This window comes from Drosophila albomicans, chromosome 2R, assembly GCF_009650485.2.
Source record: "Drosophila albomicans strain 15112-1751.03 chromosome 2R, ASM965048v2, whole genome shotgun sequence".
NCBI classification, from domain to species: domain Eukaryota; kingdom Metazoa; phylum Arthropoda; class Insecta; order Diptera; family Drosophilidae; genus Drosophila; species Drosophila albomicans.
The window spans coordinates 25,488,855-25,633,033 of record NC_047631.2 but is presented as its reverse complement, the minus strand read 5'-3'; the positions used below and the strand labels follow the sequence as shown (position 1 = coordinate 25,633,033).

General features: G+C 41.3%; 1 protein-coding gene across 3 annotated transcripts; it reads left to right on the top strand.

Annotated features, from left to right (window-relative positions):
* Nucleotides 1–42,434: 42,434 nt before the first annotated feature.
* LOC117574018 (nucleolysin TIAR) lies at nucleotides 42,435–130,188 on the top strand. 3 transcript variants are annotated; one of them, XM_034257606.2, is made up of 8 exons: nucleotides 42,435–42,813; nucleotides 92,012–92,099; nucleotides 119,113–119,188; nucleotides 126,999–127,101; nucleotides 127,183–127,375; nucleotides 129,372–129,719; nucleotides 129,803–129,971; nucleotides 130,046–130,188. In XM_034257606.2, the coding sequence occupies exons 1-8, from the start codon at nucleotides 42,498–42,500 to the stop codon at nucleotides 130,085–130,087; spliced, it is 1,335 nt and encodes a 444-aa protein (XP_034113497.2). In that variant the 5' UTR covers nucleotides 42,435–42,497; the 3' UTR covers nucleotides 130,088–130,188. The 3 variants fall into 3 exon arrangements, with proteins under 3 accessions (XP_034113497.2, XP_051862727.1, XP_051862726.1); XM_052006767.1 differs by having other exon boundaries at nucleotides 126,999–127,375; nucleotides 129,803–129,959; XM_052006766.1 differs by having other exon boundaries at nucleotides 126,999–127,375.
* Nucleotides 130,189–144,179: the final 13,991 nt, after the last annotated feature.

The following is a 144,179-nucleotide window of genomic DNA, read 5'->3' as shown; positions in this document are numbered from 1 at the left end:
AACAAATGGCAGCTCATGAGCGTGGCGGGCGACGGTTAAACGGTTAAGGACATGCAAAAAAGGGCGCGCTCTGATGAGTTGATGAAGTGTTCAACGCCTGGTTGGCCCCGACAACCCGCCGCCACCAACCCCCCTTGCTCCACCCCCTCTTTACCAACTCACAACCCGTCCACAGGAGAGGGGGAGCGAGAGGCAAGGGAGGAGGAGTTGCCTGAACTTTGGGGGCTACCCGCAGCGCAAATAAAAAGTCAGGTTTTTAACTAAATGACTTTTTGTTGTTGTGCACACGCATTGCTACACACAAACGCACTCAGAGTGGCAACAGCATTACAAATACATGTACATGCATGTCGACTTGTATCGTAATTATTTTGATGGCAGCAGCCTTTTTCCAACACTCACACACACACACACACACACTTTCATGTGTTTGCTGCCCAAAATGCGTTAAGTAAAAGAGCTCGAACCTCACCTTTTTTTCTTTTTATACCCGCTACCCATAGGGTAGAAGGGTATTATAACTTTGTGCCGGCAGGAAATGTATGTAACAGGTAGAATGAGGCATCTCCGACCCTATAAAGTATATATATTCTTGATCAGCGTCAACAGCCGAGACGATCCAGCCATGTCCGTCTGTCCGTCTGTGTGTCTGTCCGTCTGTCCGTCTGTCCGTCCGTCCGTATGAACACCTAGATCTCAGAGACTATAAGAGATAGAGCTATAATTTTTTTTCGACAGCATTTGTTATGTTTGCACGCAGATCAAGTTTGTTTCAAATTTTTGCCACGCCCACTTCCGCCCCCGCAAATCAAAAAAATCGAATAACAAGCCTAATTTTAAAGCTAGAGTTTTGGTATGTACAATAATTACTATATTAGTTATGATTCCTGAAAATTTTGTTACGATCAGATAAAAATTGTGGAAGTTATTAAAGAAATTCTTTTGTATGGACAAAAGCGCCTACTTACTAGGGTCTGAGTTGCTTTGGCCGACAATCTGGTACATTGTGCCGTCTATGGTATATTTTGAATGGTGTACTATATACCATTTGGTATATTTTTAGTATTTTTGCAGTATATTCGGTATATTTTGAACATGATACCGCAATATTTTGCTTTTATTAAAAATGGGTAGCGGGTATCTCACAGTCGAGCACACTCGACTGTAGCTTTCTTACTTGTTTTTTGTTGCTTTTCTGCTATAAGTATAACACAGTGTGAGCTTATAAGTCTAAAAGTGTGTGCACATATATGTAAGTATTAGCATGTGTGCGTGTGTGTGTGTGTGTGCGTGTGTCTTTCGGTGTCTCTGTTTACCTTTTTGTGCTCTCTAGCGGTGGCCTGTGGCTGCCAGGTGCCGTTGGTACTGAGTTGGGTTTGTTGTCTCGTTGATTATGCGCTGATAACAAATTATTCACTTGGGAGCAGACTTCAGCCAATACCCGAAAAACACCCACACACACATGGGGCACGTGTGTGTGTTACATGAAAACATTAGACGCATTTTCCATGTGGGCGTGTGAGTTGTAGACTCAGCCGCCTAGGGGCCTCTAGGGAGGCGACGCTGCGTGTCCAAAATTAATGAAAAGTCGCCGACGCCAATGTAACACGGACACAGCACAGACTTTTGCCTATTTGCCGTGTCACCTGCACTGAGAGTGGCAGTGAGAAGAGGTGAGGGGAAGTGCGGGGCGTGCCTTTATTATATTGCGATTACAATCAGCGCCAGTTTAGGCGAGCATTACAACGAATATTACGCATACGCATAGTCGTCGGCGGCGTTTGCTGCTTGTTTTGTACAAAGGTTAAGTGGACAGTGAACCCAAAAATATATAATAAGTATAGTAAGCTACTAAATCGATGCATCGATCCCATAAATGTATGCATAGAAAGCAAACACAATTACGAAATTAAAGAGCTAAATTAGGCAGTTGAAAAGTGGTATACCATATTCGATTCGTATCGAGAGTCTCGCTTGTGTGGAATTAAGCACAACTCATTTATGTTTTATCTATTTGGTCAAATCCTTTGTGTGTCAGAGCCTCATAAAAATAACAATAACCAAAAAAACGAAAAAAAAATCAAATGCTAGCGGAAATAAATAGCACAACTTCCGGCCTGGGCCAATAAAAATACAAAATAATAATAAAAAAAGGACACAACTGGCCAAACGTCCCCCAGGGATGTGAAGCCTCAGACTGCTGCTGCTTTATTATGCGAAACAAGCGAACAGGCAGCCCAGGCCAGGCCAGAAATTTGTGCTCAAAAATACCAACAACTAGAATTGGAGACACAAGAAAGAGCGAGAGAATTGAGAGAACGAGTCGCCATTTATCTTAATCTACCTTTTAACTTATCTCGTTGTTTGGATCTGAACTTGTTTCGTTGCCTTCGTCTCCACTTGATTCTCGAAGCACTCGTTGCTTCCCTCTACACTCCACCTTACTTTGCTGTTGCTGTCGCTCGTCTTGCTATTGTTGCAACAAAAATCAATTAATTATTTATCACTTAAACTCTCCGCCACTTGTCATTATGTCATTGTTTACTCATTGCCCTTGGGGGAACGGTGGGGGAAAACGAAAAGGAACGAAGCAAAAAAAAAAAAAAAAATGTTTCTTCGCTGCTTTCTGCAACTTTATCAATACTCAATTGAGAAGCAGCTTTCCCTCTCTTCATCGCTCCATCTTGGCGCAGCATTAGCTGACCCCATTGATGTTTGTGCGCTTAACTTTGCGACGGCAGTTTGTCTCGACGGGTTTCGCCCACGGGCCGACCAAACGATAAGGAGCAAATGCTTGCTCGACTCTTGCCGTTATTCTTCTTATTTTATTTAACTTAATACTTATGTTGGCATCGCTTTTTTTTTTTCTTTCTACTCTCTTGTTCTTGTTTCCGGCCACCTTGAAGGCCATCGCCGTTGTCGTCGTTGTCGACGCTGTGGTCTCTGGCTACAATCGAAATCCCCAATTGACAAAAAGAAAACCAATTTAGCAGACAACGACAACGACAACAGGCAACTGTGTTGCGAGTCGATGTGGAAAGGACTCTTCGCCTTGTGCAGCGCACACACACATTGCGATAAATTCATCAGGTGAATGCCAAAGCATTGCGCAAATATGCGACACGCCCCCGGTCCTGGCAAAAAGCCTCCTTGATGTGATGTGAGGCTTGACTGCGGCTTCGTTCGAGTTGGCCGCATCAAACGACAATTGAATTTGCCATGTTGAAAACTTGGACTTGAACAAAAGCCTTGTTGCTTGCTTTGCTTGCCAAAGCAGATACTCGGTCAGCATCTGTTGGCCATGACCAGAGAAGCTGGGAAGCACATTCCCCTGGTCAGTTGTCATTAGGCGTATTTATTTAGTTGTATTTGCCATTGGCATGCCTTCAATTAATGTCAATTCGTTTTTAAGTAAGCTATCGATGGCACTGAGAGAACTGATGAGGAAGATTGCCCTCTATCTCCTCTACGTTTTGGGGTTGCAGATGATAAAACGCATCAAATGAAATGAAAACATATGAGCAGACGATTCGTTTATATTTGGAACGCAGCTTAATATACCACCGAAAGTGGAGTGTGGGGGGGAAAGTGGGTCAGGTGATCAACCTGACGACAGCTGATGTGCTGGATATAAACTTAATGTTAATGCCGTGCCACACTCTCGTGCTTCTTCGTTACCATCTACAGTTGCCTTCTGCTGTCTCTCGTCACACACGGCACACGTCTAATAGAAGGCTAGCAGAAATGTTTTCCATTATGTTAGAATGCAATAAATTACCTGTAAAAGGCAACGACAAAAACCACACACACTCACACACAGGGGTTGCCATCGAATGGGAGGTTGGGGAAAGGGGAAGGGGAAGCAATGGCTTCTGGACACATGTATATGCACGCACATTAATTTACTTTTTTTGTCACTTTTGCCAGTGGGCCACATTTGAAGTGCGCTGCCGGGCAGGGAAATAAAACAAATACAAATGACAAAGCACTAGGCAATGACAGTGGAGAGACAGAGATAAAAATTAAAGACCAGAAGAAAAGACAGAGACAACGTCTGAGCAGAGATAGAGTTAGAAGATAGACAGGAGAAGAGACTTTTGCCTGGCCGGGTTTTTGATATGTAAATTCGTTTCGCACACACATTTTTGGGCCGAGTGTAAATGGAATTGTATGACATTACTTTTAATTAAAAGTGCTCGACATTTGGCCAGCTAGCAGAGTGCCATTTTCCTCACTCTCTTTCTCCAATTTTTTTTTGGCAGGTGAGTGTGAATTGTTTGCTGCCTCTCAAAAGGCTTAAACTCGCACTTAGCTTGGCTGCCAAGTCATAAAGCGACACACTCACACAGTTCGTAGAACATTACAAACACATACACACACAGGCACAGATAATCGCACTCGTTTATCAGTTGTATTAAATCTAATGGCAGCAGCGGAAATCGCATACAATTCAATTGCATACTTGACAGCGAACAATCAACGAAAGTATGTGAAAGAATTGAAGTGAAGGGGCATCTTGAATGATCCTCACGTGCAGCTAGAAAAGAGAAAGAAATGATAGACTTAGGAATACCATATAAAGTAGAGCTTGTTATGATAGAAATTGAAACTACTTCTTGAAAACTTATTTTATATATGAAAATAATTTGATTGTCAATATGCGTTTCCAAATAAAATACACAACGTCGATTTAGTTTTATATATTTAAAATGACATAATGAAATTTTTCATACCGAATGTACAGACAAAAATACAGTTAGGATAAAGTGTGACCATACAACAAAGTGAAGAATATATAAAACTAAATACGGTCAGGTTTGTTAGACAAATTTCTTTATATATAATAAGGGAACACTTATAGCAAAAATTTAATAAATTTAAAAAGTACAGAAAACTTTGTAGAAATGTAAAGCTACTTTTCATGCACTTCTTTAAAATTTATTTTAATTTGGCTGTTAAATATTATTGAAACAATTTGTTACCCTTTTTAATTTCTATAACAAATCTAGCTTACTCCACTAAAGCCTAACTATAGGATATACAATTGTAAGGAAGTCTGCTTTATCTCATCAATGAATGGCCAACTCAACTTTATTGGATTACAATGAATGACGTTCGTAGCTTTTATGTGTTGCAAACTTTTACCTTAAACTCAATTTATTGAATTGTTTGAGTGTGAAAAACTACGAGTAATCTGCGAGTATATTAATTTTTTTTCTCTTAACAGTAAAAAGAGTTTTCTGTATTGTTCTCTATGAAATTGCGATGACATCTATGATATTGTCCTCGCAATAAACTTGACTCATCTCGTTGAAGATTCATTATTATTTTCAGAGGAAATACATATGCGATTTCGTTTTTGATATGCGGCGTATTATAATAAGCAATTTCATAGTCAAACTTGATGCCGGATTTCGAGCTTAGTTTTCCAAGAGGGGGGGTGAAGTTCATCGCCCACACCGCTGAACAGAATTTTATGAGCAAACGCGTAAAAAGGCAAACAAGTAAAAAGCCAAAATTGCAAATAATGCGAATCACGTGGCGTATTTGAAGCTGAATCCCAGAGCTGAAACTGAAACTGGAACTGGAGCTAGAGATGTTGCTGTGACCCCTTTGCAGAGAGCAGAGCGAAAAAACCGCCAACAGCCAAAACGTAAATGAGGGAATATTTGTGGTGTGGTGTGGAAATGTGGAAATGTGTAAACGGAGAGATGGGGTTGATGAAAGGTGCACAGTATGATGCCAGTTCTCTCTGCGTCTCGTTCTCGTTGTTCTCCTCCTTGATTTCTGGCAATCGGGCAATCAACCATTACCGAGCTCGATTCGCGTTGAGTGTTTCGATTTGCAGGCAAATCATAAAAACAAATGTATAAAATCAAATGGAAAATCAATGGAGCCAACCATCAACTGTGTTGATGGCATTGCCCGCGGTTTTGTATAAATTGCTTTATTGCCTAAATAATACAAAAGAGTTGATGCTATCGCACTGAGAGCAGAGCAGAGCGTGGAGCGTGGAGCGTGAAGCGTTGTTGCTGCATAAAACCCTACAAAATTCAATTCAATTCAGTTCTCTCGATTTTTTGTTGTTTTTTAAATATTCATATTTCTCGGCAACTTAATGCAAAAATAACAACTAGAAAACCTGCAACATTTTGCTACCCCGCTTTTGCCCTGCAACAACAATTAGCCTCCCATATTGTATGTAGGGGGATAGGAGGGTGGTTATTGTTGCCACCGTTGGTGGCAGGGTGGTTGATGATGATGGCGGTGGTGGTGGTGTCTGTTATGGAATGTATACAATGGCATCTTTGCATTCGACCGCCGAACCCAAAATAATTAAAAGTATTTGGCGTCTGTAAAGTAATTTTTAATTAAGTTGAAGTGCGCTGAAGTGGCCTCGGCTGCCTCGACTGCTGCTGCTGATGGGTTTTGAAAAATAAAGGAGGCGTGGCATCATTTGGGGCGGCTGCTGTTGCTGCTGCTGCTGCTGTTGTTGCCGCTGCTGGTTGCTTATTACCGTGCATAAACATAAACAATTTTAGAAATTAAATGATAATTTCTGAATATTTACATAATTTTATGCATTATACCCGAGGGCTGCTACCCAAAAAAAAAAAAATGAAAATAAAGCGAAGAAGCGAGAGAATTGCGAATGGATATTGTAGGTTTTGTGCTCCATTCTGAAGCAGCCAAATGATGATACACAAAATAATTTCGGGAGACAGGGAGTCATTGTCTTTCTCTCTTTTTTTTGGCAAATATTTACCTTATGAAATTTCATTCACTTTGACCGGCAAAAAACAATGTGCACCAGTTAATCTCAATCTGTTTGATTGCTATCAGCTCAGCCTCAAATTGATTTTAGTTTCATTTACGCTTCCTGCTGCTGTTCATTTCTGTTTTGGTGCTCTTTCTTTTTGCCTTGCATTTTGGCTCAACTCGCGCATAAATATTTATGATGAGGCCGCCCTCCAAAATGGAGCTATAGGCGTGGCCAAGCCTTGTGTCCAACTCCGACTCGCTTTTTTTTTTTGGATCACTGCCAAATGCAATGAAATTCTATTTGAGCATTTGCAATGCGGCCATTTCAGTTTTTGAGTGAATCTTCATTTGGCGCGTCGTCGCCTTTTCTCTCCGTTCTTTTTTTTTGCTGCTCCCTTTCAGCTTGAAGTTTTAATTAAGTGCAAATTAAAAAAGTGTAAATTTTCAAACAAAGCGAGAGAAGAGATAGAGCGAGAGCTAGCATATTAAATGCCAGGCGAAGCGCGATTTGTTGATGCCTTTGCAGTTGAATGAGCCTCGATGGATATGGCCATAGCTCTCACTTTAATTATTTCCCACTTCTCACATTTATTGAAATAAAGATGCGAAGCTGCTAATGAGCAAAGACAGTCAGCCCCCCGAAAATAAAATGAAAGAGTTGTTCGTTGAGCAACGGAAAACTTTGCATATGAAAATGTGGGGTGGATGTCGGCATAAAGAAAACATTAATATGCTGCATAATTATGCGATAACCATGGCGCAACCCGCTCTCGTTCTCTCTCTCTATAAGAGTAAGAGAACATAACTGAACATCATAATATAATGCTACATAACGTTAACGCTAATGATGCCTGGCAAAAGCGTAGCCATAACCCGACAACAACAGCGTGACAAAGGTGTGTGTGTGTGTGTGTTGCCAGGTGTGCGTGTCTCTCTCTTTGTATGTGTGTGTAAGTATTGGGTGTTACATGCTGCAAAGTACTCCCCAAAGTGCCCCTAAATGCAAGAAATGACAGTCATTTCATATTTGTTGTACTCAACGGGCTGCGCTCAGCTATTATTGTTGTTGCTGTTGTAGTTGCTCAGAAAGTGCGAGAGAGAGAGGGGGATATCGTGTCATAAAATTAAATACTTCACTGGAGAATTAAATGCAGTAAAAAGTGGGCGTGGCACGCACACACACAGCCAGCAAACAACAAAACACACCTTCATCAGGTGTACTACAAACTGCTGTCCAAGAGCCTGAAGAGCGGGGTCATGGGTCACACAACGAGAGAGAGAGAGAGAAGGGAAGAGAGGGGGAGAGATTTCCCTTGAACACTTGGGCGTTGCTTTCTCCTCCAGCAGCAGCAGCAGCTCTCGCAGCAAAATGAAGCTAATAACAAGTTTAAAGCTAAACGTGTTTTCATTATTATGAACATTACGGATTCCACATTGTCCCCTGACGTGGCTGCTCCGAGTAACTATCGTTGTTGCTGCTGCTGCTGCTGCTGCTGTTGTTGCTGTCGAGGATTTAGTGAGGAAAAAAGCTTTAAAATAAGTGTAATAAACATATACTACACAAGTATAAATACGAGCGAACGAACATTCGCAAATAAAACACAAGTTTAACAAGCTGCAAGCACTGAACTGACTCACGCATTAGCAACGAGAACAGTTCCGAGACACAGATCCTTGACCCACACGCATTAAAGGATATCTCAGTCATTCGACCATAAAATATTGTAAAGGTTTTTCTCTCTGCAGCATCAAGGTGTTGGTTGGTTGGTGTTGTTTGTCGTCGTTGACTTACGTCGTCGTTAACTCGACTCCGACTCTAACTGACTGCTGACCACAATTCTGCCATTACTTGGCATATTGACGGGAGCTCCAACGAGTCTATCACAATGACAGCCGGGTCTTTAGGTTATAAGCGGCTTGTGTTGGAGATGCCAAGACAGGATTTGCAGCATTTGGATGATGAAATGGACTTTTACTCAGTCTCTTAGTCGGATGGAACGATTGCAGCAATTTATGTTGAAAAGTTTTTTAATTAAGAATGAGGCAAATTTTAGTTCTCTATAAATATTAATTAAAATAACACGTTAACATAAATTATTTCAAAAGTTTAACATCTTCATAAATCATTTGTTATTGCTTTTGAAGATTATCTATGCATCTTTTTCATTCTCTCTAAATATATTTATTAAACTTTATATAAAGTGCAGCTCAACTGCAGTTCTAGCTTATTAAAGTGCACCCAAAAGACCAAAGAAGCTTCGGTTTAATTTATTTAAGTGTTCCCAAGCGAAGCAAGTTGTGTTCAATTTAATGCTTAATAAAATAAATTATAATTTTCAATACAAGTTGAAGAAAATTGCGTTTGTTTTAAAAGCATATCTAGACCACTTTAATTTATTACTAAATATAACAAAAAATAATATAAATTGCAAGCATTTTATTTTCTTTAAAAGTAAGAGAAGTCCTAAAGCTACATTCTTCAATTTATTATTAAATATAATTTATAATATTTTAGCTTCTTGGCTATTTCATAATAGTTGTGTTCAATTTCTGGCGCTGTTTGTGGCACATTGAGGAAGCGAATTGAGTTAGTCGGAAATTGCATCGTGCCCGATTGCTATAATTAAAACAAACCAGCGCTGATTTTGGTAAGATCTTTTTTTTTGTTTTTGGCGGATAGGGAAGACGGAACCTTTTGCTATGGTCGTGGCTGAGGTCGAGCGTTTGCAGAGAATAGTTGACTGTCTTGAGCAGGCGGCGATGCGGTTTTGTTAAAATTACATTTGGCAAAGTTTTATCGCAGCTGCGGCGTCAGCGCTGGAAGCCGCGACCGAGACTGAGACCGAGACTGAGACTGCGGCAGTGGATGTAACAGTGGCATGATATCAGGGCTGTAATTAATTGCGGCCGCTGCATTTCGGGGTGGCCATGGTAATTGTGGCGTGCAAATTAAAAGCCAGCGCGAAGCAAAGTAAAAAGAAAGCGTGTGGAAAAGTTGAACAAAACAAACGCAGCGTCGTACACTTTTGAAACTGAGCTCAAAAAATAAACCGAAACCAAAACAAAACACAGCACAGCACAGAACAAAAAAGAAAACAACAGGCGAAAAGAAAAAAGCAAGCTGTAGAATAGTGTAAACAGTGACAGCAACGGCAGTTGGCAGCTGTCTGCAGAGGCTGGAGGCTTGAAGGAGGCTGAGCCCCGACCACAGTCGATAGATGCTGCAGAAATACGTTTAAATGTGCTGTGTTGATATTATGTGGAGCAAAAAACAAAAGCAAACCGCGAATTATACCGCCGGCAATTTACGGTTAGAGGAAAAGTGAAAAGCAACACTCAGCAACAGCAGCAGCGGAAAGTCGATGAAACTCTGGCTGCAAAAAAACGCGTCTTCGATTTCAAAGTGTTGTGACAACTTTGTTGTTGTTGCAGCCACTAATGGCAGCAGTTTGAGTGTTGCCTCTGACGACAGCAACAACAAAGAGAAAGGTAATGGAGAATAGGGAGAGGGAGAGACTGACAAAGCCGCCTAAAAGTGTCGCTACAAATTGAGTGGGAAGGCAGGAAATCACATCAAAAACATATTTGAATATTTGCAGTCACTTTGCTTTCAGCGCTCAACTCAGCGGGAGAGAAGGGATGGAAGTGGATACGTTACGTTGCTGCCTGGTGTCAATGTCGCAGCCAGTGTTTGGCTAAGCGAAATGGAGCAAAATGCTCAACTCTCCAGCACTGCAAGAAAAAAATCAAGTATACGCACAGTTAAAAACGCATAGTTGTCAGGGGGTCTTGCACTTGCAATTGCATAACTCGTTTATTATTAATCACCGTATAATTGCAATTTATACAGTTACACGTGGGCTCAACCCTTTCGAGAATTTCTCGCAGTGTACGGAGGGCAAGGGAGCAACAAACAAAAAAGAAACTGCTGAAATCTCAACAATTTACATTGTGCACGGTGCCGTCTCTGGGTTTTAATTCGGCGCGGTAAGTAAAGCTTAACCGTTGCCTGACACCTTGTGTACATTACAGCATGGAGCATGGAGCGCGTTCTTTCCACTTTCAGCAGCCTTTTCACCTTCCCTTCCATTCGCCACCCTTTTGCTAGCTGCTATGATATCCGTCTCGGACTCGGCGCTGTATGTGTTGGCAAGTGTATTGTCAGTGAAATGCCTGAGGCGAAAGTGTGCATTACGAGGTTTTAAATTACGCGAAAATACACACACACATACACACACATACGTATGTACATACATTTGACAGAAGCCAAGCTGCAGAACGTTCAACCTCAACGTCGTCTCTCGTCGCCTCGTGTGTTGATTCTGCTCACAGCGAAGCAAACTCTTAATGGAATGAGTGGAGTGAAGCACCAAGTGTTGTTTGAGAAAGGAGGGGAAGGGAGAAGGCAAACCTCGATGGCAGCATTTGTGGGCACAATATGTAGTCCTTAACTGTATCAATGGCAACAACAGCGAGGCAAAAGACTTTGCCATGCCTCAAAATTTGCACAAAGGATACACAAAGTAACTCATGCTAATTTCGTCGCGCCGAACGAAAGTGTTATTAAGTCGAAACTTAAATATCGATTGTGAATTCTTAAAGTACTTGAAATAAGTCAAATTATAATTGCCAGTTATTTAGAAATAAATTCATTTATTTATGCGCACTAAGACTCGACTTTATCTCTCTCTATCTCTTTCATTCTTGATCTTTGCGACCTTCAACCTTGGCTGGATGTTGTCTTAAAAGGTCAGCAGTCAGCTGCAGTTTCTCAGCTGCACTTTTGAGCCAAGTAAGTGCATAGAGAGTTGGCATTTTGAGTGGACTTTCTCTGCCTAACAGGCTTTGCATATTTACATGTAAATACAGGGTACAACACACACACACACACACACTGACTAAATTGCAATTTGCGTTTTATTTTATCACATTTTCAAGGTAGCTTCGACAGCTGTTGGCAATGCAAATAGAAAGGCAGCTGCTAATTGACTGGCCTATTGCCGAGACCTTTAACTTTTGGGCTAAAAGGTTTCCCTTTATTGGGCAAACACAAATTTCGGGGCTGCAATTTGCCATTCTCAAACTTAATTTGATGCACTTTAAGTTTTGCGCCAAGTGTGTAACTGTTAAGTGCCAACATTTGCAATTATTCCAACTTAATGCCAATGTTCTGATTCTGCTGCTGATAACGTGGCTGCTGCTGCTCCTTATAATCATTGGCCATCAAACGCAAAAGAAGAGGGAGAGCGAGGGACAGCGAGGGAGAGCGGCTTTTGTCTGCAAAACGCAATCGCCATTGCCATTACCATTGCTGTTGGGCATTCCACATGCTGCAGCAAAAGGCATCAATTGCTGATTTTCATGCTCCTTGCGACCCTCTCGAAATCTTTTTTTCGGCGAAGGGGGAAGGGCGGTCGAAACAGCTGCTAACTGTGTTCGCTTCACAGCTGTATCTGCAGCTGTAGCTGACCCAACAAGCCATTCCATTTAGCAATTCATTTCCATTATCATCATCAAAAGTTTTCTACTTTTCTGCTTGTTTTTATTCCATGTTGACGCTTATGTGTGTGTGTGTGTCTGAAAGTGTGTGTGCGGCAGCATCGGCAGCGCACCATTTCTTAAAAAAGCAATTACATTAAAAAGGATATGGCAGCGGCAGCCCTTTTTTGCCAAGCAGTCTGCCTTGCTCTGCTTGCTGGCTCACATTACGTATACGTAATCGCAATGCTCACTTACGTGCCTTGCACCCAACGAGGACGACGTCGTCGTCGTCTTGGTCGCCGAGTGTGTCTCTTAAATGTTCATTAAATTGGATTTTTAGTGCGCATCGTAAAAAATTCAAAGCGCCCATTTAATTCACCCGCCAACAACGGCAACAACAACAATTGCTTAAGGCGGCCATGGCCAAGTCAAGCTAAGCTGAACTCGTGGCAGGCCAGAACTTCATTTGGGTTTCGTATTTCTTCTTGTTTGCTGGGAATACCGACGAAGGTGCTACATCGATGCTGCTTGGTCAGCAGAAGCTTCAGCTCAAGCACTTACAGCCTGTGTGTTCCTTGGAGTCATAAAAGTGCTTCACTTCGATTCGATTTGAAATATTTTGCACTTTTATTGATTTTCGGTTAACTGATGCGCTGCATATTAAATGGGTAAAATGCACCAAACTGCAGTCATTATGCACGCCTGCTAAGTTTTTCAATTTGCAGCGGTTCACATTAAGAACAGCAGCAGCAGAAGCAGCAGCGAGAGGAGAAGGCCAGTAAAAATCCTTTTCACGGCGAATTGTGCTGCATTTTAAGCGGAAATGATGCGCGTCCTGCGGCGGCACATCCTGTCCACAAAATGGTCATGCCCCCCAGACAGCGACTCCGTTGCATTCTTTTGCTGCCCCTCCACTTCCATTTATTTATTTTCGTCGTTGTTTTTTTTTTTTTGTTTTGCAGCAGCAGCAACCACAAAATATTTGCATATTCATCTAAACAAAACACCAACTTCCTCGGCAGCGACAAATGGCAAAAAGAGCGCTAGAGTCAAAAAGAATTGAAAAGAAAATTCGCGGCAAGCTGAACGATGGACAAGGCATAGTCTAATGGCCAAAGTGACCGTGACAAGGAGCTTGCAGCTTGCGTTGCAGGCGTGCCAGCAAGTCATCTTCAGTGCAAGTTGGCCATTAACTTTGCCTCGTCATGCCAGACTGCGGTATATTGGCGAACAGAAAAAAAAACTACGAAACGAACAGAAATCTAAATATTTGACAACGCCAGCCAAAAACAACGGCAACAACAAGAACATCGAGAATAAAGCGTCGTGATGGGCTTTCTAATTGCCTTATCGCTTTCAGCATTGACACGCGTCCAGGCGTGATCGAGGAGTCAAAGTCCTTTGCAGTCCTTTGACGATGAGTGCACACTTTTGACCACAACCAACAGCAACAAAAAAAGCAAGACTATAAACTCGCATGTCAATTGCAATTTGGGTTTTCAAAGGTTGTATTTGCACTTGCAAATGGCTTTTTGGCTGACTGCTGATGATAACGCGGCAAAAATATTTCATAAGTGGCTGAGGGAGCTGCGTCAAAAAGGAGCATTCATATACACCACCCCCGCCCAGTGTGTGCGATAGCCAATCAGGCCCATTGATGCGAACCGACGCGACGTCAATGCGTCACAACGATGTCATTGATTGCAGGTTAGATTGGCAATTAGGCAAAACCGGCGCACAGTTTGGCATCAAATTTCACAGCGACACAAGCGAAAGCGAAGGGACAGCTTGATGAATACCTGCGTGTGTGTCACAGCCTGGATATGAGAACACCTGCCTAACTATGATTTACTAGCCGATAGCCGCTATGAAATGCTGTGAAATCCCATCGACATCTGAAGCGTGGTCTTCAACATATGCTCAATAATTGAAAGCAAAGCTGACATGGAATCTTCCAGTTTAGTTTGAAAGTGAACTATCAGATGAAATATTGAATTATCTTTCTACAAATTGTTCACTTAAATAAAAGATATTGAAGTGCCTTCTTCGAATGCAAAATTGACAGAATAAACAATTTTTTTGTGTTATTATAGAGATTTTAAAATTTAACTGTAAAAAGAAAACCCAATTTACTTTATACAAATATATCAATAAGACTGTGGGTAAGCTTCTGTAGAATACAAAGGTGAAACAAATTATTTTTCTTAGAAGCAATTTCATTAGTTCTTTGTAGAAACAAGTAAGAAAGCAAAAGTCGAATGTGTGTATTGTAAACATAAGCTTAGAAATGGTTCGAAATATATCTAAATACATTGATGAATGAAAACAAAAACTAATTTATTATTGTGCATTCTGATTACTAATAACGCGCGTTATTTTGTACCTCATTTATGTAGAAAACAAATTATTTATGTTATATTATCTAAAATAAAAATTGTAATTTATTTAGTTAGGAATCCAGGTAATTTGAAAATGTATTTCTAAAAATACAATTTAGTTAATTATATTTCAAACATAAATTAACATAGATACTATATATTATAAATTGTTCATTAATTTTAAATATTGAAATGCGCTTGCTTTTAAAGTATTGATTACAATTCGCTTTTAACGAAGTGAAAATGCAAAATTGTGGAATTTAATGGAACAATGTGGCAGAGCAGCCAGCAAACTTGAGGCATGCAACACAGCATTGAGCAGCAGGAACTTCACTTTGTAAGTAACTTGTAGCAAAAGTCTACCAAGTGTGCAACTAAATAAAAATTTATGCCTCGAAGCAACAAAAACACACACACACACACCAGCGTAGACAAAGAGAGTGTGAGAAGAAGAAGAGGAGAGGCAACTATTGCAAAGCACTTGACCACTTACACTTATGCAATTATGAAATTGCCATAGAAAGTGACACTTTTATATGTTCTCCTTGCCGACATTGTCCCTTTGGTTAAGGCATTTTACTTGCTGAGAGCGAGACACCGACAGCGAGAGGGAAAAAGAGATAGAGTGAGATGGAAACAATGTCAAGTTTTTGGGCAAAAGCATGGCCCAAAATGAAGAAAATTGCGTTTGGAAAACTCTTAACAAAGTCATTTGGTCCAGATGCTGCCAGTTAAGTTAGTGCTCGGCTGGCGACTGGCGACTGTGGAGACTGCAGCATAAAGACCTGGTCAATGGACCTGGCTAAGCAGAGACACACTCTTGTACATACACACATACACACACTTAGAAAACACCCACATAGAAAAACACATGTGGTTAAGGCGTCTGCGAAGGGTTAAGGTGACCAAATGTAGGCAAAATGTCGCATAAAAGTGCTGAGAAGGAGGCGGACTGGCAATTGGGTAAATTTTCTTTGTGACGCAGTCGCATTTGGTCACTTACTGTAATTGTCGCCGCTGCTCGAGGGGATGAGTCTGAGAGACGAGGGCGAGTTGTCTTAAATTAAGTGCAGAAAGCGATTAGACTAGAAGTAGGCAGTGAGTGCTTTGTGTTGGCCACGTTCAGGGTCAAGGCGCATAGCATTTGATGAACTGACAGCACAGCAAAGCGAAAGGGCAGCTAAGTGAAAGTACGAGGACGAGGCGTCTGCTTGTACGGGTTATCAGCATTAGTTTGCCCAAAAATATGCGCCGTAAATTTACAGTTTTATTGAAAGCACTTTATCTGTATGCCAACTCGAGTGTATCTATTTGGACACGTGTCGCCTGCCACTCAAGGAAACAATTGCAGCTGGTTTGCCACTGTTACTTCTGCTTTTCTTTTGCTTCTGCTCTCGTTGCCAGCCGTCAAGTCGCGGCCATTTATTTTGGCAGACTGTGTCAATGGTCATACACAGAGAACACAGACGCAGCAGCAAACACAACGAAAGAAGCAAAAGGAATATTACTACTTGCATTCAGAGACTTCTTTTGGTTTCGCGGGGGGGATGAGGGCAACTAGTTTGAAGTTTATTTCACTGCCCGTTTCCGTCGAATGCTATAAATTTAGCACAGCTCGCGCCAAAATTTTTGGCCGTCAATTTGCTACACTCAAAGTTGTTGGCTTCTGGTGCAGTTTGCAATTCTCATTGCTATTTTGCTTGCTTTTGGCCACTTCTTAAATGTCTTTATAGAAACTGGAAATTGAGAGTCGATAAAAGCGAAACAAAGTTCCGTTTAAACTAGACGATTCTAGATTTTTATAGACAACGCAATAAGTGCAAGAAACATAAGAAACATTTCGCAATATTATTACTCCATTTCATTAGGTCAAGTAAACTTTTGGAAAATATATAAGAAGTATTTCAAATATAACAAAAAATTCTATTGTTTAAATATAATTTTAGAGTGCTTAACAGCAACTCAATAGCAAGTCATTAGAAATACTCTGACTTAATTTTTTATGGACGTATGAGTTCCACTTCAAGAGAGGGAAAAACTCTGGCGATTTTCAAAGTGTGCTGCATGTGGTTGGTAAATTGTTGTGGTGCCTTTTTCCGTCAGGCCAAAAGCAAGCCAAGGCTGGGAGTGCAGCCAGTCGCACCGACAGTCAAGCAAGCGGAAACTCACAAAATAAATGCAACATTTGGCAGCGCATTTCATGGCAAACGGAAAAGTGGCCGCTGTGCACATTCATTGCGAATGTATGTGTGTGTAGTACACATATGTATATGTGTATGTGTGATAATGTCTTGCTTAAGATTACGCACAGGAGCTGCTTTCGGTTGGTGATTTTGCCAGGGGCACCCTGCTGCTGTCACACTTGCCAGACTTGCTGCGCTCTCTGCCAGACTCTCTGGGTCTTCATTTTGCAATTTCCACTTGCTGCTTTGGCACTTCTTTGCGCCTTCTATCACTGTGTCTCCCTCTACTCTCTATCTCTCTCTCTCTCTCTCTCTCTCTCTCTCTCTCTATCTTTGTGGACTGTGCATTCATGTTCCATCTGCTGGCTGCGACTTTTATTGTTTCAAATTTTATTGCTGCATCACTTTGTGGCAAACAGAGAGCTGGCGATGGCAATGGCGATGGCTTCCTTTTGAATTTTTCTTGATGCCTGTCCAAGTGGAGCACTGCTTGAGCTACTTTTTGGGCCAGGACGCCAGTCGTTTGCAGTTGTTGTTTGTTTTATTGCTTGCATCTATCTCTCTATCTCTCTTTTACCCTCTCTGTCGCTCTCTCTGTCTCTCTCTCCATGTGCCTAATCTCTTGATTATGTATGACATACGCATATGTAAGCCATTTTAAGTAGCCAATGTCTGCGTCGGTGTCGCTTTGGCAGCATTATTTATGGTTTCAATGCTGAAGCGAAGGGTCAATAAAAATTCTAAAATATTGTTATTGTTGCCTCAACTCCAACAGCTGTGACTCGTTGTCTCTCTCTCTTCCTCTTTCTTCCTCTGTCATTCTATCTGAATGTATGTGTCTGTGGCCGGCATTGAAAATTTCACAGCGCAATTTACGTGCGCAACGTGCAAAGGTCAGTCAGCGATATTGCAATTGTTGTGCTTGCAACAACAGCAGCTGCAACAATTGCTTCCACACTCGATGCTGTTGTTCTTGTTGTTGTCCTTGCTGACTCTTTTTTTGACGTGTTGGTCAACGCTGCCGCTGACTGCTGACTGCTGACTCTGCTGACTCGGCTGAACGCAGAGCTCACAACTTTATTTGCACTTGTTTCGCATGTGCTTCACACACACACACACACATACGCACGCTCTTGTTGACTCTGCTTCATGTTTGCAGCGCTTACGCAGCAGCAGCAACAACGACGACGTCGAAGTTGACGGCAGCGGACAGCGCGCCATTGTGTTTGTCTTTCATTTGCGTTCGGCGCCTTCGCGTATGCAACACTTTTTTTCCTCGCTTACTCTCGCTGTGTTTGATGTACACAATGCGTTGGCAACGTTCGCTGGCATGTTCAGCGGCAACCGCGCGCACTGTATGTTTGGCTTATCAACGCTCGACTACACGCTATTTTCGACGTCGTGAATTTATGCGCATGGACAACATAACAATAAGGCTGCAGCAAAAGAAAAAAACGTATTAAATTCGAGTCAAACGCAATTTGCAATTAGTTGCAAGCACACACAAAGAAGCGTGCATTTAAAATGGGAGGATTTTTAATGTCTTAGGCTCATGCCTCATGTTTGCATTCCGATGTGGGCATTAATAATAGCGAAATCTCTTTGTCTGATTTGATTAACAAGTAAAAACACAAACACTAATTAAGCACGCTCCAAATGGCAGCTGAGTTCCCACTCTCACTCTGCATATAAATATCGTTTTGCTCTCTCTCTCTCTCTCTCTCTCTCTCTCTCTCGCTCTCTCTTGGTTCGCTTCGCTGTCTGACATAATTAACGGCAAAGCGAAATGGAATTGATTGTATACCTATGGATTTAACGGATTTTGCTGTCAGCGCACAAACACAAACAATGTCATGCTTTCTCTCTCTTTCTTTCACGCTCTCTCTTTCTATCTCTTTTACTCTCATACTCTTACTCTGTCTAGCAAGACCATTGATTGAAAATCAATCCAAGCACTTAAACTTTTAAGCAGGTTTGAGTTGTACAAAATGCAGTGTTGCATAAACATAAATACACACACATACCCATGCACAAACACACGCACACACGCATGCACACAATGCTCAACTCAAACAAGATGGCCGACAAAGCAACGGGGAATTTGCCTGCTGCAAAAGCGAAAAGCAACAACAACAACGACAGAGCAAAAAAAAATATGTTGGCCAAAGCGAAAGAAATACAAAAACAGAGGAACAAAAAATTGCATATTAATTATGTTTAACTGGCACAGTTCCATCTGCGAGCAGGCTGAGAGTAGGATAGAAAGAGAGCGAGAGAGAGAGAGAGTGGAAACGTATGTGTAAGGATTGTAATTTTCACTTTGAACATGGCTAGAAAAGGCGACTCTTCATCTCTCTGTCGCTCTCTCTTTCTCTCTCACTCGCAGGTAAGCAAGCCTGGCTGTTGTTCAAGTTTCCGTATTCAGGGCGCGCAAAGTGTTTTGTGTGTGCCTGTGCCTGACTTTAATAAACATACACACACACACATACACACGCCGACGCACACACCCACACATGCATACAGTCGCCATCTCTCACACACATTAGCATCTTTCAAAGGTGTTTGCGTTTAACTGCATGCTGTTTGTTTACAGTTTTTGCATACCTTTCACTACACACACACTCACACCCACGCCTCAATCTCTCTATCTCCCTCTCTCATAGCCATTATCTTACACGTGTGTGAGAGCTGTTTTCTCTACTCACGTTTTTTTCTACCTTTCTACCTTTTTGCTGCAAACTAAAAATGGGAAATTGAACAACAACTTCTGCTCGCTTTGCTGCCCGAGCGAGCGGAAGCTGCAGAGCACACCTCAAACCCAGCAGCAGAACAGAGCGCACACCCCTCGACAAAAGCCTAGCCAAGACCACGCAATGTTTTTCTTCCCACACACACACACACAGGCAGAGAGATGGGATGCAGTTGCAGTTGCAGATGCCGTGGTGCTATTAAACGGCAAGGTTAACCATAATGAAAGTAAAATGATGAACAAAATGCCAGCAGGTGGAGCAACTGCAGCAGCGCCAATGACAACGACAACGACAACGACATCGACAACGTCACAGCTGCCTCAATAAATGCAATTTTTGCAGGCAGCACAAGGTGTGTTCCTCTCTTCTTCTGTTTTTTTTTTGTTCAACTTGGGTACATTTTATTCAAGTTTCCACACAGCAGCAGCAACCGGATAATTGCGAAAACATTGGCACCCTCTCAGTGCATGTGGTTGCTTTTCCCTCCCCCCTCTTCTTTTCCTTGCTTGCCAGTAAATTAATTGCACAAAAATATGCCGCAACATTTTTCGGTTACATTTCTTTCACATTTTTCGTTTTGGGCCCTCTTATTTAATAATAACTTTTTCGGGTCCCCAGCTCAAAGGAGGCTCGTCCATGTGCCAGGCTGCAGTCTACGACAATTACGTGAGTGTGCGAGTGTGTGTGTGTATGGTGATCTGAGCTGTGTGGCCATTGCTTTATTTGCTCTTGTGCGTTGCTCGCTGGCCAAAGTGACAGCAGCAGCCACAGCAGCAGCAGCAACAACGGCAGCAACAACAATTGTTTGTCTTTAATTATGTTTGGGAGCATTGCCATTTTTGCGCTGCACAGAACCTACTTATGTGCACACATAGCAAGAGAGAGAGAATGAGTGGAGAATTGCCGTTAGCCTGAGCCTGCCAAGATGCGTGCCCCAAGCAGCAACCCCCCAATTGATGCTGTTATTACTCGACGGGCGCCAGTGGCAAAAATAAAATTAAATGAAAACATTTCCTTTTCATTTGCGCACGCATAAAATGCCCAGCGAGCAGTCGAAGCAAGCCAGACAGACGGGCTAACACAGTGTCCTTGTGTCGTGGCATTTTTGCATATTCGTTTGTTCGTTTTGCGTATTCATTTTCATAGTCGAAACATGAAAGTGCCATATAGTAAAAAGTCTTCGTGCTTCGTATTTTAAATTAATTAAATGGCCGCCACACTGCAATATTGATTGAAGATCTTTCAGTCGCAGTCTCAGGCTCAGACTCAGTCGCAGTCGCAGTCGCCGTCTCAGTATCGGTCTCAGCGTTGCACGTTCTTCAGCCGTGGCATGTGGCGTATGCGTAATTTTAATTGACAGCCAAAGCAGCTGGGCAAAAATGTGCTGCACTTCATTTCAGCTGCAGCAACCGCACAGCAAATGGACTCCAGCGTCGAGAGTATAATCAAAGAAGCGGCTAGCCAAAAGAGAAACTGCACGCGAGGGGAAGGGGAGGAAGGAGGATGGCTTGCACTGCCACCGCAACTGGACAGCTTCATTTCGCGACATTGCATGTCAAAGTGAAATATTGGCTGGAGACACGTAATAAATTTTAAAAAATTTTTTATGTCCTGCTCGACAAAAACAAGAAAAAATCGAAGCGAACTGCAAAAATGTGAAAAAGGGAATGAGATTGAGTGTGAGAATGAGAATGATATAGGCAGACTAAAAGGCAGGCTCAGTGATGAGCGGCATGAGGTGGTCGAAGAGAGGGTGAGGGGTAGGTGCGACGCATTGCCGCCAAAGTGGTTTGCACGGCTGCCTGCGTGTCTGTCATGCGTGCATTGCCACATACGAGTACTCGTCGCACTTGTCGCTGTCGTTGTTGCTTTTGCTTTTGCTGTTGTTGTTGCTGTTGGTGTGCGAATTCGGCGACTCCTCAGTGTGGCGTGAATCGTAAATCAACGATTTAGGCGCATACAGCAGCGAACGAGCCTGCTCCTTTTTTTTTTTTTTGTTTTTGGTTCATTCTCTTCTTCATTTTCCCTTCACTCTTTTTTTTTTGTGCTCTTCCTTTTTTTTTGGTTCAATTCTGCTGCCATTTGACATTTTCCTGTTTCTGCTGCAGCAACACCAAGCTTTGTGCTGCGATTAAATACCCTACGCAGCGATTCAGCTCTTGATCAGCTTCAGGAAGAGAAAACTAAAAACTTTTTTTCTTGATTTGTTTTTTAATATATTTTTGAATTTATAATATATTAAAAACTATTAAATATTTTCAAACCTTTCTTTGAGATTTAATGTACGGAAATATCAAATAATATAGAAAATTTATGTATAATATTTTCAAATAATTTTAAGAGCATTAAATGCTCTAAAATATCATGAATATTTATTCTAAAACTAAAAAATTATTTATATCTCCCATTTATATTAATTCAATACAATTGTGCTATTATGAAACAATATACAATAGAGCACTTAATGTAGTAAAATGACATCAAAATTTCTACTAAACCCAATAATTATCTTCATCTATATTTTTTATCTTTTAATATAATTATCTTAAAAGCACACATTATGTAATAAATCATTTAATGAAATAAAATGTAATGAAGAATTTTACTAAATGCAATAAATATCTTTAAGCCATTTATATTTTATTTTTATTATAATAATCTTATTATAAAATATAGTATAACAATACCTTCTTTTAATTTCGTCTATTTTAAGCCTATGTTATTTCTGATATTTCAATGATTAGTCACGACTTTAATTTTTTAGAATGTAGCACACTTTTTGACCTTTAGCCTCAGGCTGAGCAGCTCACTCGCCAGTCGTTACAGCATAATTTGATTTTGAAAATTTGGAAAATGGACGACTGCGTATACGCAATAACGCGTCATTTTCGCTCACTCTGTCGCTCCTCTCGCATACCGTCAACACATCAGCGTTGTTATTGCTGTTGCTGTTGCTGCCGCTGGTGGTGATGGTGATGGTGATTGTGGTGTTGTTGTTGTTACTGTTGCCACAGCATCAGCAGCGGGAGCAGCAGCATGAGCAGCCGTCTCATGACATATTGATTTGATGCCCTGCTATGTCGAGAATTTCCATTAAATTTGCGCGGCAAGTGGAGAGACCCCGAACCAGCTGGCAAACAGCAAAAAAAAAAAAATCAAAAAAAAAAGAATGTATCTACAGGCATTTGCCATTAGAAGGCAGACAATGAGCCCAACCGCTAGCCATGACCACCGCACTCTCTGATATTCTCCACTCTTCTCCCCTCTTCTCTTCTTCGTCGCTGATAGGCGGCATGTCATGTTTTTGCAATTGGCAATCGCACGAAAAACTGCGGCACACATCAATCAGAGGCCATGGCACGTCGAGTGGCATTGTAAAATATTAAATTGGCCTTTGTTGCGTAATTGAAAACATAATTAGCGCGAATTTATTAGCCGCTTCCAAGCCTTTCTCTTTTACTACAGGGATTAGCCATATTTTCATTTCGCGAGAAAATCACAACGCATGGGCACAAAAGTTTTACTGGCGAATATTTTCGGGGGGTAGAAAGATGGCCTCCTAATTTAATTAATCTATGCAGGCAGTTTTACTAAAGTAACACTACACTGCACTGCACTTGGTATTAAAGTACACAACGCTGCTTGAAACTTATGTTGAGATCAGGGAAATTTGGCGAAAATTTCGATTAAAAAGTTTCGCAGCAATTCTTTTGTCTGAAGTAGATAATGATCTCCATCAAGGCATCGATTATCCAGTGTGCAAAGTTGCAGCACTTTTGTTGCAGAGTGTTCTTTTAGCTGCTGCTGCTGCTGCTGTTGTTAATACCTTAACTAAATATATAATGTTACAGGCGAGTAAGAGCAGAAGCTGGGCAAAATTGTGTGAAGTTTGTCTGTTGAGTCTGGTGAGCTGACTCAGTCCCTGTGCGTCCTGTGCTGTCGCTTGCAGGCGCAGTTAGTTAATGTTGCACATTATTTCGACACAGCAACAGCAGCAAGTACAACGAGCGCCTTGGTTTTTTCGCTTGTTTGCTTGCCACTTTTCTTTCTAGCTGCCTTGGCTCCCAGGACTAACTACGTTTTTTGACAAGCTCATGCATGTGACTTTGTCGTTTATAACTGCCATCCGGTGTCTCACTGTATCTCAGATCCTACATGGCTCTGCTTTCTATGTGTGTCTGTGTGTGTGTGCAATGGCGCTTGTAAATGTCTGTTGGTGTAAAAGTCTTGTATCCTTTTTAGCTGCGCTCGCCTCGACAGCCGTGTATTCATTTTAATTTTGAAACTTGTACGCCAGTTTCCCCCGTACACACACACAGACACACACGTAAATATGGGCTCAATTTGTGTCTGCGTCATATTACTTCCGCTGCATGTTACGTATACGCCGCATGTGCTGCCGCCGCTGCCGCGCCACACACAACTAATTATTTTTCGCTTGACAATGAAAATGTTTAAGTTTAATTAAATGCAACTCGCGCTCGCTGCTTTCTTTCGCCTCCATTTTCGCCAACTCTTGCTGTCGTAAGTATGTGTGTGTGTGTTGCCGCTTTGCCGCACCTGATGCTTGCGCCTTGCGCTGTCGTTGCTAATGCCGAGACTGAAACTAAAGCTGCTGCATCTTAGAAGACGTCATGTGATTGCAACTTTTGCTGTAGTTTTGCCAACAACCAGCAGCAGCAGCAACAGCAGCAGCAGCAACTCCATTGGCTGCTGCCCCCAAAAAATTTATGTTGCTTGTTTTCATTCGGAAAGTGTTAAATGTGCTTTGGATTTTACAGATTCTCTACTCTGCTGCTGCTTGCAATTGCTTTTGTTGTGCAGCTTGTGTGCGAAATTATTTGCTCGAGCTAAGATAAAGTTGCTTCGTTTGCAGCGAATGAAACTCACAGCTAATTGCAGCAGTTTATTTTGCCTTACGCCTTGCAACAACAGCTGAAAGCAGCTTTTCTTTTTCTTGTTCTTGTTCTTTCTCTCGCTGGCATTCAATAAAAATGCAGTAATGGCATACAACTTATATAGAGTATATGCTAGAGAGCAAGTAACTTGTGCTACGTGCATGTCTTAAACCGAATGCAAAGTTAATGAATTTACTTTTAAGAAGTTTTGCCTCTCTTTCTCGTTTTCTGCAATTCATTAAAGTTTCAGCTGCTGAGGGAAATGTTGCGTTGCGCTGCGTTGCTTAGCAACTGGCATTGTGACTGTTGACATCTTTGAAACATAATCGCCCTGAGCGGTCCTCAAATCTTTCCCCCTTTCCCTATCCCACCCCACTTTCATTTCCTTAGCGACTTAACTGCTGCTGTGGCATTTTTGCAATCTTTCCAAGTCATTTGCCACAACAACTTGACACTGCGTTTACTGCTCTCCCTAGCTAGCTTGTCACCCACCTGCTAGGCTGAGGCCTACATGGCGGATACATAACTCTTTCGGGGGTGTGCCATGCTCAGACACATGTTAAGTAAAGAGAGTCCCGCAAAAATGCTTTGAGAAAACAGAACTATTTGTCTTTGCATGACTTTCGGCAACGAAGTTTGCCATTACGAATCGATAATCGTAAAAATGCTTGAAAAACGATGCGGGCGCCAAAATTATTTGAGGCCCAAAGGCGCCAACGAGCACGAGCACAGGAAGGAGAGAGATGACGCCCTGCGGTCACACTTGTCATGCCGTTGATAAATTTTTAAGCAAGCTCTAAACACTCTCTAAGCACAACTCATGCAGTTTATGCCTCAAAAGACTACACACACACACACACACACAAAAAGTAGCAACAAAAAAAAAAAATGAAGAAAATTATTCAAAAATGCTTGCAAACAATTTACCAAGTAAAAGCGAAAGAGAGAGAGGCTGGCTGTGGTAAAGGGGGCGTGGCAAAACGCTCTCTCTCTCTCTCTCTGTGCCATCGCATATGTATAAGTATGTTAGCAACTGCGGTGTATGTGTGTGTGTTTGTGAAGGGCTTGTGCTTGTGTTTGCCGACTTGCTGACTTGCTGGGTGACGCTTTTTGGGTTTTGTCATTGCATACATTTAGGCGCTCACGTTCGCCGCAGAAGAGCGGCCAGAGGAGGGGAGTGGGGAGTGGTGGCAATGTAAGCGAGGGCTCGCTTATGTTTGCCAACGCGTTTTTGGTCGCGTCCATGTTTGCGTGCTAATGTTTATAAATGCTTAGCAAGCTTAGACTCCCAGACTGCCAGCAGCAGAACAGAAGCAGCAGAGACAGCAGGAGCAGCAGCCTTTTGAATATTTTAATATGATTTAATATTAAACATCACTACGAGAGTGTGCGAGTGTGTGTGTGTGACCGAGTAGAGAGATCAAGATAACAAGGGATTACCAAACGCTTTCATTTGGCGCGTGTGGGCGCCATTTGCTTTGGCTCCAACTCCAACGACGACTTCGACTTTGTCTCCATCTCCATCTCCGGCTGCGAGTCATCGCTGAGTGTCTCTGTAGCAGGCGCCGAGCGCCCAACAGCAGCATGCGAATATTAAGCAAATGTTTTGAATAGTTTTCAAAGTTATTTGGGTTAAGATTTTTTCGCAAAGGGGCCTCCATTTCGGTTCAATTCAGCGACAAAGTCGTCGGCGTCGTCGTCGTAAGTTGTGTCGGAGGTGGGAGTCGGTGTGTGTGTGTGTTTGTCCCACACACGAAGCGTGTTAAGAGCCCAAATAAACGCATTTTAATTCAAAGTTTTTTGGCATCTCCCTCGCACCCTCTTACACACTCTCCCTCGCTCTCTTTCGCTGTGTGTGTGCGCGCCATTTTGTGTGCGGTTGAGCGTGTTTGTTAAAAGCTTTGAAAAGATTTGCCTTGTAATCGCATGCACAAGAAGGACACGGGTTTTGCCGAGCGAGCAGGACATGAAGAGCGCCAACATGTTAAATCTCTTTGATGACATTGTTAATTTGACATACTTGGGTTTCTTTTTGTTGCCATTGTTGTTGCTGTTGTTGCTGTTGTTGTTGTTGTGTACCGCTTGACTTGATAGCATAGGCCTTGATTGCCGCATAAAAGGAATGTATAAAATGTGAATAAAAACTTCGTTTTTGTAGTGCACAGCACAATCATAATGATAAGTTTGACAGGCCCATAAATGGCCATATCGAAAGCGCACAATCATTGCCATTTATGTTCCGCATTGAAATGATTTGTCAAAGCGGCAGCAAAGTGAAACTTAGCGCAAAATGCCCACAAAACTTGTCTAAGTACTAATAATAATAAATGCTTGTTGGAAATCATGAAATTTGCCAACTTTTCGAGTACATATTAAATAGGTTTCTCATGTTGGTCACATACGCGTATTTAAGCAGCAGCCTCTAATGCGTTAAGTGAGTGGAAAAAGTGTATGTAAAGTGAACAGAGAACGCACACACACACACGAGGACAGACTGAGAGACAGATAGAGCATGCTTACAAGCCAAGTTAGTGGAGACGGCAGACAGAAGACGAAATGTAGACAAGTTGTAGTCATGTTGCCGTTTGCAGTTTGCCGCTTTCCGTCGCCTGCTGCAGGTGACAACTCCGAGAGCAGCAACTCAACTGCAGCAGCAGCTACAACTACAACAGCAACAGCAACAGCGACGGCGATAACAACACATCATACACTTGGCTGCTGTTTGAGTAACAGACAGAAAGAGAGAGACAGCAACTGAGGCAGACACCCTTCGGCTTCGGGCTTGGGCTTGGGTTTGCATGCATAGCCTTGTCTTCTCGCTGGCTATGTATGCTCATTATGGCCAGCCTCTTAGAGCTGCATGTGCGAGGGTGTGCGTGTGTGTGTCTGTGTGTGTGTAATAGCTGCTGTTTATTCGGCAACAAGTTCCACTTTTGCTTGGCGCTGTTTCTTTTTTATCCCTTCGCACTCGCCTTATCCAGCACTTCATCTTCTTCCCTCTCTTCTTAGCTCTCCTCTTGTTGCCCACCTCGAGGCTCCTTGGCTTGAGTGCAGCACAGCACAGAGCAGCGCACAGTATTTGGGCGTTTGGGGTATTCGGCCAGTGGGCGTGTCTGCAATGGCGTTCGTGCGCTGAATTCTTCTTAATGAGCGACATCAAGTGTTGTATTAAATGTCAGTCTGTGTTTATATGCAGCTATCTGGCAATGAGTGCGAGTGTTTGTAACTGTATCTGGGCTGCTTCTCGCATGTGTTTGTGTGTGTCTCAGTGTGTGTGTGTGTGTTGGCAAGTATCTGTAATAAAATTTGTAATGAGTTGCAGGCACGGAAAAGGATTTTTGAGTGCAATTTATTTTATTTCAGCGCTTTTATTTTTATTTCCTCTTTCGCCTCGCTTTTTTCTCCTTTGGCATATTTTTATGGCACACACTCGCAAAGGCACAGATACACAACTATAAAGATTTGCAGTGGCAGTGGGAAGAGGGGGAGGGGGTGTATCTGCAATTCCATGCTCTCAGCTATGACATGTTTATTTCTGTTTGTGTTTCATTTCTTATGATTTTTAATTACGCTCGCGATTCGTATTTCACGCGCACCATAAAACGTAGTATACTTTACAGCGCATGCTGCTGCAGGCTGCCAAAGCAAGCGAGAGAGAAAGCAGAGTGTCGAAGAAGAAGGGCAAATGGTGGAAGGGGCGGACAGAAGCTGTCTTTTTGGAATTGGATTGCAAGCGCAAAGCTTAAGCCAAACGATGCACCAGCAGCAGCAGCATCAGCAGCATCATAGAGTCGAAAATTTATCGAATTGCCAAAAAGACAATTCATTACGTGCTTAGCCAATGCCATGCCACGCCCCGTTTTGCAACGCCCTCCCTTCGGCATAGCCAAGCATTTGCATTTGAGATAATTGCCGCAGCGTTTTGTATGCATAGCCGCTGGCAGCTCTGGCAATGGCTGGACAAGTGCGTCACGAGCTCTACGCTTCGAGGCGGCCCATAAATTTCAGCAGTTGATGGCGAGCCAGGGGAGAGCGAGATGGAGAGCGAGAGCGAGAGCATGGAGCAGCAGCAGACTCGTTTCGCATATGCGACCCTGACGCTCGGACCCGCAACTGTACCTACAACCAAGCAGATATCCGATATCCCCTCCCCCCCTTCTACCCAACCCACTTCGAAACCAAAGCCTTCACTGGTCTGGCCGCCTGTCTGTTTACAGTCATTGCTACAAATTGACAAATTCGCTGTCGCCTGTCAGAGAGCGAGAACGAGAACGAGAGCTGGGCATATCCTTTGCTTCGTTGAGCAGCAAACTGAACACTGTGTGTCCGTATGTGAACGGGGAGGGGGGCGTGGCATAAATGATAACAGTCGCAAAGCGCTGATTCATTTACTAAATATTTGCATAGGCCTTGTCAGTGCCTGGTGTCAAAGGACAAAGCGACGCCGTCGGCCATTTTTTTCCAGCCAACTCACTGGCGAAGCGCCCCCCTTCTACCCCTTCTACCACTCCCCCCTTTCACAACAAACAGCTCAGCTCGACAGCCCACTCAGCTCCTGGGGGTATGGCTAAGAGGGAGGGGGAGAACATTGCGCAAACACTGGTCAGATATGTTGGTCAAGATTTACGATTGGCGCATGTCAAAGGCTTAATGCGCGGCCTGGGCATGGCATATGTATGTGCGTGTATACACCCCCCTCCCCTCCCCCATCCAATACAGCCCTCTGGCATACACACTCTGTGTTCAGCTGTATCCTGGCATCCTATTTGCTCAGCCTTATTAAAAGTATGCCCCCGCTCTCCCCCTCTTCCATCAGCTACAAGCATGTCCAGCGGTTTCTTCATTAATTAAATGCATTGCCCATCGCAACGGCTGCTGCTTGCTGCTTGCTGCTCCTTCTTCGTCTGCTGCTTCGTATGCGAATCGCTGACAAAAAGCATAAATATCGTAAAGCATAAAAATAAATAATAAAGACTCCCCTTCACCCTCCCCTTCCTTCTCAACCGAACACACTCCAATACTCGTATGTGTTGTTGCTTTATATGTTCGTTTGTTTTATGCATACAAATTGTAAGCACATGTCGCTCATTGAAAAGTCCTGGCAACAGATACGATGTGTGTGGAGTGTGCTGGGAGTGGATGAGGGGGAAGTGCGGGGGTAATCCCAGCCTTGGGTGGCATCGCCTGCTGAGTGATGGGATATCGAGATTTTTTCTTCGGAGGTTCTGCGAAATTCCAGTTCTTAAATTTTATGCTATGCAAATTTTGTTGCTTGTTTTTTTTTTACATTCCTGCGCTTGAGTAACATGAGATACAATTAATACAATTATTCTTCCAATAGGAAACTTTTAATTATATTTGTTTAATTTATTCTTTAAATTTGCACAGAAAGAGCTAAAATTTTAAGCACATATAATTTGAGCTCCTTTAGTGAAAGGCTTTGTTTTCTTCAAAAATAATTATGAAGTAAATTTTTAATTAATTTTCAACTATCAATAACAAGAATTTATTCCGCTAAATATAACAAAGATTACGAATTAAATGTGCTCAATTTTTCTGTTTAGAAAATCAATATTTAAGCATAGCATAAGTATATGAATTGATTTCATTATTCAATTATTCCATTTCCTAGCTAGCTACTTACAAAGCAAATAAATGCAACTTACAAATAATTTCGATTCTAGCGAAATAATAGAAATTTTCATATTTACACTGATAGCAGAGATTCTTTTGGATTTTGTGTTGTTATTTTCAAAGAAAAACCCAATTATTTGTAAAGAAAAATCCAATTATTTTCACAACTTGAAGGTTTAATAACAGTAACACTTTTCCAATTGAACTCTTCCATTTTAAAGCCTTTTTCCATTTTATGGTATTATATCGAAGGCATTTGAAAGTAAAGCCATAACATAAACAAAATTTCTAGACGCACAACAAATGGAATTTCTATTTTCTGCTGCAGCAGAAAATTGTAATTAAAAACCTTCAGTTACAGCCCAACAAACAGGCAACATAATGCGAACTGCATTCCTCTACTGTAATCATTTTTTGTAGTCTAAATCTAATCAAGAGCCTTATGCTGTGTAAATTGTGTGCCACAATTTGAACGCTCAAACAGATTTCCAGTGCAATTGCAGCAGCTTGTTCAAGGACACACGCTTCAAATTGAAGCTCATTAATTGCCACAACCTTTGGCGCAAAGACACGGCCAAACATGTCAAAGGGCAATGGGAAAAAAAAGACGTGAAGAAAATGAAGTAGAATCAGCAGCAGCTGAAGCTCAAGCTGATGCTGATGCTGAAGCACAGGAGCATAAAAGTGGCAAACATTTTGAGGCAATTTTATATTACCAGCCACAAAACTCCCCGCAGACTCTGATCACAGCAAAGGAGAGAGAGAGAGAGAGAGAGACAGAGAGTGAGGGGGGAAAAAGCAAAAGTTAACCACGTTGTCATGTTGCCATGCTTAAATTATAATGAAAAGGACTCTAGCTGCTCCTGGATGCGCCCTGCTGCCTTTAAGTCACACACACACACACACACAGACACACACTGAGCAACTGACAGGCAACGTTTTTTTCTTGTGCTGTAGCCTTATTTTACCCAGGAGGTGCCCAGGAGGCCATGCCAAGAGAACGACAGAAAGAGAGAGAGAGAGAGAGAGAACGAGAGTGAATGCACAAGTCGATTCAGTCTCATTGAAGGCTGCCAGTTTGCCTACAACATTGCTGTCGTTGTTGCTGTTGTTGTTGTTGCTGTTTTTTGTGTTGCTGGACTGAAGCTACACTCAGTTGTTGCTGTTGTTGTTGCTGCTGCTGTTGTGACTGACTGACTTTTGGCATCACTTACCGCTCGGAAATGGGATCATCAGCCTGCCATTTCCTTGCGCGTTGCTTCACTACACTTTGCCTCAGTTATTCAGGGGGGCCAAATGATTGTTTATGTGTGCGAGCGAGTGTGCGAGTGTGTGTGTGGCCATACATTATTAATATTTCATATGTCTGCAATGATTTTCTAGGTCTCTTTTGGCTTTCGCTATCCCATGACTGACTCACTCACTCAGCTCTCGTCGCTGCGTATTACATTAAATCCAAAATGAAGCTGCTGATGACGACGAATTGTCCTCGTTCTCGTCCTGTGCCTGTTTTACCCTATAACTGTGTACCTCCCTCCGCCAACCCCTTGCTCAGCTGTTTATTTGTCACTGGCTGGTCTAATGCGCCGCCTTCTGCCTGCTGCCTGATGCGAGGCGTTTGCCTTCTGTGTCCTGTTCCCGCTCATGTGTATTTCATTTTGTCTTTGCCAGTTCCGCTCGACTTGCGCAGCATGTTGACTGCAATTTGTATGGAGCCCAGTCGACGTTTCGCTTGGTTACCCGCCCCATCTAGCTGCTCGAAGCGAGCGAAGGCCAAATGCGACTACCATTTGCCTTTCTTTTATTTTCGCTCTACTCAGCTTTGCTTTGCTTGGAACAAAAGCTTCTTCGTTTCGGCTTTAATGTCATTTTAATTAGGCACAGTCCCGAGGCAACCAAAAATTGTTCAAATCTCAAGCAAATTGACCGTTGACTCTGACTCTCACAAAACTTTTACTCCCAGACACTTACTCAGCTAGCGAGCAAAAATATGCACATACACAAGCCAGCATAACACACTGAGAGAGAGCCAAGAGGCAGGCTAAGAAAAATATGCTGGCTTGCTGCCTACCCGCCTGCCTGCCTCGCTGTCTGTCCTTGTGTCTGTGAAATCGGCCAAAACTTAAGGTAAAAGCCAACTAACTAAAGTCAAAATGCTACGCCCACTCATATAGTAGAGAGAGAGAGAGAGAGTGAGTTACAGCACTTCTTCACTTATGAGTGGGGGGCAAGTGCACTTTGCACGTTGTCGTAAGTATTTTAGAAAATTTCATTGGTTTCGGCTACGCTTTGCAGTCTCAAAATAAATTTTTGAACACTTGCAACGCCCCCTCGCTACACACACACTTGCCACCATATCACATGACCGAGGCATATAAAGTTTTCACAGCATAAATAGTTGACCAGAAATTTGTCATAAGTAGGCGACGATGCTTGGCATGCAACTGTAAAAGATTCGTTTTGGCCCAAAAACTTTTCCCCAAAACTGTGGCTAATGAAAACTTTTGCGACTCTCGCCTGGGCCAAAAAGGTAACAAAACCATTTGACCAAATTCTAAAGAATATTTCGTTCACAATAGTTAATGCTTTTTAATTAGTTTTTAATACGTAGCAGCAAGCAGATCATTGAGAGTGCTCTGTAATGAATATACTTAGCAATTATTATGCGAAAATCGTCTTACTTGCAAATGCTCAGCGTAATAACAAAAGTCAAAAAGGAAATTTTGTTTTGCTTTGAGACACGAAAAAAGAAGACTTTACGATTTAATACTTTTCATCATTTGCGTCAGGTGAAGGTTCGTTTAACTGCGAGTTGCAATGGCAAAAAGTTCAGAGAGTGAGAAGAAAGAGGAGAATTGTGACTAATGTTGATTACACTGGGCGAAATTCCATTGGCTTTGCCAACGATTTCATAATGGCAGAGTGAAGGATTAAATTGTGAGAAATGCACAAATTCAGCTGACATACTTATACTTCCTGTACACACACACACATCGAGTGACTTCCGTTGCCCAAATCCTCAAGGAGTGTACTGTGTGGGTATAGAAGGTTGGCAAGGGGCTGAGGGGGGGAAGGCCACTAAAAAATTCCATTTGTAAACGGCAACCGCATTAAACCAAACTCATCTCCGGTTGTTAATGACTCACTGAGTGCCTGGGAAAGACCCTTAAGCACCCAAAACGACGAAGCTGTCAGCTGCCTGCCAGCAGATCTCTCTGCGTCTTCCTCTTCTTGCCTTTCCCCTCGCTATCTCGCTGTCCGCTTAGACTTTAAGCAAACTGGTAACAATTGACGCATTGGCCGACACTAAGACAAATGAAATCTGACGTTGCCGCTAACCGTTGCCGTTCAGCTGGCCATGTGAGTGATGGGGCAATGCTCATGTGCCAGCTGATTGGCATTTCCAGGTTGCAACAAAAGCTCGTCGGTGGCACCAACACAGCGGCCACAAATTAGTGCTAAGTGCCCCCCAAAGTGCAAGGACGATCTGTGCTGTGAATTGTACCTCGCCTCTACGTGAGGCGCAATTGTTGTGGTAAGATTTGAAAGTTGATTAATGAATGCAAACAAAAATAAGAAGAAATCCAACAAGCGAGACAGCCGGCGGCAGCGACAAGGCAATACAAGTTGACCAGACAGCAGTTTAAATGCCGTCGAGACAGCTGAGTAAAAGAGAGGAAAACAAAGAGGAAGCTGGCGGAAATGAATAAAGTGCGAATTTTTGTGTTTTCATTGCCTCTCGCTTCCACGCTCGATTCTCACTTCTCTATCGCTGTGCCTCTGTTTGAAGAATGCAATTTTGTGATGAAGAAAAATTGATTGTCGTCGTCTTGCGGGGTAAGCAAAAGGAAGCAAACAAAATAGGGGAGAGAGAGTGAAACACTGTGCCACAGTTGTAAAATAAAAGAAAATCCGAGACATTGCCGAGCAGCATCATGAATAAGGCGATTCGTCGAAGGACGACAGACGGCAGCAGCTAGTACAGAAACCAAAGGAATACAAAAAAAACACACACACAGAAAAAACAGAAGAAAAAAAAATTAATATTTGTTCAAATTGCGGCAAAGAAAAATCGTTCAGTCTAAAGTTCAATAGTGCGTAAAATAAATTGTTTCCGTTTTTAATATGCGATAGAGTCGATAGAACATAGAGAGTCGAGAACATTGCTTAAAGCCAAGTTGAGTCTGTGTATCGACGAGTTGAAGCATAATTTCGATTGAATTTAAAGTGCTCATGCTTTATGCAGCGGCTGATAATCAATTTGTCACTTTGGCCCAGTGTTTTGCATACCAAAACTCAATTAAATGGCAAACACACACACACACACACACACAGAGACAGAGTTGCAGTTACATCGTTACAATTACATTTAGAGTTTGCCACAGTTGCAACTGCGTCTGTCGCGGCAACTGCAAATGCACAGATTTATGCGTAGCGTATCGCCAATGTCTGTGCATATATCTATATATACTATATATATATTCTACAATATTTTTGCATGAATTATGAATTGTGTAAATTGTGCACACACACACATAGACAGACAGAGAGAGAGAGAGAAAAAGAGATACATTGAACCGCGCTGTGCGTGTGGATTGTCGTTACTTGTCGCCAGAGTTGCCAAGTGGCGTGTAGGCCAAACCGCCGCGCCAGCTGCGCGTTTTGGTAGGGTAACCCCAAAAACGAGGGACACATAACTTTATAGACCGAGACCCAGAGTCAGAGTCAGAGTCAGATTCAGAGTCGAGAAGCAGAGCCTACAGAGTACAAAATTTAAATCACTGCGTGGCCTCGAGTGCTTTTTGTTACAATTTACGCTTTATGGGTGACATTTTACAATTTACTTTGTCGCAAAAGCACTTTGCTAGTGTGTGTGTGTGTCTGTTTGATACATATATGTATCAGTTACTGTGTGAGTGTGTGCGACTAAAAGCGAAATGGGCAATATAAATTATACAGTTATGTGCAGTTACTGCGACTCCGCAATGCGTTTTGCCCTTGCCTTTGCGTCTGATATTGCTGCAGCTGCAGCTTGTAATGTCCCTAGTTTCCCGACAAGCCAAAATATTACCAGGCCCGTAAATTTGCCAAAATTAAATCAGAGAGAGAAAGAGTTGAAGATGTAAAAAGATTCAGAGAGAGAGAGAGGCATAGAAAGTGGAACTACAATTAGAAGTCATCCATAATGTGCAAGTCTGTTGTCCTTGAATATAAGAAACAAATATATAAAACAATCGATATATTCTATATTCTTTATATTATATTTTATATTTATTTTATATATTCCACATTTTATATTATATATTTTATATTCTTTAATCTATTCTTATATTTAATCCCATATCATAAAACTCTTTTCAATTTATATTTTCACTTTATTTCCTTGGGATATGGATGGCCATTACTTCACTCTGACAGAATCTGACAGTCAGAACACGATATATGAGCCGCTTGCCAGAATGAGATTTCAGTCCATTATTATTATTTGAGTTATTCAAGTTATTTCGCGGTACATTAAATCGCAGTTTGCCAAGCAGTCATAACTCATTGAGGCATTTGCCTGCCCATCCATACCTTCTTGCATTGATCGTCCATCATAATCCACAATTATGCATGTCGTCAAGTGGACACAAAAAGAGTCCTTATTTTGCATTTTTAAAGTGTAATTAAATTTGCGTAGTTAAGTTATTTGCTTAAATGTGTTTTATGTTAAATTCTGTTTATTTAAATACCCTTTTCATATTTATCACTGCTTCACAGTTTTTGTTTTCTGTGTTTATTTGTGTTTTATGGACTATTTGCTTAACGGGTAAGTTAGTTAGTTAATTTTTGTGCGGTTGGAGCATATTTTAATTAAAAAATATTAATAATTAGCATAGCTAAAACGCTAAAGTGCAAAAATGAGCCGAAGCGTGGGAGTGGCAAGCAAAGTCGACATCGCATCGTATCTGTGTAAAATACATTAAAGGAGCATAAAAATTCATTACGAGGCCGTTGGCGATGGCGGCAAAATCTACAGCTACAGCTACAGCCACGTCTATGGCAGTTGCCAAACAAATTATCGTTAGCCAAGTTAAAAGCCAAAAATGGTGGCAGCCTACAAGCAACGTCAACAACAAAACATACCAAATGAAAATGTCGCACTGCAGCCCGAAGGAAAGGCAAACAACAGACCAAAAAAAAAAAAATATCCCAAAAATGTTACTCCACACAATTTAGAACAAACAAACACACGGGGGAAGTAAGTAAACGCAACGCAGAGCAAGAGAATAAAAGAGGGAGAGAGGGATGGAAATATGGCAGATGGAGCTGGAAATGTAGACATAATCAATGGACACGTCGAGCTGTAACTTTTTATATGAACTCGCTCCCACCTGCAGCTTCATTTCCTGCCACTTCTCTCACTCTCAGCATCAACTCGAACTTCAACTCCAACTCGACTTCGAGGTGAAGCTCATCAAGCAGCTGTAGTCCCTGGTCGGGTACTTATTTCCATTATCTGACACACCTATTTAAACATTTAAAGCGCCAAGTGTGACCCCCATTAGGCGGCACCTAACCAGGACAAACTCGCCCCAAAATGTGCATAAATATTTCACTTATTTCGTTTTTACTGCCCCGTTGTTGTTGCTCATTCTGATGAGTTTTCCTTTCGCTGTTGTTGTTGTCGTTGTTGTTGCTTTTGGTGCTTGGGTCGTCTTGAGCATGTGGACATCAATTTATTTAGTGCGAGCTCAAAAGCAACCGAAAATTTGCACATTCCGGATATAAACGAAGACCACCCAACAAGGACCCCCCGTCGCACTCCAGTTGACTGTGCTCTGTGGGTTATGCTATCCCATCGATGGTTGAAATTGTCTCGGGTGGCGTCTAAAACTGTCGCCCAAAAGGTGCTTAGGTGCTTTTTGTTTAATGCAGCACCATGGCCGTCACATTATGACTCGAGCTGCCAAACTGGCGACTGTCGATATTATTTTAGGCTTTTGTCTTCGACTCAAAAGGTATTTCAAAGCTGTCGCCTTGACTTAACATGACTCATTGTCCAGTTAGTTTTGATCAGATTTATATTCTCTTAATTGGCAATTGGTTGTGCTTTTGCTGTTCACACAGACTACGCTTTGCTGTATAGAGCATTTGAAGATGGTTCGTTGGAAAAGCAGCTTCCAGCAGCTTGTAAAATGCACACTTCAATCATTGGCAATGTAATTTTAAGACATGCTTGACCTCTTCTCGAATGCCATCAACATTGCGCTCAAATCAACTTGACCGACCAGTCTCGTGTATATTACTCATGCGCCCCGTATGACTTCGTCTGACGACGCTGTGGCACTTTACTAAACCCTCTAATTGGCTTAAACAATGCCCTAATTTTCTGCGCGTTGCCACAAGAACAACAACAACAACAACACAAACAGCAACAACAGCAACAATAATAATAACAACAATAAACAATGCGCTATTGTTGTGTGTGTGTGAGTGTGTGTGTGTGCGATGATGATATGAAGACACACCCGTCATGCACTTCATTACGAAGGGAATATTTTTAGCCTCATTTTAGTTAAAGACGCTTAAGCACGTTATAACTCTGCCCTCCCCCTGCATTGTTGCTGTTGTTGCTGTTGCTATTGTTGTTGAGGTTGCTGTTTCTGTCGCTGCACAGTCCAATTTGACGCTGATTTACCTAACAAGCGACGTCCAAAGAACAAAAGGCAAATGGCAAAATGCGAAATGCGAAAGGGAGCGACGAGAACACAAGGAATCCTGTTTTTGTTTTCATTTAAAGTGATTTTAAAAATTCAAAGGGCAATTGTCTTGACAAAGACACACACACACACACACACATCAAATAGACACACACACATGCACAATCACTCATACACGTGCATAGGACTTACTAGAAGAAGCTGTTCTCATGGGCTACGAAAGAAAAGCGGCCCTTGGCTCGGGTTCTTGCGTCGCGAAGAGCTCGCTTGGCTCCCATTGTTTACGTCACTTTTGTTATTATACACACTTGTTGTACTTGTTGTTGTTGTTTTTATTGTGGCTGTTGTTTTTGTTGTTGCTGTCACATTTAAACACATGCAACACGCAGCCATTGGATTGCCACTGCGAGACAGAGAATGCGCTTACAGTAAGCTGTCTCCTGGACAACAGCACCTCAGTCTGCAATTTCTTTCCCCCAACACACACACACACACTACTATAACTGCATTCATGTGTGTGTGTGTGTAATGGCGCTGATTCTTATGCTAAACAGAACAATGATAATGTCGCATGCTAAATTGCATGCAATTATGTATTTTTCTTATTTTTGTTGACACTTTTCGCCCCGTTTCTCCTTCGCTCCTCATTCGTTTCACCTCAACGCTCATTACCCCAACTACGCTCTGTTTTTTACCACCACCAACAACAACAACAACAGAATCCGAGAACTGTCATTGCGGTGTTCGTTTTTGTTTTCTGCTCCCCTCCCACTTGCTCTTGGTATGCCACGTTCCTGTTCCATGTTCTTCAGTAATTATGACTTCAAAATGCTGCAAATGAGTGGGGCTCAGCTTACAGTGGCTCCCGTATGTGAGTGTACCTCGAAGCGAGGTAGAGTGAGAGGCTGGACTAAGGGTGTGTATGTACTGCATAGTCTGCAAAATGCCACTGCGTTTCCACGGACTAACTTGGCTATTATTAGCGAACACACACACACATAGTCACATATACATATATGTATGTATTTATATATGCAATTAAGTGCACCCACACAGCCGCATTGATGCATTCAACTGACATTTTGTTGTCTTTTGACTGCAGCGTTTATTACCATTTTATTTGATTACGCCAAAAATAGAGCATGTATATAATTAAAGCTTAACTCGCACTGAACCGTTGAGCTTTGCTTTGACATTTTATATTAATATATGCACCTTTGCATCAACGAATAATCCAATCAATATGGTATAACAAGTATTCACTCTACTAACTGATGCTATTAGTCACGCGCTTAACACTCAAACCCAAAAATACTACAACAACAAAAAAAAAAAAAAAACGTAATCACTGTGTCGCCTAGCTATCAATTTATTTAAATTTCAATTGTACTTCATGGCGTATACGTTATATTTGAAATATTTTGTTCAAGCGTATACTTAATACGCAAAAGTGATCAAATATCGATTATTGTCTATCTCGTTATTCGCTGTTTTTATTCTTTTATTTTTTATTATAATTATACTTACATATATTAAGAGAACAATTGAAATTGTACTGCATAAGCGTATACTTAATATTGAAAGTGATCAAGTTTGATCGAACTACATATGTCGATCTTGTTATGCTCTGTTTTTTACTCTTCTTTTGTTTACTATCAATACTTATGTAAAGAGAATATTTTAAAATTGTAAAATAAATATAGAGAGAATGCACTAAAATTTGTTTTGCAAAAACAGAAGACACAAATACTAATTTGATATAAATATTTCTTTATTCTTGACTTTTTATCTTAAAAATTTGAATGGAAATGTATTTGATTTTACATAGTTTCAAATTTTTTTGAAATGCATTAAACAACTTTACTTTCAGCTTCAAAATCGTGTCTGTTGAGCTATGTTACAAAATAGATGCAGCTAGCTCTTTGCATTTGTTCTGTGCTCGTTCAGACAGCATTTTAATGTTCATCAGTACGTATAACAGTTTCGCAGCTTAGGGCACAAAAATACTGGGAAAATTGCCTTGCATGAGCTGCATAGAATATTTTTCGAAGTTGCCTTTAAAGCAAAAGCTAGAAACAAAGCAAATATATTTATAAATTGATAATAAATACAATTAAAGATGATAAAATATATATTTCGAAATAAATTAAAGCTTAAGAAATTATTATAAAATAATATTTTAGTAAATATTTCTAAGTTAAACTATGAAAAATTCAAATTTTGTTGGTCTTCAGTTCAGGTTTTGCGCCCAATTCGATGTTGATTCGGCGCACTAACTCAAATCGATGCTGTGTCGTCGTGAGAAAGGACGAAGAGCATAGCTATGGTAGAAAAGGCAGCAAACGAAACAAGTTTGGTGGACGACGAGGACGAGGACGACGAGAATGACAACTGACGAAGGAAGGAGAGAAGAGCAGCGCGTGCTCGAGGTGGCACTAGTGAGTGAATGAGAGCGAGCAATTCGTGAATATTTTATGAACGAGCGCGTGTTACTCGAGAGTCGAGAATCGAGAATCGAGAGTGGAGAATCGCGAAGGGGGCTCGCTCGCTCGCTCGCTTAGGCGACACAAATAACGGGACTCTGGTAATTGGCAGCGTCGGGCCACAAAATCTCCTCCTCGCCTTCGCCGCCGGCGTCCTCGTCCTGTTCATCGTCGGTGCTCATATATAACTCGCTGTCGTAACTCGCCTCGTCGGAGAGAAATGTAGGGAAACGCATCCCGACAACGGCAACGACGACGTCGTCGTCGATGTCGACGGCGCCGATGAGGAAGACGTCGTCGTCGTCGTCGTCGTCGTCGTTTGTATCCACTGCCTACGCGGATCGCTCGCTGGCAGCGGCAACCGTTTGTCCGCCTGCCATGTCCTGGCCAAAGGATAACGGAACGGCGCCGCCGTCATCGTCGTCGTCGTCGTCGGCAGCGGCAGCGCTTTTCACAGTTTTTGGCCAATGCGTGTGCTGCTGGCGTTCAGTAAGAAAAGCGTCGCCTAACGGTCTAGTACGAACTCGTACCGTACGCTTTGTGTTCTTTCTGTTCTTTGGGGCATCCAAGCGACGAATTAGTCGTAAAGTCGTATATAGAGCCGTACAATCGTATTGAGCCGTACAAAATCGTTTAGAACCGTATTTTTGTGTGTGCGTTTCTCGCTCGTCTCTTGTTTCGTGCGTTACTCTCGAAACAGATCAGAAGAAGAACAGCATTCAAAAGTAATTCAAATTGTTTTCGTTATCATTATCATTATTATTTTGCACTTTTATTTGCGTTTTTTCCGTATTTCACTTCATTATGGGAACATTAAAGCATCAGGAAGGAAACTGCATGAAGTTCCTTCAACCCTGGCACAGTTTTCATTTCGACGACTGCACTGTAAATAAATTTAATGCCTTTTGCGAGCCACAAACTTTTTGGGGCGAGATTCATTAAAGTTGCATCGCTGTTTGTTGCTGTCCTTGTTATTGTTATCGTTGTTGTTGTTGTTCTTGTTGTTGTTATCACTGACACTGGGTGACTTTTAAAAGTTCACTGCGAAAACTCATCAGAGTCAGCAGCCAGCAAAATAATTTGCAAAACTCTTCGCCTTCGCCTATGCCCAAAGAAAGTTTACAAGCGACATTGAGCCGGGGATTCTCCGACTGTGTGATGACGCCTTTTATTTATAATTTTTGCAGTTCTTTTTGAGTTGTTGTATTGTACATTGAAATTGAAGAAGTCTACGTCTAACTGATTGTCTGGCATGCATATAGCGACAGCGACAGCAATAGCAACAGCAACATATGACAGCAATATTTATAATTTCCGCTGCTGCAAGAACAAGAACAACAACAACAGCAACAATAAGCAGTAGGGGAAAATAATTTGCGATTACTGGCAGTCTGGCATGCTGGCAAGCTGGCAGTCGCATACATAAAATCCTATATCCCCAAAAAATCCCATATCCAACAGTCGAATGTAACGTTGCGAAGGACAAGAAGACGGCTGTAAGGACAACGAAAAAAATTACAAGCCAAGTGCGCTCGTGTTCGTGAATTTCCGGTTGAACAAACACATAAGCAAAACGTAAAAGAAAAGCCAGCAAAAATTATAAAAATAATAAAAACAACACAGAGAAAGAGCAAGCGAGAGAGAGAGAGAGAGAGAGAGCGAGTGAGAGAGGAGAGGAGAGAGTGAAAGAGGAAGGAGCAACAGCAACAGCAACAGCATCGAAGTAGTACATAGCACAAGGGGCCATTCAGCGTGAAAGACGACGAAGTCACTGTAAGAAAAGTGAAAATACACGGAGAAAAGTTGCACAGAGCGGCAAGCATATTTCATAAGTTTACACACACACACACACACACACACAGAAGCACAAAAAACACAGTCACACAGAGAGCCACAGACACAGTCATATAACATAGCCCGGAGCCAGTTAGAGCAAAGTCGAGGCAAAGTCATATATGTGAGAGAAGGAAAGAGCGAAGCAGCAGCTGGAGACGGAGACAGAGTACGAGACGTTGGCGGTGGCGACAAAGGCTAACGCTCGACCTTTGGCACAGGGTTCAGCAAGTGCAGCAGAGGACACGAACACGGACACAACGAGGCGAGGTCAACAAATCAATAGAAACAAAGCGCACAGCCCGAAAGCAATTGGACACTAGCAACAACAACAAGTAGAAGCACAGTCGCAACACAAAAAAAAAAAAACCACCAAAATTCACTCTCAAATTATGCTGGCCATGTCGACCTTAATGATGCCCGCGCCGACTATAGCCATGGGGGCCCCGCAGATCACGATGGGCCCCCACAAGCCACCGGAAACGAAATTGCTTGCCATACATCCAGCTGCAGCAGCAGCAGCCGCTGCCGCCCAGCAACAGCAACAGCAATCCGTGACAGCTGCTCATCTGCAGCACAATGGCCAACAGCAACATCCACAACAGCAGCAGCAGCAACAACAACAGCATCAACAGCAGCAGCAAATGCAACAGCAGCAATCGAATGCACAGCAGCAGCAGCAAATTGTTGGCAGCAACTCAAAACCAGGTGAGCGAAAATAAATTTAAGAATTTAGTAAAATGAGTAATAGGTATTTAATTTTAATTTTACAATTATTTAATTTTTTTGTCAAATATAACTTTAAAAAAATCCAAAATACTGCTGGCAGAAATTTGAAATATTTATTAAAACTGAAGTGTGGTGCTTTACAACGGAAATTGTCTAGACAATGTTATTAAATTTGAAATCTGCTCTCAATATAAAAATGCTTGAAAATATTTACATTCTGTGCTTGCAAATATGTTTTTCAATCTGAATGTGAAAGAACTCAGCCGACCAGTGCAATTGAAGTGATGGAACACGATTAGTCAATCAGTTTTCTGTCTGTGCTCCAAAGCATTGTTCCCAGAGAGAGAAAGACAAATTTGAGCAATTACTTCACTCAGTAACAGCCGTTGTACGACTGCGACGAGACAGTTGCAAATACAATTTTGTTGGAATACTAAAATAAATACATACATATAAAAATAGAAATACGAAAGTACACAAAAATTGTGTATGCAAAACGAGTAAGCTGAGGCAACCATGCATGACATTCAATTAGAATATTTTTTTGGGGCAGGTTGGGTAAAACGAAAATTCCAATAAGTCATAATTTTTAACAGACATTTTCAGTTTCAGTTCTCGAAAGTCATTTGAAATGTAAGTTACAATTCGCACACCGAAAATTTCGCATTGCCAGAGAAATAACACAAAAATTGCACACGCATTTCTCAAATGAATTATTGTGGACAGGCCACAGACCGGAATACAGACAGACAGACAGGCAGGCAGGAAAGCAGGGTGAAAGGGAGGGAGGCCTAAATGTCAAGCGTTGGCATTACAAGCATAAATATCAGTTACAATTTTCATATTCCCAACCACAAATATACAATTTGATACTTGCCAGTGTGCTAGATTTTGGTGGCATTGCAAAATGAAACGTGGGAGGGAAAGTTGCACAAACGAGGAGATTTACAACTTAAAAACAACTTAAGCCAAAACTTGGTAACAAAACGCAGGCCTAGAGCCAGAGAGATGCTACAATTGCTTGGCCAATTCCTGAGCCTGACAGGCAGAAAACCGGAAGTAACGGCTCAGGAAGCTGTATGAAAATGAAACGTTGGCAAAGCTAGCCTTGTGCTGTGTGTGGGTGTGTGTGTGAAGCGAGGACGCTCTGCCAGCTTAAGACTGTAATGAAAATGAAAAATGAAAATGAAAAATGGAAAATGTATAGTTAAAATATAGTGCAAACTAAGACCTCGTCTCGCTCACAGCAGCAAAGGCAACTTGAAAATGAATTTAATTATGGCAAAAAAGTGAAAATTTCCACACTTGAGTCTGCGAAGTTTTGCCTTTTGCGAAAGGAAACTCAACAACGGAACGAGACAGACAACAAGACGGAGAGACAGGCAGACAGACAGGCGGGCGGAGGCGTTGATGAGCGCGTGCGAAAAGTGTGAGGAAATTGTTAGACAACACAAGGCATAAATAAGAAAACCGACTACAAAAAGCTCAGCAAGAAAGTGAAGTGCCCATCTCCGACAACAGAATTGAAGAAGAAAATTTCTGAGAGTGTGTATGAGCAAAAAGTAAGCCAAATTGTGGGCATTGTGATTACTTTTTTGTTGTAGCGCATTTGTTGTTGTTTTGATTGCAAACCAACAATAACAATAACAACAATGACTACGACGAAGACGACAATTGACTTTGCAATGAGGCGCACTTAGACGCTAATTAGTAGAGCTAGAAAAACAGTTGAGTAGCAACGGGACGCACATTGATTAGCACTCCAGATAGAACACAGAGAGAGAGAGAAAGCGAGCTGCTGAAATGATTGCAAATTGAAAATTAAGCACGCTGCAAATTTCCAATTCAAATATGCAGCATGCCACAGGGCAAGGGACATGGAGACAGCGAGACACCGCAGCCAAGCAGCCAAAGCAGCTGCAACTGAAACTGTGGCCAACTTGTGCACACACACGCAGAAATACAAATACAAATACGACACACATGCATTTAAATTTATACATAGACATGTATACTAAAGATGTATACACATAGACAAATATGTATACACAGCAAGCAAAGCAAGCAGCGAGTGAGTGCAGTATACGGTGCATGAACTTTTGAGCAGCACTTGCAAACACACACACCCACCAACACACACACCCACACACATACACACATAGAGAAAGCAGTTACACCTATGCGAAGCAGCAAAAACAAACTGCGAGATTTGAAGTGCCGCTGCAGGAGCCGTCGAGGCAAAGCCAACAAGTGCCAGCGATGGTGACTAAAGCAAGAGACACTAACCGACAACAATTACAACAACAACTGCAACAACTTTAGCCCACAACTACAGTGGAGATTGCTTAAGAACAATAAGCGGTTTAACTACTTCAAAGTGCGGCTCAAAACTTGGGAACATTTATATAAAAAGATAACATTTCATTTTCAATATTTACTTTAAATTTCATTCACTATTTTAATAATTTAATTTCAAGTTATCCTAAGAAAAATAAGACAACATTTTAATGACAATATTTATGTCAAATTTCAGTCTCTAATACTTTGTTTTCAAATATAGAAAAATATGAAAATTCTATTTATATTATTTATATTACATTTCACTTTAATAGAGTGAATACTTTAAAGTGCTGTTCAGACTAATGCGCTTTCTTTTAAAATATTTCACCGAAAAACACAAAATTCCATTAGCAATATTTATTTTAAATTTCATTCAATATTCATGCTGTCTATGTGTCATTTCTCAATTGCAATATTTTGCAAAACTAAGCACTTGTAATGCTCATCTTGCATTCTATTCTAAGCTCTGTTAATCTTTAAGGTTTACAAGCTTGCCACCTTTTCGTATTCACAACTCAATCTGAAATTACTTAAGCTGCACTCTTTAAGCAGCCTTCACTGTATAGTGCGATGCTGCACTTGGTTCTGTGTTTCTTTGGCATCATGCGAAACGGCGTGAACAACTGTGGAGGAAGCTTCACTGGCGGTGCTTCACTTTCGCTTTGCACAGTGCAGAGAGATGGCGACAGCGACAGCAAAACTTTTAAATTGGTTGGCAACACTTGCCACACACTCACATATATAGTAACACCCACTAACACACACATACAGAGAGAGAGAGACTCGCACACACACACAATGACAGAGAGATGCATGTAAAATGTTTGTTTTGGAAATGAATTTGGAAAATTTTCGTTCTGTATGTTTGTGTGTGTGTGTGGACTGCGCGAAAAGCGGGCGAGAAAGCAGCAAGAAAGTCAAAGCCAATTCGTAGGTGAGGAGGGGAAAGAGAAGTGGGCGTTAGACAGCGTAACAGCGGCACCTCAACGTAATTTGCCAGCAAATCATTGGAAAAGCGTTGGCAGAGAGTGAGAAAGAGTCAGAGGCAAAAGCGAATTGCTAGCAACGCCGAAAAGTATGCAATGGCAAATGTGATACATAAATACACACACACACACATATGCGATCTGTGTGCATGAGTGTGGGTGTAAAAACCACTAAAGTGAAATGCATTTATCGACCGCAAAGCGTTCGAAATGAAATCTGTTTAAGGGATTTTAATACTCTTGCGAACGTGCTGCCTCCGTCAAAGTGTTTGTATGTGTGTCTCTGTGTGTGTGTGTGTTTCAGACTGCATGTGTATGTGTGAGAGTGGCAAGGACTGGCAGGCGAACACAAAAAGTCAATGAATTCGTTTGGCGAATTGAAAAATTAATTCAGTTGCCGTCGCTGGCGTCGATAAGTAGAAGAAAGAAAACTTTACACGCCGCACTCAGTTCATGTGTCTTTATCTTCACTTCACTCTCTCTCTACGAATGTGTGTGTGGGTGTTTGAGCTTTTTACTTACTAATGATTTCTCATTTCGCTTACGGTATTTTCTGTGTTATTTGCGCTTTTTGTCTTACTCTGCTGTTTCACAGCCAAACGAACCGACCCCAAACCCCGAACCCCGAATCCAACCCTCCACGCTTTGTAAGCCTTGAAACACTGAGGCCAAATTACTCACTGCCGTTGTTGTGGATTTTCCTCATTTCGCTCGCTTTACTCAGCCAAAACCAAGAACAAAACAACGACTGCCACTGCCACTGCCACTGCGACTGCGACTGTAACACAAGTAGCAAAACGAAAGAGAAGGAAATTAAGCAAAAAGCGCAAAGATTTATTTCGCTTTGATCAAAATTAAATGAATTGATTTTAATACGCCCCGTGGGCAAGATATTTCCTACGTTGGCCAAATGAAAACGCATAAAAAAACGTAGCGAGAGAGAAGCTGGCTATGGTTTGTACGCTGCCAGTGGGCGTGCCACACCGCCGCCCATTACAATTGAGTAGCTTTCGCTGTAGTTGTTGTGGCTCTGGCTCTCTTTTTCTTTCTCTCTATCAGCGACTTTACAGCTCTGGCCTTAAAGATACACAATAAATTCTGCTTGAGCTAAGCACTTGATGCAGCGTCCTCAGAGATGTTGAATAAAAAAGCTAGACTAGAAATTAATTCTGCATTACTTTAAGTAAAGAAACAATAAAGAAGTTTGAAGTTCAATCATACAAAAGAACTTTATTCTATCAATACCGTCTAGACCTTTTAAATAGTTAAATAAAAAATAAACGTTTAAAATCAATTCTGAATGGAAGTTAAATATAAAAGTATGGCTTCAAATTAATTCTGTTAACATTTTTTATTACTTTAAGCAAATAAAAACAAAAGTTTCGAAAAGGGCTTTAGCTAATGCTGAAAAGAACCGTCTATACTTGCATTGAATTTGTGGCAAGCTTCCATTATTGTAAACGATCTGAATTAAATAGTTATATACACATCAAAGCCAGGCTACAATTTAATGTTGTATGCAGTCTGCATTACTCTAAGCCAAGAATAAAGGAGCTTGGAGCTCAACAGTAAAAGAGACAAAAGTAATTTAGTCATTTATTGCTAACGATCCGACTAAAGAAGTTATATATAAAGTTAAGGCTATCAATGAATAGTGTAAACTATCTGCTTTACTTCAAGGAAACAAAAATAAAACGGGTTTAAAGTTCAATCTCAAAATATAACTTTAATCTATCAATACTTCAAAGCGCCGTCTAGACTTTCAAAGTATTTGTGGCAAGTTGCATTTATTGCTAACGATCCCATTGAAATTGCTTGAATTGTTATTCAATTTATTTCCATGGCAAGCACAAATGAAAAACAATTTGTCAGTTGGATTTTTTTTTGCAGTTTTGTAGCCGCATTCGATCTTGATTTTGTTACAATTTTTTGGTCCGCGGCAAACTGACAATTTGAAATAGAAAAAAAATGAGAAGGGAATACACACATTTCCTTCAGTTTTTTTTTTGTGCGCTTTCGTGTCAAATGAAAAGTTAACATTTCATTGCCCAATTCAGTTGACATTTGGCAGTCGCATTCGCATAGAAAATGAGGTTCACAATTCGCGTCCAGTCGCCTTCTTTCTTTTTTGCCCAGCATTTTGGCTGTTTTTGCCGGCAATGGCAGCAGCCAACAACATCAACTCGATTTCCAAAATTCAGACATTTGACAGCGGCGACGTCGTCGTTGTATTTGTCGCCCTTTTGTCTGTCACTTTTGGACTCCCTTTCCTTCCTCTCCACCCTTTGTCAGTTGTGCTCTTTCTCTATACATTCCCAATAAAAGTGTCGATTTACAGATCGCAGCACCGCTGGGAGCAAAAGCCACCTACTTCAGTCTCGCTCAACACTTTTGGCACAATTTAAATTTCATGCATTTTTCATTAATGCCAACGAGAGTAGAACATAAAAAGGTTGACCACCACAGAGCCTTTGGCCATTTGATGGCCTCACAACGACGTGCCCAGTGCCCAGTGCCTCGGACTTTGGTCCATCTTAAATGCCCATCTGTTTTACGGTTGTCCATATAACAAAAACACAATAACTTGAGCACAGTTCCACGAACCATTTACAATTCGCTTCTGCATTCCCTTTGCATCGCTTTCGCTGTATCGATTTTGAGTGTCGCCTGCCATTCAAATGGCTTTTATTTGGCTCCCAGACTTGACTTGAATCCCGATCTCCTCGCTTTCGTCGCTGACTTTGGCACGTTTTAATGCATTTGCGGCAGCAGGAGTTTTGACTACGTGTGCACTTTTGCTTAACCCGGCATTGTTTGTTGTTGTTGTTGTTGTTCTGTTGTTGTTTTGTAGTTTTCTTTATATATTATTCTGATGGAATTTTAGAGCAGCGCCTGAGCAATGGTCCCGAATTTTATGCGCTGTGCGTGTTCGCATTTGTTTTCTCTTAATTGTTGGGATTTTCCACTCTCTCTCACTCTCATTGACACATGCAAGGGGGATGCGCAGAGATATGTATGTAAATAATAATTTATGAAAATCCAAATAGTTTTTAAAAAGGTAGCAACTCCTCCTCCCTGGAGTAATGCAAACAGTAGCCGAAAATACAAATATAATGCTAAATAAAAACAGAATGTTGGTAAATAAAGCAGGCGCACACACTATGCGAGTCTTCTGGACTCGGGATTGGACTGCCATGGACACAGGCCATAAAAAGTGCTAAGTAAACACATGTGCGACTAACCACGCCCCCCTGCGCCTGCACATAGTGTAAACACATAAATTTATGCATTTTCAATGGAGAACTGTTAGCATAAATTTACGACCCCCAAAAAAAAAATGATGCAAAAAAAAGAAAATAGCAGGCAACTAAAAAACATTAACAGGACTCGGGCGGAGTCGGCATCCTGCCTGAGACGCAGACTGAGGTTGAGGTTGAAGCTGGCAAAGCCAACAGTAAAAGCAAAGCCAAATGTTTATAAAAAACCGAAAAAAAAACGAGAAGGACAAAATAGAGTAAAGCGTAACAAAACAAAACAAAGCAGAAATAGCGTTAAAGCAACGCAAAGCAAACAGTCAAAAGCTCGACAACAGCAGCAACAACAACAACAACAACAAAAAAGAAGAAAGAGAAAACGCAAACAAACAAACAAAAAACAAACACTGCAAAAAGGCAATTCACCAAAAAACACAAGCCATGGGTCAGTCAAGAGAGAGAGAGAGAGAAGAGCAGGAAGCTGGGGCACTGAGGGCTGAAGGCTGAGGGCTGAGGGCATAGGCTGCTCTATGAACTGGCGTGGGCGAGACTCCTGGGGGTCAGTTGGGTACGGGGGTGGGAGGGGGGTTTGGGGGAAAGGACATGGCACAAAAAACTTGAAGCATCTGACTGCAAATTTTTCGTGCTTTAAAAAGGTTCACACAAATCCAATCATTGAATCAATAAACGGCGACAAGTGCCACAGCATCGATGTTGCTGCTGCTGCTACTGCTGTGTGTGTGTGAGTGCTTAAGTGTGTGTGTGTTGGAGTGTGTGTGTGGGTAAGTGTGTATTCGTGTGGTCGCTAACTGCTGCCAATTGCAACACACAAAATGGTAGACAGCGAAATGCACAATGATTGCGTTTTCGTCACATGTGTGAAGAATGTAGGTCTGTATATGTGTGTGTATTTGTGTGAGAGAGTGTGTATGTTGGTTCTGGCGATCTTTCTGCCCGATTGCATACGAAAACCGCTTGTTAGCAGCTGACACAATGCAGCACCAGTTGCCGTTAAAAGCTTATTTTTTTTTTGGGAAAATTGAAGAGTTTGGGCAACTGAAAAAAGAATATCGAAAAACGTTAAATTGATTATACATTTTTATTAAGGAAACTGAATTGAGATCATTTATTAACTTTTAAGCAACTTAAAGATTATGTATTAACATACCAAAACTTTGAATATATTCCGAGCTTCCAAGGTATTAAAAGAATTCTTTTAATATTTATATAACAGCAATCTTTGAATCTCAAAGTTTCAATATTAATCGAACTCCAAAGAAAGAGCAAAACACTTTCAATATTGTATAGTGATTTATCGTTATTCATTACTATTTTTTTTACATCCATCGAGTGTTTATATTAAACAATCTTATCAATTTTGCATTTCCATATTCAAACCAGAGCTTCGACATTGAGATTTCCCCATGAATGCATAATTAAAAGTATTGCAGTCCAGTTGCCTTTCGCTTTGAGTCGTATTTGCTGAGCCTTGGCCACAGAATATAATTGCAAACCTGACTGTAATCCCGGCAAATACAGCAACTGTCCCCAATTGGAGCTCGACAACCAATCGAAGCAACCTTCGCACTTTTGCGGTTCAAAATGTTGTTGGCATTCATATTGAAGATGCGGTTCGAAGTAGTGTCAATAAGCAGGCAAAGCGCAGAGCTAAGGGAGGAGCAAAAGGTAGCAAACCATTCGACGGATGCACAAACATTTGGCTAGTGGCAAATGCAGAAAACGGCATGTGGCAAATGGGAATCGAAGAGAGAGAGAGAGAGTTGAAGTCAAAACGATGCCGGAAATGCCATTGAAAATAGTTTAAAATTGCACCGAAAAAGGATATTGGGCTAAGCCAGTTGCGCACAGCAGCTTACTCAGCCCTTTCTCTAGAACTCCCTCTCTCTCTCTCTATCTTTAGCTGTCTCTTTTCGTTGCTGTGTGTATTTGTGTACCACATGCACTTCCGGCTGGCTTCTTTATGCTTTATTTTCTCCCGATGTACGCCGTGCTGTGCCACTGCGTGTGCAAACTGTGTTCCCCATTGCTTGATTTTCTATTTGCCAACTCGACTCACAGCTCGCTGGCTGCCTGGCTCACTGGCTGACTGGATGCTTATGGAAATCCGCATGATGATTGCATATCCTTGGCTGCATGAAAACGAGGGACTCTGCCATATCCCTAATTCCATCGTCGTCGTCGTCGTCGTCGTTGCACCGAAACTTTGCGTTCATTTGGTTGGTTCTCCCGTTATTTTCTTTTTAGCTTTCAAGCTGGCAAAACTTTTACTTTACTCGGTTTTTCCTATTTTTCCTTGGCGCTGAGGCTGAGTCAGAGTCGGAGTCGGAGTCGGAGGCAGCGTCCTGCCAAAGTGTTTCTCTTCTTGCATTTGAAGAGCTTTTTCTTAATGTCACTTATGCATAAGTTCCTATGAGTTTGCCCACACACACACACATACAAACACACACGGAGGTCGCCTCATGTTTGCTTGCGGATAAGTGCAACGAGCACGACACACGCGTCCCAGCTGTGTGTGTGTGTTTGTATATGCGACTAACTTGACGGCACATCCTCTGTGGGGATTTACAAGTGCTTAGTTCTATGTCGCAAAAAAACGCTTTAATATTATTATATTTTCTTTTCAATGCACTTGGCATTTGCAGCACACTTGGCTTGGCTTTTCTTTTCTCAGCTATTTTGCAGCTCTATCTTTTCACTGACGCGAAATTAAATTAAACGAAATGCTGCTGCCAAAAATAAGATACAAATGCAAAGCGTCCAATACAAATTGACTACAATAGCGCGAGGGCTTAAAGGCGCACGAGAATCATAAATAAGCAGCACACAAACACACACGCCTTGATGTATTACATGTGTTGGCATTATTTACTTAACTCTCAGCTCTATTTTTGCCGCTCCAAAAAGTCAAAGTCTACTTTTGTGCGGCAGCCGCAGCTATTAGTGCAACAGTAGCAACAACAATGCCTCACACACTCACTCAGCTAGCTAGCTGAGCGAAGAAGCCATGAAGAAGACATTAAGACACAGCATGCGTTACTTACACACACACACACATACACACATACATAGAATGGAATGTATACATGGACTTGGACATGGCCTCGCCTGGGCGTAAGAAGAAAGAAATATAATGCCAACATAACATTTAATCCAAGAAATTCCATATCGTAGTCAGTGGGGAAGCGAGCACAGTCAAGAAAAAAGTATGCGCACAGTGGTGTCAGCTAACACAAAGCGCAAACGTAAATAGAATTTGACTTTAAGCGCATTAAATTCGAGTTTATTAATAGTTATTTAGTGAAGAACTTATGAATTTAATTTGTATCTATATTAGAGAGAAAAAGGTCTTATCTACAACTAATATTAATAGTTGTTTAATATCGATTTCATTCTTTTGAATTGTATTCGCAAAAGAGAATTCTTTCTTATAAGTAACTTTAATTATTTTTGACGTTAAAAGATTTCACTTTAAGCGCATTAAGTTGGAGTTTATTAATAGTTATTTAGTAAAGAACTTATAATTTCATTTGTATTTATGTTGAAGAGAAATAAGTCTTATCTACAACTAATATTAATAGTTGTTTAATATTGATTTCATTCTTTTGAATTGTATTTACAAAAGAGAATTATTTCTTATAAGTAACTTTAATTATTCTTGACGTTGACAGATTTCGCTTTTAACGCATTAAATTGGAGTTTATTAATAGTTGTGTAATATTGGCTTAATTTCTTTGTTTTTACATTTGTATATTAAGAAAATTTCTGAGCCATTTCTAACTATAAGTTCTAGCCAAAGTTTTAATAGTTGTTTTTTATTTATTAAATTCATTTGAATTGCATTTGAAAAAGAGAATTCTTTCCTATAAGAAACTTTAATTATTTTTGACGTAAATAGATTTGACTTGAAATTCATTAAATTGGACTTTATTGAAAGTTTTTTAATATTGGCATTTTTTGTTGAAGAAAATTCTATGTTATTTCTCAATTTAATTCATTATTATTTATATTAATTTAATTAAAGAGTATTCTTCCTTATGTCGCACTACAATTTAATTCTTTTCTATTGAATTTGCTTTTAAGGAAACTTATTAATAGTTGTTTAATATAGATTTAACAAATTTGAATTGCATTTGATAAAGCGAATTCTTGCTTATCTCAAACTTCTATAACTTTCATAGCTTAAGCAGTGTGCTTTGGCACTCGTGTCTAATGCTTGGATGATCATTGCAATGGTCCCCAGCTCAGGCAGCATAATGTTTATTTCCACTGTGCTTATCTGGCCTCAGCCAGCGTCAGCGTCAGAGTCAGAGTCTGAGAGCTGGGACAGCAGCTCGACTCAACGTCGCACTTAAATTGCGCCCGGGAAAAATAGAAAAGCGCACCAGAAACGAAACGTAACGTAACGAAACGAAACGTTACGAAAATGCTCACATACTTTTAGCAGCAAGCGCATAAAAGCTGCTGCTGCTGCTGCTGCTGCCTGGCGAACTACACTAGAATGAGCCAGCGGCGGAAGGAAGAAATAATCATAAAAATTATTTCATCACACACACACACATGCACAACATAATGCACATGTGAGTGTGTGGCAAGATGGTGATCATAATGTTGCAAGCCAACCAACGAATGCGAAGGCGTCCGCTGGGAATTTTCTTTTACTTTCGATGCCGTCAACAAAAATGTTCACTTTAATGACCTGACGCTGGCAGACTTTTTAATTTTCGTTCTTCATATTTTTCTATTTACCCAAAGCTTCCTCCCCCGGCCCCTAACTGTTTGCCCTCACTCTGCGTGCTGTGTGAGAAAAAGAGAAAAAAAGAAGAAAAATTGATATCCCGTCGTCATTTTTAATGCCCTCTGAATGCGGCTAATGAAAGCTTGTGTGTGTGTGTATGTGTGTTTCTCGCTGTGCTCAGTTATTTCTAAATAACATTTAATACACATTTTTCTGCTCATTTTATTTACAGGTAAATCACTTCTCCCCTCTCCTCCGTCGCATGAGTTTTCATATTTAGAAAATTATGATTTGCTGTTGGCAGAGCTTAGGCCAGAAGGTCGAGTTGGCATGAGTTGCCACATTTTATTGGCGGGTAAATTTGAATGCGATTTCCAAAATCCGAATCCGATTATTTTGGCACGTGGCTTTTTAGGTGACATTGAGGATCTCATTAACATTTAATTAGGCCATTTTCGTATTCGTTTTCACTTTCGCTTTCCGTTTGCCGTTTTGCGCCTTGACGATGTCGTTTTGTTAATGAAATGAATTTGTTTAGCCTAAGGAGAATACTTTTCCCCTTCCATTCCCATTTCTTATATTGTGTGTGTGGGTCAAGTAAATTGTCATTGATTTTGTTGCTTAATCTGACAACTTGGCCAGTTGTGCGCACCTTTTCTGGGGCTGCAGTTACCGAGTTCCCCGAGTTCCAGGAGCATTAAATCGAATTAATTTGAGGTGCCATCTCCCCTTAGTTGACCCAGAAACAACGACTTCCATCGAGACGGACCCTTGACGCGCCTTTTCTGTGTTTCAGTCTCGCTCTCTTTCTCTCTGGTTGGCCAAACGAATGGTCATTTGACATTTGTCGACAAAACGTTTACATTAAATGTTTTGCCATTTCTTTGTCTCTCTGTTTTTTTTTTTTTTGTCTTTGGGTATCTTGTTGTTGTGTTGTTCTCGCTTGTCCTGTTTCCAATGTCTTCGCCTGTCTACGGCGACATTCTTGAAATTGTGCGCATTGCCCGTCCAAATAGAAAGCACAGATATTGTGACAACGATGAGCTGAGGCCAAGGCAACAACAACAGCAACAAAAAAAGTGAATACAAGTTGAGACATTGGCATTGACAAGTGTTTTCAGTTTTCAGTTTCAACGCAAGACTGTCTATATTGTATTTATATTTAAAATATATTTTAAATTCCACATCGAAATGTGATTAAACGAGACGTGCTAAAAGTGTAAAATTCATCGACCACATTTACGGGCAAAAATTGTTGTACATTTGTCAAAAATTGAATCGAGAAATTCAATTAAACACATACGAGTTGGTTTCGTCTTCACACACGTATCAAAAATCACTCAATTTAGCATTTTCTATGCTTTAGCACAAAACCACACGCTCCATTAAACGGCAAACAAATGTCGAATCCCGCAATTCTGAATCTGCATTCCACCATCTAGCATCCAGAATCAGCCGCCGCCACAAACTGCTACCAGCAAGGCAATGTTTGTAAGCAAATTTTTTAATTTATTGCATAAAATGTTGGGGTTTCGATGCTGGCAAGCCACAAAAGCCAAAGAAATTGTTTCAATTTGTCATGACAATTTCTTTGAAAAGTAGCGAAGAAGTGACAAAAAGAAAAGGAGCGAACAGGAGAGAGGAGGAGGAGGAGAGAGCGCCGAATTCAATTTAGGTTTTAGCCGTCGACGCTTCCTTTGGCAATTTCCAGGAATAGAAGGAATAGAGGGAATAGGTCTATGTCGTTGCCTGTTTATTTGCTTTGATGTAATTTGCAATTTTCACCTTGCCACACAGAGAATGAATCGTTGTCGGAAGGAAATTGTCGAATGCGAGGCCATTATCAAAAGTGGAATGAGTGCGAACACTGAGAGTTGACAAATCAGCAGCGCCGTTTGCAAATGGCATTAAAGCCATCGCCTTAGGTTTTTTTTTTTTATTTTTTTTTATTTTGGGGGTCGTAATGCTTCGCTGATGCCAAAGTGGGGTGGGGGAAAGCAACTGCAATTTGGCAAGAGTTTCGCTTCAGTCGTAAATCTGATATTTCCTCAGCTAAGCATAAATAAATAAATATTTAATGGAAGCCGCAGCAGAAAGGATGTTTCCTCATTACGCCCCCGATCGCTATCTGAAATGAGGCTGCCAAGTAATTGCGCCTATCCAGTTGTGGTTTACAGCCTAACAGGGAGAAGTATTTCAGCCATCTTATGCTTGCGTCTTGCTCTCTGCTGTCTGTTTGCCATTTGTGTGCTCGCATGCAAATAGGCCAAATTAATATTGCACAAGTCTGCTGATTGGTGCAAACAATTGCGGTTACCCACTGCCAATTAAATCAAGTGCAAGTCATGCTCAAAAGGACATTTCATAAGGCCCATTTGAGCCTGTTGCTCGGCAATTTCATGGCTAAATTATTTGGCCATACACAAAAGGCTGACCACCCCCAAGCTTCAAACTGGCGATCTCAAAGTGCAGCAAAGGAGCAAATTGAAGCAGCAGCAGCAACAGAATATGCCTCAAACTGAATGGCCAAAAACAAAGCCAACACAATAATAAATCCCTCGCAACGTCGCGGCGCGGTCGATGATGCGGCTTTAAGCAGCTTAAGCTTGCCCCTCTCTTCCACTCTCCCGCTTCCTCTGCTGCCCCCATCTTGTTGGCTTGTGATGCAATTTCCGTTGAAACGCATATTAGCCGGCTGTCCTAGCTCCTTGGGTGTCGTTGAGGCGGAAGTGGAAGCTCTCACTGCCAACCAGCCAGCCAGGCAAAAGCTGAAGGAGGTCGAAGATGCTGCTCCGGCTGCTGCAGCTGATGACTGGGCGCCATTCGCGGATGTAACGAAATGATTGGATTATTATTATTTTATTATTTATTGAGACGCTGCAGCAACGGCTGCTGCCCATCTGAAGAGTTAGAGCAGCATAAGAAAGGGACTTTCATTATTTTTTATATTCTTTTCTCCCTCCAACCATTTTTTTTTCGTTTTATTTTCTTGTGTCGCGTGGCCTTTTTTTCTTTCTTGGCAATCCCTGTGGCTGGTGGGCGACTCACAAATGGCAGCCAGACATGCAAGTGGCTTTGAATCTTTGCCGGCGCTTTGGTAATTGGCGCCTTTATCTTGTCTACCTCTGCAGCTGCTGCCCAATTAAAGTTAGTTTGCAAAGTAATTAAGACGATTATGTGGCGTTCAAGTATCAATAAACGGCAATTAAACGAGTACTCGCACTTGCAATCGCATTGATTGTAGCGTTAGGTTCTTTTCAACCTTTTCTTTTGTTAGATACTTACAAGATTACTTTTGAATTGTAAGGAATTTAATAATATTACAGCAAATCATGGATTTTTGAGATGAGTTCAAGTCACGAATATTGAGACTTTAGTTTGAAGTTTCATAGTTGATGCAAAGAAGTGCATCAATCAAGCAAGTTTTGCTCCTTTTGCTAATGAACTTCAATGTGCATCTACTAATTTGAAAGTCACTCATCTTAATCCGCCCAGCCACGCCCACTCGTCCACATACATACACACAAGTTGAAGGCAAGAGTAAAGTCTCTAGTCTCAGTGCCAAAAAGTCAAATTTTAATCTGTGATGTGGCAAAAGTTGATGAAGAAAGTTCAGTTTCGTTTCTCAGTCTGCCACATGTTGAGAGATGAATGCACACACAGACACATACACACAAGTAACACTTGTATTTGTGTGTGTTCCCTGGTTGAAAATTCATTCGCGTCATTGGCAAAAGTTACGCGCGATTTGAGATTTAACAACTGCACAAAATAAATAAATGCTGAAGATGTGAGAGAGAGAGAGAGAGATGTTGCTGCTGTTGGTGTTGGTGCTAAAAAGCATTTGTTATCGCTGCAGCAACATAAATTCACTCTCGTAATTATTTCTCGCATTAGTAGCTGAGGTGGAGCCAAAGTCAGTGGCAGTTTGCTCAAAGATTCACTGAAATGAATGGACGGACGCTGGCTGGGATTATTCGTTAAAGCACACACCACACACTCTACACACACACACACACACACACATGTACACTTGCACACTCGCACCCTCGCACACACATACACAACTTTAAAATTGAATCAATCATTCTCACTTTGATGCACATCAGCAACAGAAGCTGCCCTCAGCTGCTGCTGCAGTTTTAGCTAAAGAAAATCATTTCTTCTTCCCCTCCCAGAATGTGTGTAAGGGAGTGAAGAGGGTTAGGGGAGGAAGGAGGGTTAGGGAGCGATGCTGCCTGGTAGCATAAGCTGTAACTATAAACAAGCAGCTTATGTGTTTTAGTCGTTCGCTCGTTCTCAACGTCATTCGGTTACAGATTCAGCATCAGCATCAGCATCAGCAGCATCAGCTTCATCTTTTGCGCAGGGTGTTAATTTTTGTTGGTTTATGAAGTCGACTCGCCGCCTCCTACGATTGCTGTTACTTGTGTTGCTGCTGTCGTTGTCGTTGTTCTCTGGACTTGGCTGCCTTTGCTTAAACACTTCTGGCACGGCAGCTGTGCGCAGTTCTAACGAGCAAAAACTAATAAATCCCCACGAAAATGGCTGCGGAAACGGAAGCCGTGTGTTCTGCTGCTGCTGTTTTTCCGACTAAAGCAACAACCAAGTCCAGCAGCAAGGCGCATGGAAAAAAAAAGCCCAAGCCCCAAGTTGAAATCCCAATCCTAAACCCAAACCCAAACCCAATTCATAGAGCGGCCTGTCTTACCCATGTCTGTGATGTGTTTTCTTGCTTAATTCTTATTATTATCTCAGGCATTATTATTATTGTTGTTGCTGTTGTTGCTTTTCTTGTTGTCGTCTTTCACAGATTTCTTTCAGCTACTCTATACACTGCTATTTATTTGTTTTGTCTCTTCTTCTGCTTTTTTCTTTCTATCTGTTCGGTTTGGCCTGTTGTTATTGTTGTTGTTTGTGGCTTCTGTGCTTCTTCTTTTATTCATTCGCCTTGTTCTTTAGCACTTCTTCTTCTTCTTCCACCTCTACCTACTTCTTCTTCTTCTTCTTTGTTGAACGTGCACGTTCGTGTTGCTTATCGTTTGCTTGTAGTATTATGATTGCCGTTGCCATTGTTCACCATTGTCGTTGCTGCTGTTGCTGCTGCTGCTGTGTGTTGTTGCTGTTGTTATTATTGTTGTTGCCATGCAATAGTTCATTTTAATCTACAAACAGGATAATGCAAGAAGGATTTCGTAATGTGGCCTCAACGTTATTTTCTGCCTTAGTCATATCTCTCCCCCTTCCCACCACCAAAAAACTTCTTTCTTCGCTTTGTCTTCTCTATTGCCTCGGCTTTTTATCAATACATAACTCAACAATTTTTGGCGCCTCCATACCCTCAAAAAATGTGTTCAAGCTCACTTCCTCCCCCCGCCTTGTTGCCATCGCTGTTTGTTGATTGTACAAACTTTTCGCTGAACTTTGAAGTCGTATAATAAATTTCATCGCTGTTGATTGCTTCAAATTTTTTAGAAGCTGGCTAAAAACTTTATCCTGAGTACTTATAATAATAGTTTTCACTCTTTCGCCTCGCTCTCTCTTTCTGTGTTTTGTATCTCGCACTCCTTCTTATTGTTGTTTGCATAATTGTTAGCAATAATATGTTTATTAGACCAGCGCCAGAAGCTCATCTTGCCATCTACTGCGGATATGCTTAATTCTTCACTGCGGATTTAACTTTTAAAAGCAGCTTAAAAAGTACTTAAATTAATTGCTGAAGCAAGAAAAAATACAAAGGAAAAAATTATGAAAATAAAAAGCTAAAATTAAACAACATTTTCATATGGCAGCATAACATTAACAGTCGATTTTTTACTGAGAATTGAATAAATACTATAGAGCTTAAAGAAACTGAAAATATTAAATATATTTCATCTGACAAATTATTTAAGCAATATATTTAGTTTATTTAAAAAATTCTAAAATATTTTTTGCTTTCTAATTTATTATTATTTTATTTTTAGAGTCAATTTCAAGACATCTAACACCCAAAACAATTTATATTTTTTCTTCTCTTTAATAAACCATTTCTTTAAAATTGGTTTCTATTTTAAAATCATTTCTATTTGTGTTGCTGCTTTCGCTAAAGTTTAGAATGACATGAAAAGTGTGTGAAATTCATTGAATAGCTTTTCCCAAAAAAAAAAAAAACTGAATTTCTAACAGAGAGAGAAATTAACTTAGATGGAAAGGGGAATACGACGAATGGTCATTGGCCAGTGCAATTGGCAAAAAGTTGGACAACAGTTAAAAAAAAAATACAAATTGTGAAACTTCACTATGAATCTGTGAATGTGTGAGTGTGTTTGTATGTGTTGTGTTGCGAGTGTGAAACAACAAAAATCTAATTGCGCACAAAATGAATTGATGTCGTTGCCAAGCGAAAATGAATGGATGAAAATGGGGTTTGGGGTTTTTGGGATTGAGATTGGGATTTGGATTTGGATTGGGTCGGAGATTGGGTTTGGGGACAGACAACTAAGCAGACGACTCTCTGCTGAGAGGGAAATAGCCTCTCGAGTGTTTTATTAAGCGCATGTATCCAATTTCATAGTAGAGAGGGGACTCAAGTGGCCAAACGCACTGGACGAAGGACAATGAACGAAGGACGCAACTAATTTATGGCGCTCCATTAAAACTTGAGTTCAATTGCCAAAAATTTCATAAAATTTTTATTTAAAAAGCAACAACTAAAAGCACAAAGCCAAATAGAAATAAAATAAAAAGGAAAATAAGTGAAAGAGAGAGAGAGAGAGAGAGGAGAGAGAGAAGAAAAAGGAAAATAAAATATATATATATAAGTGTACATAAGAGAGATGCGCAATCAAGTTTATTACGTACTCGTAGTCGTCGCCCTGATGGCGCCAGGCTTTGGACCCCCCCTCAAGCCTTTGCAAGGCTGCACTTTGGCCATGTCCTGGGCGCAGGACAAACCTCCGTCCCTTTCCTCTCTTGTGAGCTTGCCCCCCGCGCAGTTCATTTGAGCAAAATGAAATAAATTTAAATATATTTTTAGTGCATTTCGCATAAAACAAAAAGATGCCTCGCAGGGCTGCTGCTGCTGCTCTTTCTGCTAACTGCCGCCTGTCGACTGCCGACTGCGGACATTCGACTTGTCCTGCTGGGATGTTGGGCTGCTGTTGCTCGTTTGCAGAGCCTTGGGCCTGCCTCTTTTTATTTTCCGGCCGTTTGCCGTCTCAGCTTTTGCGCCGCCTTTTATTGTTGTAGTTTTTCCCCCTCTTTCTCTCTCTGCCATTGTCTCTGTTTACTTATTTACTTTTGCGCTTTATTATTCTCCATTAACTTGACAAAATGAGCAGAGCAAGGCAAGCATCTTCACTTGGCCAGCCAACTGTCCTTGCCACTTGCCTAGCCTAGTTGCAAATTCACAAAAACAAAAAAAAATCAAATAAAATGCCGAGTAAAATGTTAATAAATAAATAAATAAAGCCCCAAGCAAGATTTTTGAAGTAAAGCCAGGTGCTGGCCCAGTTTTAAGCACTGCCATTTTACATATTTCCTGCACACACACACACATACACACTGCCAATCAGTCAGCTCACCTTCAGCTTAGCATCTCTACTACGCTGTCAAATTGGAATCTGTGTCGCAGTTTGATAATCCCTTCACAACCAAAAAACAAAAAAAAAAGGGAACACAATGCTCATTAGGCTCGTTTGCGGCAATTTCTTTTGTTTTGTAAAAACGGAGAAGTTTATGTATTATTTTGCGTAGCAAAAGGCTTAAAAGCAGACAATGTTCTTGTTTGTCGTCGAAATTGTTGCGAATTCTTAGCGCCTTAAATGAGTTTCTGCTCTGATTGTGTTTAATTTTGCTTTCGCTTGTGCTTGTCTGTCTCATTGCGGACATGTGGAAAACCAAAAGCTGTGCGGGAAATGAAACCAAAACGACATTTCCATTGAGCATGTGTTAACTCATCTGCCAACAACAAATGTCTTTCTCTCAGTCTGTGTCTCTGTCTGTCTCTATCTTTATCTGTGCTTTGCTGTGTATCCGGGGGGCAATTGCTCTTAGGGCAAGCCAATTAGGCGCTTACGAGCTGGCAGAAGCTCGCTCTTGTCCTGGCTCAGCTCTTGTCTTAGTCTAATTCCCAATGTAATGTAAATTTCATTCCATTCAAAGAACTAAAGCGTCAAGTGTGTTGTTTGTATGTAGTAGACTAGCACGATGATCCAAGAGAGTGACCAAGTTTTCAGGTTTAATTAGCTGCCGGCTAGTTAACTTGCGACTGCACTTCAGCTCAGCTTACAGCTACAGCTCACAGCTCACATCCATCCACATCCATCGAGCCAAGTGCATTCCATTCGCTTCTTGGCCCACAATTTGCGCACGGCTCGCATGTTATTTTGCCTGCATGCACCCAATTAAGAGATTTGCCCTCTGCCACGCCTCTCATTGCAACGTTTTCTTTCTGAACTACTTTTTTTTTTGTTTTTGTGCTGGCTGGGATTGGGGGTAAGTTTTTAAGTGAAAAATACTCAGCGCAATTTTACTTATTTAGTACGTAACTGCAATTTACGCCATGCATCTGCATATAAAATGCATTTTTTTCTTATTTTGTATTTTTTTTTTGCGCTGCGTTTTTTATGTTGCAGCGGGCGGCAGCAAGCAGCACGCCCATTTTTTTCGCCATACTGTATACACACACACACACTCGGACTTATTATTTATATGTCTATGTATAAGTGTTTCGGCTGTATGTTTGGCCCTCTCGACTTCTTTTTTATGTACTGGAGAGTAGCGTTGCCAAAAAAAAATAATAAAAACGACGAAGAGTAGCCAGTAAATGGGGAAGGAGAAAATGCAAATAGCATAAAATACAATGCTGAGGGGCCTCCTCAAGCTTCAGTCGACCCCTCGTTGCTTTTTTTCGCTAGGACAGCTCTTCTGCCTCGCTTTTTCACTTAGCTCCTCGCTGCTGGATTTTTGTATATTTTAAATGCATTTTCAACAAGCGCAGCAGCAGCAGCATACACATGCATACATTCAGTCGGGTACACATACACCAACAAAAAAAAACGTTGCATACTTTTGGGCCAACTCACAAAAAATCTTGCCAAAAAGGGTTTCTACTTTTCTTTTTTCTTTTTTTGCTTTCTGCACAGTGTCTGCGCTTCCTTAACATTTGATTAATGAGTGCAGGACGCGCTGGCAGTTCATTTTTGGCGCACTCACAGCGACTTAAGCAGATAGCGACAGTTTGCTGCTGTAAATATTGCGCATACGCAGTGTTGACTAATGCCGCAATTATGCCATCATCGATTGAGTTGGTCTTAGCGACGCTTTGCGAAATTATGACACAACAAGAAAATTAATTAATGTGCCACGCAAATATCGATGAGTTAGTTCTCTTCTGGAGCAATCAAGCTCAACTCTGTGGCAATACTTAAAGTTTTAAAGGCTTTCGTGACTTTCGTCCGCAATTCAATTTAATGCTGCGATGACTGTGCGACTGTGACTTGGGGTAGGGACTAGGCAACGACAGTCAGCGTTGTGGCCACATTCAAAGCTGGCTCAGAAATTGAATTGTAAGTAAGGCGAATGGAAAGAAAAAAGAAGAAAAATGCCGTCGCATAAATACGTTGGGCAAATAAAAAAACATAAACTATGAACCCGGCTAGGGGAAGCTGACTCGGGACCAGCGAGGAAGCTCAACATCAATTCTGGGATTAAGGACACTGATTTGATATACTTTTTATTACCATTAAGTATAAGTTGACAAAATGCCGCCACTGCCAGCAATTTAATGTGAAGACCCGCCGCAAACACACACACACACAAACATACACATAAATATATAACTACGACTATCGAGCGGTTGAAATTTAAAGCTTCGACTCATTGTACTGAGCTTCACTTGTACTTGTCTGCTTTCGGTTTTTTTGCCGTACTCTCGTAGTCGTACTTCATGAAATAGAATCGGCTCTCGGCTGCTCTCCAGTCATTAGCTGCGCACCATTAGCGCCGGCGACAGTCAACCAAGACACCTCCCCCAACCACCTCTCACTCTCTCTCCTCCCTCCCTTCGCCGCACGCAGCCACAAGCACCCGTAACAACCCCCTGCGCTTTTTGGCCCAAAATCGTGGCTCGTTATTATGGCTGATAACATTTTTACGATGCCGACAATGACATGACATGATTTTCTTCTTTTTTTCTTTCTTTCATTTTTTTTTTATATATTTTCTCTCTCTCTCTCTCTCTCTATTTCTCTGTGGGCATGTCTCGCTTTCTTTTCTTCGCGCACTCTGATGCTCTGATGTTCACTGTCAGGGGACAAAACGATTTTTTATGCCACCAAAATGACGCAGTTTTATTGCGCCTCGGCCAGATTCCCTTTTCCCTTTTCGATTCTACTTTTCTTCTTTTTTTTTTTTGCCTTCGTCTTTTGCACGCGCCGAGATTTTCATTTTTAAATCATTAAAAATGGCTCATAAATTTATTGTTAAAGTAGCCAAAGACTCCAGTGAAATGTAAAAGAAAATATGCCTCCCTTAAGCGTATGCTTTTCATCTCTTTTTTTTTTTTTTTTGTTGAGCATGGTTCAATAACATGCTGACCACATCGACATCATTCACATTGACATATTTTGCTGTTTTGGGCAAATAACATTAAAGACTAAATGAATCGCACTTGAATTCTAATTTAATATCTAGAGTAGATGCTCAACTAATTGAGAGGCCACAGCGAGAGAGAGCTTAGCTAAGTAATAACTAAATAGCTTATGCATAAATTAGCAACAAATTATTGCAGCAATAACAACGACAACGACAACAAAATACAGTTACAAATGGAGGAGGAAAGGGCGTAACATGTGTATTAAATATTATGTAATTAATTGGCATTAAAAGCGAACAATAACAAAACAGCAAAAGTGTGCGAATAAATGTGTGTGATGGACTTGAAGATATGCTGTAAATGGGAATATAAATTAAAGAATAAATTGGCGAATTCGAATTTTCAATATATTTGCCGCTACATATAATAATTTGAAGTAAATTAACATACTCACTTTAATATTCGTGTTTACAGGGTATTTTTGTATACAACTGATGCTGAACACACACAAAAAAGTGAGCTGAAATCCAAACAAAACCACAATATTGAATATGCCACGAGTGGCGCTTACCTCAAACTTATAGAGACCCAGGTCCCTCTCTTCGCTCTTTCCCTCCCCTTTCATAGTCTGCCTTTCTGAGTGGCTTCATGTTCGGCTTATGTTTTATTAATGAATGGGCGTGTGAGTGTGTATGTGTGTGTGTGTGAGTGCATGTGGTTGTGCATGAGTGTGTGCTTGCATAATTAATATTAAAAGTAGGCATTATGGCTATTATTTTAATTACGCGCACATCAAGTGAATAACAACACCGAAATACGAACGAACCAAGCAGGCTGGCAAAATTAGAAGTAGCGTAACTTGAGAATTGGAAAAGCAAACTCGTGTAATGTAATTATAATTACACACACTCGCAATTCGTTCCAAGATGCGTTGCCTTTCGTTTCGCTCTCATTCTCTGAGTGTGTGTGTGTGTGTGTGGTTGGTAAACTTGCTGTCCAAGTTGCTGGCAACTTGACTTGATTGTTAAATGAATCCTCTGAGGTTGCACATTCAATTTTGGCATTAATGTTGTGTGGGTTTTAAACCGATTTTCAAACTAATTGCAAATGCGTATGCAAAATGACTTAAATAGTTAGTTAATGCAGATGTCAAACCTCATTTGGAACTCAGGTTACTCAAATTATTTGGCCAAATTGTCACGTACTCATCGTCTTCGACAACTGTCGACGTCTTCAATCAAACGTCAGCTTCAGCGTCATGAAGTGCTTGGTAATTGCCAAACAAAACCACAAAAACTTACAGAGTTTCCTCCTTGCCTTGCCTGAGGATGTGTGGAGAGTAAAGAGTGTAGAGTGGGAAACGTGGCTCTCTGTTAAATGCGTCATCAAATCGCCTTTGCATGACTTTGAGCCACTTAATGCTATTTGCATCCCATTGCGGCTGGCGACAAGTGAAGGACATTGACGTCGCCAGTTACGTTCCGTTGCATATGTCGGTCAAGCGGGTGGACTGAGGAGGACAGACTGAGACGGAGAGCGAGAGAGTGGGACAGCATGTCATTATTATAATTTCTGTATTTGCACAAATGTCAGCCGGCGTCGCCAGCCCGTAAATTGCAATTGCCAACGATTATTGAATTTAGTTAAACAACGTTTGTCGTGGTCGACAGCCGGTCGATCCTTCGTCCTGTGCTCCTGCTCCTTCCTTCCACTCCTCGCTCCTCGCTCTTCGCTGTTCATCGTCTCGACCCCAGCTGCTCCATGGAGCACCTAATCACCAGCTGTTGTACGCTTGTCAGTCGCCGCCTGTCGCCAGCACAATTCAATGGCTTCCCTCTTGGTTCTCCTCTCGTCGTTAGCAGTGGTCCTGGCAGGACATCGCCTCGTCGGCTCATTGCAGCAGAACTTCCGGTGCGCTTGCGTATCAAAGTCTGTCCGTTTGTCTGATTGACTTCCGTTGTCTACGTTTGTCAGTTTGTCAGTTTGGCCATTTTGGTTTTGACTCCAACCGGACGGACAATGAGCCGCAGCTAGACACAGAGAGAGAAAGAGAGAGAAAGACCGAGAGAGAGAATGAGAGATTGAATGAGGAATCTGCTTGCTGCATTTATTTACACTTTAAGTGAATTGTTTGCTTGCGTTTTAACGCAAATGCAATTATGCGCAGCCACAGTTGCCAACATTGTTGTCCTTGTTGTTGCTGCTGCTGCTGCTGCTATGCAAAATGTAAAGCGTGTTCTTACTAATGTCCGACCATTAGTATTTGTTGTATTAGATTCTCGTTCTCAATCTCTATTGTTGCAAAAACGGAGCAGGCGGTAATTGAAGTGTTTCGTTCATTGATGAGCAATAAATTGAAAGCTGAGTGCAACCTCAACACTTCCATTCATATTTCTTTCCTCGGCCAACACACAATTACACATCGAAGTGAAACTCTAATTAAATGCGATGCGAGCAACGTTTCGACGCCAGCAATTAGATAGCGACAACAACAAAACAATGAGTTGTTGTAGTTGTAATAACACACACAGAGCGAGAGCGAATTCAGCAGACGTATGAATTGTAAATTTAATTTAATCAGACTTAAGTGCAGCCGCGACGAACTTGTACGAATGTCTACGTATGTGTGCTGGCATAACGCATACGCTACGTTGGTCAGGCAAATATTGAAACTCACTCTCCAACTGCGACTGCGAGTGTGTTGGTGTGTGTGTGTGTGTGTGCGGTTAGGCTGCATGGACTTGGGGGCTTATTCGCTTTGTGGCCATACGGCAATAATTGTTAACAATTTATGAAAATGTCTCTAACTGGCGAACTGTGTATATAATTGCAGCAACAACAGCAACAACTACAACAACATAGAGATATGACCTCGATGGGACTGTACACAAATGGTCGGCAGGGTCTGTCTAATTACATAGAGAGCGAGAGCAAAGTCGAGTGAAGTGCGTTCTTCTTCTCATGCACAACATCAAATACAAACATATGAACAAAGACCTATACATAAACACTGGACAAACACATACGCAAATGCAGATACAAATAGAAAGCAGACAAAGCAACGAATCGTGCAAATTGAAGCTGTCCTTCTAACATTGGTAATGAATGGCAGCTGCTGGGCGTGGCACACACTCTCCAACAAAGGGAGAGAGAGAGATTGAGAGGGTCACAATTAATAGCGATTAGAAGAGCCTCAATAGGTAGCAGACCTCGTAGGCATTTAATTAGTGAAATCCGAAAGCATAAAAGCCAGTTTCCAGAGCGAGAGCATAACCCATCCGTGCCCTGCCTCGATTTGATGTCGTCCTTCGATTGGAAACTTTGTTGACATCCTCCCCACAGCATATATGATGCTACACACTCACACACTAACACATTCAAAGTTCTGGTCATAAACTTATGGCTTATCAATCAACAGAGAAAGTCTGCCAGCGTCTGGTCATAAAAGTAGCCCAAGCTGAAAGAAGGGACAGCAGCTGATGCTGTGCAACAAAATATGAATGTTTACGAATAAAAAATGAGTGTACCCTTCCTCTTCCTCTTCTTCTTTTTCTTCGTTGCCCTATTGCCAATTTGAGCTAATGCCAAAGTTAAGCTCGACTGTCACTTTTGTTAAGCAATCGCATCGATGGCCCAAAGGTTCATTCGCTTACATCCATTTTGTAACTAAAGCGGAGGGCGGATTAAACCCTTATCGAAACACAGTTTAAAGGGTTTAACATATACGTGGTTAAATTAAAAGTTCAACGTCTTTTGCGTCGACACAATTAAATTGTCTTTCATGTTCTTTAAGTTCGACGCAAAACTTGCTGTATTATGGCATTTATCAAGTTCAAAAATTTTGCGATATTTCAGACACGTGTCGGCAGCTTATAACGCAAGTCTTACTCGTCGTAATATGTAAATTGAAAACTTTTGCAATAAAATTACATTAAAGTACAATTTGTCTAAGCAGCCAGAGAGACTCAAGACTCCGGCCTGTTGCCTGGCATGTGCGCCCTGTTCGAACCGAACTGAATCAATCAACTCCAGAAATTATGTTAACAGCACGCAAAAATAAAAAACTTTTCTATATTCTTTCTTTTTTTTTGTGTTGCCTCTTATTTGCTGTTGTTGAGATAAATGCGAGCAGCTTGAATTCAATTGTAATCGCAACTGCGTGTGTAATATATCATCGAGTGACCGCAAATGTAACGCAAAATACTGCTGAAAGCGAGGGAGACTAAGTGAAAGAAAGAAGCAAAAGATGTGCACCTCAAAGTCAAGTCTGTTGTAGCACGTTTGGGATACATCAATGTCAGAGCAGGGCTAATTATTTTACATTAAATTAAATAATGATACACTTGCCAGCAAAGGAGTATATCCTTCCCTCTCACAAAAAAGGTAGCGGGAACTTCATCATGGCCATCAGCAGCGTCATCGTCATCGTCAGCGTGAGTTCGCATCGTGCAGCGACAAAGAAATCATTGGGGCACGTGACGCAATTTACATAAATTTGAGGCAGCCACACGATGCCGACACGGAAGCGAGCGCGTAATTTCAATTGCGGTTAAACAGCAGCCAAGTAGAAAAGCAGCTAAAGTAGCAAAAGTGCCAAAGTGGCAGACACACACACACATACACATACACAACCCTCTAGATCGAGGACCCAAAAAAAAAATGAGAAGAAAAAACTAGTTAAGTCTGCCATCTGCACGCTCGTCAAAAGGCAAATGTAATGCGCACATTATTGAATACGAAGCCCTGTTATCGACATAAATGTCTCTGAGAGCGTGTCGTTTAATGGTTCTTCAATTTATTGAAAAATTAATAGGAGTCACCACTAAAAAAAAAAATTGTGTGGAATAGAAAATGGAAAAAGGACTCGCCACAGGTCAGCAGCAGACAAGAGACAGACACAAGAGTGAAATCAAGAGTTTGAGCTCGATGGCAAAGTTGTGCTTCGTATCAGAAATGTTGTCCTAAGCAAACAAATTTGTACGCAACGCCAAATGGGCGAAATATATATTTTGCTATTTGCTGTTGGATTTCTAATGAATTTCATCCCCCCAGTGCTTCTTGTGCTCTGTCTGCTTTTGCTATGCTTTGCTGTCAGTGTTTTGGTTGAGATAACGAAAGGCACTTGAAGTGTTTACTTGCGACAAATTGATGTGTTTGCATTAGTCGAAAATAATAAATTAAGTTTTGTCTCTCGCTCTCTCTCACTCTGCTCTGTTCTCCACAAATTTTGGCCATGAGGAATGGACGCTATTAATCGCATCTTTTATTGAATTTTCATTTGCTAAACTACTCGCAATATATACAATATATAGTATAAGTTTATTGAATATATATTGATAACATATACGCAATGTTCGCACTAATTAATCATCCTTTATTTCCTTTCTCGCTTCTCTCAGGTAAGCACCGCACGCAACACAACAAAACAATCAACAACAATGGGAAGTGAGGGTGAGGGAGAGCAACTACATTTATGAGTAAGAATATACGAGTACTATATACATTTCCTTTCGGTTCGGTCGCACATTTAACCCCCACTTTAGCTGTGAACGTTACTCCGCAGCTAAAGTAGCGTATAATGCACAGTAAATCTCAAGCACAAGCTCGAGCAGCTCGGCCTGAGTTCTTCTGCCAATATTTTGCTAAAAATAAAAACAGACGGCAACTCGAAACTCGGTTACCTGCTGCAGAGAACTTAGACCATGAGGCACGCTTCGAGCAATATGCGGCAGCTAAACGTTTCCGTGCACGCGAAAAATCGCAAAAACTCTGACTGGCACCCATTGCGGGCTGTTTTGCATGCTCTTCAGTCGGGGGGATTGGTTCAACGTGGAGAGGGGGGGGGGCAAAGCAAATGCAGTTGGGAAAGCAGCGCCAGGCCATTTCTTTACACTTTTCGTGTGCTTTCATATTTTTCTAACGTTAATGTGGCCACAAATTGAAAAAGAACAGTAAAAGCAGGGAACAAGAGTGAAACCAGGAAAAGGATAGAGCAATGTATTGAAGACTGGGAGAGGGGGGTAAAGAGGGAAGGGAGGCAATACAGCCAGAAGGCAGCAGCACACCTGAACTCAATAAAAGCTTCATTTTGGGTTGTTCAAGCAGCAGAAAAGCAGCTGAAAAGAAAACAAAAACCGAAAAATAAATTATTTAAGAAAAATATGTTTTACATAAACTTTTTTTTTGTGTGTGTTCGAAGAAGGAAAGGAGCAATGAGAGCAACAACAACGAGGAAAATAAACAAAGAGCAGCTAGAACAAATGGCATGCAGTTGGAGCGCTGAAAATTGCAAAAGTAAATAACTGAGGAGCGCTCTGAAGGGGCTATTACTGTGTAAGAATAAGGTAGATCGGATAGGAGGAGAAGGATGTTAAGAAGTTGTGGGTAAAAAAAAGAATAAAATATAAGTAAAGAATGAAATCCGCGTTAAGCCAACGCCAGAAGGCGAAACAGTTGCATAAAGTTGTAAAAGTATTATGAAATTTCAAATAATAACTGCATCTACATAGCAATGTAGTCGCAGCTGGAGATATGGAGAAGAGATGGAGCTTGAACTGAGCATGGCCTAAACTAGTCGGAGGCCAAGTAAATACATAACAATATCACGTAGAGTTGTTGTTGTTGGCTGTTGGCTGTTTTTCTGCTGCGTTGTGCTGGCTTAATAAAGTAAGTATCCATAAAAAGATATGACCACTATAAAAATGTGGCCGGCTGTAAAAAAAGGCCAAAGCAACAACAACAGAACAACAACAGCGAGGCCATCAAAAAACCGGGCAGCTAGCAAAAAGAGAGACTGAACCGGAAATTGCGCCCTGAAAGTATGCAACAGTGTTTGCATTTGCAACTCATTTGAATGCAACAGCTAAGCAGATGATGGATCAGCTGAACGGTTGTATCCATATTTCCTTTCCCTTTCCCTTTCGCATTCCCTTTCCCTGCTTTGGGGCCCTTGAGCTCATCCGCTTTAAGAAATTATCGAAAATGGCAAATGCAACGCTTTACAAATTGCCATAAAAGCTGCAAATTGCATTGCATTTATGCGTGGTTATGCGTCGCCATTGACGTTCGTTCGCTGCAACTTGGCTCCAATTTTAGAGCTCACGAATTGGGGTCGCTGGCTACAAAATTGCAATGAACCATAAATGTTGCAAAATGTCAGAAATGTCAACCCGCCAACACAAAACGGTCAGTGGTCGACAACAACAGCAACAACAATAACAAGAACAAGAATGCAGTCGAGCCGACACCGACAACCAGCCAACTCGAACAATAGCAACTACAACTGCAATAACAACAATAGTGACAACTGGAAACTGTAGACTGCTCACTGCTCGCTGGTCACTGGTCACTGTGACCCATTGTCATTGGGGCAGCATGTAAAAATAAATGTCACACATGCAAAGTAAATACAATTGAAATGAGCATAGAGTTACAAAGTGCGTGTGTATGTCGAGGGGGAGGCGCTCAGACTGACAGCTGAAATGCAGCTGCAACTTGCAACTTGCCACTGCAACTAGAATTAGTCGACCCCAAAAAGTAGTCAACCAAGTTGTAACACAAATTTATGAAACATGTGACGAAAGGTAATCGACGTGAGAATGAGTTGAGAATGTTTAAATACAAATTTTAAAATATTTATTTTAAATGATTAAAGAATTTCTGGAAAATATCTTTTAAAGTTGCCGCTTTCATTCATTGATTTATTTTATTAAGAAAGAAAATAGAGCACATATTTTGAAATTTATTAAAAAACAATAGAAAATTAGTATTTTCTTTAAAACTGAATCTGAATGAAAGTTGTGGGAAAAAAGGCAAATTAGTTTGATGCAAATAAAAAGGTTCAAATACCACTTTAATGAAATGTATTGAATCGTTTAATGTTTGGAAAATTTCAGAAAAAGGAACATATTTTCTTAAAAATATGGCTAACATTTTAATATAAAAATTGTTTAGTACAAAATATATTTCGAAGGGGATTATTTTCTGTGAAAAGATGTTGAGAAAAACATATCAAAATTCGTTTAGAGAAGATTAAAGTGTTAATATACAATTTAAATAAATTTTAAGAAATTCATTAAAACGTTAACCAATTATTCTGCCAGGTTTTTTATCAAATATTCAAGAGAAATCCTCAAATGTATTTTTGTACAATTTTTGCTTTCATTTTGTGATGATGTATTTAATATAGCATTAATGCGAAATATTTTTTAATATTTAATAAATACTCAATTAATGTATAAATAACTTATCAGCATTATAAGCAGCACAAACTGCATAAGAATTTAATGATGCCCGATGACAAAGCGATGGCGTTGGCAGTGTGGAAGTGTCGTACGCTCATTGTCTGCCAAAATGGGCGTGGCAACAGCCACAGCCACAGCCAGAGCAACAGCAGCCCACACAAACGAGTCGAGCGCATAGTGCATTCATAGTGGCTGACATTCTGTGCTCATCTGTCCGCCTCCGACGCTTTGTCCACTCGTTTGAAATATCCTTCTCAATCCCCGCATGCTGTTGACGCTGCTCTCTCTCTCTATGTATGTGTGTGTGTGTAATAGTTCTGTAGTCGTCTTTGCGCTCATTTTGTTTTTGCCGCTGCATAAATTTAATATTTTGACATATGTAAGCGCAGCAGCAACTGAAACGGCGACAGAGACAGGCTACAAAAATGAGCACAAATAAATTTACATGCATGCATTTTGGTTAAACTGTCAGACCACAAATCAGAAATACACTAACACCATGATGTCTGTCCCCAAGTTCCCCATCTCTCTCCCTACCACTCGTTCCTCTCGTTCTTTAGTTATATGAATAACTACTGTCAAGCGTGGAAACATGGCCGTGAGCACATGCCCGCCGATGTCCCCTCTGCTCTCCACATGCCACAAAGCGTCGTTTTTGTTGTGCCACACACACATACATCGAAAGCGAGACACTTATACGCCCACACACGCATTCACACTATACGTATGTATATAAGAGATTTATGAACGGCAACGGTTTTTAGTTGACGCTCATCTCCCTCAGCGTTGTCGCTTATCTGCATTTGTGCCGAGCTGAGCTGTGCTGAGTCTGAGTTTGGATCTGGGTCTGCTCTGCTCTGCTCTGAGTCTCTGTTCTCTGTTCTCCACTCTATATTTAATGAATGCCATAATGACTGCAATGCAACGCATGAAATATTTATAGATGTGAATGGATACAAAAACCCGAGTCAGAGAGCCGAAGCATTCGCTTCGGTATTCGCTTTAAAAGGTGATTTTTGAATATACATTTACTATATAGTGCACTCATAATTCACATACTCACACACACACATACGCACATATATCTATAAATACTCGCATTGAAGGCTTAATGATCTAGGGCCCAGTGTTCGGCATTGTTCATTGTTCTTGTTATTGTTGGGGTGTTATTAATGCAATTGTTGTTGCAGCTGTGGTGAAGCAGCCGCATAAAAATACGTAATTTCCTTTAATAAAGCCGCACAAATTTAATTAACCGGCATACAAATGCATTTACACCTTAATTATTAATTGAATTTAAATACATAAATACACCGCACAAATTGTGCCATCGACTACATGACGACAACGACGACGACGCATCTACGCATCGCACCAATGTAAATAAAGCTGGATTTTAATATACAAAACCAATACATATATTTATATATATCCTGTGTCTGCTCTTTATATGCTGCTCTTGTTATAGTTGTTGTTTTTGTTGTGAATCTTCCATAATTCCCTTTCGGTTTGCGCAAAAAATTTGCAAATTGTTCTTTTCGCTGAAATAGCTGTTTATTTTTTGCATTTTTTTACTCTTTTTTAAATAAATTTTTAAATATTTAAAATGCCATTATGGGCCAAAAAAATATACAACAATATTTTGTTTACTGGCTTCGCTATTTTTTTTTATAATTTCTTGTTGTTGTTGCTATCCCACATTGTGCATATTTAACTTGAATTATTTTGCTGGTATTTGTGGTAATTTTGGTCACATGTTGCTCATCAATTGCCATAACATTGCGGAAGTTATATTTAGATTTGTGTATTAATCGAGAATAGAGTTTCATTTATTATGCGCTCAAGATTTAAATTGACTGTCGAAACTTGGGGGACTTTAAATATGCTAAGTTGAATTTTAAAATATTGTAATTATAGCCTGCTTATATTATTTGCATATAGTATAATAGTTATGATATGTTTAAGCGTAAGATAATAGCCACATTACGTATACGTAACTTAAGTAATAGACCTGATCATACAGATGTTGTTTGATCGGGAAACACTTATTGTAATAATATATTAATTAATTGTAAAAAAAACAATAATAAGATTAAAAGTAGCAAAGAATATTATGATTTCTTAAGATTTCATTAAATTTGTTTTTTACTTTTGAAATATATTATATAAACACAAGAACCGAACTACGTATACTTAACTTATGTTTTAGAGCGATCCAACTAAGAAAGTCTGTGTTAAAGTTTTTATATAAAACAAGTAGTAACATATTTATTTGGTCAATCACTTAAAGTTCTAATATATTAATTTATCGTAAATGGATATACTTTAAGGAATGAACTCAGCTTTTATAAATTTGATACATTTGATATTCAATTCAAGATGAAAAACTCAGTATTGCTTAAAAAGTTTGCATTTATGTATATTTTATTAATAGTTATGCAATGTATACATGCCAAATTACGTATACGTATCTTATGATCAAGACTTGTACAAATAGAAAAGTTTCTGCTATTCAAAACTGAATATTTTTACATCGCACGCTGTTTGATTGATTTGTATACACTTAATGTTCACGTTCTTTGTAACCATTTGAATTATATTAGTTGAAAATATTTGCAAGGCATTGTGAACACTCTTTCAATTACCTTTGGCTGCAGATTGTCGCTGCAACTGCCACGAGTGGCATGTGTCCGGTCGGCCGAGTCAATCATTGTGAAAATCTGTAGACAAGTGGCAAGGGCGCGGTGCTGGGCAAATGTCATTATGCAATGGCATATAATTAACCGAAAATCGTTTAAATGTGCACCCCTGTCGCCTCAGCGTTGACCGCAGCATGCAAATTAAAAACGCAGCAGTGCATTGAAGGCGTGGCAGGGCGGGCACAAGATAGAGAGACAGGAGATGAAGGAGGGGGAAAAATCGCTGCAGCTGCAACAGCGTGCAAGTTGCGCGCTGCATGTTTACTTTGACATTAAATAAAGTTGTTTGGTCGGGGGCTGTGTTTTTAATTTGCAACAGAGACAAGGGCCATGAGAGACTGGGCCCGACCAATCATAAGGGACAGAGGCAGGAGAAAGGGGATGCGCTGTACGCATAAATAACAAATAAATCATTTATGGTCACGGCGAAAACATTTATTGAGGTTCCCGGTCACAAACATTGGCGAAGCGAGCGCGCGTGCAGCGAAGTTGAGCAAAATAAATTAATTAAAAGTTCGAGTGCGTGGCGCAATCAAACTTTGGCTTGCTGCAATGGGAAGACGAGGCGTATGCGCAACGTTTGTCGTTTAGCTGGGACGCCAGGCCGTCGCCTTAAAACACAAATACCAACGATAACAACAACAGCAACAGCAACAACAAAAACGACAAACACACACACAGTCGCACAATCACAATCACGCAATTGTCAGGGCCAGAGCCATGCTTCGATTGCTGAGCGACTCGCCTGCCTGAGCAAACATAAATGTCAAATTGAGGACACAAGTTGGCCAGGATGCGGGAAGCTTCGAGACGACAACGACGACGACTACAACGACGACGTTGACGTTGGGGGACGCATTGCAATCAGCAGCCAAGTGCAAAGCTTTTCACTTGCTGCGCATTTCGTTCTTCATTTGCAAAATGTCTGCGCTGTGTGCTTGAGTGTGTGTGTGTGTGGTGGTGTGTGTGTGTGTGTGTGTGTGAATCTGCAGCTAGCATTTTTAATTTGTCTTAACATTTTAATTGCGACAACGTTGCCAACGAACGAAACACATTTCCATTTTCATTTCTTATCGACGTGTCAATGCACCGTTAGGTGTTGCACAACCAACGAGCATAAAAAAGGGGCGAGAAAATTAATTTTGTAAAGAAAAAAAATAAAAGAAATGTTGGCAAATTGTTAGTGAACGTGCTGCACATTTTTTTTTTATAATTTTCAATGCATTTAAAATATTCAAAAGCCACTCAAGAACAACATCAACAACAGCAACTTTTTACACCGCTCATTGCGGCCAGTAGCAAGTTTAACACCCTTTCCCCTCCTCCCTCCCCCTTCTCCTGCTGCTGTCGGAGAAGTTTTGTTGTTTCGTGCTTATTTTAGCATACAACTTTTGACGTTCTCTCTATGCCAGATGCTTATCAATAATTTATTTATAAGCTTCACCTCAAAACACATGTTGTCAGTATGCCATGTCACTTCTGCTCCCCTTCAGTCTTGCTCCCCTTTCCGCTATGTGTTGCCTTCTGGTTTATGAGTCGCTCACTGTAATAGTTGCGTTGGCAGTTTGGCTAACAAGCTGCCGTTGCCGCTTGGCACCTGACATGCCATCGCCCAGCATGTTACACACACACACGTAACACACACACACACACCGACACACACACTCAGATCTCTAGCTCCTATAGCTAGAGCTTCTCTGGGTCCTGGTCGACGAGCTTGCATAATTTATGATTGCAAAATGTGTTCATTTAGTTTTGCAAATTGTTGACATGAACAATCATTAGGAAACCAGCACAGATTTCAGCACCATTTAAGCTTATCCAAATTGCTGACAACTCGAAAGAGATCGAGAGGGGAAACTCTATTGATAAGAAAAGATAAAAACACGTGTGGAACATATTTAATTAACATTTGCTGTTTTAAGGCGTACTCGAGAGTTGCGGCTTTGTTTGGTTGCCAAACAACTTAAGAAGTTGACACTATTTCCATCAACAAAACTCGACAAAAATTAGCAAGTGTCAAAGATAAATAAGACTAAACTGTAACTCAGCCTCGCTCTGTCATTCTCCTGGATTCTTTGGCATTCACTTGTAGTTTGCCTTTCCTTTCCTTTCCTTTCTTTTCTGCCGCAAAATAGTGTCAAAGTAAGTGGGCTCTTCACATACCCGAAAAGCAGCCAACCCCAAAAGAAAAACTGACTAACTATGCAAATAAGAGAGCGGCATGTGTGCCAGCCAGCTACCAGTATGTCACTCTTCCCCTCTCTCTCTCTCTTACTGCTGTGTGCCACGCCCATTTGGTGCCTCCACTTAGGGACTGGCGACAGTTGGCACTGGGTAAGTGCAGTTGGCAGAAATTAACTAAGTTTGTAGCTGCAATTTTTGGCGAGAACTATGTCAAGTTTGGTTTTAGTTGCCAGCAAAGTTTTGCTTAAGAAAATTGTAGCTACTACTAGTATATGTATGTGTATAAGTAGCATAGCCAAGTATCAAGAGGGCATTTGGGGTCACAGGGCAGAAAGAGAGAGAGAGTAGAAAGAGACTCGACAGAAAACCTAATGAATTTCATGCATGACATGAAACGCGCAACGAGTCGCTTAATTAAAACCATTAGACGCGACCCAAAACTTGTTGGCCGAATAAAATTTGATGGCCTCAGTTCGTTCCTCTCCCCTCTTCTACTTAGCTGGTCAGCCTCTGCTTCCCCCTTCTCCCACTCCACTATGTGGGCTGCATTGTACACTCACTTTGTTCACTTTGCCTGCTGCAGCATCCAATTTACATACTTTCTTTAATGTTTTGCTGCATAATTTTCACATTTTTCAATGTCAAACTGTGCGGCGCTCCATTGTATTCTCTCTAGCTGCATTGCCAAGCGAGAAATCTTTTGCATGTTTTGGTCATATTCTAAAAATAATAGCATCACACACACACACAGAGAGAGAGAGAAAAGCTGTGAAGACAGCCTGGTCAAGCGACCCACTTTGTCGACCCGGTACTGAGATTTTTATGACTTCTATGCCAGCGACAGGCTACAGAAAAGAAGAGGGGAAGTGGGGAGTGTGTGTATGGGAAATTATAACATTTGGTTAAATAATGTCACTTGACTGCAACTGAAAGCGAAAGCGAAAGCTTAACAAATTTTCTGCAAAGATTAGCAAAAAAAAAAAATAGAAACGAAAAACAAAAAAACAAAAAGAGTGACATAATTTACGAGAGCAGCAAAAGGGAAATGGAAAAACAGTAGGTGCTGCAGCAAACAAAATAATGATGCTTTCAAAAATGAACTTGTTTCATTTTCAAATACAGACGACGACGACGCAGAGGGCAAACTTCTCGAGCTGTTAGACAAGATTGCAAAATTACAAACCAAAGCCAAAAGGCAACTTGCAACAGCAGCAGCAACTGTGAACGCTGAACGGTAAATGGTGAATGTGGAACGGCTAAAGGCACCGCAGGATGCCATACAGCCCTAGCCACGCCCAGCTGAGCTGAGCTATGGCCAAAGCAAAAAGTTTAATTCAAAAACTTGTACAAAAATGCACATTTAATGGAAATTTACTACCTGCAGTCGCGTCAAAGGCAGCAACAGCAACAGCAGCAGCAGAAGTACAAGCAGCAGCCACAAAAAGAAACAACAATAACACAGCAACAGCAACAACAACAACAAGCATATAACAAGTGCCACAAAGTTGCAGTTGCAGTTGAGTGAATAATGGTGCGAGGCAAATGAGGGGAGAGAGAAAAAGAGAGAGCGAGTCAGAATCTACAGCAAAGTGTTAACGGTTTGTTTGCGCGCCAAATGGCAGTCGAAGAACTAGGCTAAGAGGGTGAGGAGAGGAGTGAAAGCAGGCAGCTTGTGCTATTTTTGGAGCGACTCCTGCAGTTGTCTGTTGGGCGCCCTGCGACAAGCAGCAACCGGAAACGGAAATTGCGTAGCGCGTAGAAGCGTTCAGCATGGCCGGCAGCCAGCCAAAGCAAAAGCAAAAGCGAACCAAACCGAACGTCGTGACCATAACCATTACACAAAGCACCAAGCACAGCTTGCTTGCATTGCAGTACACACACACACACACACACACACACATAGCAAGAACACAGCTGTCGCTGGCTGGCCGCCATTAACGCGTTCTCCAAGCGGGGTTAAGAAGAGAAGGAGGGTGACGAGTGTTTTATAACCTGAGTGAAAATGTCAAGGTTATTCTTGGTCTCTTTTTCTCTAGGTATGAGAGTTTAAGTACACATAATGGCAAAAATACGATGTGGTGCATTGTTATTAGCGGCGAAATCAGCAGCAAAAGCAGAAAACAAGAAAGAAAACCAAATGCTATCGTGCACTTAACTGCCACACATACTTGCATACATTTCATTTCAACACTAGAAAGAGAAAGATACAAAGAGACAGAGAGAAAGAGAAGCGAGCTCATTTCATGGCATCGTCAAATATCAAGTCTTCAACTCTCGTGTACAAATAAACGAATCAGTGAATGAATGAATGGATGAACGAATCAACGAATGAAAATGCCAAAAACTTTTCATGTGCAACATGGCTGGCCGCAATAAAAACCGCTCGCAGCCAAATGAAAATGGAAAACTTCATTTGGCTTGGCCAACCAAACAGCACTCCAACATCTCATGCTATTGTCTCTCTTTCTCTATGTGTGTGTGTGTGTGTGTGTGTGTTGCAGTCGAGAAGAGCCAAACAAATAAGAAATTAGTTGTTGAGAAATTGTTGCAGCTGCAGCAGCAGCAGAGAGAGAGCGCGGAGCAAAGCAAAAGCGTAAAAGTAGCAACAGGAAAAAACTTTGCGCTAATGTCTTAATGCAAAAGTTTGTTAACGAGGGGGCTGTGATGGCGGTGGGGTGGAAGCTGCTGCTCTCTACCTGGCTTAAAAGTTGCGGCAACTTTTGGTGAGCACGTTTGATTGAAATTTGTGGCGTATTGCTCGCAGCAAATGCACTTTGCTGCTGCAGCGAACGAACGAACGAGGGTCATAATGCCATGATCAAAGCTGAACACAGGCAACTAACCGAAATGAAGCATAAAATCAGTCAGCCACCCATGTACCACAACTATCTCTGCATTCAGCTGGCACGTTTATCAGCTGCAGCAACCGAAAAACCCATTCAAAAATTGTTGCCAATGAGCGTAGAGCACACACACACTCGCACTTTCTCTGCAGTTGCTGCAGCAATGCCAAAAAGTGGCTGTGGCAGCAGCAGCAGAAGCAGCCAAACAAATTGTCAGCCATTACCAGTTGAAGGGTAATTTTTACTTTGCAGCTTTTGCCAGGCGCTTTATTTGCCAGCCAAATTTGTACGAATTGCAATAGCAGTTGTAAGAACCAACAAAGCCATCAAAGAGCAGCAGCAACAGCAACATCAACACCAGCAGCTGCCTGTCGATTGCTAATAGGTGATTTGCCAAAGGAAATTGAGACATCAATAAATGTGGCTACGTTTCATGTGTGTGTGTGTGTGTGTGTGTGTAAAAAAAAGGGTAAGCATAGCAGAAATACAGCTGGAGCTATGCAAAATATGAGCATATTGCGTATACGCCCGGTGTTAGGCTGCTAGTCTGTCTGTTTGTTATTGCCATTTGACTTGCACTGTCTTGGCTCCTTCTCTCTAATTGACTCGAAATACTTCAACTACTAATACATGCAAAGGCAATGTCAGCCTGTCTCTCATCATGGTCGCTCTCTGTGTTGGCCAACAAGGTTTTTGCCAGTTATGTTTTCGCCTGTGGCGACTAGACTGAGACCTCTCACTCTTCCTCATTCGTTGCCTGCCTCACATGTTGTTGTTTGTCAACGCAAATTGAACGTTATTGCCACGATTGTGTCATGTTCTCTGTGCATTGTCCTTGCACACAATTGAGAAGAGAAAGCAAATCAACGCGGCTTGTTAGACAGTCAAATTTGATATGACGATTCGACCAGACATGACAACAAGGCAATAAAAGCATGCTTGGCATTTCATTTGAAAGCTCTTTTTCAAACGATACAAACAGAGAGGTGTAAATTGCTGTTTCTGATTCTTCTAGAGAATGAATATTATTTGATATTATCTTAATGAGCAGCTGGCAACGAAATACATAGAAACTGGCAGCATTAAATGAAAACAAGCACTGCGAAAACATGAATAATTGCAATTGTAATAGCAGTAACAACGACAGCGACAACGATAACAGTGGCAACTGCAAGCACCGCAAGCAATTACAATGATAACAGCAATAATTGAAATCGCAGCTGCTGTCAAAAAGCGTTCGCAGTGTTGGCAAAAGCAGCTTGGAGGCACAATGTAAATGTAGTCATGAATTTGCCACACAACGCTTGCAGTAATTGAGCTAAAAACACACACACACACAGACACAGCAATAAATGTCATAATCTGCGTGCATTTTGCGCCTAAAAGTTGGCAACAAATCGCACATGCCACTGCGCTTTCTGTTATGTTGGCCTAAAACATCAAGCGCTGCATTGGTTTATTTTCTTTTTTTCCATTTTGTTGCTGTCGTTTACTGTCGCTGCAGTATAAAATACATATGAACACACACACACACACGTTCACATACGTACTTTATAATTTAGCATGCATAAATTTTGTCGCCTGGCGGGCAAGCCAGAAATTTGGTTAACAATTTTCTGGGCCAACACAAAAGTGTTGCGTGTTTGAGTTTCACAGTTTTCCCCAGTTTCCCGAGCAGCAAAAGCTAACAATAGCACACACGCAAGACAAATACACACTGGCTCACACAGCAGAAATGCAAGCTGCTGGCATAGATGGGATTGCTTATGTATTATTTGCAGTCAAATTAAATCTAACAGCTGTGAATTTTACATATGTGCGCTCATGCTGACTACACTTTGTTTCTCCCTCTCTCTCTCTCTGTCTCTCCCTTCACACTTGCAAAAACAAATTTAGGCAAATATGAATTTTTAATACAATTTTGTAAAAGTTGTGTGTTTGGTCGCTGTTCCTCAACTTTTGGCGCATTGAAACTTTCCTGCAATATTTCTGCTTAATTAGCTATGCTAAAAGTGGGCGTCCAACACACAGAAACACACACACACACACACACATATGCAATCAGTTTGTCAGTCTAATCAAATTAGATTATTTATATTAAATTGGCCATTGCCAGTGACAACAATAAAACACTTGCTCTCGTCCATCTGCTCTGTCGATTTAGTTGTCGCTTTTGTGGTCTGATTTGAGCAGCAGCAGCAGACAACAGAGGAGGAGAGAAGAGCGCAGTAACAACTTGAACTAATAATTTACACAAATTGGCAATTTTGCTTTGGCCGTTTTGAGCGTTCAAACGTTCAACGTCCGTCAGCCATTGAGGGGTGGAGGGAGGAAGGCAGAATAAAATGCAAAAATTTCGGTCAAAAAGTTTGTCAGGCATATCGCAAACTTGTTCTCACTTTATCGCATCTTTATCGCTTCAGCTTCAGCTCGACAAACACGTCGAGAAATTCAAATGATAAGAGAGCGACTGCAAGAATGGAGAGAGAGTGAGAGGGGGGAGAAGTGTTGCTGCTGGGCATAGCGCGTTATGACAACATAAACGATATTTACTTTTTGGTTTGGTCTTTTTCTTTTACTTCTGCTTTGGTTTTGGTTTTTCCTTTTGCTCTTGCTCCCTCTTTGCCCTTTTTAGTTCGCTCCTCAGAGCCCGTCAGCCATTTCTTTATGCCTCTCTATGGTTTTTATGTGCGTTTTGCTGGCTTTTGCCATTTTAGTCGAACTGGAACTGGAACTCGAACTCGTACTCAACCGAACGCAAAACTTTTCGACTCACTGTATGCCATTTTCCTTTCTTCTCATTTCTATTTCTTTTTTTTCTTTCTTTCTTTCTTTGTGTTTCCTTTTTTCACTTTTTGCTATTTGAAGTACTTCAAAGATTTTAGCATATTTTATTTGAATACTTTATTTCGCTGAAATGCGTTTGTCTGCCTCTCACTCTTACTGTGTGTGTGTGTGTATGTAGCTGTGTGTGTTTGGGTGTGGATGCGTGGGTGAGAAAGAGAGCGAAAAAGTAGCCAAAGAACGACACGACTTTCAGCTTTGTTGACCTCGTCCTCGCTTCCCACTTCTAACTAGTTTCTATGTCTTTGGCTCAAAGTTTTTCTTTAGACGTTGTGAAATGAAATTTTTGAAAATTTTTCCGCGGGGAAATGAAAAAGTTTGTCCTGGGCGGACACAATGCGGCTGGCCGCGTTTCCCGGTCCCCAAGCCCCCCCAATCTTCCACTATATTCTGCACTCTGCATTCGATTCAACTCAACCCACCCAGCACACTGTGTCATAGTTAATATTACGCATACGCCGCGTTGCCCTTTTGACTTTTCGCCTAGACCAAAAAGTAAAAACTGAGCTCTATCTTCTCCCGCTGCTGCCATTTGCGTGCCAATGTACAGAGCACAGCTGCCAGCGAATCCGATGTACAGCATCAAGGAGAGGGAGCAACGAACAGTGAACAGCGAACAGTGAACAGCGAACAACTAGCAACGAACAACGAGCGATGAGCGTCGAGCACAGAGCGTAGAGCGCAAAGCATGGGATAAGCAATAAAGGATAATGTCATTCAATGTTTTGTGTGTCGTGCACACAGAGCAGCAGCAGCAACAACAAAAGCGGAAGCGCTTGCCATCATCAATGTCTTCCTCATCGTCGTTGTCGTTCTCGTTGCTGTCGCAGTTGTTGTCCTTGCCATCGTCATCGCCATCGCCATCGCGCCGTCGTTGTCATCGTTGTCGTTGTCATTGGCAATAGTTTCGCAGCGACATTGTTGCTGTTTTGAGCTTTCTTCTCTCGCTCTCTCGCATCGTATTGCCACGCGGCAGACAATAGTCAAAAATGTCTTCATGCTCAACGCGACGCGCATAACGGAAATTCGCATTTGAAAAATACTTTCTTCATTTAACAACAATGTATTCGAGTGTATTGGATGGGGCGGAGAAGGTGCTGCCTTGACAGCGGATGGGGGCAGAGCAAATGCTTGGGTGGCAAAGTGTTGGCATTACTGTAAATCGCTTTCGTTTTACGTTTCATAATGATGAAGACAGAAGAAGCGCTTCAATGCCAACAACAGTGGGTAAAATCAACAAAATATCAATTCACAACAAGAAAATTAAATAACAAAATAGAAAAACTACATATTTATTTATAAATGTGCATATTTACTTTTTTGATCAAATAACATTCCATTCACAATTTTATTAAGTAAACGTCCCTGGGGCTGCTTTACAAAATTATTCGCTTACACAATCAAAAGAGAAATTTGATCGAATTTCTTTTGGTATAATGCCATTATTATTGGGAGCGAGAGCTCAGCATTTTTTCGGTGAGTTGCTTCGAGTTTCATTGAAAAACTTTTCACATAAGCGTAAATATGGAATCAAATTGATTTTGCGTTTGATTCATAGAAAGAGAACTAGAAGTTGCATGGAATTCACCTAAATCCGCGCAACTATTGATAGAGTTTTTCCAATTACATTTAGCAACGACTTGCAACAGTTTCTTCACTTTGCTGTCACTATTTTGTGTATTAGAAGAACATTTTCTGATCCAACATTATCTGAATGAGTTTGCCTTTAATGCCAATTAAAAACAGCAGCCTTTCCGCAAGTAGTCGATACTCAGTGCACTGAGGAGTACAACACAGTTCATTCTCATCGTCATCATCATCATTTGCATCGGCACAGAAGGACATGAGCTGACATTTTGCCTCGCAGCGGATGGCCTGCGGGTGTGCCATATTTAAATCTAATTTTGTCACCATGCAAATAACGACACGTTTACGCGCCAAAGACACATGACGTCCTGCTCTAGCTGTTGCTGCTGTTGCAGCTCGCTGCTCGCTGCTCTTCCTGCAGCTCATGTGTGTGTGTGGTGTGCTTTTGACTCGTTGTAATCGTGATTTCCTGCGCAACAGACGGCGTCAGCATCAGACCAGCTACCAGCTACCAGCTGCCAGCATGCCAGCCAGCAGAGAGAGAGCGGTAGGAGGGAGGAGCTGTGGGGCAGGAAGCAGCGTAGGAAAGAAGCAGCTGCTGCTTTGGTTAGCATGGTTGACATTGTTGTTGCTCCAGCCTTTGTTGGCGGCGTTAAAAATGTCACAGCGCATTGCATACTTATTGGCCCGTGTGTTAATGCACGCCACCCACAGCAGAGTGAATGAGAGAGAGGGAGAGAGACACTCGCACCACCGCAGTCACCACTGTCACCGCTTTCCATTACCTTCCCCCTCTTCGCCCCACCTCACGCTTTGGCCTTGTATCGCCCGCTAGCTATTCACGCCGCAGGCTAAATGTTATACGCCGTGTGCATTTGTGGCTGCTGAAAAACCTTTTGCTTTCATTGTTGTACTCGCTGTTTGTAGCTGTTGTTGTTGCTGTTACTGCTGCATTGTATTACTCACACACACACATGTGAGTCTGTCTGTCTGTCTGTCTATGTGTGTGTGTATGTGTGTTTCTCTCGTCAGTTTTTGCCACCTTTTGTGCCATGTGTTTGAATTAGCTTTCAGCTGGTTGGCGGAAAAAAGCGCGAATGCTCGCAATTGCACAAAAGCTTATTAGGTTCGTTTTTCTACTTTTCTTTTTTTTGTTTCTCTGAGTGTGTGTGTGTGTGTGTATGGATGTCAGTGTAGCTGTGTGTGGTTAGAAAGTAATACCACTGCAACAACAAATGCACTTTGAGGTCGCGCGCGCTTCACGTACTTCCAATCCCCTCGTTTATTCTCTTTCACTGTTGCACCTTAAAACCAAACGTGGCACTCAGTTGACACCCTGTAAATAGCATTCAGTTGTCATAAGAAAACAAACTTATAAAACTTAATGTAGGCTTCTTAAATGCCTTTTGTTTATATTAAAGTCTAAAATTCATTATTGCAATTTATAATTATCTCAAGCAAACACTCGCAGATTAAGCATTTAAAATTTAATGAAAGTGCACTCCGTGCACACTTATTCACACTGATAGCCAGGCACTTGTATAATAATAGCCAGCTTACATAATACTTAAATCTAACCAGAAGCAGAAGAAACCCGTTTTGCAAAATGAGAAATGCATTGAAGCCCCAGTCGACAATAACAATGCCAGCGTCGAGGGAGGATGTCAATACGTATACGTATTTTACGTATACGTATTATTCCAATGGTTGCCAATGGTAATATCTAGAGGAGCACACGTAATGCTCAATGTTGAATACTTTTTTGGAGCACTTTTCGGCTCATTGTTGTTGGTCATGTGAGCTGTGAGCTGTGAGCTGTGAGAGGGAGGAGTACGAATATTTTCAGCTTGAGTTGTTGTTGATTTAATTCAAGAGGCAATGCATTTTACAGTCGAGTGTTCATATGAAAAATGTACAGCAATTCGAACCAGGACTTCTGCCCACTTATGCTGTTATCCTTTTTATCAGTGCCATTGTTGTTGGACTGTCCAGGACATCAGAGCGAGAACGAGAACGGAACTACGAATGTGAAAGGGGAGCTCACAGCACTTGGGCCAACAATGGACTCTCTCTCTCTCACTGATAGTCGCTGTTTTTATTATGTTTGTTGTTGTTGCTGTAGTTGTTAGTGTAGTAGTAGTTGTTGTAGTTGTAGGTAGAAGTGGCATTGTAACATAATTTCCGTTGAAAATACATCAAAATGCGCCAACGTTGTAATCCAGCTCTGCATGTGTGAGTGTGTGTTTGTTTGTCTGCCAGACGAGCTAGAACTCTCTTTCCCCTACACACACACACACAGTCAAACAATTGCTGTGGTTAGTTAGCATATGTGTTTATATTTGTATTTGTGTTTGCATTTGTTGCCACACTCACACTAATGCACAGATATTAGCAGGGGCTCAAGTGTGCAACACGAAGCCAACACACACACACACACACACACGTGTCCATCACTCTTGCTGTTTGCATCCCATTCGAGTGTATGAGTGTGTACGTTTTTTTTCGGCTCTTTTTTTTATGAACGTTCGCAACGATTTTGCCTGGCATTCGAGTCGAGTATTTGTGTTTGTTCAGCTACTTTTGCGGTTTGCCGCTTTTCGCGTACATTTCAACCACATTTTGCAGTCAGTCCGGTTTCAGTTCGCGCATTGGACACATGCCAAAATATGACCCCAAACCTAGTCCAACCAACCAACCAGCACTCCAGCCACACAACGTTCTAATACCACAACATGCTTCACTTGAGTACACACACACATTCGCGTTCTTCCATACTCTGCCTAAATGAAGGTAAACACTTTGCAACACAACAAATTTTATGCATACTTCTTTCATTTCAAACATTATGCTCTCAAGTTTCCCTTAATACAATTCCAGTGAAACAAACGAAATCGGATTATTTCTGTATGTGTTTGAAAAGTGTTTGGTTTCTTTTGCTGTATTTTACATTAAACGAGCACCACACAAACAAAAGCAATGTCATGCAATCAGTTTGAAACAACATGCGCGCACTCATATTGAATTCACATTCACATTTTGAAGGATCAAGCGAAATAAGGGAGATGGGAGAAGGCGGCAGGCTAATTGAGGTGCATGGGCGAAAAAGCGATAATGCTGGCTAAATTAGAGCAAATTATAACAACAATTCGATGGTATTCAGAAACTTTGACATTGCACGGGGCGTATGCGCAATGTGCAATTTGATGTGCTCGCAATTCAATTAAATGCGCCAAATTGCAGTACCAAATTAAAGCGAAACTGCAATCACTGAACTGAAATTTAATTGTATTCGATTGGGTGGCGACGATTGACGCCGGGTGGAGGGCACGCACCACGCCCACTTACGCCCACATTGCTCTCCCAAGAGGGAAGAACGACAGCAGCAGCAGACTGCAGCACGTATTTATTAGCTGACTTGCATTGATGAAGGTCGCAATCGCTCTCGCTCTTCTCCCTCTGACTTTTTTCCCTCTCTTTCTCTCTCTCACTCTCTCCCCGTCTATTGCTCTGCTTTGTTCTCTGGCAGGTCGTTGATTGACTCACGATTATGCAATAAAACAGCAGAGTCGAGGACAACAGCAGCAAAATTGAACATGGTTTGGGACCATGAGACAATACCCTGTAGTCCTCTCTTTCTCTCTGTCTCTGTCTCTTTCTCACTCTATCTCTCTCGCATTCGCACTGAATGGCAGTATTGGCTTCATTTCAACGCCAGCTTTTCAAAAGCTAAAACTTTTTTATGTCCAACTCATTAAAAATGTGCGGCAATGGACTTTCATGCCGTCCCCTCTGGTCTCTGGTCTGGTTTGCTCTGGAGCCGGCCACGCCCATTTGGCGCCTTTGCTTTTGGGAATTTTGTTGGATTTTGTTCGCCGTTTGCCGGGGATTTTCATGAATGAGCCAGCAACCAACAGCAGCAGCCAACAGAACACAACCTAAATGCAATTTCCAAGTTTTTAATGTGCGAAATTTCTAATTTAAGATTTACGATATTTTTATGTTGAATTACATTTTACCTCCGCCTTGCCCTCAAGCGCTAATTTCCCCGCAACTCAATTCAACAATCTAACATCCGCTAAAGCTATTCCTTATGCCTGGGTGTTATGTGTGTTGCTTGATGTTGGCTCATTTTCATTTCCGGGCTGAGAAATTCATTTCGCTTCGCTCACTTTTCAAGTTTCATCCACACACAATTCTATTTTTTATGGCACACTGACTCTTTAATTGTGAAGCGAATGCAGGGCGAAATTAACTGTTGTTGTAGGCCAAGGGTCATAGGTCAGTTTAATGCAATTTTATCTACTGGAACTTAATTGACCAACAGATCAGAAAGGATCTCTCTCACTCTCACTCTCACTCTATCTCTCTCTGGTTTGCAGTTAAATAAAATGCGCTGATTAAATTGTTTTCGGCTGACCAATTGACTAAATTCAGTAAAAATTCAAATTGTTGTTGTCATCTGTGGCTGTGAATACGTTACAGAGTTTATGGCTGGTTGTTTATGGTCGAAGCTTGTTGTTTTGGGGTATGTTAACACAGCTACTACGAATGCAGTTTGTTTTTGTGTTGCTGGCAATAAATTTTGTTGGCTGAAACAGATTTAGTTGCAGCGACAGACAGTCAACGATACACATATATACATATGTTCAACAAAAAAAACGGGAGAGAGAAAGTCGAAATGAATTGTGCAGCGATTGATTTTGGGATTTGCAATACAATTTATTGCTGCAATTCAAATGCACAAACAACAATTTTGAATTCACAAAAATTGGCAACGTCAACTCAAACTAAAAGTTAAACTGCTAAACAGTTAAGTATCAGAGATTCTGCAGAACACGTGCTGAAACTAAAACCACTTATGTCCACCCAAAAAAAAAAAGAAAGAACAGAAAAGGAAACCACAGAAAAAACGTATCTCAATTGCAATCACTCAAAACAACGGAAATGACGCTTAGCACAACTTCCTGTCGTTCAGACGGACAAATTGTGAACGAGGGCGGCGTGCCCCGGACAACACGGGACAACGCGCAGCTCTGAAAACGTGGCCAGCACAAGCTGCAGACTTGGCCAAAAATTCTATAGGGAAGCCAGCCACTACATTGTAGTTGGATCTGTTGACCAGAATTCATGAGGGTTTTTTCTCTCTCTCTCTCGTTTTTTGTGGCATATTTGTCAACGTTGTTTCCACTGTAACATGACTGGCCACGCCCACTGTGCGCCATGCACTTGTCGCTTGCCACACACACACACACATACATACACTGACTGACACATTCAAGTGCAATTTGCTTGTAATGCGAAACTATGTCATTTTGGCACGGACGCGATCCTCCACAGCCAGCGGGAGAGAGAGATAGGGAAAAGTTACAGCTGGCATCATCGCCATCCACATCGCCATATCGTCGTCGTCTGCATACAAACATGACACGTTGCCACACTTGGGCGGCACTTGTGTCCACCTGCGCTTCAGCTCAACAGAGCGACAGTTCCTGCTGTGCCTCACAGTATCATCTCTCAGCAGCCGCATATTCGCATGAACGAGTGAGTGTATCTCCTGCAACTAGTCTCTGTATCTGTTACTGCCAGTTTTCTCTAAAGTAGCCAGCCAAGTGGCAGCTAGAAATGCCGTGTAGACAACGCCAACCATCGAGCTGCACAGACTGCACAGAGAGAGAGAGAGAGAGTGAGAGACTGACAAGCGGCATTTGATAATGTCAGAACGAAAATCAGCAACAACCAACAGCCAACAACAACAACAACAACAGCAGCACCAACAGCAGGCAAACTCCACAATCTGGACTGTTGCCTACACAATTGCACGTTGCGATTTCAGCAAATGGCAACTGGGAACTGGCAACTGGCAACCGACAACTGGCAACTAGCAACTGTTGCCGAGGCATCTCATGTGGGTTTCAAGTACACGTCAAGGGTTTTGGCCTTAAGCTGCAGCTGCAATCGAACTTGAAGCTGTTGGAGTCATGGCTCTTGATGAACAGTTGCTTTTGCCAGTCAGTTTAATTAGTTTTTAACGGCTGCCAAAATGAGAGATTTCAACTTCTATACACTTTGTAAATCTTTCCAAGTGAATTAATCGTTTCCGTTTATTTCAATTAATATATAAAAATATGTGTGTTAATGAGAGATGAGAAAGTAGAGATTATAGGTACACGAAACCTTATTATTTATATTTATATATTTATGAACATAGTATGAATATAAAACAACACATTATAGTGAAAACTATTCAGGGCAACCATCAACAGTTAAAAAGACAGCTTTGTAAAATATAAGATTACATTTTATAAGAGAAAATGTTTCCTCACGTCTGCATCTTTTTGTGAATTTTAAAAAGTGTGTAATTGATATTTGAGTACATCCGCCCTCAATTCATTCAGAACTTACTTCATTTTCCAGTTTATTTATATTATTTTCTTCTGTTAGATGTTTTGTGTAATCTAACAAAGGTTTCATTAGCCAAAGAGCGAAACTGAAGCTCAAGGTGTTGAAACAACATCAGATGTTAAATACAAAACAACTTATTAAAGTATAAATCTGGTTATAATTTATTGTACGTATCCATATTGATATTGCATAGAGAAATATGAATATATGTTTGAATTTAATATTCATAAAATTATATTAATTAAAAAGTTCCTCTTAAAACAAGCACTTACTCAAACTGATTGCTCCAAACACATTGTCAAAGCTCAGCTGAATATTTTCGAAACTGATAAGTGAGGCAGAGAAAGGAAATGCTCTGACGAAGATTTACATTTTATTTATTGAAAGTTTATAAGACACTTAAACATTTTAATAGCCATCACTCTCTCACTCTTTTCCGTACTTTTTGTCATTACAGAACAGTTTCACATCTTCGTGGGCGATTTGAGTGCCGAGATTGAAACACAACAGCTTAAGGATGCATTCACGCCATTTGGAGAAATATCGTAAGTAACTCATTCCACTCATTCAATATTCAAATAGACATTAAGCTCTCCCCAAGAGTCCAGGTCAGACTGAAGTGTATCTTTGATACATTATTCTCTCTTAGTTAACGTCGTTTAGTCCGGTTAATTGCCATTTGATGGCAACAGCAGACTGCCGAGAGTCGACTGTTGAGTTGAGCTATTGGTTAATATATAATAAAAATGGGCCAAGAGTCTAGACCAGGCTCAGAGCCTGGACCATCGATTCACAGCTCGCGGATGGGGCGCATTAACTTCAATCAAAGTACAGTTTGCGGCACTTGTGCAAATTATTAAATAAACAAACAAACGGCGAATGAAGTGCCCCAGTCGAAGTCGAAGCTATCCCCAACAGCAGCAGAAGTCGAAGCCGAAGCAGCAGCAGCTTTATTTATGAATAATTAGCAAGCCATGGGGGCCTCCGTTGAGGCTGAAAAACTGAACCGCTGAATGTGGCACCACAGAAATGGCCAGGTCATTTTTATGTTTTTTGTTTTTTGTGTGCTTTCTGCTTATTTTTGTATTTTTTTGTTGAAAGCCATACCGAATGGATAGGTCCTTAGAAAGCTCAGCTTGAGCGGCGGGGCAATAAATTAATAATTTAATTTTCGACTTTTTTGTTTGAGCATGGCAACAACAAAAATGCAACTGGAACAGCAGCCGGACTCTGGTGAAATGAAAACCGCAAACGGCGACGCGGCAGCAAACAAAACGGTCCAAATATGCCCCAAAAAAAAAAAAACCAGAACGAAACGCAGGAAAGAAAAGAAAATAATATCAGAGTGGAGCAAGTGAAAGCAAATAAAACCTGATTTATTCGCTGAGCGCCAGGCGCAGGCCCATCGCTTTTTGCTACACCCACTCGCTGTTCAGCTGCCTCCGTTTCCGTTCTTCCCTCTCCCCCTTTTGGCATCCCCACAAAGTCAGGTCAGTGCTGAGCTCGTTGCTGCCGTTGTCGTCGCACTGGGAAGCCCCTCTTAATTTGAAGCGTGTTTTGCTGGCTTTTCATTTGCCACTTTCTTAATTAATGAGCAGCAGCAGTAGCAGTAGCTGGAGCAGCCTCCCGAACCTGCCACGCCCCCATTTGCACCTGCAAGTTGTTTGCGCTAATTTCTTTGAGATTTTGCAAACGGCAGCTACAAAAGTTGAACTCATTTGGGCCAATTCTCTGTCAGCCACTATTTATTTATTTAACATTTTATGGGCCAGGCCTTTTTAAGTTTTCCTTCCTTCCTTGCCTTGCTTCACACAGCTGCTTCGCTCTGCTCATTAGGCGATCTGCTCCGCCCACTTTTCCGCTCAGCGATTGCTTTAAGAGCGCAGCAGCTAGCGAGCCCCTAGGCCCGAGGCCAGCAAATAGTAAAATTTTCCGCGTGTTTATTTTTGTGAACGCAAATCTACGAAATAATTACATTTTTCATTTGCACCTGAAGTGGCTGCCTGAGGGAGGCAAGGAAAAAAAAAGGAAAAGGAACCGAAAAGGTGCACCGTTATTTGCTTTTTAGCGTCTTGAAGGACGTCGCTATCCTTGTGACGTCCTGCTTCTTGATGTCGTCGATGTTCGTCCTAGTTGTCATCCTCCTCCTTCTCCTCTCAACTTCATCTTCATTTTCCCTATGTCGTCGTTGTCGTCGTTGTACTTAGTCGTAGTTGTCTCTGGCTTTAGCTTTTAATTTATTGCTCTTTATGTTTTGAGTGCCCGCGTGGGAAATAATCGCAAATGTGCTGGCTCTGCCAGCGTCGCTGTCGCCGTCGCAGTCGCAGTCGGTGTTTCCGTTTTGCAGCAGCTCAGCTAAGTCGAGGCTGAGCGCAATGTTTTACCTACTTTTCATCAGGTTAACAACACTCATGGGTAGATTTTTCATTTAGTTGCGCATAAAGAGCAAAATTTATACAACAATTTAGCTCTGCGCTCCCTTTTGCCTCTGTTCCTTTTCCTTCTATACTTCGTTTCGTTTCGTTTTTTTTTTTTTTTAATTAACTGAAAGTTTCTTTTGCATACACTTTGTATCCTTGGCAACAACAAAACCATGAGATGGAAAACTTAATAAATATAGATGTGTATGCTGACATATGAGAGTGTGTTTGTGTGTGTAAGTGTGTGTGTGTGGTTCAAAGAACTTGTGTCTCATGTAAATTTATAATGCCTTAAACTTTCTGTGGTTTTGCCGTTTGGCATGAAACTCATTAGAACATTTCCCAAGAACTTGTAATTTAATTTACGAAATGCACAACAAATTGATTTATCCACAGCTAAGTTGAATTTTGGTATTTTCGCGATCAGCCGCAATTCATAATCGCAGAACATAACTGTATTTTATTATCTTTGAGTTGGCGCTAATTGAAAGACATGAAACCAAGATAGTATCTTGCACAAACGTCTTTTGCCATTTACGGCCACACAAAAGAGGTCATCGACGTCGTCGTTGCTTTTGATATGGTTAATAAATAATTGAGGGTATTCAATGAAATTTGAGCCATGCGCCAAATGAAACAAAGTCCAGACATTCGCTGACTTGTGTCAGCAATTAGGCAAAATCAATCGATGGCTGATGGTCGAGTCCATCGCTTTGAGGGTATAAAACTGAAATTCAATTATTCGCCTTTGGCGATCCATTGCCAAATTACCGCTGATTGTGAGCTGAGAACCTTGTGAGTGTTTGTGTGTGTGTGTGTATGAACTTTGAGCCCATTCAGATTGATGCAACAACGTGCCTGCGCCTCCCTACTTCAGGCTTTAGTAGTGCTGATTAATTACATGCAATGTATTTATGGGGCCCTTGGGCTCAGCTTTCAGTTCGAGCGTGGAAGGGGGGAGGGGAGACACAATGGCAGCCTTGATTACTGCCACAGATCCTTATCAACGTGTGACCCCCGTCATTGCTGTCGGTCGACATTATTAGCCATATTTCCGTGCTCGCATTGTTCATTGTTATTGTTCCCCTTTTGGAATACTTATGCATTAGTTGGGAGTCATAATAATTGAATTACATTTTTCTGTAGCATACTTTTGTGGGCAACTGCCTCATAATTGGCAGCCATTGCCGTTTGCCATTTGCTGTTCGTTCACTGTAGTTATTGTTACTGCTCCTGCTGCTGCTGCTGCTGTTTGTTTCCAACGACAAAAGGCTTAACTCGACTTGAGCGCAAAACTTTTTGCAACATATTTCAAATTCGAATCGCCAGGCAACACACGAGGTAGACAAGTCAAGTACGTGACAGTGCGGCAAAGAAAGCAAATCGAGAAGATAATAGTTGAATGAGGCTGCACAGTACTCACTAACCTTCTTTTCTTTTTTTTTTTTTTTGGTTAGTTTTAATGATACTTGAGAAAGTTTTGATTTTGGTTGAGCTTTCTCTACTCCACTGCGATGGCGTTGACATCATTACGTTGATTTTTCTTGGCGGACTTACATAGGTGGCACAGTTCGACGTCGCTTAGGCAACAGCTCTCAATTGAGGCGATGCTGAAAATGAGCAAAACTTTCAACTTAATCTATTCAGAAAGTTGGCTTTGTCGCTGCTCCTGCCGTTGCTGCTACTACTGCTGTTTCATAAACTTCAAAATGCGCTTGTGCACGTCGAGCAAGTTCGACTTTGGCAGCCTGCTGAATGGAAACGGAAACCAATGATCGGCGACAAGTGGGCGCCAAGCGTCGTCTGATGGAGCCACTGCATCCACTTGAGCAAAACGGAAGTGGAAATGGAAGTGGAAGTGGAAAATGAAAATCAGAATCAAGATCAAGCAAAAGCAAAAAATATAGTAGTAAAAGAAAAACTTGTGCTCGTCGCTTTCGCCTTAAGTAGGCGTTCGGCTTTTGTCACGAATGCCGCGAATGACAAATCAAAATCGCATTCAAATGCGACGCGGCGTGCAGCGGAAGTTAATGCGAAAAACTTTTGCGCCCCCTCGAGCACCAAGCACAATCAGTCAGCCAGGGCAGCACTGTGCCTCTGTACTCTTCCAACTCCCGACTCCCGACTCCACTGACTGCAACTCCCTCTAGGCCATCTCTTTAGTGCTGTGGCGGTGGGTGTGAGAAATGAGTCTTGCGACTTTTGTTGCAGCCAGCAGCCAGCGAAACGCAGCAACCGCAAAAGCCAGACACTTTTTCACGCAGCCTGCAACAATTTATATTTGTTGGCAAGTGTCAAAAGTTGCCGCCAACAGAACAGAGCGCAGAGGGCAACATCTAACATAAACTATATATAAAATAAATATATATAATGCCACTTCATTAAATGCAAATTAAAAGGAAATGCAAAATGCTTTCAAAACTCGTCCCTAAAAAACTGAAAACTGTCAGACATTAAATTTTTGTGAAATAGGCCAACAAAAGCGGCTGCCGTGTAAACTTTTTAATATAATTTTAATGGTAGCTCGTTGAAAAGTTTTTAAGGTCTAACAGGCGGCCGAAATCATTAAAAGCCAAACGATTTCCATTTTCAATTTGTTGACAATTTTGTATCAATCGTCTCTCTGTCCCCGCCTCACTTTGTGTGTGTGTGATTGTGTGTTTGCCTAATGCTTAGATAATAGAGAACAGGACAGAACAGAGCAGAGCAGAGCAGAAACAGAATCTGTTCTGTCGGTTGTTTTTGGTTGTTTGGTTGGGCAACATAAATTTATTTAATTTACTTTTAGAGTTTTTGTGTGGCAGCCGCAGAAAACACAAAAACAACAACAGCAACAACAACAACAACAGCAAAGGCAAAAGTTGGCTGCCTGGCGACAACAACTTTTCACATAAAATGCGCATTAATTCATTAAAATTGACAAAAAGGCTAAACACGAGTGCCAAACATGGTTGACTGCCTTTTGGTTAGCACTGTGCCAACTCTCTGTCTCTCTCTCTCTCTTTCTCTGTGCACTCGGCGCAAGCGGCTCGCTGACTGACTGACTGACTGAGTGAATGACAAACTGAATGACTATTCGACTCAATGGGTTGGTGAAAGAGAAAGGGGAAGAGGGGCAGGGGAAGGAGATTGCTGGCATTGTGCTGCGCCAGGGGCCAACTAAACGGCTCTCAGTTGGCAAGCCAAACAATTTGCAAGGCGCCTACCCCGCTGTCTTTCGCCCCCCTTTCGCTACGTTTAACTAGAATATATATCTAAATAAAAGTGCTTCGGTGCGCAATGAAGAGCCTGACGATGGGCGACGTCACCATTTCAAATTAAATCAACAGCATAAAGGACAAAGCGAACGCTGTGTGGCTGGAGCAACTTTTTTATCGCGCCAACAAAGCAGCAGCAGCAGCATCAGAAATTATGCTGCAATGAAGACGACAATTTTTGGCTGCCATTTAAAATGGCACTTTTCGCTCTCTCTAGCAACTCGCATTGCGCCTGTCATTTGCAGCCAGCGCGGCACAAATTGAATTTAAGTGCAGTTTTGGCTTTGCCACAGCGCCTCCGATGCTCCCCCAAAAAATATTGAGCCGCTGCCAAAAGCGGCTCAGTTGGAAAAGAAAGCCCAAAAATTGTTGAACCCATGCCCTCTTACTGTGTGTATGTGTGTGTCGCACATATGTTGCAAGTTTATCACTGGGGCAAATAAAAATGTTTGAAATTTTTGCACTCCTCACCTCGCTCGCTTGCTCTGTGTGTGCGACACAGCTTGGCTTTGCTGGCCTTGCTCTAAACTTTTTGGCTACAAATTTATTGGCAATAAATTGACTGCCATTAAAGTAAGCGCTGGGTCGAGCGGGGTTGCCAAGCGGGGCAAGCGGGGGCAAGGGCATAAAAAATGGCTGCCAACGCATAAATCCCCAAAATAATTTGACACAATGAGTCACACAGATTGAGTGGCCCACTTTATGACGGGGCCGCCGAGGCCTATGAGACCTGCGAGCTGCGAACTGAGCGAACTGAGCCTGAGCCGCAGGTGCAATTTCGACACGGAAATGTAATTTTAAAGCACTCAGGCTAAGGTTGACAAAAAAAATAAATATATATATACATACAAAAAAGAGAGAAGAATCACTGAAGCCAACACAAAAAAAAAAACGAAAAAATTAGCAAGCACACAAAAGGAGACTTACAATGTAATATAATCATGGCCCAATAGAGTCGAGCCAGCCTCGGAGGTTCAGGTGTGTTGTCCATGAAGTGGACGCCATTGAGTGACACTCTGTGGCGCCCCTAGAACCAAGACAGACGACATTCCGAGCCAGCGAATTGCTGCATTGAAAAGAGATGGAGCTGAAGATAGAGATGGAGATGGAGCTGGCATTCGTTGTCGTGGCAGCAAACAAGAAAAAATCTAATCAAAGCTAATCCAACAAAAGCGAATGACGGCCAATGTCAAGAGCCTTTTGTTTGCCCAAAGTGGCGTAAGCGCTGAAATTTGCACAGCTGCGGCGTGGTAACTACACGGGAGAAGCAGAGATAGAGGAGAGAGGAATGCCAACCGAGAACATTTATTTAAAATACAAGCTATAAAATGAGCTGTGCTCTGCTGTGTCTCCTTTTATGTCCTTTCCCCCCCATCCCAAATGAACGACTGTCGAGTGCCGTGTAATTGCAGCACAAAGGTGCAAAGAGAGAGAGCGAGAGGTGAATCGGTGGGAGAGAGAGATTTAAATGAATTTGATTTACGTTTTTAAAGCCAAATAAACGCCTTTCAATTAAGTCCAAGCGTCAGCCACAGTCGCGACCCATCTGCGTTCAGAGCGTGGCAACGTTGTCCTTCGTGTCCTTCTCGTATTGACTTAGCAGTGGCGTTGACAACGCGCAACGTTGGTTGCCATCCCAGCACAAAATACTCGAAAAACCACCGCAAACACCTAGCAAGCATTCATTCAACAGAGCACCGTGACCAGCGTCCTCTCTCCCTTCCCCCTCCTGCTCCCTCTCGGCACTCTCTTTATCTCTTTGCATACAGCACTCATACGCCCCGTTGCCTCGTTTCGTTTGTCGTTACGCTGTACGCTTTGCTCGTTGTCATTTTGTAAGATAGAAAGGTGAATGAGAGTAAGAGGATGGCGACGGGGGAGAGGGGAGTGGAGCCATGTTCACTGATTTCACTTGCAAATTAATGAGAAATTAGAGACAACGTTTGGGGCAGCAGCAGCAGCGGCAGCAGCGAAAGCCAATGTTGTTGCCATTGCCATTGACATTGCCATTGCCACCGCTCTAGCCACCGCTGTCAAAGTCGTAAAAAGAACATTTGTGCTAATTTAGGAAAAGGCAAATTTGGACAGGACTTCATTACGGGCACGTAACGGCATTGGCATTGCCTCCTTGTTTTTGATTGATTGAATTTCTGTGTGCGGCCTTTTCCCTTCGGTCATGGCTTAACAATAGGTGCTGCTTGTTTTCTTTTATTTCGATCAGAGTCTCTCTGGCGAGGGGTCAACTCATGTACATTTAGTCGACGAGTATTTAAATTATTTTCTTGTATAGATTGATATCAATTTGATGTCTTTTTGGCAGTGGCATTTGCATAATGGCTTTTTGATTTCAAAATTGTTTAGAGTGTTTGCCCCGAAATAGGCTGAGACTTGAGTGAGGAGTGGAACTACTTGAGTTATTGTTGCTGTGCATTCGATTAACTCTTAAAGTATGGCTTTAAATAATTTGCAGTAATTGAATTTAATTGAATCAATTGCCTCGCCCAACCAGGCCAAGCCTCGCTCATTGCGTTCCGCTTTGCGATGTGTTGTAATTTTAGATTAATTTGCATATTGGAAGGCATGACATGAGCAGCTACAACAACAACAGTTGCTGCTGAGTAGAGTGACATGTTTGTACTTTGTCAAAACAGTGACGAACCGATTAATTGCGTTAGATTACACAGGCATATATAGAATGCCAGAGACACGCACATGCACACACACACACACACACACACACACATACACTTAATTTGTGCTTTGAGTTAATTTCATTTCTTCGTTTTGTTATTGCAAAACACACACGACTACAACGACGAGGACGAAGGACATGGCATGAAATTATAATTGAGCAGCCGCAGCAAAATCCTCGAGCGCACGCGCTCTAATGAAATCATATAACAACGAGATGGTCAGAGAAATAGAGAGAGAGAGAGAGAGAGAGGCGTGTAGAGTTAACGCTAAGGATTCGAGAATGGAAATGAGGCTGGGAATGTGTGTGTGTGTTTGCTCAGCTAAATAGCTATGCATGCCTAATGTCTGTATTCAACTGGGCATGAACTGTGCCCCTCAGCTCTCTGGGCATGACCGTAATTACAGACATGCGAGTAGAGCAGAGCAAAGCAATAATAGAAGTCATAGTCGGACGCAGCCCCGTAACGCCCATAGAACATTTGCTGGTTAATAATCAACTTACACATCTCTCTACATGGTAAACCTCTATAACTGCCCCTCCTCTGCTTGAAACCAACCCCAAAGATAATGTCGCTTTGTTTCCATAACATGGCCACACGCTTTTTATGATTAAAATAACAAAATAAATATGTGCGCGTGCGTGTATTTTTTCGTTGAGTGCTCAAATTAATTAAGCGCAACACAAAAACAACAAAAAAGAAAAATAAATAAATAGAAATAGAAATAGAAGAAATACACAGCACAACAAAAACAAGACAAAAAGCCACATCAAATTTAATAAAAGCCTCAACAAGAACTGAAATAGAAGCCAACCCATTTCCATTTCCTATTCGCTTGCCAAATTCTCATTTCCATTCTCAATGCTCAACAAGGTGACATTCACGTAGATGTAAATGTTGCCAGTGCTCATTCTATGTAATTAGCAAATTTAATTTGATTTCGCACCGCTGTCTTATGACTTCCCCGAAAAGCTCATTACAAAAAACGACTCTCGAAAGCGAAACATTATATAATTGACATGAGTTCAAACAAGTAAATTACTTCCACAAAAACAAAAAACTCCGTTTGGCAAATTAAACCATTCGCAATTCTAGGAATGCTATCATTACCTCAGATTATATATTGTTGAGATTTTAAAGAAATACTTAGTTTATTTATGGTGGAACGAAACCAAAGTTTAATTATTGTCGCTTATCCAAGCTGGTTTTTAACGATGTCTAAAGCTTCGTTGCCATAGATCATCCTCAAATATTGTTTTGGGGAAAAAAAAGCCTTCAACATGCAACAAAGCTGTTTTTCACATCTGCTGAAGTTGCCACTTGAACTTTTGCGTCACACACATTCAAATGATATTTTCGGGCTTAAAAGTTACCTCTCAGAATGAAATATAGTCAGTGTGGCGAGCCAAAGAGACGAGAGTTGCGGAGGCGAAAGGTCTGAAGTGAAGCATATCTCGGGTTTGCTGCGTTGTCACCAATGTCAAGACAGCTGCCAACTGCCGGCGGCCAGATGATGTTTGATTAATTGTTGATTTATCGCGGACAGACGAATAGACGGAGGCAGACGAAGCGGAGCGTAGCTTAGGCATATCACGTATACGTACTCACATTTATATAAACCCAAAACGAAAGACATGCTGGCATATACTCGTCGTCGTCGTCGTCGTTGTCGCAAACTCGTATGAATAAAACAGTCAAGTCAAGAGAGAGCGAAGATTTTGCCAAATGGCATTAAATTTATTTTCCAACTTGAGCACAGCTGCACAAAACATTGGAGATAGAGCAGAGCGTAAGGTGGCAAAAGTAGGAGTGTGGCTGTGGCAGTTCATTGGCATCTTGCAACAGCTGTTGGGCATCCGCATGGAAGAGGGTCAGAGTGCTCTTTGTTAGACGCTAAAGCGGATGAGCTGTGTTTGTCCAAGAGATGAAGAGGGAGTAAAGGGAGAGGGAAGGAATAACTAAACTAGTTGTCGCCTTATTCGCCTTTTGTTTGATGCTCCAGCAATGAAGTCATCTTCGTGAAGTTGAATTTCAAACACTACGAACTGCGAACTGTTGAGTCCTGTTTCCTTTTTGGGCAATGTCAAACCGAAGTCGTGCGCCCAGGACACACCTCTTGAGTAATTATGTGCGCCAATGCTCGGGTCGAAATCATGTTGTGTATTTCCGTAGCAATTTCGAAATTTTAAACTTGTTAACAGCAAATTGAAGTCATTTCCTGCGGCAAGCACCAACAAGGACTCCAATGGCAATATGTTGAAGGTTTTGTTGTTTTTATTGTTGTTGTTGTTGTTGTTGCTGCTGAAGTGCACCAAATAAATGAGAAAACCGCAAAGTGCAGCAAACAAACCTAAAAAAAAAAAAAAACAAAAAACAAGAAGAAAATTGAGGAAGAGAAAATGCACAAAAAGGCAAAGGCAAACTCAAAGACCAAAAGAAAACAAAATGCCAAAAAGGTACAAAAGCGGAAATAAATGCAGCCGGCAGCCAGTCAAAAAGGTGGCATCGGGGCAAGGACAGTGTGGCAGAGGCAGCCAAGGCGCAGCCAGAACTAACAGGCGGACACAGGATAACCTGTTGACCACGTGCATACTGCAATTCCAACAAAACTAACACACACACATACAGACTTCTACACTTGCTCACAAAAGGAGTTGCAGGCGCCGCAAGTTTTCGGCAAAAGTGCCAAGAAAATTGCATTTTCGTATGGCACAAAAAAAAAAAGAAAGAAATATATAGAGAGAAGAAAAACATGAAAAAGGTAGCAAAAGGCTGCTGAGAAATAAACTCGAGCGTTTTGTGCTTGTCGGGCAAGTGAAATGCGCTCATCGCGTGCCGTGAATGCAATTTTGGAGTAACCGAACAACAGCAACAACAGCAGCAACAACAACAATGGCAGCAACACCCTCTGTGCACTGCAGGGAAGCGCTGTCTTGCTGAGGCAACGCTGAGTAAGTGAGAAAGGGGAGAGGGAGGCAATGGGGTGGGCTGGGGCGACAAATGCAATCTACAAACAATGAAATGAATTGTCAAGTGCAAACATGTCGCTGACGTGCAATTGCAGCAACGTCAGCGTGTTTGTGTGTGTGTTGCAAGCAACAAGCCTTCATTGGCTGCAATTGCAATCTGCCTTCCTCGCGTTCACACAGCTTCCACAGCAACAGCTACAGCTATTGCGAGTCCAAATTTGTTTTGCATGCGTTTGGCAGTTAAAAATCAACGTCAAGTGTCCCTGTTGAATGCCGCGAATGTGCAACAAATTTAACACTAAACGATGGTGCATACAAATGCCAGCCAGCAGCTGGTTAGGTACTCACTTCCGTCCCTTTTTAAACTACTCACTCGTCGCACCAATCAAAATATATATAAAGGAAATACCTCCTAACTGAAATCAAACGACTTGAGTGTGACGTTCTCTTGGTCACCAACAACACAAAAAAAAACGAAGGCAAAGCAAAATTCTAAAACTTTTATGACACTGCAATTTAGCTGAAGTTGTTTTGTTGTGCGAAACATTTAAGAATGTGTCTGGAGTAGCCTTGAGTTGTTTGTTGTCCTTTTGCCTGTTTTGTGCGCTTTGCATTTTCCACTTGGCTATAGAATTTATTGCACTTACTGTAGCAAGTGGCCAAGTTAAGCGGATATCCGCTGTTGACACGCCAAACAGCCCAAAATACTCCGATTGCAATGGCCTTCTGCAAGAGTTGTCTTCCGAAAAGCCAAAGTCATAAAATTGTATACAAATATTTTGTAAGAAGCAAAATTTATGTTATATTTTGTATCACAATAAATTGTAATACAACTTTTAAATAGAACATTTCTATCAGTTTAATGAAAAATATTTTATACAAAATAAAAAATTCGAATGCCTCGTTTGAATTGTTAGATTCGAACCTCCATTATGAGCTATGATTTCAATGCATTGGCAAAATAAACAATGTCAATTTTAGCATATACAACAATCAAAATTAATACTATGTCTCACTCAAAAAAAGTAAGAAAGCAAGTCCAGTTTACTCGACTGTGAGATACGCGCTACTCAATTTGAATAAAAGTATAACAATGCGGTATTCTTCTAATTAAAATGAAGTACTAACCACGAAGGATTTCAGCCAACGCAGCTTAGACCCGATTACTGTTACATAGATTTATAATAACCTTCTACCTCATTGGAAGTGGGTAGAAAAATTAGATATCTTGCAGAATATCTAATAATATTTTAATGAATCACGTCAGCTCTATATTTAGAACCTCTCGTTAAAACTTAAATTTCAATGCATTGTCAAAATAAACAATGCTAGCAGACTGAACATAAGAATTCACATTCCTGAATGTTGCAACATCTCCCGAACATCGCTCAGCTCCCACTGTACTTGCCACAATTGTTGCACGGCATTGACATTTTGAATTCTTTTGTTGATTTGAACTTTTGTTCAGTGTTTTTTCTCATTTTGTCGTCTCGCTGCTCAACTCACTTTTTTGCTGTTATCCTGTTGACATGCGAGCAAAGGACATTGACATGTCCATTTTTTAGCCAGCCCAGCGACGAACAAACAATAAGCATAAGAAAGCCCCTTTTGCTTATGGCTACTATAACAACCATCAACATCAACGGGCAAAAGGTGATTTATTATTATATTTTCTTTTGTTATATTCCCCGTTTATTTTTGGCGAAACTCGTTTTGGGGCTGCTGCTGTTTCGTCTGTCCGGCTGTCTGACGTCGATCCGCCCACAAATTGAATCAATTTTCAATGACGTCATTATTAAGTTGCAGCGGCAGACACGTCCATAAGCATGTGCTTAACTGTGTGTGAGTGTGTGTGCGAGTGTGTGTGTGTGTGTGAATCGGCACTCACACAACAATTAACACTTGGCCATTACTTCCATTTGCGGCATGTTAATTTGTTGCCACATCAATTGCTGTTACCAATATGCGAGGCACATAGTACACACAAACACAAACGTAACATGCAACACACTCACACACACACATACAACACACACATGGCTCTGGCAATGAGCCTGGCCTGCGTCTGTGTATCACAATGCCAGGAGGACCTTTGGCTGTCTGTGTAACAATCTCACCGACAGCTGACGCTGTTGCGGTCTGCAGCTACAACTATTACAACAGCAGCAACAACAAAGACAACAACAACAAGAGTAGCAGCAGCAACAACAGCTTGCTGACAATTGCCTGGCACTCGGCAGCTGGTTTATTTGCCACACACACACACACACACACACACACACACACACACACACACACACACACACGTGGACACACAACTGCCGCCCACTGATTTAGCCAGCCAAGTCAGTAGCATTGGCAACAACAGCATCCACAGTTGGGGCGATAGTGAGGTGGCGTGGCGTCGAGGGGGGCGTGGCATATAGGTGGGGCACGCAGGCGCCGGCTGAGCAGTTGAACAATAACGCTTGAGTGATTATGCAATTGACAGCTAAATCAATCAATGATGTCAACTACATGCCGACAACGGCCAAACCAAACTTACACACACACGCACACTCACACACACAAGGACATACACACACACACAAGCACACATAGCATAGGCAAACATACAACAAGCACACTCAATGTTTATTTCTACGTTTTGTACAGCGACAACATCGCTCGCTAGCTCTCTCTTTCTCACTCTCACTCACTCCCTCTCCCTTTCTTCCTCTGGCGGACATGCTCAACTTGTTTTTGACATTTTCAATTTTTTATGACAAAACTCGAAATTGGCACATTTCGCTTTTTTCCATGTATTTCATTTTGTTGCCTTCGCTTCAATCACTTTTTCAATATAGTGCTATATGCTATATAAATATTTCTGACCCGTCAGCATTAAATTTTCTGCACGACGTCAAACAAATTAACTAGACTTTAATACAACACAATATGAATGGCAAAATTATGACAAATTTCTTCGACAGCACTCAATACGAAGACATTGTCTCGTCTCAGCTCACATAACATATTTGTCATAGATTTCTTTCGTTCTCTTTGGTGCTGATTGCCAACAATCGTCAGCTTGACAAATGGCCCAAAACACCAACGCACGTCGCGTTTCCAGCCACATTCACATTCACATTCGCATTGGCATTGTTTTGTCCCGGGAGTTGGAGCAACATTCTCTGATGATAGATACTTGTTATGCTTTGTTTTTGCTTCCTTTTTAATGGTCTGGCAGGCAAACACACACGCGACACGCACAACATCTCCGCTTGTCTTCCGCTTTTGTTTCTACCTCAGTTTCCTGGCGTATCGATGACGTCTAATACGTGTATAATCATAATGAAGTTGATGCCTTTGCGAAGCACATGCAAAGCAGTCGTCAATCAAGACCAAAATCCGAAAACTCGAACACAAAAATCGAATACACATACACATACATAAAAGTTTACAGCTGGCAAGCGGAAGTGTTCGTTTTGTGCTCTATATGCATTGCCATTGGAATATTTATAAGCTTTGTAAGCTACTTCCGGCACGGCATGAGAAACTGGATAAAAAATGAGATATGAGTGGAGGAGAGAGTGCTTGTCTTACAGTGGAAAATTCAGAAATAAAGAAGACGAGTTTATGATTTCTCGCGACGATAAAATTTCAATAATTTTTCAGATCTTGAGAAGATACAATTTTAAATTTATGTCAATTTCAATTACATATTTCATTCCCTTTATTTTTGTTTAATCTCAGAATGCTTATTGAAGTACGACATCTTTTAAGACTTTTCAACCAAAAAATATTGACACAAGATTTTACTATCGAAAAGTTCTTAAATCATAAAATGTATTCCACATTTCAATCTACATTTTTTCTCTCTACACAGAACAAAGCATTCTTGAAGCAAGATTTTAATCTTAAAATACGATTTTTTTTATCCGTAGCATAAAAATTTTGTTTCATGATCGAAAAGTTCATGAAAGAAGACTTGCATTTTACTTTTCAATTTAGATTTTTTTCTCTCTGTGTACATAGAAAATGCATTTTTAAAAACTAATTAGTAGTTGATGTATTTATTTCTCCAAAAAGCTGGCTTTACCCCATAAAAAATTAGGATTATTCCAATGGCAATAAAATTTCAATAACTTTTTAGATATTAAAAGAATTTTTGCAAAACATATTATATATTTACATTATTTAAAGCTGACTCCATTGCATATTAATACACAGTTTAAAAATAGATTTAAACCCCAAAAAGCTGGCCCTACTCCACGGTGCAATGTTTATCAATATCAACGACTAAGAATGTAGCGTCTAATAACATATAAGTATAGTCTGTGTTTACTTGCTGTGTTGTTGTTGTTGTTGTTGTGGCGCATCATCAATTATGGCCAACCGGAAGTAGCATTGTTGTATTATGTGTTGTGTCTTCATGTTGTTTTAAAGAAACAAGCACTAGCACAAACAACGCAATCGAGATTTTCCAAGCATTCAGAGAATGTGCTGAGCGGAGAGTGCTAGAGAGAGATAGAGCGAGAGAAATAGAAAGAGAGAGAGAGAGAGTAGAAAAGCAAGTGCAACCCACACAAACACACACACTGATTGTTTTTCACATTGAATAAATATTTGATGCTCGTCGCCGGCAGAATCTGAGAGTAGAAACAATAACAGAGTGAACATAAATTATTAAAATATTATTAAAATAACAAAAACGGAAATTCGCGCAGTACTTTCCGATTGCCTTGTGCAACGCATTTTATGCAAATCAATGTGTCGAGCGTACAACATCTATACTCATGGTATGAGTGCTCGTCGTCGTCGCATGTGAATATTTCAGAAAATCTGCTTATGAACGAGTGCGAACATCTGTTGGGAATCTAAAATATTTCTATTTGAAGCCGTTGCGTTGGAGTCGGAGGAGAAGGATGAGGCAGGACAATTCATCGTTGTTGCATTTGGAATGTGATTCGAGAGTTTGTTTTGCTTTCGTGCGAAAGAACACTCACTCACCCACTCACTCCATTTATGAAATCCATACTCTGCTGTGCTCTGAGGTTACTCCACTGCTGACAGCAAACAGACAGACAGGCGGACAGACAGACACAGTAGAGGGCTTCATCCTGTCGGCACATTCATATATCGTGCTTCAATAAAATTTTTCATTCAATATTTCTAACCTGAGCACAAAAGGGGGTGAAAGCAAAAAAAAAAAGTTGGAGCTGGGAGCTGTTGCAGGATTAACAGCAGCAGCAAGAATGATGTGATGTGTGAGTGTGTGTGTGTGTATTTTACAGCATATCCTCTGCGGCTAAAATAACAGTTAAAGCTCTACGTAGTAGAAGAGTAGTAGAAGCTCAAGTTGATGCCCGAATGGAAGCCGTAAGCACTGCAAATTCCTATAAATACAAAATACCAAAAATTGCTACGAAACTCCACAACTGACAACGAACTGAACGCACTCAGGATGACTGCAAGCTGTGTAAGGAATGCGATTGGAAGAAGAACATAAATATTTTGCCAATACAAAATGCTTTGCCACAAAATTATAGACCAAGAGAATGCGCCACAGCATAGTTTTGCCATGTGTGTGTGTGTTTTTGAAATCGCTGAACATTCGATATGAAAAGAGATTCGAGATTCCTGCTAAACCGACAGCTCTAATGCGAGAGTATATGCAGTTAATGAATGAAACTGAAGCCAAGTCAGACAGACAGCTGCAGTCGTTCATTAGACAATAAGCCCAGTTGGGGCGCCCCAGCTGCATGGCGATGGCGTTTTTCAACACAACCAAAAATAATCAGCGCCCAAAAAAAGGTGCACAGACACGGGAGTGAGGGCGAAAACAATACGAAAAGCTGGCAAAAAAAAATGAGAGGAATGCTGAAAAAGCATCTGCAATACACCGAGCTTAAGCAATGTTGAACAGACTGACCGAAGCGTCGACAACCGAACAAACAGATAGACAGACAGACAACTGGACAGTCGAACAGTGGGATAGACAGACAGACCGAGAGAGAAAGAGAGAGAGAGAGGACAGCAAAACGAATGCAACTCGAAGCGCTCAGCTGCTGGCTTTTGGCCTCGGACCTGATGCTGACGCTGACTTCAGCTCTGGCTCTGGCTCTGGCTCTGGCTCGTTGCAAAAGTCAGAAGCATAAAATCCGATAGCTTCCGCTAAGCTAGCTTATTCAAGCGTAGGTAGGGCTAATAAAACATTTCTAAGGATTTCGCTAGGATTTCACAGAGTCCGCGTCCTTGCACATTCTCCGCATGCGAATGCGAATGCGAAACCGAAACTCAACTCGATGTTGAAGGTGGCAACTGCTTGTTGCACTTTTCTTCTCATTCTTTCTTACATATTTCCCCTTTTTTTTTGCTCTTTTTTGGTGGCATGCAACTGTTACAACACTCACTTGATGCTGTAAATTATTTCCTAATTAGTTGGGACTGACTTCGTTTAATGAATGCTGCAACAATCGAATGTGAACGCCAGACCATATGATGTTTAATGTGGCCATTTAAGAAGAATACGAGTAGTTAGTTATCTGGTTGCCACATCTGCGCGTCTCCATTCGATTGCCGCAAATTCAAGGCATTATAATCGTAACACTCTCGCAACGGCGATTTAAAGGACAAAGCTTTATTTTTATTGCCATTGTCCTTTGTGTCGTAGCTGCACTTATCTCAGGCAAGTTTTGCACAAAGCGCAGAATGGCTACAAACAAATTCAAAGCCAGTTTGATGCTTATCCTTAATGATGCAGTAAAATGTATCTTTCGTTCTGTTCTGTTTTTTTTTTTTTTTTTGCGTTTTCTTTCCTTCTTCTTCGTCGTCGTCGGCTTCTACAATGTTTGTCACTGGCCACTGGACACGCCGGCTTTGCGTTTTGCAGTTTAAAGACCCCAGCCAAAGGCAAAACTTTGTCCCACTCGCAATCTGAGTCCCATTTTCAGTCCCAACACGAAGCAATCAAACTTTTGCCGGCAAAGGAAATGCCTAAAAAAAAACAAGAATGAAACGATTTGTCGCCAGCAGTTTTGTTTCAGTTCGCAGACACACAGGCTCACTTTTAATTGCTGCCAACGCTCATCTATCAATACAAAACTATAGGCGACACGATATGGCATGCAAATCAAATTACGTATACGCCATGTCGTCAAGCGCTTCCCTTTATTTTGCGGGGAATTGCGCCCAAAAAAAAGACGGGATAACGAGCCAAGTTGTTACAAGTTTTTAATAGAGCAAAGCAGTAAGCGACGAGATAGAGTAAAATGCGGTATGCTAAACTAAAAAATACCCTGTAAATTATTTTTTTAAGTTATATTTGATACATATTTTATTATTTTAAAATAGTAATTTATGCCAAATGCATCTTCATTTATAGTGTTATGTTTTTTCCATACTTGTTTGCATCCTTAGCTAATATCCTCTTTTATAAGTATTGGGTATAACAAAGAAGCAGTCGAACAAAAAGCAGCAGCAGCCGGCAGCAGTTGCCAGACTCCAACTTGACTTCGCATAGGCAGCAAACTGCCGCATAAACTGCTAAAAAGATGATGAATTTTCAACATAGACGACGGCGACTCCATAAGCTGCTCTGTCTCGCACACTTTTCCTCTTTTCTTTCGCAGTGAAAGCCACTCACTTCTTTGTCGGCTGTCGGCGCGTAATAAACAAACTTTTGAGCAAAGTTTATTTCACTATTTTTTCGGCTCTTTATACATATATTTTTTGCTATGCTTCGCTGTGCTGTGCTGTGGTGTGGTGTGCAGTCCATGTAGGACACAAGTTTAACACCCAAAGTCGACGACTGCAACATGGCACGCTTAGTTAGTTATGTAGATGGCCAGGTCGACAACTGCCAACGGAGCGAAGCAAAGTCCATTGACACACACAGTGATCCAGCTGCTGCTGCTGCTCCTTCTGCTGCTGCGGTCGCTCATCTCTGGCATCATTAAGCGCCATTTTGTAGTGGGTCGACGCAGGTGGCAACGATAGAGTGCCGGCGACTGGCGAGTGTGACGACGAGTGGCAACTTTAAACTAGCTGGCTGCCTGAGATTTGGCCAGACAAAGTTGCCCAAGTGAAGTCGAGCAGAAAGTGAGTGAGCAACTTGATGCGCCCACAATAAAGATACAAAACGAGTAATTCACTTTTATTATGTATATCATTTGTGGGCAAGTTCTGTGTTCGCTCTATGTTAGTGTGTGTGTGTGTGTTGAATTTTTTATGAGCACGCAACTCGAAGATTGTCTTGATTCGGGAGGGGAGGAAAGTAAGAGGTTGCCATCTAGGCAGAGATTTGTGCGCAATGGCCATTAAAGTAGCCACAAGAAGTATTTCAGAGAGTCATAGAAAGAGAGTGTGAGAGAGATATAGAAAGAGATAGAGTAATGCCAAACCACACACAGCTATAGAGTCATGCACCACACCATTCACACACACATACCAATATATATAACAGGCCACCCAATGCGCTTGTTTCGCTTAAAAACTAATTAATCTAAATGGATTTTTTTGTTGTTGCATTTTGCATATATACTCGTAAAAACCAAACACATACACACAATGTCAGCGTGTGTGTGTGTGTGGTGCAAAATAAAAGTCGAGTAAACTGTAAGCGGGGCACTCATTGAAAGCGAAAAACCGAAGCGAACCGCAAGCAATTTGCATGTTTGAAACGCCATGCAACGCCAGGGCCAACCCATTCCCATAGATGTGTCTCCTCTTTCCCCACTACTCCCCCCCCCCTCAACTCTTCTTTCTGCTTCTGCTTCTTCGTCGCCCTTACACCATTCAGTCATTGGCTAAAACACGAAAGGGGCCGATCCGCCTCGAAACGTAGTCGTCGGGGCTATATCATGCACAAAACGGGGACAGCGTTAAAGTAGCCTTATCGCCAGGCCACACATCGCATCAGAGCTTCAGAGCTGCCACCATCCATCCACCCATCGGCTAGTTTCCCTCACCCTCACCCTCACGCTTCCCCTCCCCTTCCCTTCACAGCCCATCTCTGAGAATAGCTTGCAGCTCCTGCCTCAATGTGGACAGTTTGAAGCAGTTTTATTGACGTGTGTCCGGGCGTGGCCAGTGCAAGCCAACAGTAGCTGCGGCTGGCCCCAATAGAGAGCGAAGTGGAGAGAGAGGGGGATGCGGTTGTTGCGTTATAAATAAAACCCGCTCAATCCGCCCAAAGCAGCCCCAAAGCACCCCAAACCAGGAGCCAGCAACCAGCAACCAGCAAAACCCAGCGACGACCACTCGCCTCGGCTTAAATGCACTTATTTTCAACATTTTTGCCAGCGGCTGTCAGTATTTAATGGAAATTTATATATGTATGTATATAAACGAGTGTATTATTAAAGCAGCAAACACTTTGATTAAATAACCAGATAACCGTCTGCACATACACACACATACATATATGTCGATATTCATATCCATTTGCGACATAAGTCGCATCAGGCATTGTTCTATAATTCATGCCAAATCAATGCCAAAGGCAAAGCGTAATTTATCGAGCAACTTTTGCATAACTCACACACACACACACACAGCATTGCGTATGTGTAATTCTCGAGTGTATGTGTGTGTGTGTGTGTGTGTGTGCGAGACGTTTGTGTCTGCAAAATGGCAGCGGCGCCATTTTAATTTGATTTTTACCAGAGTTTTTGTAATTTTTTTTTATTTGGGAGAAATTCTGGTCGCCTTTTTTTTTTTGTCTTTTGCCAACGTCGGCGTCATTTTGTCCATGTGTGACAGTTGGTTGACCGTTTTTGGCGATTTTAGCTGATGGCTTTTGCAAAAGAGTCCACAAAAGTTGACAGTTATAAATTGAATAAATACTGCAAATTCATTGGGCCTCACTGAGCACAGCCCCATAATACATAATTGTTTGGAAACAAACTACACAAACAAAATTGGCGACCGTCAGCAGCAATTCAAAGTTTGATCTTAAATGAGATGCTTTGGATTTTAGTTGAATTTGCCAATGAAATATTTAAATAATAATAATTTTTAGGGAAACCATTCTCTTATTTCTTATTTGTGCGCAGCTAATTTAGCAGCTTAATGAACCACAATTAAAGTTAACTTTCCAGCAATAATTCTCAACTTTCACTCAGTTAACTCGCAGATTGTCCATGGGCATGCTTTCATTCATATGCATACGAGTTGTTGCTCCAGCTGTTGGCAGTATTCTAATACCCTGCAATTGGAGTATAGTAAGGTATATTCATTCCCGTTTCGTATGCAGTAAAAAGTGATAGGGTATCTGACTATTAAGACAACTCAAAAGGAAACTAGTGTATTCATTTCATGTTTTTTTTTTTGTTGCATTTTGTTTCGAGGTTTTGGTGGTTTTTTGGCACATCGTTTATTATGCCAAACGAAAAATGCAATATTTTCTGCTGCGCCGCTACGTGGCCGACAAAAATATTTACAATTTGGCAGTGCCCCTTCCCCTCTACCCCCGTCCATTCACAATCCCAATAGCCAGCCAACAACCAGCTGCTGCTGTTACTGCTGCTGCTGCAAGAAAAAAACGTAAGCGGAAGCCATAAAAGGAAGCGCCATCGAGGCAAACCGAACACCATCGCCATTGCCATCGCCATCGCCACCAACATGCAGCATGAGGCACAAGGCACCAGGCCTTGTGGCATGAGGCACCGTTGACTGTCGGCGCACTCCATAAAAAAAAACAGAGAAAAAAGAAAGAGGCCACACACCATTCGGCTAAGCTCAAAAGCGGCAACTTCAATCTTTGAATGTTTTATTTACTGCAAAATCGATATGGTTTTTTCTTTTTTTTTTTATAAGTGTGCGAGTGTCAGCTCGAAGGGATGAGGCTGCCACCACGTTGGCTTAACACACACACAAGTGCCAGCCGTAACGAGTTGCATGCAAATTCCTTTCCATTTCTGTGTCTGTTTTTTTTTTTCGTTTCATCTTTCAGAGTACTTCATTTTTTTTTTTTTTTTTGTGTGCGCAAAAGGGAGTTTTTTGCTTCGACTCTTTGACGCTTTTGGTGCTAAAATATCGTCTCAGTTCGTGGTCTGTGTCCGTGTCCGTGTCTGTGTCTTCGAAATGCGTCTCAGAGTAAATGTGTTGCAACTAGACTTTGTGACTGCGATGTCTGGGGAGACTGGGGTGAAATGTCTGTGGCAAATCACACACCACATAATTTGCCGCTGCACTGCGCACACCAATACAACAGCAAAGAAAGTGAGAGAGAGAGAGAGAATGGAATTAGTAAAGCAGCTGCTGCTGTTGTTGCTGTTGCTGTTGCTTTTGCTGCTGCGTCGCTCGTCGTCCCCAACCGCATTACGTATGCATGACGTTGGCGCTGACGCTGAAGCTGAAGCTGATGCCGACCAGTGTCTATGGCGTAAATGCTTGAACGGAATGAAAAACGTGGCAACGTGGCGCCCAGCGACTATCCCCAAAAAGCCAAAGCAGACATCGCGACAGAACTCGAAGCAGCAGCATTTTCTGTCTCTCTGTCTTTTTATCCATCATTCCCTCTCTCTCTCTCTCTCACTCTCTAACTCTGTGGCCCCATTGGCCGGTTCAATGCTGATTGCGATCGCTGGCTTTAGCCATTTGAGTTCTTTCCGTTTTGTCCCACGTTGATAATTCGAAATTTGTATTCCAATCTTCAAATTGTCTCCAAAATGGAATTGATTTTATGCAGATGAGCATGAAATTGTCTCAATGCGAGTTAACCATGTTAGTGTAAATAAATGTTGCATAGACGACAAGTTGGCACGTGACACGCCCCTCTTCCCTACTCCCTACTCTCTACACCCTCCCCTTATTGTTTAGTGCAAAGTTTGCACAAAATTTTTCTATTTTTTTAATTTAACTTTAAGCTTTTCGCACCAGAGAAAAGAGTCGAGAATTTATTACTTTTGGTCGGCGAAATCAAATCGAATTCAATTGCGATAATAGAACGCAGTCGCTGCGTAACGAAACGTTCATAAAATGTGCAAAAGAAAATCCACTTTAAATATTTGGCTAAGCAGAAATCAAACTCTTCAACCCGTCGTCACCATGGATGGAATCGGATCCAATCAAACAATGCGCCCACTTGCATTTCATTTGAATTTACAACTGTATTTGAGTGATCGAAGTAACATGCGGCCACGCCCCAACGCCCCCTCTTATAAAACCAGCAAAACGGAAATCATCGAGCAGGCCAATAAAACGACAAGAGGAGAGTGAAGGGAGCAGAGAGAGAGAGAGAGATGAGCAAATCGCATAAAAATACGCTGCGAAATTTTTGGTAAAAATTCATAGAGGAGCCGCAGCAGTCAATGGCCCAGTATGCAAACATGGCCAAAAAATATATTTCAAAATTTGAAGCGAGCAAGCTGATGATGATGATGATGGAGATGATGAAAGTGCTGGGCTCTGTGAGATGAATGCTGACTGTTGAATAGAAAACGAGGAAACGAGCTAGTGTGTGTGTGTGTGTGTCTGTGGCAATGCAATAACAAAATTGGCCAAAGGAAATTGAAGTACAGCCACAATTCATTGACTTAGTGATGGATTTTGACTTTGCAGTTTACTTCCGGCGCCCTTCTCCTCCCTCTCCTTCTCCTCCCTCTCCATGCTTTGGCCCTGAGAGTACGCGATATTATCGGTTTACATTTGTTTGCAATGCTGAGTAATTTGTGTTTACTGCTGATGTGTTTAGCATGCAGGCAGCTGCTATATATATGCTATGTATATAGCATACGAGCTGAAAATTATAGCATGTGTCTATACAAAAGGGACAAAGGAGAGAGAAAGAGAGGAGACTGTTATGTGAGTGCGATGAAGTATCGATAAAGTGCCTTTAAGTGGCCAGGAAATTGCAAATTGCTGGTTTAGTTAGGAGACGAGTGAGACACTGCTTTCGATATGTGTATGTTTATATGCCTGTCTCTGCCTTGAAGCCATTTCTAATGATAGTTTAGTTTACAAAAATAAATATTGACTGAAGCGATAAGAGCTCGAAGCTATAAGAGTTACGAGCCTTGGCCAATAAGAGTTTTGCAATCGTTGCCAATTTATTTGTTGTCCATTCAGACTAGAGAAGAGCGAGCTGGCTGATAACTTCGCACTGGCAATTGCATTTCTCTGCCGTCACAGAAAATCTCATGCATAAGTTTTCATCTTATTTACTCGAAAAGCCAAAGTCGTGCCAAACTGCAATAGCAACCGCATCGGCAACGGCATCAGCACGATCTCGAATTTCTCTATAAATCATCTATGCAATTTTAATTCAAACACAAAAGAATTTCAACCGCACATGCCGCACAATACGTACATAATCCAACACACACACATAGAGAGAGAGAAAGAGAGTGAAAGAGAACGGTATAGACATGGGGGCATTGTTAGCATAAATCAATTGTTAAAGCCAAAATAGCGACAACCCTCACACCCAACCGCCCCCTGCTAATGCGCTCAACGCGCCCTCAAGATACACAGAGGAAGAGAGAGAGAGAGAGAGAGCTAGAGATGAAGAAGAGACTGAGACAGAGAGAGAGAGAGAGGGAGAAGAAGTGTGGCATGAGATGTTGCCCCCTTGAGAGTCGAGGCCAAAAGCTACTCGAAGCATGGGCCAAAGGCTTGGGAATAAAGCCAAAATATGTAGTCTAAATAACCGCATTTGTGTATGTGTGTGTGTGTGTGCATATCTCTTTCGATGCGTATGTGTGTGTGAAATATTTTGTTTAACGTTTATAGTTTTATGCACTTAAGATACGAAAATATTTTTTGGAAATTTATTTTCGAGCTTGCAGCCAATGCAAAGCAAGAGCCAAAGCCAAAGCTAAAGCTAAAGTAAAAGCAAACGCAAAAACTTTTGCCAATATTTGTAAAAAAGATATTGATTGGCCTTAGCTGCATGAAGCAAGCAACCAACACACACACACACATACACATGTGTACGTACTGCTTATGCACATAAATTTATCCTTTCAATAAGACATGCAGGTTTCCTGGTCTGCGTTTGCTTTTGCCACCACCCAACATCACTGCTCAATTCTTTGGGCAAACACAGTCTGCAACTGTCTGTGTGTGTGTGTGTGTATTGTGCGTGTCTGTGTGTGTGTGTGTATGCCCTCGACACGTACCCCATTCCGCTTGCTGCTTGCTGCTTGCCACACACTCCAGTTGACTGCTGCATAAGTAAACGTCAGCGGATAAATTGCCACAGTTGTTGCCGCAGAGTCGTAGACGTAGTCAAATTTTTGAGTTTTTCGTGCATGATAACAACTATGGCAACAGTTTGAGAGCCATTGAAGCGAAGTGGCATTCACACACATACAAACCGACTCACACTTATAAACACACAAACAAATATACATATATGAATGTATATATAGACGACATTCGGATTTATTTCTCGAGCATTGCCAAAGGTTATGTTTGTTTTATGCTAAATGTTCAAACATATTATTGCAACACGATGCTCAAGCGTGTACTTACCCAAATTTTCGTATTTGCTTGACTCTCTCTTTCTCTTTCTCTCTGCAAAGTTGCAAGTTGTCGTTGTCGTTGTTGTTGTCGTGATTGTTGTTGTTGTTGTGTCTGCTGCATGTTGAAATATTCAAACAAAAATGTTATGAAAATATGAACTGATGCTTATCGATTGTGAAATATGATCAAGTTGGGGGTTGCTGCCTTGTGTGGAGGGAGAATTGCATGCAATATAACCAACACACACACACACTCAGACAGACTTGTACACACACACTTATATACCTTGCAACATGGTCTTGCATACATTTGCATGGCGTTTAATTTGTTGGCACAATCAAAGCCCAGCCAAAAAGGGAGGCTGCAATATTTGTGTGCAAGCGCTGCTAACAGACATGTGTCTGTGTGTTGATGTGTGTGTGTTGGTGTGTGTGTTTTCATATCGTGTTCATTTGTTTTGTTTACGTGGCAGAGCGCAGAGTGCAGGCAGAGAGCAGCGAACCAAACCAAACCAAACCGACAACCCAAACTCTAAAATCAAACTCAAATGCCAATCCCAAACCCCGAAATTTCATGGCCCGAAGCAATTGCAGCCGAAATTCCTTTGGTAGCTAATAAATATTAAAGTTTAATTAAATATGCTTTTCCCCAATATTTATGTGCGTATCGATTACAGTGCTTTACTCCTCCTCTTTTTCCCTCACTCACTTTGGCTGTAGCAATGCAATTTCGCTGTTGGTCAGCGCCATAAATTGCAACCTTGAAGCTTGAAAGCTAAAGCCCAAGCCAAAGGCCATTAAAATACTTTTCTTCTTTCCATTTATTTTTTTTTAAACATGGCCTGAAGAGGGAAACAGAGCTGAGCAGAGGTGTGGGCTTAGCTTGGGCTAAACTAAAACTCATATTAAAAATTGACTTTTATCGTGATTTACAATCAAGTTGGCCTTTTTTAAATGCCGCGGTCGACATGCGGGTTGCCCTCCGTTAATGTTGTTGTTGTTGGTGCTTTTGTTGGTGTTGCGGTTGAAGCGAGCGACTCCCACACACACATACACTCATCAGTGGTGGGCTGGGCTGGAATATTTCTTCGTGGCTTAAGCAAGACGGCGGCACAATATTTAAAGCCCATACTCCACAGGCCAGCTTGGCCAGCAAGCTGCAAGCTGCTGTTGCTGCTGCTGCTGCTGCTGCTGAGTGAAGCCAAAACGTCCGACACGTGGTCTAACACTTTGTGTGTGCGGTATTTGCAGCTGGAAAATCCTTTTTAGTTGCCACGCCCAGCGCATAAGCTGCTTGCTGTCGTTCTTAAGGAGCAGCTTTTACAATTCAGCTGGCTTTTCCATCTACACGTTTCTATATAGAAATCCCATTCCCAAACACGTTTCTTTTCGATTTCTGGTTCTTTTTTTTTTATTCCATTCGCTTCATATTTCTGCACATGCAATTTCTTTTTTCCCTTCTCCGTTTTGGCAAAGGACATCCATTCGACTTTTAGCTTTCCGCATTCGACTTTCGACATTTACTTGGGCCAACCAACGTTCACTCTTCATTTTATGGGATTTTCCTCAGCTACTTCTACTGCCTTTGTGTTTGTTGGTCTTTTGGGTCAACATTAAAAGATAATTTTAAATGGCTTAAATAAATTAAATCGAGTATCCCATTTGTGTGGCACTTTTCGAATTAAGCACTATCTTAATTATGTCTATATATATAATGTAAACACGATAATAAATTGCTTCCCTTTTCGCCTGTCATTTGTCATTCGCAGAGACTGTCGAGTTGTGCGCGATCCACAGACGCTGAAATCAAAGGGTTATGGATTCGTGAGCTTTGTCAAGAAATCGGTGAGTATTCAGAGAAAAAGAGAGAGAGAGAGAGTGGAAGCAAGACAGGTGCGGCAACCTACTTCATCAAAAAGTGTTCTGTTCGACTGACTGTTAAGCAGTTGGCATATCAAAAAGCAGCCCCTGGGAGAAAATCGTTACCCTCTTAAAACAGCATCAACTCCCCTTGAATTTGAGAGTCACGCACGCACAGTTGGGCGCAGATGCAACAAATCTCACGGCCAAGTTAAGAAGAGAACCGAAAACATTTACACATCATATTCAATATGTTTAAACCGCAAGTGATAAGGGTACAAATAACTCACACTCAAAATTGAGTGGGAGTCTCCATGTGTGTGTATGTGTGTGTGTGGCTTTAAGGTTTGTGGGTTCTGTTTTGTGTCTGTTGTGATTGAATTTCATGTGCTTAATAGGTAGAAAATGCGAGAAAGCCGAGAGTTGACGCATAGTCGGGGATCAAACGCAATGCGTGTCAGGCAGTCAAGCAGAAAAAATGCGCAAGCTTAGCTGGAGACAGCCAGAATACAGAGAAAGAGAGAGAGAGGCAGAAAGAGGAGATTCTGAAAGCGACAGAGATATGTTTGGCAAAATCAAAGCGAAAAGTCAAAAGTGAAATCAAAGCTCAAGTCAAGACATTCAGCTGTGAGCTGTTATTAAAGCCAAGGGCCATACAAGTCAATTAAGCAGAAAACGTTGAAAATTGTTAATTAAATTTTAATGCTAATATCAATATTTTCACACACACACACACACACACAAAATGAGACAGATAGAGATGGCTGACAGCCAGCAACGGCCATGGCTCGTCCACAGTCAGGCAGATGCTGTCATTCAAATGGTTAAGCTAAAGCCATAAGTCTCTTAGCTTTTGCCAAGCGTTGTTGTTGCTGCTGTTGCTGCTGATGCTGAATTACAACGAATTTGAGTGCAATGCGGCGTATACGCAATTTGGTTTGCGGCTGGCGTGTCAAAAGCATCACCAAGCTCTAACTAGTTAACTTTTTATGCTGCACCGATGCTCGAGGTTCGCATCGGGAAGAGAAGGGAGCGAGGCGGAGCAAGCGACAAATTTTCGAACTTTCTCGATTAGTTTCGATGCATTGCAAAGGCAAATGAAAGAAAAACAAACGCGCTCCAAATAGCAAACTCAAATATTTCAAATTAAGTTTCTCGACATGAGTTTTGCGCACAAACACAGACAGACACACACACACAGACAGACACACATACAGATGTATAACCGACTCATATGCGGCACACTAAGCCGTTTGCCACGCCCTCCTCTTGCGTCTGCCTCCGCCTCTGTCGCTTGCAGCTGATTTAATGCAAATTTTATTTATGCGAAAAGTTTTATTAAATTTTTGTGCAAAGTTTATATATTTTCTGTGGTTTTGCGGAAATTGAAAAGTTATTTTTCGAATGGCTTACTGCTCACACACGCACACACACGTACTGTCTGTGTGTGCATTTCGATTGCAACTGCAAACGGAAAAGGAAGAAACATTTTCTTCATTCAGCACTTCCGCCTGCGCATGAATATTTTGCCAATCGCCCGAGCTTTGCATAATACGTAACTGAAGCACAAGCTGAAGCTTTAGCTGTAGTTGATGCTGAGGCAGCCTTCAAATATTTAGCGCAAATTGTTTGGCAACATGCTTTAAATAAACACCAACAAGAGCAACAACAACAACAGCAACAACGACAACAAGTGCTGCCAAACACTGACGATGTACACAAATTGCCATAATTTAATAACCATCAGCGGCAGCAACCAACGCAGACGTCGAGACGGCGAGGCGTGAGCACTGTCAGGACACTCTCTGCCTGGCTGCCTGCGTGTCATTAGCATCATAAATCACAACAACAACAACAAGTAGTAGCGAAAAAAAAAACAACAGCAAAGAGAAGCCCAACAAATTCCCGCAAACATTAAGCGCAATAAACATGTCGATGCAGGAGAGACAGAAGCTGCCTTCAGGTCTGCTTCTGTGTGGGAACTGCTCGAAAATGCTAATGGCTGACAAGGCTGGCGGCATCAGTTATTGTCGCACACATAACATTAACATATTATTGCACGCCAATGCGGCAAATGCGGCAAACACACGCGCGCTTAACGGGGCGTATGAGCAACAGCTCAACTCAACGACTGTTGCGCGCGTGTGTGTGTGTGTGTGTTCCCTGCATCTTAAGTGGACGCTGACTTACAACTTCAACTACGCGTATTTACGCACACATTTAATGCAACTGCAACGTTCTTAGAGGGAGAAAATACGTCAGTCTCAGACAGTCTTCCTCTCCACACAATGCGCTTTTGCTTGAATTTTATTTAAAAAAAGAAATTGCAAGCGAATTTCGACAATGTGTGCAGCGAACAAGATATAATGCCACCTAACGCCCATCGTCCCCCTGTTAATAATGCAGCCAGTCACACGATGTGCACTGCTGGGGGGCATCCAACTCGGTTCAGTTTCTTTTCATCAAATGCTTCTGCAGTTCATTGTTGCATTATTATCGTGTTGCTGTTGCTGTTGTTGTTGTTGTCGCTTCTGTCATTGGCATTGTCACGACGTACAATGACTGCGGTTAACCCAATGTTTCGCTGCTGTTGCCTTGCGGTTCACTGCAATTGAAGTGCATTTTCCCCATGTGTTGCCATCAATATTCAAAAGGTTATGACTCTAAATATCAGCGAAGCTTAGTTAAGAATTTCACACTTATTTAAAGCGCTTATCAAATGACAATGAACAGTTGTCGCTTTAAAGGGAAGTTCATCAAGTGAATACTTAAGAATATACTTGATTGTATTTTTCTTCATCAGTTAAAGTTGAATATTCAATAGTTTAAATAATAACAAGTAAAAGAGTGTTATCTATTTGGAGTAGAATACTCATTATGTTTAATGGCAGCAGATAATAGAAATATATTTATACTTCTATCAAACATTTATTTAATTTGTGTCAAGTCAATGTCAAGTCTTTCTTATAAGATAATTTGTTTCATTTTAAATAGCAGTAAAAAATCGACTTCTCAATTTTTCTTCTCCACTTTTCCTAAAATATATTTTATTCAATTTTCAAGTCAAAGTGTTGCTCTTTAAAGTTAAAGTTATTTATTCGATTTTTTTGTGAAAAAAGCTAATTTCAAACAAAAAGTAAAACGCTTAAGTTGTGTGTAATAAATTTGCTGAAGCGAACAGAACTTGCGTTATAAATATAAATGGCCAGGACATTCATTTTATGTTTTCCATAATAATTCAGAAACTAGTGATTTGAAGCCTGAAACTGCCTACACACGCATAAGCCAACCGACCGACCTACTGGACACATGGACACACATGACCAGCAGGCAGGAACAAGCTGACCCTCGGGGGTAGCAACTATAAAAAAAAATAAATGGAGAATGGGGAACCAAAAAATCGAAATGAAAAATAAAGAAGATGAAGAGGGAGCGAGCACGAGCGAGAGGGGAGTGAGGGAAAAATGGCATACACAAATAAATCCCATGGAATTATGTCTTGACAAAAGTGCGCTCTTGCGTGAAATACTGATTTCTGGCAAACGTCGACGCCGACGCCGACGTCGACGCCGATGCTGAAGCCCAACTTCAGCCATGTTCGAAAATGTTCTGATGTGTGACCAGCAGGCAATGGTCAAAAATCGAAAAACGTATTTTTTTTTTTTTGCTTTTGCTTCTGGTCTAAATACAGAATGAAAACTGTTTTTGCCATTGGGCTTCAAATTGTATACGCACACACACATACATCAATATCTGTTTGATGCTTTAGAATGCGACAAATGGGACAGCATTTCAAGTGTGTAAACGATTTGCCACTTGAGTTATTCTATAAATATCAAGAAATCATCAGAAATGTCCAGCCAAAGCGCAAAGAGAGCTGCTGGAGACTTGTTGTGGTTATACTTGTATTTGGTGACTTTAATGTTCGACTTTTGTTAATGGTGGCAGCTTAAAGCCCTCAACGAACTGTGAGCTGACGAGCTGACGCTCTGACGCTTATCTAAATAGCCACGTTAATGAATCTGACCGAAGAACAACGCAAAACCGGCTTAGGAGCCCGACTGGTCAAACCTTTTAGTCTGATGATGTGCGGATATAGAAGATGGGACTGTGAGAGAGCAGCGGCAGGAATAACGGTTGGCCAGCACTAAATACTATGCTCTGCTATGTGTCTGTTACCTTTTTTTCTCAAGACAAAACGGTTGCCATGAACAAAACAAAAAAAGAAATGAGGAAACGAAAAGGCAACACAAGAAAAGGCAACAAATTCTTATTTTCTTGGAGTGTATTTGTGCGGGGATTATCCCCTTTTTGTGTTTGACTTTGCCTTTTTTCACCTTTTGCCGTTACGAGTTCTTCTTCGTGTTTGTGGCCCCTTTTTTTATTCCTCTCGTTTTTGGCACAAACCATTTCCTTATTGTTTTAATAAACATTTAAAATGTCTTGCTCCCAACTTATGTACGTTGTGTACACAAAATGTCAGCCACAACCAGCACAAGGCCCGCCCATTTGTGGCAGTCGACTAAGTGGGGCGGGCAGTGGGGGGAGGAAGAGTTGGTTGGGGTGGATAGCAAGATCCAGATGAAAAGTATGACAAAACCCTTTTAAACCACTTAAAAATTCTTCAACTTACTTTGCTTTTCTTCATTCGCTTAATGAAGGTATTTCGCCTTTTTGGTTTTGTTTCTTGAGCTGTTCCGAAGCGAAACTTTTTGTGACTTTCCCTTCGCTCCCGTTCGTCCCCATCAGCATCAGCATCATGCTCATCCGTGACCCCATCTCGTCCAACAACAACCCCCATTGTCTTCGTGGCATCGTGCAGTCGCTTGGCAGTTTCATTTCCTTGGCCCTGGCCATGCGGGGGCATTAAAGGATTCACCGCTTATCAAGTAATCAATATTTACAAAAGAGGCGGCATACAACAGCAACAACGAAAGCAAAAGCAAAAGTTGCACCAAGCAATGACTTACAACAAGTTGAACATCAAATTGAATTTAGACAACATTTTTCAGTTTAAATGCTGTAATGCTTACGCTTTGCCTTGTCCAGCGAACCAGAAACTTTTCTTTTTTCGGGGCGGCCGTCATGTTCTTGGAAATTAATTAACTTATCCGAATGCGGAAGTTGTCGTCTATTAAAATTAACTTATGCGTCGCAAAACTGGAACTTGGCATTTATGAAATTTATTTTCCGTTATTTTTTTATTAAAGCTTGTCGTCGAATCGTGATTAAGCTGACAACCAGCAGGTTCGACGCGCACTTAAATAGAATTTAATTAATTTAGAGGGAGGCGCCCATAAGTAGGCAACGCTTTTTGTCAAGCCAAAGAACTTGCTTGGTTATTGTTATGGTTATCGTTTGTGTTTGTGGCAAGTATTAGTTGTCACAACCGCAGCAGGCCGCAAAACAGGCAAACGTTCTCGTCTCCGAAAAACTTTTCCAGCTATTAGCTGCAAATTTGCCATACACAATTAATTAATTTCGCCTGGCCACAACAGCATCAGCAGCAGCAACAAATCGACTGACATCTTAACCGTACCAACAAAATTGCCTGTGAGCCAAATGGCCATGCCCAAAAACTGTCTACACAAAGCCAAAACCATTCTGTTGTTATTTCAGCTTCATGTTTATCCCAGAAACTTTGCAATTAGTTTTAGACATTTTTTGAGACAACAAACATGGCTGCTGTTGCTAGATATTGTTGTTGTTGTTGCTGTTGCTGTTGTCGAAGTAGACTTGGACTTGGAGTTGGACTGTTGATGGCGGGACTTTCATAAATAGTTTTAGCAAGTTGTTCGCCATGAGATTGGGTGTCGTGTTGTGGTATTTAACAGACACTTGAGCTAGATGAATTGCCAAATTACTTGAAGGTTCTTGAACTGTGTGCGAAGTTATGACAGCCAATGAGGCATTTAAATGAGAGACACTTGTCCACTCCATCTCTCGATCTCTCTCTCTTTTTAAGTCATAAATATTCCATGAGAATTGTCGCATACAACTTTAAGCACTTGCTTTCGTAGCATTTCCACTCCGGCTTCTGTCTTACTTCGTTTTGCAGCTTAACAGTTCATGTTCTGCAAATGTTTTCTAAGCAATTTACCACCAAAATGATTGATAAACTTTGGCCAACCAGCGAGAGACTTGCAGCAAAAACCTGAAAGAAGTGTTTGGGGCAGCCAAAAGCAAAGACAAGTTTTTGGCTGAAAAGTTCGTTGCATTAGCCATTGGCCAAAAGTTCACTTTGACATGACCGTTTGTTGAGACAATTTTGCGTTGACACATTGCAATTGCAATTGGCAAAAGAGAAAAGCGCATTTGAGTTTGCTGCACTTGAGTTGCGGCCACATTTATAGCAAATTAAATATTGCATGTGGCAGCTTTAAAAGTTGCCAGGCGCCACACGGCTCGACGCGACTCGACTCGGCTCGGCTGATAAATAAATGTAAAATATTTAAATAGCTTTCTGATGCCCCGAGGGCGAGTAGGGCCGACAGTTAGCTTGCTGCTGTTGTTGTTGTCGTTGTTGTCGGAGTTGTTGTTGCGCACATTGCTTGCCTGCCCGCAAGGATCTGGCAGTTGTTGCAGTGTCGCAATCAACGATGCGTATCGGTTAAAAAATGTAAAATTTATAGTTTATGCAAATATGAAAAATGCAACTGGCAATGCATAAAAATGCGCACGCACGCAAACTGCGTGACTTAACCAAGGCAAGCACACACACACACGCACACACATATACGCTATGCACACACACAATACATGCACTCATACACACACTCAATTTAAATTATGGACAAAGTTACGCGACAGTTGCTTGGTTTATCGCTGGGGGCAGCCACTCAATTGTTGACTTTTGTTCAAGCGTTTAAATTAAAGGGGGAGCAGAAAAAGAAAACAACAACCAAAAACGAAAATGAAAACCAACGCAACGCTGTGGCCCGTAAGGACATTGAAATACCCTTTGACAATATTTCAGCATAAGTAAATAAATGCCACGTTTGCTGCTCGAATAAATTACAACTACTCAACACACATACACACACACACATAGAGTGAGGTTCTCGTACTTCAACCGCAGATTGAATAAGTTCCCTCCAACTGACATAGAGTATACGCCCGGTCGGCAGCAGTTTGGACAGCGGTGCCGCTGATTTCGCGCATTGCCTCAAACGTGGCCTCCATGTAAAAATGTTTTGCGAAAAAAGCTAAAAATACACCAATACCTGTGGCAGGCTGCACCTAGTTACAACCGTCCGAAACGTGCCAAGGAACTGCATTATGGCACTGCTCCTTGGCTGTGTGACTTAGTCTTCGGTGTGCCGCAACTAAATTGCTGTGCAACGCCCATGCCACACACACATAGTGAGTGCACCTGACTGCATGCAAGTTGCAATCATTGTTGAGTATGAATCACGTTTGATACGCACGAAATACCTTTTTAGCGAAATTGAAATTATAATTTGTGGCTGCCCTTGTAAATGCAGAAACTACACAACTTCCAACGCCAATTGTGGCAAAGAGAATCAAAGAGCGACCAAGTTGCTCTCTCCCAAGCTCAGGCGAAAGGAGCAACTTTTGCGCGACAGCAGCAATTGTTTTTTCTTCAACACTTTCACGACTTTCGCGTTGCTTTGTTGATGTTGTTTTTTTTCGGGAGACGAGAAACGGGCGACGGTTGGGTTGTATCTTCTGTAAGCCGCAAGCGGTAAGCGGCTTAAGCGGCTAGACAAACCATTTCAAATGGCGCTGAGCTTTTAGCTAATTGCCTCACCATTTAATTTTGGGCTATTTGCAGGAAGCGGAAACCGCCATCACAGCCATGAACGGACAATGGCTTGGCTCACGTTCGATACGCACAAACTGGGCCACACGAAAACCGCCGGCCACCAAGGCAGACAGTAAGTATTCCACTTCGCACTCAATCAATAAACAAATTTCGAGTCGTGAACTGATTTCATTTACTTGTGTGACACTCGCAGTGAATGTCAAGCCGTTGACCTTTGATGAGGTGTACAATCAGAGCAGCCCCACAAACTGCACCGTCTACTGCGGCGGCATCAACGGTGCTCTCTCTGGCTTCCTCAACGAGGACATCTTGCAGAAGACATTCTCGCCCTATGGCACAATACAGGAGATTCGTGTGTTCAAGGACAAGGGCTATGCATTTGTGCGGTAAGTAGTAAAGCGGAGTTGCCACATTGTGTATACGTAATGTGTTATATAAATATTGCGTATACGCTACGAATGAAGCACACTAAATTTAGAATTGTGCATTCGTCACGTTAATCGCAAAGAAGTATGCATATTAAAAAAACAAATATTAAAATGTAGTCGAAATTGAGGGAAATAGATCTGTTATTACGTATACGTAACGCATATATGAGCGCTTCGTTTTTTTATTGTGTATACTGTCTGTTAATCAGACATTACGTATACGTAGCGTATATTTTTTAGCGTTATAAAATTTTGTTGCGTATACTTAATGTGGATCTTAGCTGAACACATTGCGTATACATATTGTCTTTCAAAAACATTCCGAATAAGTTACGATTGCAGCTTAGTAATTTTACAATTCGTCACTTTAAGAGAGAAGTGTATTCATTTTATTTAAATTGTCCTAATGATATATTACGTATACGTAAGGTTTGCTGTTGATGATCATTTTATTTAAAGTGGATACTTTGCTTTGATCAGACATTACGTATACGCAACATATATACACATTGACCACATTGCGTATACGTTTAATGAAATTCTTAGATTCATTAAGCATACGTCTAGTGAACCTAGTGAACAGTGCAATTTTGCGTAGTTTCTAGAATGACCTGAATATGAACAATGTAAAACATGGCAACCACGTCTCATTGATCGCATTTTACATTAGCCGAGCAACAAATACGCAAACAAAGATCAAAGTAAAAGTTGCATCAAGCAGTACTAAAAGTGAAAAGCGGCTACTTGTACCACATTAACCCATTGTTTCCGCACCATTTTGATTTTGTTAGCAAACTGTTGTGTATTGTGGCCTGTGGCTGCCACCTTTTTGGTGGTGCGACCCTCTTCAGTCTGCAGTTCTGCTTTCAGCTTTCCGCTTGTAGTCGTTGTTGTTGTGGTTGTTGTTGTCGCTGCAATTGAGTGCACGCCATTTCAATGTGCCTCCATTCAGCTTCGGGTATGCCGCACCGTTAATAAATCAACTACACTTTTGCACTCAACAACAGCAGCAGCAACAACAACAATAGGCAAATTTAAGGCAACAAAACAATGAAACGCAATAACAGGAACGACGACGCTGCCTATGGCAAAAATGAGCAAGAGAGAGAGAGGGGAGAAAAAAAAAGGAAAATGCAAACAAACAAGGCAAAAACGATAGTGAAAAAGGGTGTAGAGACAGGCCGGCAAACGTGTGCTCGTATGCAGCAGCGAAAGGCTTGTGAAGGGTTGTGGAGCAAGCGAGCAAGCGAACAGATCGCAGCTGCCGCCACGAATGCTGATAGGATTTTAATGGCAGCGGTTTTGCCCTCCCGGCGAGATGCAGGGCTTAAAAACTCCAACCCAAAACGCAATGCAGTCGCCGGTTCCAGGTTCATGTGCGCCTTTTGTCCGCTGCCCAAAACTCATTTCTGTATTAAACGAGGGAGAGTGAAACTGAGAGACAGCGAAAGGAAGAGAGAGAGGAGGAGAGGAAGAGAGGGAGCAAAAGAACCGCATTGGCATTGTTTGGCGTTTTGTAACATAATGAGCTTGGGGACTACAAGTAGTCTCTGCTGGCGGCAGTTGCTGCTGCTGCCTTTGCTGCATTTATATCCAAGCCGAACCACAACAACAACAGCAACAGCAAGAACAACAGCAACAACCCCAAGCCCAACTCTCAACTAACAGCTACAAGTACAATAAGAGCCAAACAATTCCACAGACGCTTGTACCACTTTTACGCTTTGTTCTGCTAACACAACTCGTTGTTGTTGTTCTTGTTGTTGAGTGGTTGTTGCTGCAGGTTAAATGGAAATTTAAGCAGGTCAATCTGCAATCTGCAGCATGCCATGTGCGCTCAGCAATCTGCAGTTAGTCTAGGCGCTCCCCCAGCGAATTAGTTTGCCTTAACTTAACACTCTGCTAAACTTGTACGTTCTCTCTCTCTCTCTCTGTTTGTCTTTGTCTTTTGTAGATTCTCCACTAAAGAGGCTGCCACACATGCCATCGTGGCGGTCAATAATACGGAAATTAACCAGCAACCGGTGAAGTGTGCGTGGGGCAAAGAGAGCGGCGATCCAAATCATATGTCGGCCATAGCGGGCCAAGCACTGGCACAAGGCTTTCCATTTGGCTCAGCCGCAGCTGCGGCCGCTGCAGCCGCTGCCTATGGGCAGCAAGTGGCCGGCTACTGGTATCCACCGGCACCAACATATCCCACAGCGGCACCGGCTAGCGCCTTACAGCCGGGCCAGTTTCTGCAGGGCATGCAGGGCTTTACCTACGGTCAATTTGCGGGCTATCAGCAGGCCAGCTACATGGGGTAAGCATTCAAGCAGTAGCATCGATTGTGCTTATCTCTGCACAATTCTTATACACAACAATCTCTCCCACTTTTGCACTTAGCATGGGCGTTCAGTTGCCGGGCACTTGGCAGAGTGTGCCGCCACAGCCGCAGTTAACCAGCGCTGCGGCCGCTGCAGCGCCACAGATCACACAGAGCGTGGGCGGTGCATTGCCTCAGGCAGCTGGCGTTGTGGCCTATCCTATGCAACAGTTTCAGGTTAGTCCGCAGGTGAGTTGAGCAGGCGTAGACTACACTGCGTATACTTGATGCCTGACGATGGTTCTTCATGCGTCTCTTTACAGCTGGCGGAGGACGAATGGTTGGCGCCCAGTTTGCTGGTGTAGCTGCCATGAGCGGTGGCCATGTATCCCACCCAACAACAACAACAACAACACCAACAGCAGCAGCAGCAGCAACAGCAGCAGCCACAACAACAGCAAGAGCAACAGCCTGGCGTAGGCAGCGATTATGTGAAGGAGCCACGTTACCAGCTACAGCAGCAACCACAGCATCATCACCTGCAACAGCAACAACAACAACAACAACTCCACCACCACCAACACCAACAACAGCAACAGCCATATGAGTTGCAGCAACAACAACAACAGCAGCAACAAGCGCATTATGCCCCACAGCTGCATTATACGCAGCCACATTGGATGCATCAGCAGGTAGCCAACAACGAGCAGCAACTTCAACTGCAACTTCAGGCGCAGCAACAGCCAAGTCAAGTCTATGGCATGCCGGAATTGTACAAAGATTGAAGTGACAACTGATTGATGGAGCGGGGAAGAGAGAGAGAGCCGGTTAGTTTATAAGCAAAGGATCACAAGTGAAAGGCAGACAGAATAAGTAAGCAGACCAGATATAGAAGCAGACATAGAACAGCATGAAATATGGTATATGAAATATGATATTAAATAAATGCCCATTAACTAAATATCCACATTTGTTGACGGCTAACTTAGTTCTAAGTATTAAATGGCAAGCAACAACAACAACAACAACAAGAGCAGCAGCAGCAACAATAAAGCCAAATGTGCAATAGCTAATAACCATAAAAAATACAAAAGAAAAAAACCCAAAAAAAAAAAAAACAATTAAAGCAAAAACCAAACCGATAACGATAATTAAATAAAATATAGTATTTATGTATGTGTGTTATTTGTGTCTATTTTCGCAGACCCTCAGCCAAGAAGGATATGAGATGGGATCAGAAAGAATCGTAGAGTAGTGCACATATATTGAAGGTGTACCTAACAGATTGGGTGCTAACAATTTGCTTCGGATTTTACTCGTATAGTTGTCTAACCTTAGTGATTAGAAAGAAGATGCGGAAAGAAAATTAGATCAGAATTCACTGACTGAAAATTAAAACCTTTGATTTCAATTGAAACTTCCTTGAATCTTTTTTACTTTTCTGAGTCCGCAGCTGCAAATGCTGCTTCATCAATGGATGTGCCTAACTTAAGGTGTAGTTTATTAAATGGCAAATCAATTTGGCCAAATGCTTCGATCAGTTAATCCCCAATAAAACAGAAACTAAAACAAAATATTTGTTGATTTTTAAATATCGAGCAAAGGAACCAAAAACAAATTGAGTCAGAGACAAAATTAAAAAAAATAAAATGGAAAAGAAGAGAAATGAAATCAATGAAAAATACACGTAAAATACCTATAAATAATTAAATGTAAACACAAGTCATAAACGTAGAAAATTTGCACATAGGTAAACATAGTGATAAAGCAACAGAAACCAAAACAAAACCAGAACGAAATTGAAAATAAATATGAAGAAAACAAAAACGAAAAACAACAAACAAAAAAAAAATATATATATATATAATTAATTAAATGTATGTACTTAGATGTACCCATGACTAGCTACAATTAAGCAGCACTTTAATATGGAGGACATAATATATATAAATATATATTTATTTGAGGGGTAACAAACACATATAGAAACTTATTAATGTATCTGTGTAATGTAAATGTGAACAAATCTATAAGTAAACAAATTGATGACGACGAAAACGAGCTGAATGAGGCAAACAAAAAATAAAAATAGTGAAATATTTAGATGAAAGGAGATGTGAACGAAGTGAAAATTCTTATAAGCAGCGTCCATGACGTCATCTGCAACGTGTAGCAAAAGCAAATTACAAACTTTAGTCAATGTTTAGTTAAGATTGTAATTGTAACTATAAAACCAAAAACTATATATACTAAATGTTAACAAAACACAATTATTTATGGTATTTACAAGGAGGCAAAACCAAAAAGCAAAACAAACAAAACCAACAAAAAAGAATCATCAAAATTGTAAACTATTTTTTACAACAAAGAAATGAAACAGAAACAAACAAAAACAAAAAGCTAAATTGATAGAAAAGAAAATGTAACCAAAATTAGAACACTTTGTATTGGATGTGGTAAAACAAAAAAAAAAAAACAAAAAACAAAATGGATGCCACGATAAGGTGCGTCTAATTTCTATAAGTTGTGATTTTATGCGATGAGAGTAAACGATGCTATTGACAAAGTAAACTGATTTATTTTTTAAAACTTGGCAAAACGCGTTTTTTTGAGAGCCAACGGCGAAATTGTGTGCAACATTGTATGCATAACTTTACATATATATACAAATCTATATATACTTATATACATACAAGTACATAAATATAAAAAAAAACAAAAACAGAAAATAAAAATATATATACTAAATGTTATTTGAGCAAACAAGAACAAAACTGTCTGCTAACCCAAAAGGAAAATCAGAGCAAAAAGCTATGCATAATTTTAAAACAAAACAAACCAAAAAAAAATCAACAAAAAACGATACATACATAAAATATAATAATACAGAAAAAATACAATTTATTGTAGCTGAAACATATGTACTATGTTAAAAAATATTGTGGCCAGACGACGTTAGAGAGTGTGGTAACAACCGCTAGAAAAAGGATAGCATAGAGAGTGAAAGGGAGAGGGAGAAATACTTATAATACGATTACCAATAATATAATATGGAAAATATACTTATGTATTTAGCATAACTATGTTTAATTATGTATACATAGTTACAGTTTAAGCTAAATGCAGATACATATAAAAAAAAAAACAATAAATGATTCAATGTTGTGTATGTACATATATATATATATATAAATATATATTATAAAAATAGAAAATGCATATAATTAAAGAGCGTCTATGAATGTAAACACACACACAAAAAATACATTCACAATTACACGAACAAACACCACAACAAATGAATAAAAATTTAAATGTAAAAAAAAAATACCACAGATTAAACAAAGCTGGACAAAACATCAGAATATGTTTAAAAAAGTGAAACAAAAGCAACAACAACAAAAAACAAATTATAAAAGAGCAAAGCCAGCTAACACACACACACACACACTCATAGAACTACGTAATTGCATTTGAATTAGCAGCAGTAAAAATAGAAAGAGTAAACCCAATACACCCTCGACACTCGACACTCGGAGAGACACAAAGGATTACGAACATCGTGCAAGCAGAATGGCATAATTATGTTAAGAGCCTATCAAAGCCTATAAAATCCAATCAAATCGTTCAAACGACGCCCACTCAACACACTCACACAGACACACAGACTTACATACACGCAGAACTGCACTCAGGTGTGCAGGTAAACACGTTAATACATGCATAGAAAAGTGCGGAAAAGCAGGAGAGAAATAATCAAATAAAATGGAAAAATGTTAATCAAAAATAAAACCAAAAAAAAAAAAAATACTATGCAGTTTTCTTCTTTTTGCAATTGCATTGGGGAAGTGGAGGGTAAGTGTTTGTAATGAACATTGCGCTGAAAACTAGGCAACGTTTTTTTTCCATTGCAGCTGATGTACGTTTTTGATTACAGCGAGAATTGATTCTGAGTTGTTGGAGTGATTATTGTGAACTTACAGGAATAATAATCACCAGTTTAGCATGATTTCTAGCGTAAGCAAACTGTTGCTGGAAAACGGAGCACAGATAAGCCAGACTTTAAGTTGCCTTGAGTAAAGTGCCTATATTTCTATATGTGTGCTCATGTCGCATTTCCACTTGACTCGATTTACCGGCACTGCAGTTGCAACGCCTGCAATAAGAGAAGGCAAAACTACAACTGTCGCATGCTGGTCACGTCTGTTGCTCTCTCTCCCCGTCTCTTCTCCCCTCTTGGTGTGTGTGTGTGTGTTTCAAGTGCACCTTTCAACTCGATTGTAGCAACAAAAAACTTCAGTGACATTGCGCATCATTGCACAACGGCAGCACAAACTGTACAATTTCAATATTTTACTGCATTTTGCACTTTGGGGTCGCTGCTGTCACTTTTGCCATCGCCATCGCCATCGTCATTGCAAACCTGTTTAATATGCGCGCCTCGAAACGACACAGTTAAAAACTCCAAAAACCAAGCTGAATGTGCAAACACCAACAATGCATAAACATAAAATGCATATGTTACTCATACGACCAGTTGGCATTTGCTTCAAATTGCAGTGCATTCGCATTACAAATGCAAGAAATTAATAAAAAAAGTTTTAGTATCTGCAAAAGTATTCTAAAATTATTCAAAATTTCACAACATTAATGACTGCAAGCAAGATTCTTAATTAAATCAAAATCTCTGTCTTTGCGCTCTGCTTGCAGCAAAAAAAAGTTCTTATTAAGCCAATTTTCAGTTTTTGCAGTTTAATATGCTCACAAATAAGCTTATATTTTTGCCAAGAGCAGAGCATTTTTAGTGGATAATATTTTATACTTTGCAGCAATAAAAAAAACTAAACTTATAAAATTTGACTGCTTTTGCTTTGTTTTGTTTTACCTCCATTCCATTCCATTCCTTTACTTGTTCTTCTCTTTTTTAGCATTAAAAAGCACGTCAAAAGGCCAACTACAAAAGTGCACCTAAGCTTCTTTATATATTTTAAAATGTGAAACAACAAAATAGCAATAATAAAAGTGAACAGCAGCGACTCAACTGCCAGATACCCAGCAAGCAATGCGAGTTCAGTAAAATAGGAAATATAATAATAGCAAATTCAAAATTTCGTATTTATTTTATTTTCGTGTAAACAACTCTTATCAGCAATTGCGTAGAGGGTATTCAAAATCAGCCAACGATTGCGAGCTGCTGCGACTGTGAACTGCATATAGATTGGGCCGGGCTTATTGCTGAGCTGCTGCTCTTGCTGTTGTTGTTGCTGCTGCTATAGATGCCTTGGCATTTGGCCCTTTACGACTGCACGGTACAAGGAGAAGAGCAGTTGCTCTGCCACGCCTTGCAGCTTTCAGCTTCCACCTTTATGCTCTTTTAATAGCACTTGTTTAGCAAGCAAACAACGCCGGCAACTTAAAAAACTCGTTCCTCTTACCTCCCACTCTTCATGCACAAGCATTCTGATATTTTTATAGCTAAAGTTTGAGTGTTTGTCTGTTTTATTAACCGCGCTCACTCGCGATGTCGTCTCCTCCTCCTCCGCCGTCTCCTCCTCGTCTAGTCCGCTGCTTTGCAATGATGATACCGAAGCAAGGCAAAAGTTTCTTGGCTTATGCATAACACAAACACACATGCGACTCCCTCGCTCTCTCTCTCTCCCTCTCTCTCTCTCTCACTGACTGAAAATCATTGGCAAGTTGCAGCCAAGTTGAGGCAACTTTATGCCATTCTTTCATTTTCGTTGTCGCTCTCAAGTTGAGTTTTGTATGTTTTTGTTTAGCACTTGACGGGTTTGTCGTTGGCCTTAGCTTAGGCTTTGGCTTGGGGTCTCGCTATTGCTTTAATTGATTGCCGAATGGAGAACGGTGGCAGCTGCTGGTTGCCGCTATCCTTGCCATTAAGCTGCTGCAATTTCTTGCCGCCGCCGCAACGACAAACAACAATCTCGTTTCTAGAATGCAAACACTAATGACAAAATGCTAAAATTTAGCCGCCATCGTCGCGTCGCCAGCGCGCTAAAAGCAAACGATGTGGCGGGCAATGCGTTTGCTTGCCACTTGCCACTTGCCACTCGCAGCGCGTAGCGCGTAGCGTAGCGTTGTGCCCCACAGCGTTCTGCCACTCAGTCTGGCAACGCGCAAACCAAAAACCGCACAAAAGCGAGGCATCCATTAATTTTCGCGCAACCGCAAAATTCAAAATTGTTTATAAAGCTACGCAGGATGCGGCTTCAGAGACACGTGCGGCATCCTGTCTGCTCTCTCTCTCTCTAACTCTCTCTTTCTCTATCTCTCTCTAGCTAGCTAGCTAACTCCAACTCTGTCTTGGCAGCTCTTTATGGCCAACAGCTCTGACTTTACAACAACAACAACGACAACTAGAAATTAAAATGAATTTTAACGAGTCAAAAGCGAAAAGTGTCAGCTAGCAAAAAGGGACGCCCATCCAAAGTCTAACTCTGAGCGTTGTCTAAAACCAACAGCAACAACTACTAAATTATACACAATGCTCTGCTCTGTGCTGTTCAGCTCGGTTCGGTTTGGTTCTGTTGCATTTGCAGGACGATGCGTGGCCCAAAGTTTTACGTAACGTTATCTAGTGTGTTGGCTTCTCTAAAATTGCGAACAAATTACGCAGAAAACTATTATCGTTAGGAGCATATGTGACGCCCGTTAAAGCGCCAAAGGCCCAAACTCTTGACTGTCCTCGGGACGAGTGCCTATTGCCCCTCCCCTCTATCCTACCCGCTTCCACATCGCATGGCAAATGACTACGACAACGCCGCTTGAGTACCTAAATGCAAGCCACAGATCCAGCGCAATCCCCCTCACTCACTCTCATTCCCTCTTTCTCTGTCGTTGCGTGCGGCGCTTTGTCTATTTAACCCTGTCGTTGGCATGCGTGATGCCCCAGTCCATGTGTCCACGTCCATGTCCATGCATTAACCCACCACCATATAACCGCCAGCAATGTGCAATACGCGCTCTCATTGTCTGGCTCCCCCTCGCGACGCAGCCGACACAAAAACTCCAGGCGAATCTCGTAGCACAAAACTGATGCTTGGCAAACTTAGCGTAGAACGCGCAAAATTTCGTTGCCCTGTTAATGTTGTTAGTTGATTTCAGTTTTGCCTTTCAAAACAGCTCTCTGTGTGTGTTCTTGTTGTCGTTGTCGTTGTCATTGTCAATGGCGTTGTTGCTGTCGTTGACACACCCCATTTTTGCCTCAATGGGGTCAATAGGGTTGGATTTCATTTCAGGTGAAGCCAGAGCAAAGAGCATTGCCAAAATTGTTAAATACACACAGAGAAAGCAATATCAACACAGCATACAACTACTACTATATGCATATAGCGTGCAATGTGCGTGTTTATGTATTTGAGTTATATGAGACATTTTGTTGGGTGTGGGTGGAAAGCGGGTGGGGGAGGGGAAACTGCATCCGATTTGAATGGTAATAAAAACTAAAGCTGCTTTCGAGCACTCATGAATTCGCAGCTGGCTGCCTCTCCTGTCCGTCCGTCTGTCCGTCCATCCGTCTGTCTGTCTGTCTGTTGTTCATCCGGTGGTGCGACAAAATGGCCACCGTGTGCAACGGAAGTGCACTAAACTAAACTAAGCCAAATTAATTGCCAGTGGCAGAGGTTGTTTTAATGTGCCAACAAAACTTTGATTGCACAAAAGAGAGCAAAAGCGAGCCACTCGTATAATATATATGATTATAGTCGGATGGCTAGAAAAACCTGTGAAAACACGGCATAATAATTTACCCTCTCCACTGTTGAATTCCCAAAATTCTCACTTTAATATAGAGAAAGATAGTGCAGCAAGTATTCAAGCAAATTGTAGACAAATGAATCACTAGCACAGAGAAATATTCAACTTGATTAAGCAAAAGGTAACCCACAGGCAAATGGTGTTCAAAACTGCCAAGAATTAACTGCAATAAACGTAAAACGAGCAAAACATTTTCTAAAACCCAAAATGAGGCTGCAGCAGCAGCAGCAAGAACAGCAGCAAGAAAAGAACGTGGAGAGCAAACGGAAAAGTGAAAGAAACCGAAATGCAAGAGCAGGAAAATTATGGTCCTCGCAAGGAATTTTAATAAAAATGCTTGTGACTAGATAGCAGCTAGAGGTGAACAGCAAAAAAAACTGGCCAACTGGCTGCTGCCACTGCTGTTGGTGCTGTTGCTGCTGCTGCTGCTGCTGTCATAATGCTGCAATTGTTCATTATCCACTAATGAACAAAAAGTGTGAGTGTGTGAATTGCACAGACACACACAAAACCTAAATGAAGAAAATGCCGCACGGCGCACAGCGCACAAAGATGAAAAAGCGGCGACGAATGACAGCAAAAGAAGCACCAGCAGCAGTAGAAGAAGAGTTGGCAATGAAAAGGGAGCTGCAGATGGAGATGGAGCAACTGCAGCGAAACACATTGCTCTGTCAGCAGCTAAGAGTGGAGTCAGTGCAGGACCATGAACAGAATCCGGCTTCCTGCCCAGCGAGCAACTTTAATTTGCACCACAGAGCTCTTGCACGTTTTCTTATTTGCCGTCTGTTAGATGAAGAAGAAGCCAACATAGATAATGAGAGTAAGGGAGAACGCATCAGGGGCATCTCTCTCGCTCTCGTTGGGGGGCTCGACAGACGTTGCTTTGAGTGCATTACGTGGAATTTTTGAAGCACTTAAGCTGTGCCATAAAATGCTGCTGCTGCTGGTGATGCTGCTTCAGATACTGCTGCTGCTGCTGCTTGGGCTCACATGTGACAGTTGCAGTTGTGCCTGGGCTCGACTTCTGTAGTCCTTGGGAGCCGTAAATGGAGGCGAGCTTCCTTTTGTCTGCACCGGTTTTTGTTCGTGCGGCATTTTCTAATGACAATTGTTTTGCAATATAAATTGCACAAGTGCGCAATATTTGCTTTTGTTTATGCGAAAACTTCAGCGCTGCTGCTGCTGCTTCTACTGCTGGTGCTTCATGGAGAGGCCACCTCCTGTGCCTGACACCTGCCCACCGAAATGGAAAGGCGACTCAGCGAAATAGCAGCAGCAGCAACAGCAGCAGTCGGAGTAGACGTTTCCAGCCATTTGTCTCGCGCTGCACGTTCCACACTCTCTCTGCACATGTATGCGAATCTCTCTTACTGCTGCTGTTTCTTGTTTCATTACGGACCGCCATTCGAATTTCGTAGCCAGGCCGAAAAAGCTTTGAGGCCCGCCCCATTACCCCATTGAGTCTGCCACCGAAAATGGCAGCAACAGCAGTTGCATCCAATGGCTTTTGTTCAGGTCGTGATATTTGCTAAAATTAAATGACGTGAGTTATGAAATTAGATTTCTCTCTCTCCTCAGCTCATCTACGGACAAACCAACAATAAAACTACCAAAACGGAGCAAAAACATCAAAAACAGCAATTGGAAACTCAATGCAAATGCATGTCAAGGACTTGCCGAAAATAAACTCAATTTGCATCGTTTTAATTTGCGCATAACATTTCAGTTTTAACAAATTCGCAACTAAAAATATTTTAATTACTTTTTCTTATTTAATTATTTGGATTTTAGCTTAAGGCAAGCACGAAATCAAATATCTTGAATTACAAATTGTAATATTAATAAATGGGTTGACGTCGCTTTATGTTTTAAATGAATTAAATGCTTCAAATGACTATTTCTTCTTCCAATAAATATATTTTTTCAGCAAACAATTCAGCACATATTAATAAGGCTTGAAAACAAATAAGGTTCAAGGCAAATTGTAATATTAATAAATGCTCTAACTATGTTTTAAATGAATTAAATGTGTGAATGGAATATGCGTTAACATTAATAAAATGTTTGTGCAACTAATGATCTGCTTTATCATTTATGATTGATGCTAATATAGCTCTTTATTTAATTTGTATTGAATATTAGCTAAAATGTTGCTATTGGTTTCTGCACTTCAAATAATTTTTAAGGCTGCCAGAACAACACAAATTACACATTTGAATTTTGCAATATAAAAATAAACTACTCTTTTACTTCACTTGAATGAAATGCTATGTGAAGAGTGAGCTAAATACGTGCTCTTATCTTGCTGCATTTAGTTTATATTTAACAGATGAAAGCGATGACATGGAAACTACAGCGCAATGAATGCCACTGAGGTTGGTGGCCTGTCGAGTGACGGATTTATCCTTGTTTGCATATCATTTTGCAAGTTAACGGTGAATGCGTATATGTGTGTGTGTGTGTGTGTGTGTGTGTGTGTGTGTTAGTGTGCGCTGCACATTAGTGGCACGTTGCAAAAGCTGTCGTGCTGCTCATGGAATGCCAGGGGCAGGCTGCGTTTTTCAAAAGCGTGGCAAACAGTGCAAATATGTAACAGTCTAATGTAAATTTATTGTTAAGCAAAGGGGGAGCTGGCAAGGCAAAGCACAGCAAAAAAAAAACCCTTAACGATGTCCCCGCAGGTCAGGCGGACAACCGCAGTGGCCAGCAGGTTGGAGCAGTTGTTGGTCCCACACCTACGTCCAAAGGGGGGGACAACAGCTCCATCTCCATCTCCATTTCCATTTCCTCAGTGAGAGAGTGGAGCCAACTGGCAGGTGCAGTGGCGTACAATAAATCTAATTTGCGTCGCATTTAATGACTTTGTCATGGCAGCCCCAACAGCAGCAAAAACGGGGCCACGGCGACGACTCACCTGGCAGCTGACTCGTGAAAATAGTGGCCGACTCGGATGGCACTCTCTCTCTCTCCCCCTCTCTCGTTCGCTCTCTCTTCCTCTGCCTGTCGCTAATGGGGCACTTGGCTGTGTGTCCGGCGTTTGGGTGATATTTAAGCCTGTACCCCAGCGCAATTTTAGCCAGCAATAATTTTAGGTAACGGTGCAAAGTGCCCCATAAACAAATTAAAAGCGCTAATTAGAATTATGTGACAAAGTTAATGCGCAAATTGTAAATTAAACAATGTGCAAGCAAGCTCTCTCTCTCTCTCGCTGGTAACCACGCATTTTCTTTCACTTTTGGGGTTAACGCTGCGGCTACGTAATATGTATACAAAATGCTCTACATAAATTACACTTGAAATCAACTGGGCCATGAACTCTTTAACACCATCTTTCTACCACTCTCTCTCTCTCTCTCTCTCTCATCAACTCTTATCAACGATGTAATTGCTGACGCAGCAGCATCAAAGTGCGCATAGCAATGCTTTTTTTTCAATAAATATTCGTGCTCTCATCTGACAAATGACTTGTACGGTGTCTCCAATAAAACTAAGTACGCATTGTATCAGACGCATGAGTCTGTAAAACATTTGTTCCATCGTGATTTGGCTGATTTATGCGCTGCTCTAATAAGTGCTCTAACTGCACGATCTGATAATCAGCAGCAAACGTCTCAGCTTCAGACTTCTATGTAATGACGAAAGGCAGAAAAAATATTTATGGCCAGGCACACAGCACACACAGCACACACAACACACAAATACAAAGGCAAAGGCAAACAATTTACAATTTACAATTTGCATATTTGATGCTGTCTTAAACGTCACCCCTGAATAGCCCTGAAACAGCCTGTTGTTCCCTTTGCGTCCCCCTTCCATGCCATATTTTGGCCCATGCGCTGGCATTTTTGATTTACAACGCAGCCTTCGAATTTCTGTTCTTTTAAAAATATTTCGTATATACATATATTTTGTTACAGGCAACCAACCGGCTAAGAGCTCCCTAATTCCAGCTCAAAGGCAGCGGCTCTGCAATTGAGGCATATTCGAGTCACTCACACAGCCAGTCAGGCTGAGAGACAGGGAGACAGACAGACAGACAGTCCGACAGGCATTCATTCATTTGATTTGATAACATTTGAGGCGCCTCGTGTTACGCACACATTTCATTCAAAATGATTTATTAAAATTCCAAACGCAACAGAAGCGACATTAATAATAAAAAAGTGCCTTTGACTTGTGGCTCAATGGCGGTTTCTGTGGCCATGGACCATGCAACAGTTTTTGGCTAACCCAAAACAAGAAATAAGAATGAGATTGTGGATTGCGGATTGTGTATGTGTGTGTGTGTGGGTGGGTGTGTGTGTGTCGATTGACCACAGACAAAACACCAAATTCATTTGCTTTTGCAGACCGAACAAACACAATCGAACACAGAAAACCAAACTGAAACTGAACAAACAAATAAAACAGAGAGTAGCAAGAAATCACAGGTTGTCACATAAAATATGCATTAGGCAACCACTTAACATTAACAGAGTGCTCTCTCTCGCTCTTTGTGTCTCCCTCCTCTAACTCTATTGAATTTAAAACTGTGTTTAAGCTGGTCACACCAGACCAAGAGCAGGCGGCAAAATGTGCATAAATTCCCATAAAATTATGTTGTTCTGTGTTGTCCATTTGCGAAACTTGCCCTGTCAAGATTTAATTCTCCCATGAAACCTGAAACTGAATCTTTAATGAGAAACAGACAAACTCAGTGTCGTTGTCGTTGTCGTTGTCGCTGTTATACTGATTGTTGTGGCTGATTTTATTAAAGTAGCACAACTGGACGCAGGTGTCGAGAGAAGTCGCTGTTGCAAAAATACAGAACATAACTATTTTATTTGCTCTTGTGGCACTTACATTTAATTTGATATGCAAAGATTTCCCTCAACGATTGTCCTTGTTTGTTATTCAAGTGTTGAAGAGTTACGAAATGTTTTTGACCAAAAACCACACTCACACACACACACACACACTCAGACAAACGTAATCATTATTCACATATTTGTATACATTTGCTGTAATTATTCCTTTTGTCAATTGCAGTTTCTGCAATTGCATTAAATTTATTACAATTTGGCAAATATCAAAATTATACAATAACATTTCGCAAGCGTATGTGTGTGTGTGTGTGTGTGATGGTATTTATCGCATTTTACGCATGAATGTACTTACATTTAATTGCATCATTTCAATCTAAAATATTATTTTCTATAACTAAATGGTTAATTGTAACTATGATTAATAACATAAACGCTTCAGACTTTGATATACACAATCTGATTGCAAATAAACTCCATTTGTATTTAATACAATATCTGCTGAATGTTGGTGTCAATAGCAAAAGTTTCCACCTGTCTAGTCAACTGATGGAAATTAGTAAATTAATGGAATACATTTTGAATGCGTGTCTTTAAGCTCAACTTACAGCAATAATTCAACACAAATCGAAATGCTGTACGCTTTGATCGCATTCCAAACACCTGCAACACATAAAAGCTGTAGAGGCCAAAAACAACAAACCAAACCAAAAACAAGAAAGAAAGCTGTAGTGGAGTGTGCCTGACTGTGAGATACCCGCTACATATTTTGAATAAAGTGTATTTTTTTTAGTAAACAACCCTTCTTAAAATATACCAAATGAATTTACCTAACTTGGAATTGATATAATTATTTAATACTACATTCAAAATATACCATAGAGTGCAAAATCTATCAGACTATCAACTAAAACAGCTAAGAATCGACTAATAAATACCTATCCAATTGCAATCAACATCTCAGGAATCAAAAATATTACAGTTTTTATTATCTGTGCCAAAATTCGCTTCTCTAGCTTCAAAATTACGTTTGGTTTTTGTTTTTTGCCGACTATCTCCTATAGTCTCTGAGATCTAGGTGTTTATACAAACGGACGGACAGACAGACAAAGGGACAGAAGGTCATGGATATATCGTCTAGCCTGTTAACGCTGATATAAGGGCATATATATACACAATGGGGTAAGAGATTCTTCCTTACATACATTTTCATACATTTCCCGCCGACACAAAGATATAATACCCCTCCACCCTATGGCTACCAGGTATAACAAAAAAGAACAAAAAAAAATGGGAGGAAGGGAAACACTTTGAGTGATGCCAGCTGTGGCATAGAAATGTCCTCGGCGTGTACTGTACTTTATTACACTAGAGAGAGAGGCAGCAGTAGCAACAATAACAAACGGTGTCCACTAATAACACCAATGCAGCAACACAGACAAAAACAATAAATAAATAAAAAGATGGCTGATGCCTGCAAAGCCGCAACAAGCACACAACACACGTAGCAGTTATAAAGCACACACACATACACACACACATGGAGAGAGAAAGAGATGGCTAGCCAAAGGAGTAATCTGCCTCGTTTTTATTTGTTTTCACAATTTCAACCGTTTCTGCATGTTGTGTGTATGTGTGTGTGTGTGTTTTGCTGCTCTATTTTTTGGCTGGCCAAAAAGGATGGCGCACACATGCAGAAATTTTTCTTCACGCGCTTGTCAAACGCGTTGCACCGCTGCTGTCATCCATTCCCGTCCCAGGATGCTAGCTCCTAGTTTTGGGTGCTGCTCCCGCTCTCGATCCCATTCCCATTCCCGTTCCCTGTCTGTGTCCATCTGCTGCGCTTAGTTGTCATGCGCCGCCATAGACCAAAACTCGT

Coding starts and splice junctions, on each gene's coding strand:
- LOC117574018 (XM_052006766.1), top strand. CDS start 42,498: ATGCTGGCCATGTCGACCTTAATGATGCCCGCGCCGACTATAGCCATG. Junction 92,100..119,112: donor ACGCCATTTGGAGAAATATC/GTAAGTAACTCA, acceptor TGTCATTCGCAG/AGACTGTCGAGTTGTGCGCG. Junction 129,720..129,802: donor CAGCAGGCCAGCTACATGGG/GTAAGCATTCAA, acceptor TTTTGCACTTAG/CATGGGCGTTCAGTTGCCGG.